The sequence below is a fragment of the Ochotona princeps genome, chromosome 7 (genome assembly GCF_030435755.1).
Source record: "Ochotona princeps isolate mOchPri1 chromosome 7, mOchPri1.hap1, whole genome shotgun sequence".
Lineage (NCBI taxonomy): Eukaryota > Metazoa > Chordata > Mammalia > Lagomorpha > Ochotonidae > Ochotona > Ochotona princeps.
In genome coordinates this window covers 69,932,594-70,076,772 of record NC_080838.1, presented here as the reverse complement: position 1 = coordinate 70,076,772, position 144,179 = coordinate 69,932,594, and the positions used below count along the sequence as shown (strand labels likewise).

At 38.7% G+C, this 144,179-nt stretch overlaps 1 protein-coding gene across 1 annotated transcript; it reads left to right on the top strand.

Annotated features, from left to right (window-relative positions):
- The first annotated feature begins 81,447 nt into the window (after positions 1–81,447).
- NPFFR2 (neuropeptide FF receptor 2) lies at positions 81,448–138,142 on the top strand. Its single transcript, XM_004596245.2, has 4 exons — positions 81,448–81,521; positions 129,243–129,577; positions 133,760–133,859; positions 137,185–138,142. Exons 2-4 carry the CDS (start codon positions 129,250–129,252, stop codon positions 138,008–138,010), a joined length of 1,254 nt encoding a protein of 417 aa, XP_004596302.2. The 5' UTR covers positions 81,448–81,521; positions 129,243–129,249; the 3' UTR covers positions 138,011–138,142.
- Positions 138,143–144,179: the final 6,037 nt, after the last annotated feature.

Sequence of the window (144,179 nt, the reverse complement as noted above, 5' to 3'; positions counted from 1 at the left end):
ATCCAGTTTACTAAAATTTTTTAATGTTTTGTTTGCATTTATATCCAAAAATGAATAAATTTATAAAACCATTTGTAGCTTTAATATCAGCATGAGAATGGTTTCAAAGACGAACGTCTTTCCTTCCCCACTTCCACTCTTCTGGGTAGTATTTGTAATAATCCTTCCTTTATGTGCAGTAGAATTTATGGTTGAGGCCACTTGAGTTGGAGTTCTTTTATGTTTTTAGAAGGCATATAAATTCAATTTCAGTAATAGGTAAAAGTATATTTGGACTACACATTTCTTCTTCAGTCAAAAATAGGAGTCTGTCTCAGATTTTTTTTTAAGGTTTATTTATTTTTTTTAGAAAGGCAGATTATAAACAGAAGGAGAGACAGATAAGGAACTTCCATCCACTGGTTCACTGCCCAAATGACAACAACAGACAGAGTTGAGCTGATCCAAAGCTGAAGCCTCTTTCTGGTTTCCCACATGGGTACAGGGTCCCAAGGACTTGGGTCATCCTTCTCTGCTTACTCAGACTGTAAGTAGAGAGCTGGATTGGAGGTGGAGTAGCTGGGATATGAACTAGTGGCCACATGGGATACTTGTACTGGCAGGCAAAGGATTAGCCAGTTGAGCCATTGCACCAACCTCCAGGATTTTTTATTTAATGTATTATTAGATTTAATATGTTTTTATTATGTTTCCATTATTTTACTGCCAAATCTCACTTTCTTTAAGTTTTAAATATTATTTTTAAATGTGTTATTATAAGATAGTTACAAAGAGAGAGAGAAAAAGAGAGAATCCCACCTGTGGGCTCACTCCTCATATGGCTTCTATGGCCAAGGCTTCAACATGCCTAAGCCAGGTGCCAGGAGCTGCATGTGGGTCTCCCAAGTGGGTTACAGAAATCAAGTATTTAGGCCATTTCCAGCAACTTTCCCAGGCACATATGCAGGGAGCTCGTTAGAGGTGGAGCACCTGGGTCAACATCCCGCATGGGATGTTGAGTTTGCAGCCTGCAGCTTAGTCTGCCTCAACACAATGCCAGCATTAGCTCTGTCATTCTTTTTTGTTTTTGTTTTTGAAGGTTTAGTTATTTATTTTAAAAGCCAAAGTTAGAGAGTGGGAGAAGGAGATATGTTTGATGCACAGTTTTACTCTCAAGGTGGCTACAGTGGCTAGCTCTGTGGCTGGGCAAAGTCAGGAACCAGAAGCTTCATCCTAGACTACCGCCGGAGTATCAGAGGCCAAAATTCTTGGGCCATCCTCTGCTGAATTCCTCATTTCATTTCCTCAAATGTGCATGTTGATCAATACTCATCTGAAGAAACCAGGTAAACCCTTATACAGCTTAAGAGCTCTCTCTGTTTACCAATATTTTCCTGCTTGTTTTTACTATATTACTCTCCTGTATTGGCATGCTGAGTTTGAGTAACTAAGATGGAGCCCAGAGCTTGAGACACATAATTACATTGAAACTTCAAGTAAGGCATTGTAAGCTTAGAACATTTAAAGTCATGGAATGGCCTGCTCTGTCAGTGTTGGCAGAGAAGGTGAAAATGTTGAACCGGGTGGGATTCCACAGGACAAAGGGTCACCATTATGACACAGGGGTTAAGCTGTTGCTTGTAATGCCAGCATCGCGCATCAGAACAGCATTTCAAGTCCTGGCTTCACTGCCTTGGGATCATCTCCCAGTTAATGTGCCTGTCAAGGAACTCAAAGACAGTCACCCAGGCAGAAAACACAGACGGTCCCTGCCTTCGGGATTTGACTTGGTCCAGCCCTGTTCATTATGTCCATTTGAGAGAAGAATTGTAGATGAGATAATTTCTTCCCTTTCTGGCTCTCTGCCTTTCAAATAAAAATAAATAAATAAATAAATAAATAAACAAACAAACAAACAAATCTTTATAAAAAGTGGCTGGAACAACTGGTAAAATCAGAGAAGACAAATACAATTATTCTGGCATCTTAATGTTGACCATAATTTATTTTCAACTTGTATTTATGCCAAGTATTTTATTATAAATAATTACTTACAAAAAGTGATTTACCCTGAGGCGTTACTCAGAATTTTTAGATATTCTATAATACCAAATACTTATTTACACATACAGTTTATCACATGTTCAACAGCAGTAGTCTCTTACAACAAGTTATTAACTTTTTTTTCAGATTGAGGAGCTGACAAAGATTATAATATATGATCAACTAGTAGCTTCTTACTCCAGTCTGTTGGTTCTTTGTTTCTTGTAGTTTTAGTTTTGCCTAAGATTGCTCCCGAGAAGGTGTGTCTCGGCTATGAACCAAACATCACTCTGTCTACGATAAAATTATGTGCGGTTGCTTCCTAAGACATCTGATTGCTAGCGTTTGTCAAAGATTTAGAGAAACCATGATTTTTTGTTTTTGTTAAGAACTTCAACTGATTCCTAAGTACTCTTTTTTTATATATATTAAATGTACTTATTTTTATTATTTCATGATACAGTTCCATAGGCTCTGGGATTTCCCTCCCCTCCTCTCCACCCAATTCCCTTCCACGATTTCCCCTATATCACTACAGTAGTATAGTCTTCATATCCTGTCCTAAGTCCATCTTGAGTTGGCAACCCTGTGCTTCATCCTAACAGGAGTTCAAAATTTTTACTAAAGTGAACTTTCAAACAATTCTGTCACCCAGCCCCTGTTCATACTGAGTTTGATTTAAATGAGTGGAGTCGGGCCTGCGCATCTGCCTTTATAGCCGTTTCCGTAGGTCTGACGCTACCCAGACTTGAAAAGCAAGCATGGCACATGTACGTTTCATCAGGTGCAGGAAATCTGGATAGTTCCATCAAACAGGCAGTATAGTTGAGTGCAGAGAAAGCAAGGAAACAGGCTGCTGTCATACATAGTTTGTATGTTACATGCATGGACTTTCATGAAGAACCTGGGCAGCCGGAGAACTGTTAAGCATGACGGAGGAGGGAGGGTTGTGGTCTCACAAGGTACCGAATGACTGTGCATGTAGACTCTAATGCTGGAATTCCAGAGAATCAGGGAATCCTAGCAAACAGCAAAACCACGATGCTATTCCTAGTCTCAGAGTAGGGTTTATTGTTTTTTAAATCACTTTACAATATTTGCTTTATGAGTGGCTTAGGCCTCAGAGGTTTGTCCTTAAACTTAACAGAGTAATGCTGTCTGTGTAATTCTGGTAAGACAGAAGCACATACAAATATCCTGTTTTATAGCAAGAGACAAAATGTTTGCTCCAGTTTTTTTTTCGTTTGTTTCGCATTTTTAACACTTTGAATAAGCTATTTCTTCTCTGCACTTAAAATTTTTTAAAGATTTATTTATTTATTTATTTATTTATTTATTTATTTATTTATTTATTTGGAAGGCAGATATACAGAGAAGAGCGGATACAGAGAGAAAGATCTTCCACCTGCTGGTTCACCCCCATGCGGCCTCAGCAGCCAGAGCTGAGCGAGTCCTAAGCCAGGAGCCAGGAGCTTCTTCCAGGTCTCCCACATGAGAGCAGGGTCCCAAACCCTTGGTCCATCCTCTCCTGCTTTCCTAGGCCACAGGCAGGGAGCTGGATGGGAAGTGGTACAGCAAGGATTAGAACTGGTGCCCATAAGGTATCCTGGCATGTATAAGGTGAGGGCTTTAGCCACTAGGCTCCCCACTGGGCCCTGCACTTAAATTTTTAATCCCACTTTCAATAAAAGAATTTTATTGAGAACGCTTGTTTCTTTTAGTTTATTTTCATTTCAATTAGAAACTGTTTTATATAAGTGGACACTTCTAAAATCTGAATCATCAGGTTTAAGAAGTCTTATATTTTTGCAATTGTCCCTAAACTCATTCCAAATAACATCTATCTACCATACTTAAATTTATGGCTTTTCTATATACAGCTACTGTAGATATAGTTTGGAGGACTGGAGATATTTACATATATTTAATATGTATGCATTCTCATACACATACATGGAGGGGGCGAATTTTCTCTGAGACACAACTGTTGCTTGCTCTTCTGGTAGTGTGACATTGTACTGCTGGGCTTGCTCACAGCGTGGCTCGCATCCATACATAGTGCTGGCAGCCTGCGGTGCAGCTTCCACGCACTGCTCTGTGATGATTACACCTCCTGTTTTGAATTGCTGTTTTGTGGTATTTTGTATTTACGAGATGAGCACAAGAAAAATCAATTTCACTTCTTGTCCCTGAGGTCATTCATTCTCAAACATAAAACGGCCCAGTTGAGTTTCAGTTTGCTACCTGATACATTCATTGTCTGAAGCAACTGCGTTTGGGATACTGATTTTCCATTTCCAAGTCTGCCAGTTGAAAAGAATGTTAATAAGTAGAACACATTGATTATATAAGGCTTGACAAATCAATATGCTTCATGAAACTGAAAGCAGTAATTGCTAGGTCTCATGATTACAAGGACAATTTGACAAGAAAAGAGACACTCAATGGCAAAAGGCCACCTGGTTTAAAAAGTAAAATGGACCAATGCTGGGGAGGATTTTAGAAGAAAAGATCCATATAAACAATCATAAGCTTTTGGTTCATATTAGACTTTTACATAACCATTTCAGGGAATATGGATAACTTTTTTTCTTCTATCTTCTCTTTGTTGCATTTCTTTTTGAACTTTAAATTATCTTTTTCCGTTTATATTTTACACATACTGTTTACTTTTTTATTTCACTAGATGATTTCTAAGACTACCTTAAAGAAAATTTGATAGAAGAAGGAATAGATTTTTTTACAATTAATATCTTAGTGTATGTGGTTCTCTATTTTCCAATATCAAGTGTATTTCTTTTCAATATGCTACTGTAAAGAGTTTGCGGATTTCATTATATGCCTATTTGTGTGTGTGTTTATTTGAAAGAGAGCATGGACTCCCTGCCACTGATTCACCCGTTAAGTGTTCATAACAGCAGGGCCTGGGCCTACGCTAGCAGAAGCTGGAGTCCAAAATTCAGCCTAGGTCTGCCATATGGCAGGCTGCTGCCCCAGGGGTACAGATTTCCTCAAAGTTAGAATCAAGAATGGAGCCATAGCTTGTATCCTGGCACATCAGTATTGGAGGCAAGCATCAACTGAGGTCTTAAATGCTAAGCTAATGCTCACTCTGACTTTGCTTTTATTTTTACTAATTAATGCCCCCGAGGATCAATATACCAATTTGGTGAGTGAGAGATCTGTTTTCTCCCTTTGCACTGATTCTCTAAAATTTTATAAACTTACTCATTTCATAAAAATGGTACATGTGGATGGCCCCACCCAAGTAGACAGAGTCTTGGTTCCGAATTCGGTCTCTTCCCATTAGATAGCATCCCCTGGGATTAAATGGGCATCCATAATATACAGATATTCCTAAACACTGTTTCCTTGGCTTGTCTTCCAAAAAAGACCAACATGATAGTTTGAAGGATATCACTTATGAAACAATATTTTTGTTCAGTTGCCTTAAAATGTTCCTAGGATTTGCTTTAATCACATTTGGAAGATGTGAGCAGAGACATAAATTTCCATGAAGTGAAAAGTTTATATTCAAGGATTTCTGGAAGCAGAAGGCATGGCATAGATGGCAGGGCCCTGGAAGAGGGCTCAGATGTGGAGGGAGAGAAAAGAGAATGCATCTTTATTGATATTTCCAGTAGATGGGCTAGGTGGGTATCAGGCTATGATTGGCCATTTGGAATAATTTTGCCATGCTATAGGATGGGTGGGCTCTTTCGAATTGCTTGTTCCCTGCTCTTGGGCAGTATAGGGGGTGGAGTAGAAGATTTAACTGAGGAAAGTAGTTAGGGACCAAGGTCTACCTTTGGTTTGCAAATGAAAGATATACTTTATAGGACCCTTTTATATCTCTAGGCATTGGCTATCTCTTAGAGGGGCAGATTTTGTAGCATAAGCAAAGTCCAAGGAAAAACACAGACAATACCAAGAAACAAAGAAAAATGAACTCCTAAAACAAATGACAACAGTGACACCCCCCAACAAAACAGCTTCCCTCTTCAGTTCATGGGACCTTTGGATGTCTCATAGCTCAAGCTGAACGCTCTTTTTGCTTCTCTCCCAGATGGTGAAAGCATTTGTAAAGATGATTGCTTATGCAATTGCTGGAGCTAAGCCTTCTGTACTGCCTGGCAGATAGATTTCTCCTTTTAAGCATTGAAACAGAGATTATTGTATCCATTTTGGAGAAGGAGAGTTGACCTTGCAGATGCATAAAGTTGGTTTACTTATTTATGTAACCAGAAGCAACAACATGTTACCATACCCTCTGGGTGGCTTTATTGAGTTTTTTTCCTTAAAAGGGCAAAATATAAAATCCAACATAAATTTGGATTGTCTCTTATTTACAAAAAATATTAATTAATTTATCTGAAAGGCAGAATGACAGGTAAAGAGGGAGAGACAAGGAGAAATAGAACTTCTGCCTGATGATTCACTGCCACACGGCTGCAATGCAGGGACTGGGCCATGTGGAAGCCAGGAGGCAGGAATTCAATCTTGATCTCCGTCAAGGGGCTCAAGCACCTGGGCCATCTCCCACTGCTTTCCTAGGTGCTTTAGTAGGGAGCTGGATCAGAAGTGGAGCAGCCAGAACATAACCAGTGCTCTGATGCTGGAGGGCAGTATCCAAGGCAGACGTAACCTGTGCCACAACCCTGGCCCCAAGGTATCTATCTGACACAACACACATCCTTTATTTTTATTATTATTATTATTAATTACATTGCATTATGTGACACAGTTTTATAGGTACTCGGATTCCCTCCACCCCTCCCCAAACCCTCCCCCCATGGTGGATTCCTCCACCTTGTTGCATTACCACAGTTCAAGTTCACATGAGATTCTTTCATTGCAAGCATATACCAAGCATAGAGTCCAGCATCTTATTGTCCAGATAAGTTCAACGGCTTGTTGGGGAGACCATCTCTGGTCTGAAGGTAGAGCTGGCAGAGTATCATCCCAATCAATTAAAAGCCCCAACATAACATCAGCAACAATTTATAACATTATGGAATTAATTGACATAATATTGAGTAACCAATACGTTAAAAAAAAATGCAAGTTCTTAACCACATCCTGTGACTTCTTCATTGACATTTCAATTTTAGTTCATATACAACCGGGTTCTATCCACCTTAAAATTGCTGTAGATTATTGTTCAGCTGTCTCATGTCTATTTCCATTATAGTATTTAGCATTTTATAGCGTTGAAGCACAATGTGCTGAACCTGGCTTTTTTTTTTTTTTTTTCGGATAGTCTAGACTGGCTTATAACTCTAACAAGGCATATGTCAACAGTTTAGGTGCAGAACAGTTTTAGCAGGGGTGTGCAGAGAAATCTTCAATACCCTAGTGAGGAGTAACTAGTCTTTGTGTCCCACCTAGTGAGGTATAAGTGAATCCACGCTGATCGTTTCCTGTCTGATTCTAAGCTTTGCTTGTTGTTCTCTGTCTGTCTATTCTAGATTGTTTTGAAGGGTTTCCGGAGCGATCCTGATGGTCATTGCCAGAGAGGGTGGGGACCAGATGTATTCAGTATACTTTTTGAATGTGAAAAGGCAGACTTCATTTAAGGGAGCCATTAGTAATGGGTACAGGGACCCATATGACAGTCTTAAACAGGGCGGGAGTGATTGATCTCAACTTCCACTGTAGGAAGCAGAAGTAAGCCTTTCTAATTTGGATCAGGATAGGGATCAAATACAGAAATTACTAGAATGATATATGAGCAATGTGGGATTTCAGGTCTAACCTGACTTCATAGGGTTATGACTGAAGGCAAGCCAGCATGGTAAGACGTCTTAGTTTCCCAGATGGGGGATTTTTGATTATCTGAGAGGATTCTTGCTCAAACTGTATTCTGTGAGGTCAGGGAGGGAATCTCAGGGTTAGGCCTAGTTTTCATCAAGGAACATATGTTTGTCCATTAAAGCAACAGAATCTTTATTTAAAACTGATTAATGAAGACCAGGCATTACTGAAAAGTCTGAGGCAATATATCCGTTTAACACTTAGCCCACTTACCCTGCATAAAGTGTAGTGGGTGGGAATTTACATGTCTAGAACCAGGCGCCCAGTTCAAATACTGTCACTGATTTCTTACATGTCCTTGGTCTAGTTGGTTACCACCTTTCTGCTTCATTTCTTTGTCTTAAAATAATTAGACTGTGTCATCCCTTTGAGTTACCACTACAGAAGACGATGTACGATCTGCAGATTCCAAAGGGTGTTGTCGTTGTTAATATTTCCATCTTCACATTTTGTATTTCTGGTCCAGCTTCACTGTTCTGTAGTAAATGTTACTATCATTTGTCTAGAAAGTTACATGGTGCTGTATCATTGATGTTGCAAGTACAAAAAAGAATTTTAACTTTTTGGATGTTGGAGGATTTTATATAAAGTTTTAAGAAAAGAGACTTTCCATTTTAAATCATCAAATAATTTACTGTAACATATTAATCAGCATTTAACTATACAGAATTTATTACATTTAAATACTTTTAGAGTAGTCTAAAACTTGTGGATTATAGATATTTTATGCTTGACGATTCTTAAATCCACATTTGATTAATTTTGCCTTTATTTTTGGCGACTTTTTAAGTTTTTGGTAATTGTCAGTGCTTAGTCAGACTAATTGTTGGTTAGTAATCCAGAGAAATAAATCATACTAAACATGAGGATTATAGTCTTGAAAATTTTGATAATTGAAATTCTGCATAATTTGAGGATAATTAACTTTGATTTAATGATAATGAATATTTTTGTCTTGTAGCTCAATTGGCATTGTCTTGTGTCAGTAGCATGAATTCAGTTGATAACTACAATTCATGATGAATGTTTCATTTGGAGGAGCTTGCATTATTTCAAGTCTTATTGGTAAAACAAAATTTTGGGGTCTCATATTTTGGAATAGCCAGTAAAAGCATTCCCTATGATGCTGGTCTCCCATATTGGCACCAGCTCATGAAGTGGCTGCTCAAATACTGAGAACACAACTTGCTTTAAATTTTTTCTGCTAATATAAAGAGAGCCGATTTCATGTATTTCATAGGTACAAATCTGAGAGCCGTATTTCTCTCCCTAACTCCCTAAATCCCCATCCTTGCTGCCTGCCTTTTTTTCCTCTGTTTATGCAAAAATATAATTCACTCTATAATCACAGGCTTAATGCGTCATTAACCCAAATATGAAACAAGTAAAAAGTAGGAAGACCAAAGTTAAAGCATTATAAACAAGGGCTAAAAGCAAACAAATCACAAGATGTCCATTTCAATCCTATACATTTTTGGTATTCTATATTATTACATATTAGAGAAAAACATAATAGTTATCTTTTTGGGAAAGGTTTAGTTTACAAAGATAAATGTTTGATGATATGATAACTTCTCCAAAGGCCCCACATATTTTTTTTGTTTAAAAAAAGTAAACATTATTATATATACTTATTTGAAATGCAGAGCCATCGCTGCTCTACCTGCTGATTCAGTCCCCACATGAGAGATTGTGCATAGCTAGGTCAATCTGAAGCCAGGAGCCAGTATCTTCTTCTGGGTCTCCCAAACCCCAAACATGTGCACAAGCACTTGATCCATACTCTGTGGAGTCGCAGGTGCACCAGCAGGGAGCTGGGTAGGAAGTGGAGCAGCTGAGACGCTGCACCTACATGGAATGCTGGCAACACAGAACCTGCTATTTCAATGGACTTCCTGAAGTATCTTCGTAGAGTGCAGTTGAGGCAAAACACTGTCAAGGTGCGGTTACTCCTGCTTGACCTGCAGAGGCAGCAGAGTGCAGTGGGTGCTGATTAAGGGGAGCTGGGGTGAGATGCAGAATGCTGGGCTCTTCAAGAGGTCTGGAGGTGATGTATCCTATGAAGCTTACAGCTCAGTCATTCAAGGAAGTATGCAAGGTAGTAAGCAGAACTTTTGCCTCTTTCAGTTACAAAATCTGGTTGCTGTGAGTCCCCCGCCCTTTGCCCAGTTCTGCTGCCCACAAGCCATTTAGCCATGCTGACCCCCTCAGGGTTCTGAGAAGAAGTAAGGAGTGCACCCGAGAGGCTGGGGAAGCCAGCGGCCACTGCACTCGCTGTCACCCTCGGCGGAAACTGACGGTTGAGAGAATTCTCACGGTGTTGAGCAGGGCTGCCTTGGCAGGGGTTTGCAGGTTTTAAATCATTAATCAGTGAAGTCAGCAACACCACAGAACACATCCACAGATCTGCAGAAATCCAGCTTTCCTGAACCACATGACATTTGGTAGGAATTAAAAGTGAAGCTAGCTAGCTCTGTTTTCAGGCCAACACCTAAGAGTGTATTGAAGACTGAGTATAATTTAAATGCCTCAATCATTTTGTACTCTGGTTTGTGGGTTTTCAAGTTTAAGGGTACAGGTTTGTTCCCTGTGTTTCTTCTCTATCATTCTATTTGAAACCACAGTAACTTTTTATCCTTTGTTTTTTCATGGAGTCACTAAATCTCTTTTTGAAAGTGCCAAAATTAAGTGACACACAAGGACTGCAATTTGTTAGTTAATTTTCTTACACAGGCAGAAGAAGCCAGCATAATGAGTTTGTATAGCAATAGGTGATGCATAAATGTATATTATTCATAGGCATATTACTTAACCATCTTTATAAAAAAGATCTTCTTTGCATGTTTACTGCTGTGGAAGATATTTCATAAATGTGTTATTTTCTCTGTGTCTCTCTGTAATTATTCCCTATAATTTCTGTTTCTCTTATTTGATTATGACTTTCTAGGCTCCATTTGCAGATATGTACATATACATATACATTTATATATAGCTTTAATTATATCTGATATAGTTATGTATAACTATATATGTAAACATTCTGCAGGGAATATTGGTATTAATGAATTAAATTTACTTGTTTTTATCACACAAAATTGACACCAGTTCATTTTTAAGTAAATCATTAGTGCAATTTATCTATTTCCAGAATAGACATAATAAATAGCAGGGGTTCTGAGAGTCGTGGCGGTGGTAGTGGTTTTTACTGAAAAATTTTTGCTGTAAACATGTAAGAGACAGTTCATGTACAGCTTCTCACTGGTAAATACTGATTCTTTTCCTTATTGTGGTGGGGTTCTTTATTTCTTACCTTCTATTTTCTAACTGTATGACCCATTCCTTTTTAATTTAGTAACATTAAATTTGAAGAAATAAAGGGATGTCCCTTCAGGAGTAGATGCCAATTTCAGTAGTAATTTGCTATGGAATACGTTATTCTGGTGTTTTAAATATGCATGTAATTGTGTTGTGAAAGTTTGTGTGTTGAGGTTCTCTCCCCACCACCCTCCCTCAATGAAAGCACTTGGAGGTGGAGCCCTTGGGAAGTAAAGCAGCTTAGGAGAGTTCTTGAGGGTGAGTTTCCTGTGATGGATTACTGTACATAGAGTAAATGACACTGGACACCTTGCTAAACCTTTCTACCTTGTGAGGATCCAGTGACAACTGTCTTTCTGAAAAACAGAGAGCCCTCACTAGAACCAAATGGTACTAAAAACATCATCTCAGCCACCCAGTCTCCACAACTACTATAGAACATATTGATCCTGTTTAAGCTACTCAGTCCATAGAATCTTGTTAAATCATCTCAGGAGATAGACACTTGCTAGTGTATCTGTAAGAGGATATCTATAAAATATAGACTTCTCTTTGTTTGGTTCCAATTCTTCCATAGCTGTATAAATATGAAACAAAGCATAAATTCCTTATATTTACATGATTCTAAAGAATTACTAAACTAAAAAAATGAAAATTCATACTTGTACCCCAGGGATAAACATTTATCTAGCAGTTAAAGTTCTGGTTAAGACACTTGTTTCCCTTGTTCGGGTAGTTACGTTTAGTACTCTGCTCCAGCTCCAGACACATCCTTTCAGCTAATAAGAGACCCTGGGATGCAATAATGGAACCCTGTGGGTCACATATGACACCTGGACTGAGGTGCTTGCTCCAGGGACATCTTCACCTTTTGTTGGCCATTCCAGATATCCCTAAGCCCTGTGTTGCTCATTTCACGTAGCCCTTTGCCCTGTGTTGGCCATTCCAGGTACACAGTCACCCTGTGTTGGCCGTTTAGGTTCCAGGTACCCCCTCATCCTGTGTTGGCTGTTCCAAGTACACCATCATCCTGTGTTGGCCATTATGAACATTTAGGGAAGACTTTGAGTTGCCTACTTCCAGGTACACCTTTGCCCTGTGCTGGCCATTATAGACATTAAAGAATGAATCGGCAAATGGGAGCTCACTGTTTAGTTTCTGTGTATGTATTTCTTGTTTCCCCTCTGGAATGTTGTTACTCCTTACTTCATTCAGATTCCTACTAGAATATGATCTTATTAGAGATTCTTTTCCTGTTTATAGCATCTAAGTAATGACTTTATTATCTTAACTCATGCTTATTCTGAAGTATGTTTTCTATTAGAATTTATCACCACCAGACATATGACTTACAGTTGTGTCTAGTTAATATTCAATCCAAGGAAAGATTTTGTCTTTTTTTATTCACTACTGTGGTGCCAGTCCTTACATAGTATTTGATCCATATATCAAATACTCAGAATTGTTGAGTGAATGTGTTTTAGATAACACAAATCACTGTTTTTATTTTATTAATATCTTCATACGTGAACCAAAACTGAAAGACTGTTATCTATTTTTGTTCAACATTTATATACTCAGTAGCTAAATTATTTTATTATTGTCTTACTATTTTTTACATGCTTGTACACTATTTTTTATTTCTCTATTAATCCATCTTAATTTAGCCATCTTTCAAAATAAAATAAGACGTGTGTATCCTTACTATTAAATTGAAATTTATTAACTAAAGTCCAGCAATTGTTTACAGTTTTTCAATGATATTATTGTATAATTCAATGTACAAGTCTTAAGTACCCATTTTAAAATTTGTGAACTGTGAAGCCCAAACTCCTACTCAACTGAGGAATATTGTCTTCATCCCAGAAAGTTCTTTCACGTAATTCCCTATCAGTTCCACTTTCTCTAGTGTGAGGCTGTCAATGTTTGGACTATTTTTCACTTTTGATGAGTGAACTGTAAAGTATTTGTGATGTAGGGGTTGGATTTGCCACCATTATTGTAGAGATACTCTCATCTTTGCCAAGATGCGAGAATCTTGTGAAGTCAATGATCGATTCCCAAGTATTTAGACCTCAGGTCTCAATGCAGTATTCCTGGACTGCTATCTCTGAGTTTTTGATCTGCCTGTGTGTAGAGTTTTGTCCAGATACTTGACATGTGTCATGCATGTTGGCTGTAGTTAGTAAAAGTAGAAGGAAAGAGAAGTGGCCTGAATTGTATGGGAATTTCATTTCTATTTGTAGTATCTCTGCTGCATAATTTTGTTTGAAAATTATCAGAATTGTAAGTTGGTATAGTGGCTACAAAGTGTGATTTTTAACTATTAGATATTCATATTAAGCAAAATAACTTGAGTTATTTTTTAATATATGCTTTTGAATCGCTTTTTATATACTTAATACTTTGGCACTAGTTTTGATAATATTCTTGATGTTCTCTATCAGTCATAGAATATTTTAGAATAACGGTTAAGTGCACAAAAGATCTGTATTTGAGTCTCAAATATTTTCATTTATTTATTAGCTATTTCCTCTAGGACAATTTACTTTATCTCTTATTTTTTATTTCTCAAAGATAAAACAGGAACTAAAACAGTGCTTATCTTAGTCTATTTGAAGATTCCAAAATTTAATATTTAAAAGAACTTCAGAGTCATGTAAGAGTTTGTTAAAACGTAAATTTTTGCCACGATATTGAATAGTTACATTATGTAGATTTCATATAGTGACCTAGTAATATGTTGCCAGATCTTAGTTGATGTTACATTATATATGTGTATATATTGTATATAAATTAGATGAATATAAATATATAAATATTAACACATTCGCATATATATGAAATCATTGAAAATACTGAAAGGCTACAAAGGGAACAAAACAGAACTATACAATAGCCATAGGAAGCATCCTTCAACTTCCTTGACATGCAAATGTTTTCATAGAGAGATGAGAATGTTGAAAGAAATGCTTTAGCTGATTGGTAATCATCAATGAAAAGAATTGTATTAAATGTCTAAAAGTCTAAAATGGAAGTCTAATTTCACATTCATCAGAATACAGAGAAAGCCAGATCTGGGTCAGGCCAAAGCTATTAGCCAGGCACCCCATCCTGGTCTCCTGCGTAGGTTGCAGAAGCTCATGTACTTAGCCATTTTGGTGCCTTTCTAGGAGCAGACAGCACCTGAATGGACACTCGGATATGGGATGCTGGCATTGTAAGTGGTGCCTTAATCTACATTCAATAGTATTTTTTCTATTAATGAAATCCTAGCCTGAGCTTTCAAAGAGACTTCTTTGCTGCTGAGATGATAAGAAGAACAGCATCACTTTGCTTTCTGAGTTGACTGTATGAAGACTGACTTGATAGCAATTGGGAATGAGTTGAGCATGGATATCTGCATAAAGAATTGTTGATTCATGGTCTTTAGTGAGAGGAGAAATTCCACACACAACCATGAGTGCCATCATGTAGACGTGTGCTAATGCTGCTGGAAATGCACTCATGGCTTCCTACTGACTTCAAAACTGATTCACAGTTTCCCCGTGAATAGTCTAGGGCACCCGCAGTACCACTCTTCTTAAACATTTCCTCCGTGCCTCATCTTCCCCTTGCCAGCTCAATCCTTTGGAAATTGGGAAGGGGCCAGGTCTTTTTTTGCACAACGTGTTCACTGGGGAAGTTTTTGCTGAGATGTCCCTGTGGTGGGTTCCCTTTGGTTACAGACATCTTTTTGAACAGAACTGCTTCTAACATCAGAAAGTACCCACTGTCTAGCTCACACAGCCCCTTGTTCCTGCTTTTCCCATCCATTCCCCATTGCATCATCAGCTCTCATTTGTTACATGGTGCCTATTAACTGTGGTTAATGTCGTTGTTGACATTTTTCTTAATTATCAATCTCCCTACAGAAGACTGAAGCTGTAATTGCAGTGGCTGTCACACAATAGAAACCCCAAAATTATATTCTATGAAACAGTTGAAAATTATGAGAACAGGGAGGAGAGAGGGATAAAGTTTAGCTGTGGCTAGCCCAGTTGATTTCATAACTGCTTTGGCAAAACTCCAGAACTTTAATTTTATGGTTAAATTTTTATTATTTGGGGTAGCTGTATCCAAGGACAGGTTAGAATCTTTGTTCTTTTTATAAAACAAAGTGATGTTTTAATCGTTATTGGTTAATACTCCAAGCCACCACCTGGGACTCTTTCCCAGCAGGCTTAACAAATTTCACTTATCGATTCTTAATTTTTTTCACTGTTCTGCCTGAGTGTGTGTACGTACCTCCAAAAACAGAATAATAATTGTTCCAAAAGATCTGTCTCGTGTCAAATTGGACATTAGTTTTTATTTGTTTGTTTTGTTTTTTTAATTAGGAAGATTTACAGAGTGAAGGAGAGGAAGTTCTTCCATCTGCTGGTTCACTCACGAAGTAGCTGAGCTGACTTGAACCCAGAAGCCAGGAATCTCTTCAAGGACTCCCACATGGGTGCAAGGTCCCAAGGCTTTGGGCCATCCTCGACTGCCTTCCCAGGCCACAAGCAGGGAGCTGGATGGGAAGTGGAGCAGTTGGGACACAAGCCAGTGCCCATGTGGGGTCCTGGAGGGTGTGAGGAGAGGACACTAGCTACTAGCCTACTACTTTGGGCCAGACTCTAGTTTTTGATTCTTAAGATTATGTGTGTGTGGGTTTTTTAAGATTTATTTATTTTTATTACAAAGTCAGATGTATAGAGAGGAGAAGAGACAGAGAGGAAGATCTTCTGTCTGTTGATTCACTCCCCAAGTGACCGCAACGGCCGGCGCTGCACTGATCCGAAGCCGGGAACCTGGAACCTCCTCCGGGTCTCCCACAAGGGTACAGGATCTCAAGGCATTGAGCTGTCCTTGACTGTTTTCCCAGGCCACAGTCAGGGAGCTGGATGGGAAGTGGAGCTGCCGGGATTAGAACCGGTGCCCATATGGGGTCCTGGCGCGTTCAAGGCAAGGACTTTAGCCGCTACACCATGCTGCCAGGCCCGTGGGTGTGTTTTCTAATCTTTTCTTCAATTATTATTTTTCTGCATCCTTCCTCCACAAATGGATTGTCTACCCATTTCACTTCCTGAAATCCCACCAGATGAGACTGATTCTTTGTGTTCGATCAATAACCTTGCACTGTGGTAATTCAACAACACAGGAAATATTCCTGCCAGAAATAATACTCACTCAGAAAGTTGGTTTGAATTTGCCAGTAGATTGACTTTCATCTCTCAGGAAGAATCGTGGAATACATAAAAATATTACTCTGGAGAAAAAAACAAAACCTAACTAACCATACACTTTTAAAATTCCAAAAGATAATGGCTAATGTTTGCTCCCTTCAATATTTTGTCATTATTAATGTATTTTTAAACAATTATTTTTTACTGTAAATGTTCCTATATATTTTTAAATAATTTAAAAGCATTTTCTTACATACATACTTGAAGCTTTTGTTAGTGTGATTCAGTCTTCCTGATTTTACTTCAGGCACAATTTGTCTTCAGCCTAGATGTTACTGTAATATTTCTTAAAAACTGACTGCCCTGAGAAATATTTCCTTATTTCCTTCTATCTGAAAATATTTTACTTTTCCTCCATTTTCAATGTATATTCTTTGGCATTTTAGATTCTAGTTAGGCAGTATTTTTTTCTTTTAGATTTTAAAAATGTTGTCTTGCTAGCTTCCAATGAGAAATTAATGATAATTTGGCTGTTTACCTTTATATGTTTTATATGTAAAATATTATATATATAATATATTTTATATATATATTCCTATCAATTCTAAAGGAAGTTTATAACACATTAGAGTATAAACAATTGTAAAGCCTCCAAAATAAAGCAAAAGGAAATCACAACAAAACATCACAAAACCTTGGGCTCTATTTGGCACACCAGGCAAGTCCACACTTTATTAGTTACAACTACAAATCAAATCAAAGATGAATTCCACTAAAAATGCAACACTCTGCAATTAGCAAGAAATGAGGCAGATTTTCAAGCAGAGACATGATCTCACTAAGCCATGATTTGGAACAGAGTAATAAACTGTGACTAATGAATATGCAATGGAATGCTTTTTCTCACATACTTGCCAACTTCCTTCTATAAACATATTGCTCACCCCAGCATAGAAAGTTTCACTCTAAGTATTTTCTCATTATCATTCAGAACAACAGAGCAATAGCACCTTCCCTGCAGAATGACTGCTGTGTAAGTGCTACTTAAGATGGTGTTCTGTTGCTTGAGTACAGGACTTCGCTTCTCCGTGTGCTGGGACAGGTCACACAGGTAATTCTTCCAATTTCCAGTTACACTGCTAGCTGGTGTTGGTTGAACTGGCCAGTTTTCTCTCAGTTCTTTTCTTTCTGAAGAAGCAGGCTGAATTTATGAGCCTTGACATAATCTGAACCTCATGGAACACTACAGCCTTTGGAATGTAGTTTTCCTTGAGACTGTTTTTCAACACTAACAGTATGAGGGAAATGAATATATTGCTGGCTAGGAAACAGAAAATTCTGTGACTCTGTTGGCCACTCAATTTTTTTCTGTATAAATGTTTCCTCTAAATTATCATTTTTAACAAATCTATATAATGTAAATGTTTTGGCTACTCTGTGTGTATTGTTTAGAATCAAGCAGATATTCCAAATCTACCTATAAAATACTACATGCAGTTCTGTTTAGTAAAATAGAACATTTTACAACCTCTTGGAAAAGTAGCGAAAGAATAAGGAAAAATTATTTTCACTAAAATTGAAGCCCAGAACATCAGTTCCTAATTTGCTGATATGCATAAGGATGATGGCCTATTCCACAAACTGCAGGATTTGCTCAGCTAAAATAGACTACAATTAGCTGTGTTTTAAAAGCATTTTTTTTTCCTTTTTGAGAGACAAAGTCTTGTAAATTCTCAAATCATTATAAATTGATTTTGCTAGTGGATAAGTAAATCCTAATTCAATATATTAAAAATCAAGAGATTCCTTAATGAATGAATGAATGAATGAATGAAAGAAAAGAAAGAAAGAGAGGAAGGAGGGAGGGAGGAAGGAAGAGAGAGAAAGAGGTAGAGAGAGAGACCACCAACAAAAAATTTCTTTGTGACCATATGATGCAGGTGTGTATAGATGTGGATGTAAGTAGAATGTCTACTGATGAGCGCATAAGACACGCTATAATGTGCAAAGTACAATTTTAAATAAACACTGATTCAACAGTTCTTTCATTGTTGAAACTATTGAGTACAGATGGATGGAAAGCAAGCTCTTCCATACTTCACGCACATTACTTCTTCAGAAATGGGTTATTTATACTAAGAGCTTCTCACTAAGAAGGAGATAGTGAAAAGATATTCATCAGAGCAGGCACAAATGATTCTGAAAATAAAAGTCTGAATTTCTAGAAGGAAATTTCCATTTCTGTTTCTGCTACCTTCTTATACCCCGTCTTCGACTAAGAGAAAAAAAAAGTGAAAGACAAATGTATGGTAATTATTTTTTTAAATACCAACAACTGGACTCAAGGATTCTGAATTAGCTTAAACATAATTTTTTGCACAGTGTTTCATAAGATATTTAGTTTATTTGAAAATGTAAGTTTCTAAGGCAAATGCCTTAGTTATCAGATTGGTCTCAGGAGAGTTTTTCAAACCTTAACAAGTCAAAGTTATTCTCTTGAGATTATGCTCAAGAATAATCTTGATAGGTTTCAGCTTTATAGTCAATCTCTTATGATTATTTTTATTAAATGCTTATAGGAGTTAATATAAATATGTAACTTTTGATTATTTTTGTTCTTTTGAGATTTATCTCAGATTGATAAATGAAACAGCAGCTACCACTTCTAGTGGAGAGGTCTCCAGATAATTTCTTCAAAGGCTCTTTTAATTCCTTTAATTGCATCAGGGAAAAAGAAATGTTCTGAGAAGAATCTGGGTCAATGCTGTGGCTAAAATTCTCCTCTAACGTTGATGTAGAGAGCTAGTTGCCTTGGGACATTATTAAGTAGTAGAACGTTTAAAATGTGACGGGGGCATAGGCGTTCCACTCTCAAGGATGGATTAGTGCTATTAGCTGCAGAGTAAAAGAACAGTTATCTCAGGAATGGGTTTCTAACTTAAAAAGGCAGGGGGAGTTTATGAAGTTCATCTCAGGAGTGTTCATGTTCACCTGCCTTTATATAATTTTATGACATAGCAGCTAGATTCAGGAATTGGCAGTTGATCCAGGTCTCCTACATGGCTGGCAGGCAGGGGTACAACCACTCGAGTTGTCACCTAATTCCTTCCAGAGTACAATTCGCAGGAGGTTGGAATGAGGATCAAAACCTAGGCATATGATGCGATATGGAGGATTCCCAAGCAGAATCTTAACTTCTGTGCCAAAACACTTGTCCCAACTACAGACTTGCAAGAGAAGGGTGTGAACTGTGAAGAGTGCCATGGACTGAATATTTATGCCCCATCAAAATCCATATCTTGAAACTCTGATCCCCAAAATATAGAGATGGAACCCTGAGGAGGTAGGAATGGAGGGTGGGGATGGAGTCATCATGCTTGGATTGTGCCCTGAAGCGACATGAGAGAGCCTGCTTCCTCTCTCTGTTCTCTCCGAGTGAGAACACCATGAGAAGATGGCAGGTGTGCACCAGGAAGGTCACACAGAACAAACACGAGCCTGACCCTGGGCTTCTCAGCCTCCTGCACAGCGAGAAATGCATGTCTGTTTTGCAAGCCAATGGTAATTGTCACTGCAGCCCTGGTGAACAAAACAGAATGCAAGGAGGGGAACAGGAGTGGATTGGTAAAAGAACAGAGCAGGATGAGAATGGAAGTTAGGAAGTTTATGGTCTGTGAGCCTCACTGAAATTATTTTCCACAACTCAGTTTTGTAGTTTTAGGGATTCACCCCTACCTTTCTCCTTCCTCCCTCCCTCCCTATTTTCTCTTCCTGCGATTTCCCCCATGCTATATACCATATACCAACAGTACAGTCCCTTAGTGCATGTTTGAAGTTTAATGTTCTAATATTTAAATGTATCAGGATATGATAAATACAGACACAGGTAGAAAACCCAGTGTTATAACGCAGAGATGTATTCTTAAGTTTCATTGGGAGTCCTCCTTTTATTCAGAAGTAGAGATGCATGCTATGCAGGACCTTTAATTCCTGGTGTGCTGGTCTCCCTTGTACAGTTCGTGTGTATCGCACAGTTCATGTGTAGTACTTTCTAGCTGGAACCATTCTGTTGCAAATGGCAGTATTTCACTCCTCTTTATGGCTGAGTAGTGTTCCACTGAGTGGATGTCTCATAATTTCATTATCTTTTTCTCTGTTGACCAACATTTGGGTTGATTCCATGCTTTTGCTATTGTGATTTGTGATGCTATGAATGTTGGGTTGCAGGTTACTCTCTTTAATGTAAGTTTCATTTTCATTGGATATATTCCCAAGAGTGGAAAGACATTTTTTAAAATGGAGTGTTGATGTACTGGGACTGAATAAAATGAGAGGGAATGCAAAGGAGGGAAGTATGTGTTAAAGTTCCTAATTATGAAATTTTGTGTGTATATTTCAAAATTCATTTTGAAACATTGTATTTTTAGGTTCTGAATTTCTAAATTTTTCTCTCGTCTTTTCCCGCAAGATGTTGCTATATTCCTATGACACTGTGACTGGAAGAATGGTGTGTCATATTGAGCCTCTATGGTCTCTGGTCTGTACCAGTGGGATATGTGTCTGCTGCAGGACCCGGCCGGTCATGGTGGCATCCCATCACTTTCTCTTCTATGTCTTCAACTTTGCCAATGAACAGCAGCAGTGGTGTTTTGCTGTTATTCTTGGCAACAGACAATGTGTTCCCTTAATGAATTTCAAATGCAATGTTTAAGTAAATGGAATCTCATATTTTATTTTCCATAAGATGCCCATGTTTCTCCATAACTCTTTATCTCTAGAACATTTTATGACATAGAAAAGAGACCAAAAGGGAAAAATTCATTTCTCTACAACTTGATTATCTGAGAAATCTTTTTTAAAAATGTTTTTATTTCATCAGAAATCAAATAGATGATCTATGACTCAGATTAAAAAAAAACAAGAGCTTTCAATGACACATGCATCAGTGGGATTTTAAGTAAATTAGCTAGATTTGATACTTACTTAGCAGTCTAAGTGATTTAGTACATTAAACCAGAATATCAAAGTTCTGGAAATCTAAGGACAGGTCAGTTTCAACAACATGAACTCTGAGATGTGAATTCTTTGCTCTGTGGAGCTATAAGCATCAAAACCAATTGCTAAGGTCTTTGAATCACAGGTGTGAACCTGACTTGGAATTTTGGCCTTGGGCCTGATGGAAAAGCAAATTTGCCATCTTCATTTCTCCTGATTAGAATGCCTAAAGACTCACTCATTAATTGTTCTTTGATCCTTGACTTGTTATGTACAAAGCAGTCTCTGATGCAGAAAGAGACAGCCAACATTTAAAGGCTGAGAAAGGGAATCAGTAATTTGTCACTTGAACTTGGCACAGTCTCCAGTTACTTGAAGCCTTTGAATCATTATCTCTGTTTCTAGTATGCCTTGATTATGATCTTGTCCACCACCTAACGTAATGAGGTTCCTTATGCATCTCAAGTTCACTGTGGTTAGTCCACTGAGGTTGTGCAGCTGTCTTCAAAATGATCTTCATTTTAGGACAGCTAATATAAAGTTCTTTGATCTTCTAAGTTAGCAAGACAGCAATTGCCTTCACAGAATAGCCTTTTAGAGACATGAAGCAAAATCTGCTTCCTGAAGGGAATTGCAACAAAAATCACCCTGTAATTGAACCAACCAAGTAGATTTGTTACTATTAATTTATGCTCACTGATGATTCAAGTATCTATCCAATGTTCCTTCTTGGGTTTATCATATTTCTTTCTTCCTTGAAAAAGACCACGAATTTATAGAGTTAGACCTGTGTTTGTATAGATGTCTTGACAAAGATTTATTGAAAAGCTTTTTTCATTCCTTGCAGCACAGATTTCTTTATTCCATGTTTTAGAATGTCATGTGGCTTCAATATCATCTACAGAAAAGAATTGCAATTACATACTCTTTATCTTTTAAAAGGGTACCTCCAACTCTTAATTATGTGTCATAGAAATTAATGCCAGATGTATGAGCTGAGGCAAGTGAATTAATAGCATATTGGAGGATACAAAAATATTAAAAGATAAAAAGCAACCTGAGAAGATAAGCCAAATTTAAACATTTACATATATAAAATGCAAATATATATACATACATGACACATACGTACCTGTATAATACAATATGTACAATGTATAGGAGGATGAATGAGCAAATGGAAGATCTCTTTCTGTTTCTCCTTCTCTGTGGAACTCTGCCTTTCAAATAAATGTTTGTACGTGTATCAAGCATTGTACTTTCAAACCTAATTAATTTTAAATGAGATTTTAAGTTTTTTAAGTCTCATTTGTTTGAAAGGTAGAGAGGCAGTTAGACAGAGGTCTTCCATTCACTGACTGGCCTCCGGAATGAGTGTAACACCCAGGGTTGAGCCAGACCAAAGCCAGGGAGTTCCTTATCAGAGATCTTCAAGGTGTTCATGGAAGGGACATTTTCAGTAGAATTTCAGTTTCTATTCTATAAGGTTTTTGAAGATTCCTCGTATAGTTGACAATGAGCAGTTAGAGGAAATGTTGGTGATGGTTCATGTTTCAGCATTTAGCACAATGAAAAGCAAACTGTTTAACTAAAGGAAATGAACCCTTAGCTTGTTTTGCTCCTCCTAGGCCTTTTCCTTTGTGGAGAAGCAAGCCCTGCAAGATGACATAGGAAGTTCTTTGCGAAGTTGGCACGTGAATCCTGATTTTCTGATCCATGACAGAAAGTTCTTTTTATATGCCATATGACTTGTTTGAACTAATATAAAATGTTATCCAGTTTCATATTTGTTTTGTTGGAGGTAGATATGGATGTCCTAATTAATATATGCACATAACCACACATTGCTGCAATATGAATGGGAAAGACATTCATCATGTGGACAAGAAAAAAATGTGGACCTTCATTCCAGTTATTTAACTACTGAAGTCTAGAGTGAGTTTCCCCCATGTTGCACACAAAGGCATGAAACTCCCAGGACATAAAAACTGCAGCTCCTTGGAAGGAGAGGAGTGGAGTTGGTTTTTTTTTTTCTGTATTAGAGATCATCATGTAGAATTAGAAATTAAACCTCTTTAGGAAAAGGCACAGAGATTTAAAAATGGGAATGATCAGAAATAATCCTGAGGAGTAAGAATATCTCCACGAAGGTGTGTGTGCCCGATCTGCCAAAAAGCTACATGGAAAACAGAGAAATTATCCACATATGTGCTTCTGGTTTTCAGTGTGCATACAGCCAGTTAGTAAGGCGCACCTTGTTGCTGACTCCTGAGGCCCGACATGCGGCGAGGAACCCCATGGAGAAGACAGCCCATACACAGAATGCTAGAGCTCTCTTGTGGCTTGAGGTTGGTGCCAGTCCTTCTCTCCTGCCTCTGCTTTCCCACTCCTCTACCTCCCTCTTCTTATTCAGCTTTTTTCCCCCTCCTCCTTTTTATTCTTCCCTTATATTTGAATTCAGAGTTTCTTTACTTCCAGGATGTATGTTGATTTCTGATCACCTTTAATTCAGCTCACCAAAAGGAAATGAAATCACAGTATATTTTTTGGCAATTTTATATATATTTGAAATTGAAAGACATTTGAAGAGTCTTCAGCAAGTTTATTGAAATGCAGGTTGTGAGAAAACAGCATTCATTTGCAAAAGTTTTACACAAAAATAGCCTATCTTTTAATTCTGATGTTCTGTGGATTTGGGGAAGTATCTTTGCATACGTGTGTGTGTATATATATGCTCTTCCTCAACTGTCATGCAAATAAAAATTCCTTTAATTACCAAGTGTACATACAAACACACCCACCCACCCACCCACACACATATGTACAAGTGCACACACACAAATGACAGAGCTGTATGCTTTACAAACCACTCAGTAGTTTCCACAGACATCAGTTATTATTTGAGCAAAAATTTCCCTAATGTTCTTTTTCAGACTGATGTTGGAGTTAGTGTGTCGGCAAAACACAAATCCCTTTATTCCTTTACAGTTATATTTTATAATGGACATTAAACACTGAGAAGCTAATATATATAAAATAATTGATTTCTCTCAAACAAACTTTCTAGCTCAGTCTGGAAGTGCAGCTATAAGAATACAAATTTATGCATGATTTGGCAAAATTCATTTAAAGTAATTTAACTTCAATTCTAAAGCCCATTAAGGAAGGAACAAATTTAATTTTAGTGAAAATAACTTCTCATAGAGACAATTTAAGATGGGGGAAGGTAACCAAGAGTGGTTCATAAATGACTAAGGAAATGCATTAAACATCACCAAGTAAAGTCAAAAGACTGAAAAACAAAAAGCCAAGAACAAGAGCCAAATACAAAGCACTCATTTGCCTAAAGGCCATAATTATAAAACAAAGGTTGACTTTAAGAGTCTGCTATGATTGCTACATTATATGTTGTGGATTATAAAACCTATGCGCAAAAGCTCATGCTAATTGCCTCAAGTTTCACAGCCAACAAGAGACAGAGCCTTGTTTCAAAACTGTGCTGAACACCCCTGCTGACAGCATGAATGTCGCATGGTTTGGGTAGACTAATTGAACACCTGAGGGCAAGAATAAGTAGCTTGTAAAACAGAAGAGAACATCAACAAATTCAGGGAAAATGCTTATTTTGGAAAAAGCTATGCATGGATTTCAAAATAGTTTTCACCAAAATAAACTTACTTCTGAATTGAATCTTTGCCTGGTTTATCGGAAGCATCCTCGTAGAAAGCATTGTTGAGCTGCACGTTTATCTTCAGTGGGGATAGAGACTTAGACATGCCCTCATAATAAGCAAGAGGAACTAATCCTCCCGTTGGCTGGCAGGCATGCCTGGTAACACGGGTGGAAGAAGAGAAGGAGCTGTCTGCTCTCAGCGTGCACCTAGCACAGTTACCAGTAACTGCATCTGTACATGCCATTTTCTAACCAGCCAAAAATCCTTAGAAGGACTCTGCAAATCAAAGAGTTCCTTCCTTGAGGATGAGAGTTTTATTTTCTTTGTCCCAAACACTTCATGACTACGTTTTTGAATGTCAAGTTCATGACACAAAGTAGCTTGGAAAGGAGGTACTTCCTTTTATCAGACTATGAACTGTTTGTTGGGTCAGAAAAAACCAAAGGGTTGGCATTTGGGTGCAGAGGTTTCAGTCACCACTTGGGATGCCTACAACCCAAACTGAGTGCTGGGAAGTATCCCCAAATGTGTTAGAAAGTATTGCTACTTACCATAAAAATAAGATGCATTTAATATAAGATAATATTCTTTTGTAATATACTTGCTTAAAAGTGATATATTAAAGGCAAATATCAGAGAATTTGAGGGTTCTAAAGCAAATTGGATAACAGCTTCACTACAACTTAAATTATGAGGAATTGATTCTCAAGTCTGTGCTTCTCTGTCTCCCCCTAAGTAGATCCACTGGCAGGCTGACTCAGTAGGCAGGTGAGAAGTTGAGAAAAGATACAGTTTAAATTCCCAGGGCAGTGGATGAAGTAGCTACTTGGGACACCCTCAAGTAGGAGCATCCAGTATTGGAGTGCCTGATGTCAGTTCTGATTCTGTCACCTATCCAGTTTCCTGCTAATGCCTACCCTGGGATGCAGAAAATGAGGGCCTAGGGTTGGTTCCTACTGCCCACATGGCAGGCATGGGTTATGTCTCAGACTCTTGGCTTTGGATGGGCCCAGCCCTAGCTGTTGTGGCTGTTTTGAGAGTGAAGACATAGGTGGCAATATTTTCTCTCTCTCTCTCTTTCTCTCTCCTTTCCTTTTTCTCATGAATATTTTTTCTGTATTGCTCTGCCTTTCAAATAATAATTTTAAAATTATATACATCCAAAAAAATTATATACATTCAAATTCCAGAGCAGAATGCAATGACCATATCATTATTGTTCTTAGCAGAGAAAAATCAAGTGATTGATTTTATCTTTCTGTATTACTTTCTACCAGATACTGTCACAGAGGTGCTAATAGGCAGTGCAAAGAAAAAAGCGATTTTCAATTAGATGACCCAAGGAGAAAGTTAGACGTTATGGGCATTAATTTTGAGCATTAAAGAAAATTAAGTCTTCATTAATCAGTTCAAATCTGTCCTGGTGAGTCTTGGATGATAATATGAAACTTCTTTTTTTCCCCTAAATTAGCAAATTATTTTTAGTTGATACTTGAGATTAAGCATTTGTGATTTATGTGTTTGACAGTGATTCGGGGATATCTTCAACACTGCTGTGCTGTTTCTTTCTGAGCTGCTCTGGGGGATGACTCAGGTTGGAGTCTTTGCAGGACAAATGACACACCTGGAAGCATTCCCCATGGCGCTGGAATTTTCCTTCTTGATGGTGCGCCTCTTATCACCTTGTTTTTGGTGTAGACAGGCATCACTGTAACAGAAAAAAAGATCACTAATAATTTATAGGAACATGTCTGATTAGCATTTTATCAGCGACTTTAAATAAAGAGCAGGACTTTTCACTTTCTTTCAAAATTAGAGACCCAGATTTAAATATTTCCCCTCTATCAAAGGACGAAGGATGGGGCCAACATTCTTCATCTTAGCAACCACTTGTGTGACATTCTAACCTCCTGGAATTATTCTACTTCAGATTATTTTTTTATTGTTTTTCATTTGTATTTATTTTAAAAATAATGTTTATTTGAAGGTCAGAGTTACAGAGGGAGAAGCAGAGAGAGAGATTTTCCATCCTCTGATTCACTCTGCAGATACTAACAGTGGCTAGTAATGGGCCAGGCTTCCTCCAGGTTTCCCATGTGACTGGACAGGGACCCGTGAACTTGACCCATCATCTACCACATTACCTTGACCAAGTGCATGAAGCCAGTGAAAGTGTTGCTCAACTGAGCCCCAGGGGCATTTGGGGCCATAATTTGATACAGACTTGTGGGACATGATCTGTGTCTACAGGAGAGCCAGCTTCACGGGTCTGTTTTGCCAATATATATGGTTCTCAGCACTCTAAGAAGTTGTTGAAAACATTCTGCCTTTTGGAGAGGCAGTTGAGAGAAAGAAAGTAAGTGAGAAATAGAGGCAGGAAAAGAAGGAAGGAAGAAAGAAAAAACTTCTATTGATTAAAAATCCCACTTCTCTATTTTTGTTTGAGATCCTCGCACTACCAGGAAAATCATTTCTTCAGTTCCAGTTCCTCCTATTTTCAATTCTCAATGTCACGCTCATTACAAATGTACCATTCAGCTCACCCATCAATCTTATCCTACATCATCATTTTAATGATCTTTAAAGTTGATTCACTGTGGAAATAAACATGCACAGTTAAAGTTTATAAGGAGACAGACCTCAGAATGCCAGAGTAAAAGGTACTAATTTTTCTCACTGATGGCACTTCCCTCCCACTCTTCAGAAACAAAACAAAGTTTTGTTTCAGCTACACACAAAGCAACATGACCTCCAGGGAGTTCAAGGGCCCATTGAAGAATCTGCAGAAATATCCAAATAAAGGAGGACAGCTGGTAAGACTGGCTAGATGCTGGAGGGTGTGTAGGAATAAAGAAGAGATTTTCAGTGCTTGTCATATAGCAGTATTCATTAGGGTCTTCCTCCAAAGAGGAGACCAACATGCTTTTACAACTAAGCAGGTCAATAGACCTTCATGCCAAGGAGCTCCAGAGGGGAAAACGTGACTGTGAACACCTCCAACTGTGAGCAGCCACTGCTACAGAACTCCACTCCTCCCAACTCCACCTGCCCTGACAGCCATGCTGTGGCTACTCCATGAGTGCCTGCACTCCTGGAGCAGGTTCTGTGCTGTACTGTGCTGCTTGTGTCACAGTGGAGTCGCCACACCGACAAAGGAGTACACACTCCAGACCCTGACTTCAGGCTGCTGCTGTGCGTGCCCATGCTCCAGGTGCCAACCACGGCTCTGTGGAACATTGAGGCACAAGCTGATCTCCGTGCCTCTGTAAGGGGCACGCATCTGTGTTCCAATTCTTCCCAAGTACTCATACCCAGTTAATACCAACAGTACAACAGCAAGCTCCCTATACCCTAAACTAGTTATACTGAAAAAAAATTTTAATTTTCTTTACCAAGAGTATAGGTTTTTCCTAATTAACCATTCTGTTTATTACTCTTCATTTGTCTAATTTGCCAGCTTATAAAAATATTGTATATTTGATATAATTGGAAATATATACAAAAATATTTCAACAATTTATAAAAATTAACTTAGAAGTTTGTTTTGCTGAAACAATAATCCATGATTTTTTATATATATAATATGGATTTTCCATGAGTTTATGAAGGCTTTTCCTAGGCATGGTTTTATAAATAGTATTTGCACCAAAGTGAATTTTAATTCCTTTCCCATGAATGTTTTAAAGCCATTCTAATTGTAAGGACTGGAATTGAATGTATAGAGCATCTGATTTAATCTTTAATTTTAAAAATGAAGAAACTGATAATCATACTGTTGTTCAGATTGATAGATTGTGAAAAGCCAAAGTTAGTTCTGTCCTATTGTATTATTTTGTTTAATGTCCATTGGCTATAGAGATAATAAAATATTCAAATAATTCAAGCATTTATCCTTGCATCATATCTTGGACATTTATTGTGTGTAAGTACGTGTGCTCGGTTGAAGACTGTATACTAGAATTCATGAACACAGCAAAATAGTCAGTACTGTATTTTTTTTTCAGTCTTCCAAATGCAGAAATGTTTTCTGAAATTTTGATTGCCTAGTTCAGTAGTTCAGTATCACTATAATGACTAAGTGAACTCTTGATAATAAAAAAGAAACTGTCATGCATGATTTGGTATCTGCAGCCACCATGCATCTTTCAAACTGCTGTCAGAAGCAGCAAAGTGATTTTCTCCCCTTTCTCAGAGCAGTCTCTTGCCTTCTCCGTGCGGGCAGCGCTGTGAGGCAACCAGCTGGCTCCTGCTGCCATTACTGTTTATTGTCTTCTCCACCAATAGTCTGCATTTAGGTGGTTTTTTTTTTATTAAAATTTATTTTTAGTTTTTATTTTTGATGATTTTTACATAGTTGATGAGGGTGATTAGGGTCAAGGGCTACAGGAAGGAGGGTGAGACCACCATTTCCACATTCTCTTGTGTTCCTTCCCGTATCTGGGGGAAGGTGTGGGGATAAGGAGACAAGCCACACCCAGCCTCCCAAATGCCTCCGTACCCTGGATCCAGCCATCCGTCACCACTCAGGGTCCCTGAGGTGGGGCAAGCTCTGACTGTGCTGCTCAAGAGGTTTCAACAGTTCTGAACTACTGCTGCTCTTGCTACTCTAAGCACGATAAAATCTCTCCATAATCCACTGGTTGACATTAGAGTTTCCATTTGCCCAGATAATCACTGCCAACACTTGGCTGGGATAGTTGATCACTTTACTCTGTCCTCCATCTTCTGTTGTGGTACCAGGTGTCCTCTGCAGATTCTCAGTGCTTTGTCACACCTAGTCATAGCAAAACCTCCTCCTTTGAAAGATGTGTTGAGTTTCTTTGTACCCTCCAGCATAGGATGTATTAAGAATGTATTGTTATTACTCTACAAAATTCTTTGCTTTTAAAAAGTCCAGTTCTTTTCAAATTACTTGGCCTGGAATAAAACTAAAATTGAAAGAGCTCTAACATCCACAAGTTACTGGAGTCAATAAATGAGAGAAATGTGGACTTTTCCATTAACAGAATTTATCACGCAATTTAATTTATGTTTTAAGCCTTTGCCTGTCTTCACTAAAAAATGTGATCACAGAGATGTAACAGTTTACAGCAGCACTTAGTGATTTTAGTGATTTTTCTGGTTCTAAGCTACTGAGAAATGCAACTTACCCTCCTCACTAATGCTTTTTCCTTACACCTGCTGGTCCTTGCCGGGGGCTATACCTCCCTTAGGTTACTGTGGCTTTGGATATTTAGCATATCTGGTCTAAAAACCACCTCCAATAGCAAGATTTTACTTTTCCTTGATATTTTTCTGCAGCTCCTGAGAAGAAGTAAATTAGCAATTTTTGTGTAGTTGACATTATAATTATTTTGGTGCTATGTTAAAAGGCACCAATTATCTCCTTACTTCTGCACACGGAAAATGTGATTAATGTTCTTTGTGCCATTGAATGTGAGTAGAAATATTTCACCACAGCAGGGTCTTTTGAAAACCTTGTGCCTCACTGAAAATATGATTGCCAATCCTTGGCACGCAGTGAAGGATAAAAGAAGGCATGGCCTTTTTTGTTTTTATTGATAAATCTGTAATATCCCCCTTCAATAGAGCCTTGATTATATAGGCATTTACAAGTAATTTTTGTACAAGTTTGAATTAAAATTTTTCATGTGAGATAATCATGCTTTCCACGTAAAGCTCTGATGAAGACCATGCACACCATGGAAGAGACAAACCTGGTGGGGCTTTGGGACATGAGGTGGAGCAAAACTAAGGAAAAAATTAGGACAAAGAAAGGGAAAAAAGCAAAAATAATATTAGGGATGGAATTGTGAATAAACTACTTAACACCTGTGATTTCAATTTCCTAAGTTGTTATTATTATTAGTTTTGTATTTGAAAGACAAAGTGACAGAGCGAGATAGAAAGGAGGAAATATTCCATCTGTTGGTTTAGTCTCCAAATGCCTGAACAGCAAGAATTGAGCAGGATAAACATAGGAGCCCAGAACTCAATGTGGGTGTCCCATAGGATAGGGACCACAGCATTGGTTCCATTATCTGCTGCCTTCCTAGGTACAGCTGCATCTGAAGTGGAGCGATCAGGACTTGAACCTGCATTCAGATGGGATGCAGGTGTCCCCAGCAATGGCTTAACCTACCGCACTGCACTACAGTGCCTGCAGTTTATGCAAAGGCACAAACTCCAGGCTCAGAATTAGACAGAGGCTGCAGTAAGATAAGGCCATGCATATACAGAGAGCTCTATTTCTTCTTTAGTCAACAGTAAAACTAAGACAGACAACCTCCTGTCGTGTGCATAGTCCTATGGGAAAAAGTGTTTTAGTTTCCCTCTTAGAAACGAATACTTACTTCGCTAAATCCATGCCTTAAAATGTTCAGGCCATTGTATGGGAGAGTCATGTGTTTTGGTGTAAGATTTAACTCTGTGCATCCATCTCAATTTTCAAATGATTTAGAAATTTTGATACTTCTTAAAAATATTTTGTGGTAGTGGAATAGGGGACAGGAAAGGAAGGCTTAAAAAAAAAACCACAATTTTGTTTTATTTGAAAGGCAAAGAGAGATCTTCCCTTCACTGCTCTACTCCTCAAATCCCCAGGGCAGCTGGGACAGGGCTGTACCAAAGTTGGGAGCTGGAACTCAGTCGAAGTCTTCCACAGGAATGGGAGGGAACCCAGTACCTGAGCCAGCAACTGTTGCCTCCCAGGTATGCAGTAACAGGAGGCTGGAATTGGAAGTGGAAAAGCCCAGACTCCAGTCATATACTCCAATATGGTCCACAGGTTCTTCAAGTAGCATTTTAACTGATGGGCCAAAAACCTGGCCCTGCTTGACTTTTTAAACATACTTAAACCAGGGACATGCATTGAGCCTTGAGGGTAAGATGTTCAGATACGGAGACAAAGTGCTGTATGTCTCTATGCATACAGACCAGAGATAGACTCCCAGTGAAAGAACTGCATACATCCTAACAGTAAGATGATGGACTCTCTGACAGTGTCCATGCCGACATTGTCGGGAAACATTTCAATAACAGCAGGATGGACTTGTGAGTGTTCAGGAAGGACATCCACTGCAAAGCTAGAGGGGAAGCAATGGAGGCAGTTAGGGACCATGGGCAAGAGCATGGGCAACCGCAGAGCCTATGGAACTATATGATAAAGCAAATTAAAATACTTTTAAATGTAAAACAAAAATCTATATACCTGGATCTGATGGCTGATTCCAACTCTGAGTGAACTTTGGCAGGCAGTAGTGGTTTCAGCACGTGAGCCCCTCCGACTCTTGTTGAGATCTGGACTGAGTTCTTGCCTGCTGGGTCAGCCTGCCCCAGTTGCAGCCATTCTAGGCGTTTAGATAGCAAACCAGCACACAGGAGCTGTCTCTTAACTCAGCAAATGGAAGAAAGCAAAAATAAAACCCTAGCAGCTAAACTCTGCTTGTACGTTTCATGTTTAAGAAACGACAAGAGGTGAAAGTGAGCAGCAGCGGGTGGGCAGAAGGAGAGAGGAGATCTCCCAGCCACTGGTTCATTTCTCAGGTGAGCTAAATTGACAAATACAATGCCTAGTTTCATAATCTTGATTATTTGTAATTTTAAATAGTGCTGCAATAAATGCATACATCTTTTGGTGAATAATCACATCGAATATTTTTCTAGGAATGGAATTGTTGGATCCCATTAATATTAGACATTCAAAAATTAACTACACTTACCTATTGATTTAAACTACTGTGTTGTATTTTATTTTTATGTATATTTCAAATGCCATGAGATATTACTATTTTCTGTATTTAAGAAGGATTTTTTTTCAGTTGAAAGGCAGAATTAGAGAAAGATTTTCCATCTATTGGAATAGTTCCCAAATGGCTGTGAAGTTAATCCTGGATCTGACTGAATCCCGGGGCCAGGAGCTTCAGTAGGGTGCCACATCTGGGTGCAGGGGCCCAAGCACTTGGGTTCTCTTTTGCTTCTTTTCCAGGTATGTTAACTGGGTGCTGGATCAGAAATAGAGCAGCCAGAACATACCCGTTTGGAATGCTGGTGTCACAGGTGGTAACTTAATCTGCTATTCTACAATGCTGGCCCCATGTTACCATTTTCTAAGCTGCTAATCGTAGTGATATGTGTTTATTCCTCCCATTGTATCACATTGTCTTGTATTGAATGTTTTTCTGGATTAGCTCTTTGTGACATTTTCTTTGAATTTCTTTTAGTATAGATCTGCTAGCAAAATTTGTCCTAGTTTTTGTTTGTCTAATATTGTCTTCTTTTTGTCATCAGCGTTGTTTAAGAAAAAATATTTTCTCCAGTTATAGAACTCAATGTTATTGGTTAGTTTTTTTTTTCAAGGCTTTAATGATGGCATTCCATTGTCTTTTTTGATCATTTATTTTCAAAAAATATTTATTGGGAAAGCAGAATAGCAGTGGGAGAGGGAAAGTAGGGAAGGAGAGGCAGACAGAGAGGAAGGGAGGGAGGGGAAGAGATAGGAAAGGAGGGAGAGAAAAACAGAGAGAGAGTGAGGGAGAGAGAGAGATACTCCATTTGCTGGTTCACTTTCCCCAGGCACAGTAGTTCATACTGGGCCAAGCTGAAGCCAGGAACCAGGAACAGAAGGCAGTAACTCTTAGACTGCAGATTGGTAGCAGGGAGGCAATTGCTTGGGCTATCTCCCAACTACTTGGGCTATCTTCCACTGCCTCCCAGGGGCATCACTAAGGATGGGATCAGAAGCAGAGCTTCCATGCCTGGAGCCAGGGTTCCCTTGCTATGGGATGCCAGAGTTGAAAATGGCAGCTTAGCCTGATGTGCCACAATACTAGCCCCTGCTCCATCACTTTTTGACTAGATAACTGTGAAACTTGTTTCTTTCCTTTCTTTCTGTATGGTAAACGTATTGTTTCTGAGTGGTTTTAAATGAATAGCACACAAACAGTAAGTTTAAAAAAGTAAAAGTTATAATAAAGAGCATGTATACTTAAAAAATCTGTGGAAAACAGTGAGTGGGTATACAGGACTTGACAGCATTGGCATCTCAGTTGGCATTGTTGTATGTCTTAACTGCTTCACTTCCAATCCAGCTCCTAGTTAATGGCCTGAGAAGCAGCACAATGTTTTGGCCTTTCATACTCACATGGAAGACTCAAATGAACCTCCTGGCCCTGAGCTAGAATGACCTAGGTCATTGTGACCATCTGGTAATGTATCAGAGAGTGGAAGATATTTCTGTTCTATCTTTCTGTCTCTCTGTCTCTGTCTCTCTCTCTCTCTGCAACTCTGACTTAAAAAAATCTTAAAAATGAGAAAATGTCTGTCATGACTGTGCAGCGAGTGAGGAGGAAAGTGACTGGGGAGGGTTTGGAGAGGAAGGGAAGGACTTCCGTATTCGCATCCGCAGAATAGAGAGGGAGGAGCTTGGATTGTATTAGCTTTCCCTGTAGGAGGTCACAGAGCATCATGCCTGCTCTTGTACGGACACATGGAGGTGCAAGACCTACAGGGGGACATATAATTTAAGAATCTCAGAGTCTACTGACAGTTTACAGAGGTGGAGATTTTGGAGGCCTGAGTGAACTCGGCTAAATTTGTACAAATATAAATGTGAGAATTGAAAGGTCTTTGTGATATTGTTGGAAATGAGGATTGGAAAGAAGAGATGGATTAAATTGTTTTGGATTTTGCTTTGGTCCATCAAGTGAGCTTGTAAGATGGAATGAAGCAGGGTTACAGGGCACGGTTTGGCTTATCATTCTCTTTGAAGGATGTGAAATTTCAGATGCTTCTTTGGAATTGAAGAGAAAAGGTTTGGACTTTCTATTTGTGTGCTTAATGTTAACTTCAAGTCCAGGTTTATAAAATGGATTGGGAAAGAAGCATGCCATGTGTGTCAGGTGGAAGAGGGGTGATTTTCAATTTTCTAAATTGTTGCATCGATACTAATGAGGCCTTTTTTTCTGGGCATGTTTTATAACTGTGTATTTTATTTTTATTTTTATTTTATTTTTTTATTTTTTAAATTATTTTTATTAATTATTATGCATTATGTGACAGTTTCATAGGCTCTGGGAATCCCCCCACCCCTCCCCACGCCCCTCCCCCCTGGTGGATTCCTCCACCTTGGTGCAGTATTACAGTTCAAATTCCATCAAGATTCTTTCCTTGCAAACATATACCAAGCATAGAGTCCAGCTACTTATTGTCCAAATGGGTTGAACAGTTTCTTGGGGAGACCATTTCTGGTCCAAAGTTAGAGCTGGTAGAATATCATCCCAGTCAACTAAGAGTCCCAATATAACATTAACAGCAATTTGTAACATTATGGAATTGACATGGTTTTGCGTAACCAGTATGTTAAAAAAAAAAAACAAAAAACAAGTTTTTAACCACAACCTATGATTAGCTCATTGACATTTCAATTTTAGTTTGTATACAGGACCAGCTGCTATATACCTTAAAATGGCTATAAGGTACCATTCAGCTGTCTCGTGTCTATTTCATTTTAGTATTTAGCCATTTGTTGTGTTGAAGTATAATTTTGCTGATCTTGGCAGATTTTAGGATAATCTAGACTGGCTTGTAACTCTAACAAGACATTTGTTGACAATTAAGGTGCAGAACATTTTTGGGGGGTGGTGTGCAGGAAAGTCCCCAACACCACAGTGAAGAGTGACTAATCTTTGTGTCCCACCCAGCGAGGCATGAGCAAATCCATGCCAGCTCTTTCCTGTCAGATTCCAAGCTCTACTTTTTGTTGTTTGTCTATTTATTTTAGGTTTTTTTAGTTTGTATGATTGATTGTTTGCTATGAGGGGTTTTTGGAGCGATCCTGATGGTCATTGCAAGGGAGGGTGGGGGTCCAGAGGTGGAGCCAGGCTCGGACGAGAGAAAACTCTCCTCCCTGGTCCCGAAGGATATTTATTGTTCTTCTGTTTCTGCGGACCGCTCAGGGCTTCTGGTTTTCTTTCCGATGACGTTGGTTTCTGCACGGTAGTGTTTGGACTTCTTCCATCCCCTGCGGAAGCTCCGGTTGGGGGTGGGTGACCTCAGAGTACTCAGCTTCCGAGGGCATCCAATTCCCTGTGGCCTCCTTGGCATATAACTGTGTATTTAATAAGTATTATACAGGCACTAAAAATGAATATTGCTTGATTACCTAAGATTTGAAGAAAACTACTTCTTTCGTTAATATCCCAGTTAGCTTTGCTGTTCCTGTGTCTAAAAGTCTTAAGGATGATGAGTTTCCTTTACCTCAAATATTGATGCTAAGTGATGGACTAAAATTTCTGAGAAAGAGGATTTTTTTGACTCATCAGAGAAAATGCATGTGTGAGGGAAAACTTCTTCCTTTAGGAAGTCAAAGAGGTGGTATGTAATTTAAATATTTGACACTGAAAGTTATATTGTTTTATAAGAGAAAATACATATGGTGTATGTATAATGAAAGTGTGATGATGTGAGCAGGACATGGATTTATGCACTACACACGTCCACACTGGGACCCACTCATAGTGTTTCATTGATGAAACTGAAAATTCCACCTCTAACTGGTGAGAGACTGTGCCCTCTATGTAACTGCATCTCCTACAAATTTAGTGTAATCATTATTTTCAGTTCAGACACATTGAGGGCCACCTAATCTGCTTAGGTAGCAATTCTTCAAGTTAAGGGAAACCGGATTAAAAAACACACGTTTCAATGTGCAGCTGATTTTGACCTTTGATGCGTTTGTAGAAGAGAAGGCGGAATCTGCTACCTTGTCTGTCTTGGTTTACTTGTAGGTGCAGTTTTAGTTAGGAATGTGGACTGAAGAGTGTTTGCAAGAAGACAGCAGGTTGTGACCCTAAAGGGAGATTTATAGAGCACAGTGTCACATGCTGATATTGCCAATGAGAAAAATAATAATAGAATGACTACATTTAGTACATGGTTCATTCTTTTAGATGTGTTGTAAAAATACTTTGTAAAATAAGATAACCCTATAAAACACATTGTGATTTGTCATACAAGGTATACATAGATAACCTGATTTCTTAGATACAATTTAGCAGATCAGTATTTCAATCCAATATTGGGCAGGACTGGTATACTTTCTTGACTCTTATGTATAATTCTGGAAAGGTTACTTGATTTCTCTTATGGAAGAAGCAGGGATTATATAGCTATTTTCCAGATTTTTTATTTTTTTTATTTTTATTTTTTAATTATTTATTATTTAACTTCATTAATTACATTGTATTATGTGACACAGTTACATAGATACTTGGGTTCTCCCCACCCCTCCCCAAACCCTCCCACCATGGTGGATTCCTCCACCTTGTTGCATAACCACAGCTCAAGTTCAGTTGAGATTCCCCCATTGCAAGCGTATACCAAACATAGAGTCCAGCATCTTATTGTCCAGTCAAGTTCAACGGCTTCTTAGGTATACCCTCTCTGGTCTGAAGACAGAGCCAGCAGAGTATCATCCCAGTCAATTGAAAGCTCCAACATACCATCAGTAAAAATTTACCTCATTATGGAATTAATTGACATAGTAATGAGAGAAGATGTACACACACATACATGTATGTACAGATCATGAGCAGTGACAGCCCAAGTCAACTTCACATGTTTAAATAATGACAAATGGAATATTTGCAGTGATGTTAATACTTATGATTTTTTTCATTAAGAATTTTATTTTTTTCTGAGTAACTAGTAAATAGTTTTTAAAATCTCAAAATGTACACAGTACTCAGCAACATGGGAATTCAAGCAAACAAGAACCATTTGACTAACATCTGTGGAGGATGATGATGGCAAGTAGGCAGAGTAGGAAGCAGCCAGACGAAAAAGCTAGCATGTCACAATCTTCCTCTCTCCAGATAAGTTTACTTCCAGAGATAAAGATAATCCATTCTGGGGTTCACTTCCTAAATGCCCATAATAGCAGAGGTTGGGTTGTGCCAGAGGTTAAAATAAGAAAGTCAAGATCATTCTCCCATGTATGGGGCAGGAAGCCGGTGTGTGTCCTGGCTGCTCCTTCCCATCCAGTTCCCTGCTTGTGGCCTGGGAAAGCAGTGGAGGATGGCCCACAGCCTTGGGACCATGCACCTGCGTGGGAAACTGGGAAAAGCTCCGAGCTCCTATCTTCAGATTGACTCAGTTCTGGCCATTGTGGCCATTTGGGACATGAACCAGCAGATGGAAGATCTGCCTCTGTTTCTCCCCTCTATAAATCTCATCTACCTTTCCAATAAAAATAAATAAACCTTTTAAAAAATAAAAAAGAGGGTGAAGTTGGGAGGCATAGAGCAAAAAGTACCACTAGGTTCTTATTATAAATACATAAAATTTATCCCCTTTCTATAAATAATTTTCCTACTTAAAAAGTAAAGGCATAATTTATCTCAGTAGCATATTTTGCTTTTTACAATTGTCTCTTAGGGAAATTTATTTGCATATAATACCTAATATTAAAAATATCTAGTTATATTGTTTACTGTAGCTAAGACCATTAAATTATACAGATGTCATAAGATTCCTTTTTTTAAAAAAAATATTTATTTATTTTTATTTGAAAGGCAATTTTCAGATATGAGAGACAGAGAGAAAGGTATTTCAGCTGCAGATTCATTCCTCAAACAGCCACAGTGGTGTGAGCTGAGCTGATCCAAAGGCAGGAGCCTGGAGCTTCTTCTGGATCTCCCATGCAGATGCAGGGCCCCAAGGCTTTGGGCCATCCGCCACTGCTTTCCCAGGCCACAAGCAGGGAGCTGGATCGTAAGCAGAATGGCTGGGACATGAATTGGTGCCTGTATGGAATCCTGGCAACTACAGACAGTAGACTGGTCAATTGAACTATCATGCCATCCCCAAAGTCATGTTTTTAATTCACTTTATGATCATAAGTTTAACCTTCCACTAAATATTCAACAGAAGTCAGTAGGAAAAACACATTCCCCAAGAGGATAGACAAGGACTACAAGCATTAACCAAATTACAAAATGTCCATTTCATTCATATACATTGATTTATTTACACTCTTATATTAATTACCGCAAATTAGGGAAAACATGATGTATGTCTGTTTTTGGAGGGGGGGCCTGGCTCATTTCACCAAGCATAATGATCTCTAATTGGATCCGTTTTGCTGTGAAAGGCAGGATTTTGTTTTTTTTTTTTTATGGCGGACTTGCATTCCATTTTGTAACTATACCACAATTTCTTTTTCACTTCCTTCATGTATTAGAATCAGTAGTAATCAAATAAAAGGATTATTTTAGAATGAGTGTCATACATCCATATTATCAACTGTCATAGTTGCTGTCTGATTTAATTGGTACTTCAGAAGGCAACATGGGTGAAGGTAGAAAATGGTCAACTGGTACAGAAACAGTAATGAGACTTTCTTAGAAAATGTGCTGCCTTGTTTTAAAGGGGTCAGCATCAAATAATATTTTTATAATAGAATAATTATAATTTTTTTAACACATAGGACTTTTGGAAATTAGTTTAAGGTGTCACAGCAAATGCTAATGATTTCTGTTTGGTCTTGAAAAAGTGACACTGAGTTGCAATTTTGTGGATTATTTTCTGTTTTGAATTAAATCTCTCATTTTTTACTTTTAATCAAGTGTAATAGTCTTACCATGTATATCACTTACTTGGCTAGCACCTTTATATTTTATCTTAAATTTTCATTAAGCATTACTATTGTTATTACTGTCGTTGAATATTTACTTAGAGTTTTAAAAATGTTTAAGAGAGGCCTGTGTCACAGTATGGGAGGTTAAGCTATGGAAATCCTATATTGGAGTGCCAGTTTAAGTCCTACGTCTTCTGTTTCCAATCCAATGTCTTACGCAGGTGCCTGGCAAAAAAGTGGAAGAATGCCCAACTATGTGGGCCCCTACTGCTCATGTAGGAGACTAGGGCCAGTCTCCTGGACTCAGCCTGATCCAGACCTGACTATTATCATCAGTTAGGAGTCAAAAAGTGTGTGTACATTCTATTTCTCTGCTATTTGGCCTTTTAAAAAAAGATTTATTTTCTTTTTATTTGAAAATCAGAAGTAAAGGGAGAAGCAAAGAAAAAAGAAAGAAAAAGAGACAGATCTTCCAACTGCTGGTTCACTTCCCAAATGGCAACAGTGGCTGAAGCTTGAGCAGTCCAAAGCCAGGAGCCTCTTCCCCTCCCACGTGAGTGCAGTGACCCAAATTCTTGAGACATCCTATGCTGCTTTACCAGAACAATGGGAAGTAGAGAGGCCAGGACCCGAACTGGAACTCATATGAGATGCGGGTGTCGCAGGTGGAGGCTTAGCCTACTGCGTCACAGTGCCAACCCATACTTGATGTTGTAAATAAATCAATAAGAAAGAAGAAATGTGACTTTCTTTTAAATAAACTTACTATGGGTTATAAGTGGAATATTAATAAAGAATATAGTGATGAGTATAAATGATCACATTTTTTTACTACCAAACAGAATTACAATATATTACTTGAACTATGCAGATGATTTGGATTTCTTAAATTATATAAATGTAAAAGGTTTGTAACTGATTCTGTGTACAGTACAGGTAAAGTAACTTTCACACATTTTCTAGTTGCTTTCTGTTTGGCCTTGTGATATTGAGCTGGAGTGTTTTTCTAAGGGCCCAGGTAGGCAGTAACAGTGAATATCACCTGTTGAAGACAAAATAACTTACCAGATTTGGACACAGTACATTATAAAAGGCACTTTGCTTTTATGCAGTTTAACTAATGTTTGTTTAAAACAATAAAGTAAAAAACACAATCCCATTTTTATTGGCTTAATGTTGAACTTCATAATAACTGTGCTTGGGGCCTGCAACATATTAATTATTTTTCTGAGTTCTTAATTTTTTTTTCAAGAAAAACCTTGCGAAGAATTAGTTTCAAGTTTGTTTTGTTATCAAGTTTCAGTTTGTTCCCCTTTTTTTCCAGTTATGACAGATAGTTATTATTTCTGTGTTTTTGAGGTTGATGGGTATGCAAATTATTTTATTTTGAACAATACTCCAAGTGGTGGGTATGTCAGTGATTGTCCAACTGTACTTGACCCCTGAGTCCTTGGAGGGCTTGTGGGATCCCAGAAGACTGGACCCTAATCTGAGGGGCTGTGATGTAGTAGGGATGAGGAAAATAATGCTCCCGCTGCCTGTGGGGGTCCACGCGCTGGAGAACCACTTCTCCACTAGGGCCGAAGGTGAATATTTCAGGGAAGCTCATGACTTCCTCTAAGACTATTCATTTTATCTCAGTAAATTTTTTTTCTGTGTATAATATTTCTAAATTATAATCATTTTTAGTTCTAAGATGTTATGGATTTTTTGTTACAAGCACTTTTGAGGGTTCATCTGATAATGATTGAAATAACATGCAATGAATTATTTTGCAGCAAGTAAAAATATAAGTCTGTATTCCATGAACTCTAGGGAATCTCTGTTTATAAATCTCAGTTCTTTTATTCCATATAAGAGTATTGATGTTGCCACTAGTCCTGTGAATGGGGAGATTGATCAGAGGCACTTGCTCAAAGTCACAGTAGCAAGAATAAGAATTGGGGATCAGGCTCAGACATTCTGGCTTCAAAAACTTTATCATACTGTGTGAGCGAACAGAAAACATTGGACTTTGGATAATCTCACACATGATCTTAGTCGAGCTGTTGGCAAAGAATGGAGCCCATCTCAGCTTCCTTCTCTTGTCAAGCATCAGATCAGATGTCACATCCAATTTATCTGTTAGACTAACCAGAAAAGCAAACAAAATGAAACAAAAAAAAGCAAAACCCAATGTTCTTGCTGCTCCCCCAGGGAACAATTCTAATTAACAGGTGATCTTTTATAGATGCTCTACCAGGACTTCACTAGGTAGACTTTGAAAACTGACAGCTGGGAAACATATCTAAGTAAACAGTGAAACTTGCACACTCAACATTGAGTGCTCGCACTACAGCTTGTGAAAATTGTTGAATTTTTTAAATGCTGTGTAAAAACAGTGGTTACTAAATTTGAAATTGAGCAATTTTCTTGATTTAAACGCAATTTTGAGGGTATATGCTCATATATCCACTGGATGTATGCTATAATGCTGATTTTGTTTCCTATTCCAATCTAAGATTTATACAAAGATAATAGGAAGAGACAGGAATTATGAAGTTTTTATTCTCATCAAAAATATAGTTGGAATTAAATTGGGAATTTTGGAGAAAAAGCAAAGATTTAGAAAAGGAAGCAGTTTCCTAAACTATTATGGTGTATAGATCTCTCTGAAAATTATAATGAGGAGCTTGGTAATAGCTACTGTGTTGGCAAAATTATCAATAAAGGTAAATAGGTGTATTTAAAAAAATGTTGTAGACTGTATTAAGCCATTCATAGGTACGCTCAAGTGCCCATTGTTTATAGCTTAATGGGCAAGAAATGTATAGATGATGAAAAAGGGAAACATGAGATTTTAAGTAAGTTTTGGGGGATATCATATTAAAACAATGCATGTATCAATTCCTATCCTTTAATACACATTTCCTGTGTAATTAGGTATGATGATGTGTTGCCATATATTTGTTTCATAATAGGACATGAGATACTGGGACAATTCCGATATGGGATTTTCAGGGCCTATGGTGACCCCTTGTGACCTTGACAAAAATCTGTCAACCTATTTGCTTGGACTTTCTTATACTTCGTGCCATATGTAATATTCATAATCACCTTATCGTCATGCTCATCTTGTGTGAACACAAGCTTACACTGCGAAACTTCTAGGTGGCAGATTCTTGTCTAGAAGAAACTAATGACAATTCAATGATTAACTCATGTTGACTCTTCTGCCTCCAATCTGCTTTTACTCTCTAGATTTTTTTCTTCTGTTGGGAAGGCAGAGATATAGAGAAAGAGATACAGAGAGACAGATCTTTCATCTGTTAGCTCATTCCCCAAGTAGTTCTAATGGCTGGAGTTGAGCCAATCTAAAGCCAGGATCTGGGAACCTCTTCTGGATCTCCCAGGCAGTGCAGGGTCCTATAGGCTTTGGGCCATCCTCCCCTGCTTTCCCATGAAATGAGCAGGAAGCTGAATGGGAAGTGGAGTAGTCAAGACAGTGCCCATGTGTGATCTCAGCACTTGAATGGGAACAATTAAGCAATTGAGCCACTGTGCCAAGCCTATGCATGAATTAAAAAATACATATATATAAAATTATGTTTATTTGAAAGGCAGATTTACAGAGAGAAGGAAGGAGGGAGGCAAGGAGAGAACGTGAAAGAGAGAGAGAAACAGAGAGGGCACTTCCATCTACCGGCTCACTTCTTTTTTTTTTTTAAAGATTTATTATTTTTATTGGAAAGGCGGATATATATAGAGAGGAGAGACAGAGAGGAAGATCTTCCATCCGATGATTCACTCCCCAAGTGAGCGCAACGACCGGTGCTGCGCCGATCCGAAGCTAGGAACCTGGAACCTCCTCCAGGTCTCCCACAAGGGTGCAGGAACCCAAAGCTTTGGGCCGTCCTTGACTGCTTTCCCAGGCCACAACAAGCAGGGAGCTGGATGGGGAGTGGAGCTGCCGGGATTAGAACCGGCACCCATATGGGATCCTGGTGCGTTCTGGGCGAGGACTTTAGCTGCTAGGCCACACCGCCGGGCCCCGGCTCACTTCTTAAATGGCCACAGTATGGTATCCAAGACTCCCAACTGCAGTCTGAAATGGTTTAGGTCACTATTTTAAGAGGTTCACCAATATTCTGACTTTACGTTTTTAATGCTTTTAAGTACTTACTTATCTGTGTTTGTGTTTCACATTTCACTGACACTAAGAAACTGCAAAAGTACTCTACTTTAGATAGGACCAATTATATTATAAACAAAATGAGACTTAATAGAGTTTTGAATCTGTGGGCAGGTCAAAAGAACAAGTAAAAGGTATGTATCACAGAGGGAAGTAAGTGAAATTAGGAAAAATACCAAATCTTCATCTCTTTGACATTGACCTCTCTGAGCCAGTGCAGTTTTTATCATGAAAAGTGGAGAATTATCTTTCTTAGGTAATTGGGACTGACAGCGTGGCTATGCAACCAACCCAAGCAGAACTGCATCGTGTTCAAAGCTTCTATGTGCGTTTTGCTTCCTGATCTTAAGGTTGGAAAAATAATTCTCATTAAAGAATTTGTAAGAGAAAATCAGATGAAAAGAAGGAATTCAAACCTCAAGGCATAAACAGTCAAAAGGAAGGCAACTAGGAACATAATGCAATATGTGACTTAGAAAATGAACACTAAAGATGGAGAAACAAAGATACAGTTTAATGAGAAACAGCATGTTTTAACTGGTCATAGTTTTGTCTTCCTTCTTGAGGGATTCACATCTAATTTTCTCTTACAAATTCTTTAATGCATAGGGAGGAATCAGCTGTGCCAGCTGGGAATAGATACACATGTTGGTTTAGAGACACATTGCCAGGTATCCTAGAGTACTGCTCTGCTGCTTCACTAAATGATAAGGGAACCATTGTACCTGCTACACTTTGTGAGAGAACTCATTTTTTTCAAAATGCTACCAACAGACTAGCAGGTATATGCTAAACCAACATGTGTATCTATTCCCAGCTGGCACTGTTGATTCCTCTCTGTGCACATCAGTGAAGTATAGAAAGTGACTTGGCTTTTCTTTGTGCATCTGGCATAGTTAAGGCTCAAAATGAAGTGAGAAACATCTCTCTCTCTCTCATGTAAGGCTCACTTAAATCCTGCTAGTAAGTGAGCTTCCTTCGCCAAGTGGTCCAGAGCTCATCTTTCATGTCCCAGGGACCTCCTCTAGGACTGTGGGTCTGGTCCATTTATGTTACCCCTGTTACGTGGCATACTTCATGTCATGATTACTTTCACTTTGGGGCCTCCTGGAAGGTCAAGGTCGAGGTCCCTTTCATGCTCTCCTCTAGCTCTTTCATTCACAGACATTATGGCACTCACCATTAGGAAATCTATGAAGCCATTTAAAGCTGAATGCCCATTTTTTCTTCCTTCATGAGTATAAATAGCTCAGTAATATGTTCATTGAGAAATTACATAAAGGTAGTTCAATTATAAGTTCCCTGAGGAGTTAATTAAACATGATCAGTGAGAATGATAAAATCCAGAAATTCAGCAAACTATGGAGACTTTCAACTGAATTTATATCCTGATGCATATCCTGGCCATGAGAAACTCTTCTTAAAAATTGGATCTTGGTTACTTTTAGGGTCTAGGTGAAATTAGGCAGAAGTGAGAAAGAGAAAAACACATACGCTTTAGGGTCCAGCAGCGTGGCCTAGCGGCTAAAGTCCTCGCCTTGAAAGCCCCTGGATCCCATATGGGCGCCGGTTCTAATCCCGGCAGATCCACTTCCCATCCAGCTCCCTGCTTGTGGCCTGGGAAAGCAGTTGAGGATGGCCCAATGCATTGGGACCCTGCACCCGCGAGGGAGACCCGGAAGAGGTTCCAGGTTCCTGGCTTCGGATCGGCGTGCATCGGCCTGATGCGGCTCACTTGGGGAGTGAATCATTGGAGGGAAGATCTTCCTCTCTGTCTCTCCTCCTCTCTGTATATCTGGCTGTAATAAAATGAGTAAATCTTTTAAAAAAAATACATATGCTTTATTTACCTCCCCAGAATTTACACCTTAAATGCATAGTAAGCTTTTAAGTCAAATTTCAAGTATAGGTTGTTGCTGTTGTATGCAAGAAGTATAAAATCTTAAAAACTGAATTGGAATATGAAATTATAAGCATTTCAACAGTAGGATGTAATTTTAACTTGAGGGTTAGCCTTCTGAATTTGACATCACTTCCTTGAAGTATCTATCTTGAAATACCATAAGATAGTCCTCACATAGGATATCTGCTTCGCAGTTTAGGCAACTATTGTTGTTCAAAAGCCATTTGCCTAGCAGAATTCAAGACAAAGAAATACAAACATGATAACATCATTGCTTTGCATAACCTTGTTATCTAGAAAGAAGAGAGAACCCAGAAAGCTATGGGATGGCAGCCTCTGCAACTGGCCTAGCAGGTGTGGTTACCACTGTTCCTGGAGGTCTTATTTTCACCTTTTCTCTTTATGATCTCAATCAAACTTCTTAATCTTCTGAATTTGATTTTATTCACTTTTTAAATAAAAATGATCTTGGTCCTGTAGTGTTTACATAAGCATAAAACAAGATACTTTTTATTTATATAGTAATTCTCAAAAATGTTTGCTTTTTATAATTCTGTACATCTTGGCATTTTTACTTCTAGGATATAAGGATAAATCTTAGATTGTTCATACACTAACACGGCAACTTGCACCAAAAAGCACCACATGCACACTTTATCTAATGATTCAATCTGCTGTATAATGTCCTATGGATCAGGGTGAGGTCAATAGTTTTCTCTCATCCTTGTAGTCAGGGAGCCTAGAACTGTGCTCCTTATAAAGGCTCAGTAATCAGCTCTTCCGTAACTGGGAGGTCCCCTCACTGTCCTGTCACTGCTGTTGGTTCAATATAGAAATGAAAACAGAGAAAAGTTATCTATAATATCCTAAATCCAGCAGGATACGATTTTAACTTTTTTCCCTAATAATTATTTTGTGACAAAAATTGTTGTAGAAAGTTTTCATCGTATCAGTCATTGTGGGAATATGATTGTAAGACAAACTTTGATTTGATCTTGTCAGTGAATTACTGAGAAGTTTTGGTCCTGTACTTCAGATGTTACCATGATACAAAGTGAAGTCAAATTAATTTCCAGAAACTAGATCAAGAAGTGAAAAACACATTACTGATGGACAATCCAAGAGACGAGTAATACATAGTAATCACATTGACACTAGTTCTTTTTCTGAAATTTTATATCACTTTTGAGCATTCAATTTAAGGATTAACTTTCCTTGTTGAGTAAGGGGCCTTTAGTGCCTTCTGCATAACACTGAAGCATCGATTATATTACAAAGTTTGCTGGAGTGCATCTTAAAAAATTTATAAGCTAATTTAGGGTTGATTTACTTTTCCTTTCCAAGGCCTTTTACAATAGAAACTTAAAACATTTATTTCTTATTTCACAAATACTTTTATGTATTTTGAAATTTGGAATTACTAATAGAGAATGAGATTTTTCACCATTGGCTCACTCCACAGAGGGCCACAATAGCCAGCACTGGACCAGGCCAAAACAGGAAGCCAGGAGTTCCAACCAGGTCTCTCATGTGAGTGTCAGAAGCCCTGACACTTGGGCCATCATCTGTTGCTTTCCCCAGGCCATCAGCTGGAAGCTGATCAGAACTGGAGGACTCAGAACATGAACCATTTGCCCAAAGAGGCCATATGAGATGCCAGCATTCCATGCCACCATCATCATCATCATCATCATTATTATTTTACACATTACACTATAATACCAGCCCCACCATTTTTTTGACATTGTTTTTTTTCTAACAGTATCAAAGATTTAGAGCCATGCTTTCTTTTGAGTCCAGTTTTCACAGCAGCTACAAACTTCCATGAGTTTTTTTTTTTTAGGTATTTCTAGAATGTATTGTTTTCTCTTCTGGTAGTTTTATTTGACATACGAGTTATTTGAAAGTAGGCTTTTTGATTTCTATGTATTGGAGGAATTTTTAAAAATACATTTCTTACTAATCTCTACGTTAAACCATTTCTTTCCCACCACATGGAGATGCTTGGCGTTGGAGGTTTCTTCCTGACTGTGTGGTGCTTCTAAGGCATGACTGCGTCTGAGAGCTTTTTGTATCTTTCCCCCTCAGCTGTGAAGTGCTGGTTTAGCACTCTTCCAGAGAACAGGAGCCTCTCAAAAAGTTTCTGGATTTTTTGCCATGAGAGCTAGCCCATTTGTTGGATTTAGGACATTTTAATCTTACATTTGTGAAACTGAATTTTTCTTAAATTTTGTAAGCTATTTCTGACTAATCTGACATGGAGTTAATTTACATGACCTGAGTTTGCTGCTATTGGAGCTCAGTACTAATATTGCAGTTTGTTAGAGGAGATGAAAAATGATCTTGACCTCTAGCAATTCCCCTTTAGAATCATGGTGGAAGGAGCATAGCTGATTGTCAGCGCCGTGTGAGCTCCCTGAATCACTCGGCCCTGTGCTCTATAATGAGTCTTTCCTTTGACAGATGGGCAAATTTTCCCTTATGTACCTCAATACTTAGGCCAAAACACTAGGAAATGTAGATAAAATGAACAATGTATCCGTCAGATGGATCCAAAACCTGAGAGTCCAAAAGTGTTAACAGGAATTTGTTCTGATATATTGCCAAAAGGAAATACCATATTAGTTAACCAGATAGTACTCTGATATATTCAGTAAAGAAACATTTAAATCGTTACCTTCAAAATGATGTTACCACGTATATTTGGTCAAATAGGAGTCCTTCCTATTGTAATAAACTCCTTTCACGACTTTACAGGTTGCTTTAGACTTGTTCAAATAGGAAATGATGTTTCAGGTTGCACACCAGGAAATGACAGGGAGTAGAAGTTGGGGTCTTTGTGGTTAACAAGAGCCTATTCAAAACCAAGAATAGGTTGATTGCTGTTACAGCGCATGACTCAGAGCAGTAGGAAGGGTTCAGCAACACTGAACAGAGTGTTACAGACTAAAAGATAAAGCCCTATTTTCAGGGAAGCATGAGTTTGTAGAAAATTATCCCTAACAGGAAACATCCATGATGATGGTAATGGGCTGTGTAGAGAAGGAAGAATCAGTAGAAGACCAAGTTGTTCAACTGAGTGGATCAGCTAAGAGTTCCAGGGCTCCTTTTCCATGCAGCACCATCCTGTCAGATCCTCTGTTCTGCATGTTCTATTCGCTTTGACCTCTTCCATGTCTGGTTTCCGTCTCATTAATTCCACAGTACTGGGAATTCAGTTCAGATTTCTCCTTTTGTTCTTCAGTGTGTCCTGGATACTTCCTCTCATTATGAAACTGTGACCATCACAGGACTGGCCTCAATCGTTTTCATTATCATTAGATTTCTCAGTGCTGGGGTCACTGCTCTGAAATATCTGTACGCTTGTTATCACTAGGGTTTTTCCTGTGTCAAATTCTGCCAGCCCAGATGTGAGCTCTGAAACATAGTGCTATACTGGTGGCTATCCTGCTCTCAATTGCTGGAGTCCTCGCTTTGTTGTATTCTTGAGTCTGGGGAAATGGTGCTAGAGGAAATCCCCTTACCATAAGGTACGCTCTAAGCAGAACAGCTTTGTGCTTTTAGAGGCACAGCTGTGGTTCCAGGAAACCAATCAAAGCAGGAATTCATGACACTGGTTGTATGGATTTGCTCCTGAAGCTAGGGCAGGTCTAGAGACTCTGTGAGCTACGAGCACTGGTCTGGGAATAGGAGCCATTGCAAATTTATCTGATGGGATAATTTATTTATCTGATGGGAAGAATTAGCATTGAGCTCCCTGGTGAAGTCTAATCTCCCTCTCCTGCTTTGCTCTCCAGCAACTGGCTTTCTGCCTCCCTATCTGAAGTGAGGGAAGTGATCTGAAGTTTGTGGGAGAGATTGCTTGGCCATGTGCTTCAGGAGGCCAGGTGTAGCCTTCTGATATGTAGTCTCAAGGCAGAAGCTGGGTCGGGACTAGCAGTGGGTTCTGCTGTAGTGTACCTGGGAACAGGTTTCATGTCTCAAGGCTGGCTTCAGTTTCTTCCCCATCATCCAAGTAGGAGGTGTTTCTCAGAGCTCTGCTGCTTAGGGGTGGGGGAGGAGCAGCACAGACAATCCATTCTTCCTACCTTCTTCAGTGCCTCCTTTCTCATTAGTATACTAAGAAACTAGTTTCTCAGCAGCCCTGCTTTGCTCACATACAGGTGACTGGGTGTGTGAATAGCTGTCCTGCATTCCACTGTCCCTCCAGGAGGAAAATCACAGGAGGGTCTTATTCAGCCATGTCTTTTTTTTTATTAAGTTTATTCATTAATTACATTGTGTTGTAATTTCGTAGGAACTTGGATTCTCCCCACCCCTCCCTACACCCTCCCCACATGGTGGGTTCCTCCACCTTGTTGCTTAATCATAGTTCAAGTTCATTTGAGATTCCCTCTTTGCAATCATATGCCGAGCATAGAGTCCATCATCTTACATTCCAGTCAAGTCCAACTACTTATTGGGGAGACCCTCTCTGGTCTCATGGCAGAGCCAGCAGAGTATCATCCCGATCAAATAAGAGCACTAACATACCATCAGTAAAAATTTACATCATTATGGAATTAATTGACATAGTATTGAGCAGCCAACATGTTAAAAAATAAATGCGATTTCTTAACCACATTCTGTGACCCCCCCATTCACATTTCAATTTTAGTTTATATGATATATGATATAACATTCATAACATAACATGCATAACATCATATCATTTTAAATTAAGGCAAACATGTGGTATCTAACCTTTTGGGATTGGCTCATTTCCCTTAGCATTATGGTTTCCAGTTTGGCCCATTTGGCCACAAAGAACTGCATTTTGTTTTTTTTAATAGCTGAGTAGTATTCCATGGAGTAGATGAACCATAGCTTTCTTATCCAATCCTCTGCTGATGGGCATTTTGGTTGCTTCCATGTTTTTGCAATTACTGATTGTGCTGCTATGAACATAGGAGTGCATGTTAGTTTCTCGTAAAACAGACATTGTGGATATATTCCTAGGAGTGCTATTGCTGGATCATATGGTATGTCGATTTTGAGTTGTTTGAATGTTCTCCATACTGATTTTAATCTGCCTCCTTCCTGGTTTCCTGTGGTGTGTGAAAAGTGGATTTTTAAAAAGACCACCTGATGAAATCAGTCTGTAAGAGCTGAAAAGATTCTGAATGATATAAAATTGTTACCCAGTCCTATTCGACTTGTAATCCATTTGTAATCAAATATAAGCTAACCCACTGTTGGTGATAAATGAAAACAAGGTAAGATTAACTGGTATGGGCTTTCAATTAGCAGGATTAGTAGAAGAAACGGGGGTAATTCAGTAGTGATTAAGGTATCATTTTGATGTCTTAAGATAAAACAGTCATGGAGTTCATAGGTTAAACATTTATCTTTTGTTGTAACAGACTGAATTTACTAGTACACATAGGTTTGCTTTAAAAAAAAAAGGAAGGGGAAGAGAGGAACATTTGAACAAAGATGCTTAGATTGCTCAAAGTTTCCTAAGGAAAAGTTGAATAGTCAAGAGCAAGGACATCAAGGGACCACAGTATATCTGAGATTAGTAAAAGAAGGTCATTGTCCTTTATTCCAATATTGCCATTACTGTGAATCAATACTAGAGTATTTATATTTTTTGTGTTTTGCCAGTTCCAATATTTACTTTCCTAGGAACGAAATTCAGCTCTATCTTTTTGAATGTGTTATCTGTGGTAGATCACAGAGCCCCACTGTACAGAACAATTGTTGGTCAAACTCTGTGTGTTAGGCAATTTCCAGAGAAGAGTAAATCTTTTCAAAGAATCAATCGTTTCAGGAGATATAAAATCCGTAAACAACTCCTATGCTACTAAAGAAATGCTCACAATATTAAATTTAAAGTTATGACTGTTTGATAAGTTGCTTTTCAGATTAAACTTAGCTAATGTGTAGTCTACCATAATTTTTGTCCCAAGATCTTTCTCAAGGAAGTTGCCATATAGTTTGTCTGAAGATGCTCCAATAAAAAATAAAATTTTATAAAGTCAAGTTATCAGAGAACAAATTTATGACTGTGGGGTAGCAGGCAATATATTAAAACAGCTGTAAACCAGACACTAGCATATGGTTGCTATTTCTAGACCACTGCTACAGAGATTTTAGACCAGTCCTAGGGACAGGTGGAGACAGATGGCCCCAGATCGTTGGACTTACATCCTGGCCAGCATTCACTGTGGCTGACTGTGCTAATCTCAAGACAAATGTCCACATCAGTAGAAGGCACCCCTCAGGAACATGGGTCCCGGTGGTACCCCTGAGCTAGAAGGATTCCAGTGAGCTCTGAGAACCAAAATGGCCCAGTATTACCCAATATTACATCAGTGTTAGGGAATTGCCTAACACATTTTTTAAGTCCAGGCAGCTTAACACCGGGGAAAATCATTAATGACTAAGGGAAGAAAAAGAAAGTGGATTTTTAAATCATATTGTACATGAGGATTAGACCTCCATGATAAACACAGGGATAGGAAAACATTCAGAAGACTCATGGAAGATTATATTTAAAGTTCCACACCATGCAAAAATAACCATCATTTTCCACAAACTCGGAGAAAATGAAGCAAACTGCCTATAAGTTATTGATGGACAGGAACAAAAAGAAACCAGATTACCTAGCCTAGAATAAACATCTAATACTTCAAGGCTGAATCATTTCCAAAAAATAAAAAACCAAAAGAATTTATTATCAACCCAAGGTTTTTTTTTTCAAATTTTGAAATTGCAAAGTCAAATATACAGAAAGGAGCAGAGACAGAGAGGAAGATGTTCTGTCCAATCACTCACTCCCCAAGTGACCGTAATGGCTGGTGCTGCGCATATCTGAAGCCAGGAGCCAAGAACTTCTTCCAGGTCTCCCACATGGGAGACAGCCAAGGATATGGAGAAAACAGCTTGCACACAGTTGCAGAAACAATACTGAATTTCTTCAAAAGAACTAAAAGCAGAACTCCCATATGATACAGTAATCCTACTACATTGTATATATTCCAAGAAATGAAATCAGTATTTCAAAGAGTATCTGCACTTCTGTGTTTGTTACAGACCTATTCACAGTAGCCAAAATGTGGAAGCAAGTGACTTACCATGTGAGTGAGGAGCAGTTGTGGTGTGTTTACAAAATGGAGCTGTATTCTCTCATTAAAGGAAGAGAACTCTATTATTTGGAACAAAAGTGTGTGGGCTGGTGGTCAGTTGTCACATGAAAATAAGCCAAGCATGAAAAGACAGATATTACATAATCTCAATCATATAGAGAATCTATAAAGGTGGATCCTATAGAATTTGTGCTAAATGAAGGTTTCCAGAGGCAATAAAACTCAGCAAGGAAGGGATTGTAAGAGTACATTATAGTTCGATAGGAGTCAAGACATCTGGTGTTCTATTTCATAATAGGTGACTATAAATATACATAACATGTACATATTTTTTAAAAGTAGACGATAGGACTTTTAGTGTTGTTACAATTAAAGGTTGATAATTCTGTTTGAGAAGAAAGATGTGTTTACCCACATTTGAACAATGTGTGATGTATGCATATATGCATACATTACATGCCACCCTATATATAAATACATTCAGTTTTATGTAGCAGTTAAAACTTTAACATTGAAAAACAAGAGTCTAAGGAAAAATCAAGAGGTGGGTCATTGCTTGCTGGTATGTGGTAGTATGTATTAAGGAACCTAGATCATTTTTTCCTTCTTCACTGTCTTCAGTATATTTACTGGACCCTTCTGTTTTCATACGGTGACTGCTGCAGCTCCAACCATCCTGTGCAGATTTAGGTTCAGAAAATGCAGAAACACTTGCATGTGTTCTTTTTTGTAGGGGAAAATAAGTTTTCATAGGCATTCTATGTATACTCACTGGGTATGGTCTTGAAACAGCATAACTAGCTGCAAAAGTAACTGAAATCTAGTCTGTGTGAGAGTTAAAGGGATTTTCAGTTTCGGTAGAACAGAAAGGGTTTGGATTACACTAAATCCTTTTGCAGATCTCTCTGAACTGTCAGTTGGCTGATGCAATGTGAGTTTATTTCTTGTTTCTGAAATTTGTGGGTCCATGTGATACCCAGCTTGGTCCTCATCCATCTGACCCCGGCAGGTTGGATTTCACAGCTGATGCTTAGTGTACACCGGGTTTTGTGTGCTGTTCGCTGCTCTGTGTTCTCACCAGAAGCACTTGAACTTGCATCCAGGTAGATTACTGGAGATAAATTACCATGAACCTTCAATCAGGGAAACTACGCTGAAGGGAGATGTACTTGCAGCTAAAGACAGAGATCCTATTGTGTTTGTCAAATACTCATCAAAATTCAATGTTTTTACCTTTTATTGATTGTTTCTAAAACTTTTTACTGATTTTTGTTGAGTTCAGGAAGAACTGGATAGTTTTTGCTAGCACGGTATTTTTATTAACAGCTGTATATAATTTTTTTGTAAAAATCAAGTAGATGCTGATATTCAGTATGTCTTTAAGAGCTGGGAGCAAAGTCTGATTTAAATAAATTGTAATATATGAACTAGGGGTCCCATTTTTTACTTCCGTGTTTTTTATTTTGCCTCTTGCATACCCCTTTTCAATGTTATCTGTGTATCCAAGACCTTCATGTTAACCTGCAGTTTGAATTATTTTAGTGTCTTGTCTGACATATTCAGAATGATTTTGAATTCTGTGACCCTTCCTCAAAATATCTAACTCAAGAAAGCTTTCCTTAGAGAATGCAGAATCAAAACTTTGAGACAAATAATAACTGTAAAGATGGACATTACAAGAACCTTGTTTATTTGCAGACCAAAGGTGTTAGAATTTCTTCTTCCTAGACTGTTTTATTCCCAGAGACATCCTGTGCTCCTAATACCTGCCTCCTGCTACCAATTCATGCTCTGCTGCTAGATATCACTTTATTCAAAAATGTCTCATACTGGTGTACTCTTCATCATGTCAAATTTTAGTGTATAAGTTTTTTTCCCCCAAATGGGGTAGTTTCATATGACAAGACCTCCAGTTACTCATTTTTCTTTTCCTGTAGATATCTGAGACTATTCTCAGTCTTGTTTCTGTAGTCAACACTTGTGATTCATATCACTGACAGTTCTGTTCAGCTGACAAAGGCTCTTTGTTCATCACAAAAGATATTATTTTTATCACCCGTCTTTTCTATGGGAAACTGAATACCAGGAAGTAGCAGGAATTTACTCAAAGACGCAAAGAGCAAGCAGGAGAATTTGGGTTATGAATCATTCTGCTAGGTCCTAATTTTCGAATAGCAGATTAAAGTGCATTGGGTAAGTCCTCCAAGCCCCAAAGATATTAGGGAAGACTATGCAAAACAGAGATGAAGGCATACTCCCTGGTGATGCAATTCAGGTCTGCTATGGCATAGATTGGATTCATCATACTTTAGGTACTACACTCATTGTTCCTCTATGGACAACTTCCTTCTTAAAATATTCTCCTCTTTTAGTTTCTGTAGCATAAACTTGCCTGGCACTTCCTTCACCTCCTGTCTTCCTATCTCCTATTTTGAACATTCATCCAGCTTTTTTTAATCCAAGTTTTTTTCTCATTCTTTGCATTTATCTATGGGAGCTACATGTACTCTTCTGATTGGTGTTCATTCACAGATGATAATCTAATTCCTTTTGATGGAAACACATTTAATTCGAGAAATTAGATGCTACAAAATCATTGAACGCTGTTATCCAGCACCACAGACATTAACCATCTGTTGAAAATTTGTTGCAATGAAATGAAATTAAAAATTTCATTCCTTAGCTTCACTAGCCATATTTAGGTTTGTAGTCATCATGTGTGAGGAAGAACTACCATGTTAGAAAACATATGTTTACAGAATATTTCCCAGTGAAAAATATTCCACTAGATCGTGCAGATTTAAAGGATTGAGCTCTAGGCGGAGCTCCTAAGACTGACTCTCAAAGCAACACAACAGAAAATGTCCACTGGAGGAGCTCCTGCTCTGTTAGGACCAGCAAGCAGAAGACACAAAGGCTGACTGCAAGACAGGGTCCAAGCCCTGTGTCCTGGCATATATTACACCAAAACTAGAATTTGAGGGTCTGGCAAAGTGGCCTATTTGCTACAGTCCTTGCCTAGAACCTGCCAGGATCCCATATGGGTGTTGGTTCTAATCCTGGCAGCCCCACTTCCCATCCAACTCCCTGCTTGTGGCCTGGGAAAGCAGTCGAGGATGGCCCAAAGCCTTGGGAACCTGCACCAATGTAGGAGACCTGGAGGAAGTTCCTGGCTTCGGATCGGCACAGCTCTGGTCCCTGCACTCACTCGGGGAGTGAATCATCAGATGGAAGATCTTCCTCTCTGTCTCTCTTCCTTTATGTATATCTGACTTTGCAACAAAATAAGTAAATCTTAAAAAATACTAGAATTTGGGACATCTGCACATTTGAAACCCAAAACCAAATATACCTACACACAAAACCAAATATACCTCTTTCTGCATGCTGGCAGAAAGAGGAGAAATAGCAGCAGTGTGCCCTCCCTGAACTCACTGGGCTAATTCTGCTTGCAGGTCTCTTGTGGGTGAATTCATTCAGCAGGACTAGTTACCACATAAGATCTAAGCTGCAAAATGTTCTGTGAACATTAGCTCTCCAATGCGCAGTGTACAGCAAACTGAAAGAATGAGGGACCTAAGTGCTGCCATGCTACTTCTGGTTCTAGAGCATCAATGTTTAAGATTCCAATTACAAATGCAATCAGGTAGACTGGTCCTGTGCATGGATTTCAAAACGTTGGCTCAAAATAAACTCTCGATCTGTTTACCAGGGCCTGCTTAAAATATATTTATGTAAGCTTTGTTTGACTTTCTTTCATATCGGGGTAAAAATTAGACAAGTGTAACTTTATTCTCTGTTTGCATGCACTTTTCCCAGATTTCAGGTACGCTACTGTAGTTTTTGTCATATCCATTTCTTTAAGGAACTCTTTCTTTAGAAATTATACTTGGGTATAAGGGAGAAGGTCGTTTGATGTATACCACTATTCCTGAGATGGATTTACCTGGATCAATCATGAAAAACAGACACTTTGAGATAGAAATTTTGTTGACAAGTACCGAAAGAGGAAAGGAAAAGAAAAGGGGAAAGCATGTAATTTATGGTAGTGCTTGTTCTGGAGTGCCCAATGAAAAAGGATGAAATCATCTGGAAGCTGGCTTTTCAATGCTTGTTTCATGCGGGATGGTTTCTAGAATACACTCTCATGTGATACTAAGTTTCGTACATTGAGTACTCTCCCATGAGTTCACCCACACGCTTCTAGCCTGGAAACTCTTTTCTTCAATATTCTAATCTTTCATTTCAGATTGAAGACCATCTGGCTAGGTCTGTTTTCACTATCCAGACATCCATCTGTATATTCTCTCCTGTATTTCTGCCTCTAGAGGTGATCTAGATACCCTCTTTGATACAAAGTAGTTTTCAGAGTCTAAATGTCTTCCATCCAAAATATTTTGCTCATCATTGTCCTTCAGAGTTGTCCTTGATTGTAACTCAAGGGCAAACTGGCTTTACCTTGCACATTCTTATTGACTTGACCATCTGAAACCTAAGCTCTATATTCTGCTAGATCCATAGCATCCATCCATTCATATCACTCTAGGTAGGAGCTACGTATGTAGTCTTACTTGTAACTCTAATAGGTGAAATGGGACTTGGGAAGTCCATCTACTCATAGAGATCATTGTTTCTGTGGAAACCATCTCAGGTATATTATTTCACGGGACTACTGTTAGGAATATTCATATTCATGACATGGTCCATTTGCCACAATCCAGCTCAAAGGGGTGCCCTGGCTACATGTTGATTGGACTTAGCTCCATCGTCAGATTTGCCAGCCTCCAGCAGGGTCCAAGACAAGCTTTCAGAGGCATCCACTGTATCACTGCAGATAATATGACTTTGTTGCACAGTGCTGATCTCTAATTTCTATATTGCAATCCTCCCATTGGGAAGCACACCATAAACTCAATTCTGCATCTTTAAAAAAATGTGACTAACTTATCTACCAGCAGAAATTCTGCCCTGTTGTGGCGTATATGAAAAGGCTTCTTGTAAAATACTTTGAGTCTACCCAAAGGTGAGGCTTTTGCTCCAAGCTGTACTCAAGCTGTGTTCTGAAATTTTCCCTGAAATGCTCCTTTAATGCTCCTTGAACCTACCCTGTTTTCTTTGTATTCAAGTTCTATTGCCATTTTTTTGCCTTCTCATATATACGGTTTCAAATGAGAAGTTTTTACACATTCTTTTACTTTCTTGTAAACAGTGATTACTTTTATCAGACTGCTTTTGACTGGCTTTTGCTGTATCATGGCTTCATTCAACTTGTTTACTGTTTTTAGTTTTGTTTCTGCTTATGTAACTTACTTCTCATTGATTTTTTTAAATCTCATAGTTCAGAGTTATGCAGACATCCATCTGTATAAAATATAGCCAGTTTTGGCTATGACTTCTTTAAACTTAAAAACCTGTTTGTCTCTCCTCATCTGGAATCCAACTAAAAACAGATTACACTATTTAATTTTTACCTTTCCACATGTCCTGTTTGGGATAGATTTCAGTTTCTGATGCACTTTTTCTAACCATTTTCTCCCCCGATACTTCACCAAACAAATTGCAGAAATCCACCCTTCCAAGCTCTAGCTTTGCTTTAGTAAATCTGACCTCCATACTTTGCCTGGGTTCCTCCTTATCCAGAGTGATCTAACATCTCACTTCAGTCTTGCAACCTCTTCTATCTAAAGTTGGAAAATAATTGCTTCATTTTTAACTTAGTGGCCTACCTGTATTTGATTAATGAAGCTCCATAATACTGTACTAATATTCTTACTTTGAAAGGATATTGCCCTTTAATGTTAACCCACTGAATCTGTATGAAGGGATATGTTTTTGCCTTCTGTAGCAATAGCAGGCTTATTTTGCCAATAGAGAAAACAGCTTTCCTAATTTTGTAGGTGGCCTGGAAGGGTGGTGGGGAAAGGATTGTGGAAAATCACTCATAGACATTAAACTAACATCAAGAAACACAGGTTACTTGACAATGTTCACTGTGTACCTGCTCTGCTGCATAGGTCACCCACTGTTGCAGATTTATAGAATGAGAATGGCTTTTGCTTGCAAAAAGCTTGCCTTGTGGAATGGGTGAAATAAGTAAGAAATAGGCTGAATTATAACACATTATAGTGTAAGATCACTTGGTCAGATGAAATAGGTTCAGTCCAGATAAAGTTAAACTTTATTAAGCCTTGGGACAGTCAGCTAGAGCTTAATGGCAAGGGCTGTTCCAACAAAATAGCTTCAAATTTATGTGAACTGAATTAGAGAATTCTCAAGAAGCATAAGAATATTTGGTTGTAGTGACAAATCTCAGATGATCATCATCAGTTTAAAAAAAAAAATTCCTTTCTTCTGAGATGACAGTGTTTATATATTTGGTGGTAGTTGAGTGCTTCCCTTGGGCCCAGAAGATGTTGAGTAGTTTAAAACACTTTGGCTTTCTAATCTATAAACAAACAAAAATGGTTCTATTCCATAAGAGGCCATTTTATTTCTGCAATTTTAGGAACCTCTCTCTGTTTTTTCTTGAAGGTCAGCAGCATTTTAGTAGTTAGTTTTGTATAATCTATAATGTGGAGGTATTTATGGGTAAGACAATTCAAAGTGATTATTTGTGCATTCAGCAAATATATACATATACATTTATAGATATTTCCATTTATATATCATATATACGTATATATTTATGTAAATTTATATATAAGTAAACTTGTAAATATATATTCAGCAAATATAGACAGAGAGGGAGTGTTGAGAATAAATATACGAACTTCACTTTCTGCTTATAATTTTCAAGGATTAAAACACCTGTCATAAATTAAACGTAATTCAAATCACATGTGACTGGTGTAAATTTCATAGCTACAATGAGGCAAAATGATTATTTCTGATTTTATCACTGAAAGCTCAATAAAAGAGATGGCCGGTCTTTGGGAATTGGGAAGAATGTTTTGTATAGAAAAAAAAAAAGATTGAAGTGTAGAGACACTGTCAGGCCCTGATGAAGGAAGTCTTCAGCAAGATTTAGCTGGTAATAGATTGAAGACTGTATTGGCAAAGTTAGTTTGCAACTCTAAGTTAGTTTGCAGTTACTGCTTGGACTGCGATAGCTCATACCAGAGGCCTGGTTGGAGTCTTGGGTAGTCTGTGCTTCTGATCTTGTTCATTTCATACACTTGATCAGCAGATGTGGCCTGAGTTATTGAGTTTTTTTAACTCATGTGGGAAAAATGGACAGTGTTCCTGGTTGGTAGCCTGTGTAGTAATACTAGTGCTTAAGCAATATTTTAGAGTTAAATAAGGAAATTCTAAAAATGATTGGATCAGTCCTTCAAGATACAAGTTAAGACATTTTCAGAAGCCATGGAATTTCCAATAGTTTATTTTTCGTGTCAAAGAATAGTACACATTTATGACCATGGAGACCCAGAGGCAAGTTCTATGTGTGTTTTTTTTTATTAGTACTTTATTCATAGGCACGGATGACCCACAAATTTTTCTGATTTGTCATATGAATTAAGCCACTTTAAAATGAAATTAAGACTCTCATCTCTTTGGATTGTTGTATTTTCAAGTATTCAGAGAAATTAGAAAATTATTACAAGGAATACCCACCTATACTTCGTGTAGATTAGCTTATGCCCTTCTAATTTTGCCATTCTCCTCCTAGCGCATACATACAACCTGCTTTCAGTTGAGTACTTTAAACTTCATTGCTGATATTCATGCTTACAGCATTAAAGTATACAAGTATGAATGTCTTCTAAGGTTCAAAATACTGTTGCTAATAAAAAATACCATAATATGCATGTGGAATTTCCCCAATAGCACAAGACTAATGAAGATATAGTTTTTAAGCATTTTAAGCACTTTTTAATTTGCTCTAGGTAATGAGATCCATAATTTGCAATCAAACTTCTCACACACGTAATTTGTGTATTATGTTTAATTTCTTTTAGTATTTTACAGTTAAGAGGGCTCAGTCACATTTTCTTTGTAGTGAAAATTTTGAAGGATCTAGGCCAACTTTCTCATAAAAGGTGCCATTGTCTGGATTTCTCTGACAATCTCATGATTATATTAAGTTTAGACATTGACATAGTGTATTTCTTACTGAATCATATAAAATATCAAATTTCAGATTTTTGTACTAGTTTTGCTAGCATTGATCATTGGATTTAAACAAAGAATGATTAATTTGAAACTGCTTACTTTGTATTACTGAATCATATCAAATAAAGTCATTCTTGAAATAATATTCAATATAGAATAGATTTGGTCCCTACTGTGTGTTAATTTTTTAAAGGATTCATTTTTTTTTTGAAAGGCACATTTACAGAGAGAAGGAGAGGCAGAGAGAAAGTTCTTCCATCTGCTCGTATACTCCACAAATGGCCACAATGGCCAGAGCTGAAACCATCTACAAACAGAAGCCAGGAGCTTCTTCTGGGTCTTGCACATTAATGCAGGGTCTTAAGGCTGTGGGCCATCCTCCATTGCTTTCCCAGGCCACAGGCAGTGGGGGGAGGGGGGCGGAGATGCTGAATGGGAAATGGAGCAGCTCAGAGATGAGGCAGCACCCATTGGAATGCGGGTGCTTGCAAGGTATTTATCCACTGAGCCAATGTGGTAGGTCCAAGGTGCCTTAAGTTTTAAAGCAGAAATTTATATGGTTAGGATAAGTTTTATTACAAAAAAATTACATTTTGGGTGATTAAATGGTCAATCTGCTAATGCGCGTGAAGCAGTGTGTACATCATTGACAGCCAATGGCACGATACTAGTCTTTATAAAATTTCATTTATTTATTATAAGTAAATCTGAATCACCAACTAAAGCAAGAGGTAATGATTATACTGAAATTTTTTGATGAAGGATCATACATGTATTTAAAAACAGAATATTTGAGAGGATTCAAGAAATTGCCATAACTTTGTCAGTACAGACTAGTGAAATAATATGTCCTTGTCTTTTCTACACTTAAAAATATGACAGAAATAAAGCATTTGAAACTAAACAAGTAAACAAAAAGCTCTACTGAAATGCAATCCACTGAACAGAGAAGACAGACCAGAAAAGAGGTTTAGCATTAACATTAGCAGTACTTTGGAGTAAGGAGAGCTGATTTTAACAATAGAAACTATTCTGAAGCCAGGTTTAATAGTATTTTTTTCTCAGTTCTAGAGTTGATGATATTATAAAGTGTATTTTCTGTGCATCTCTGCTGCAGCTATAAAAATGACATTGTGTTTCTTCAGTTTTCCACAGTGAAAATGTTATCTTGAAATGTTTCATAATTTCATTCATTCATTCATTTATTCAACAACTACCTACTTGCATTATATATTGGGTTACAATTTGGTAAGCATGAAGTAGAGAAAATTTCATATAGAACTTACATTTTCATTAGAATGAGAAATAATAAATGTATATCTATAATAAAATATCACTTAAGATCTATGTTTAAAAAGCAGGATAAGAAAGAACAATTGAAAATAAGTGGCAGTTGTTCAAAGATGATTTTAGGCAGAGATTTCTCTGAGCCAGGAGCACATTTGTAGAGCCCACAAGGTCAAAGATGAAACCACAAATTGGTTTTGTTGAGAATCACTCAATGAAATGGAAGAGCAAGCACAAAATCCTTCAAAAAGGAAAATTAATGCGTTTTTGCAGAAAACAGAGGAGGCCTGGTTGCTAGAGCAAATGGACACAGAAAGAATGATGATAGAGGTGTGGGGGCATGTGAGATCTCAGCTGTTAGTAGAACCTGGGATTTTCATCAGGTTGTGCAGGAAAACCTTTAGAAGTGATTCTCAAATTGGGGCTGTTTTGTCCCAGAAGACACGTGACAGTGTCCAGAGACCAGCTTGCTGTTGGCCTCTAGTGGGAAAAGACGGGGAAGATCCTATGACCCAGTTGCACAGAGTAACTACTCACAGCCTAAGAAAGAATCATCTCACAGTAGTTGTGTAATGTTACCCCGAGGCACAAAGGTGCTCAGTGAAAGGTGGAGACGGAGACACAAGAGGGGGGCATGCTGGTTGACTAGGTGGTTATCACAGTTACTGACTATGGCTTCTGTGTGCTTCTCTTAAGAGCACAGAGCATATGGAGAAGGTAAGCATTAGGGAATCATCAAAACAGAGATGGTATTTTATAACATGGAAACAAAAGAGATGAGCAGAAAGAGATTGTAGGTGAGGAGATACTCAAGAACCAACCCTTACACATTCCAACATTAGGCAGTCAACAATAAAGGAAACAACAGATTGAAGTAGAAGGTAAATGAGAAATTTATTATGTTTGAAAAGCTGAGGCAAAAGTGATTTGAAGGAGAAAGCATTTTAAGGCTAAACGTAAAACATATTTGGAGAATTTACAAAGGAAGATAAACATGCCAATTAAGTATGTGAACATATGATGAACCTTGATAGTAATGGGAGAAGGGGAAATTTTGAGAGGAGAGATTAAGAGAGGGCATGGGGGAACAGAGAGAGACTCTTACTGAGAGTATAAAAGCAAAACTGGAACACTTAGTAAGTTTAGGTTACAAATTTCAAAATTACATTATGCATGTTATTCTTTTGAAGGAGCCCATCTTTTGGAATCACCAGAATATTCTTTCTTATAAAAAATGCTATTTAATCACAGATCCTCAAGGTCTTTGCTCTGCTGCATAATTCTTGATGATGAGCTGATTCTTGGTGCCCGAGAAGTTCTCTGCTGTTCCCTGTTTCAAAGAAGTGGCAGATGAGCAAAGGCTTTGTATTTCAACATTGCTTCAGTGTGTTCATATGAAGCTAGTAAATCTTTGATGTTTCCCTTTCACTGTGATTTAACTATGCTTGTTTGAGTGCAAAAGAAGTCAAAAAGATTTCACAGATGAATCAAGAGTACCAAATGTATAAAATAAACCTTTTAATGCAGAGAAATACTAGTATTGAACAGTAACAAAAAGTGAAGGTATGTTACAATGCAAGAAAGATACAGTTCAAGATACCAGTCATTAATGACCATTAAACACAAGACTGGGAGTGTTTTGACTAGTAGCAAGACACCTGAATTTCCTATCTGAGTACCTGGGTTCAGCTCCCAGCTGAACAGTGCAAGACTGGAGTTGTCACAGGCACTCAGGTTGCTGAGGCACAACTGTGGTTTTCTACCAACGTTTCTCATTGGGTTCTAAGATTTTTCCCTACTCACACGTTTTCAAATGGGCAATTTAGTTAGCATACTGGCCTACTCCTTTTGAGTTGATTTAGGATATCCAATTCATGTAAGTCCCCAACATAAAATATGTTGCCCTCTTTCCATTCTCCTCATTTACTTATTTGAGATTTTGAAAATGACATGTCACCACTTCTGAATTGTACTTTAATATTATAGAGTGACGACTCCCCTCCTTTCCTAACCCTTACTTAGTAATGAACAGATAGATGCTTTCTGTGGACAGTACCTAAAAGCTTTAGTAGGAGTTTGCAATCACTAGCGTGTCCGTTAGAAATCTAGGTCATGGGTGTTACTGTCAGTCTTTTCATTTATTTCTTAGTTCACTTACTATAAATTTTTCTGAGATCATTATTTCATCTAAATTACCTTCATATTTTTCATAATCAGTCCTCAAAAGGAGTTTTGTTCTTTTTCTCAATTGTATATTTCCCTATGCTAATACATTACAGTCACTATTCTGTTGGATAGTAGCCATGCTTTTAAAAAACAGCAAATTCCATTTCTTTTTTTTTTAAAGATTTATTATTATTGGAAAGCCGGATATATAGAGAGGAGGAGAGAGAGAGAGGAAGATCTTCCTTCCAATGATTCACCCCCCAAGTGAGCCGCAATAGGACTGTGCTGCGCCGATCCAATGCTGGGAACCTGGAACCTCTTCTGGGTCTCCCATGCGGGTGCAGGGTCCCAATGCATTGGGCCGTCCTTGACTGCTTTCCCAGGCCACAAGCAGGGAGCTGGATGGGAAGTGGAGCTGCCAGGATTAGAACCGGCGCCCATATGGGATCCCAGGGTGTTCAAGACGAGAATTTTAGCCTCTAGGCCACGCCGCCGGGCCCAGCAAATTCCATTTCTTCCCAATGGCAAACTTATAACCATATAAAATATTCTTAAGAGGAAACACCTTTTCCTGAATGAAGTCTTTTGAAACAACTTTTCAAATTTTGACCCACCAATAGGGGTGGTATTTGGCTTAGCAGTCAGCAAGCAGATTGAGATGATTGCATCCCATAGCCAACTGCCTGAGCTCATGGCCTGGCTACAGAGTCATTCCCAACGTCACGCAAGGACAGATCCTGGACATTTTAGAAGTCAGTTAACTAATATTTACTTTTTGTATGTTTCTGACAATAGATGTAAATGGGCCAAGTATCTATCACTAAACAAAACAATCTTCTTTCATTATAATACATCAAATTATAGTAACACTTGATATCCATGTATTTATAAAGTAATGTTAGCATTATTCAATTATGCTAAAAGTATATATTTGGCAATTACTGATTGAGTACTTTGTCACAGTAAGATTTCAGAAACAATTATTTTGTAATAAACAGTCTTCTCTCTTGTTTGGATTTTTATTATGCAAATTAAATCTCTCTTTCTTCAGTGTATCTTAAATGAGGAAACCAGAGATAAAGCAAGATTTATTACCAGTGGTCTGATAAACTACTCTGAAGGCTAATGGGACATTGTTTCCCTGTAGTGACAACTATCTTACCTTTAAATGAATGTAACCTGCCTTCTCCCTGAGAGTTGGGTAAACACAAGCATTAATCACCATTAAGTATATAAATTATTTTTCTTTTAAGATTCTAAGAGAAGGGCGATAAAACCTCAGAAAAGATATGTAGAACAAAGTAAATATGTAACTAATATCACAAAGCTAACCATCATTTAGCTTGATTCAAGTTCAGGCAGTCTTGCTCCTGATTCATGCCTTTAACTGTGATGCTCAATTATTTTTGCTGCTGCTGTTCTTTTTCAGATTTCTTTTAGTTATTTTAAAAACAATGACAGCGAGAGAGCGAGCGAGCACGCATGAGAGAGAGCTTACACACAGTAGATGACCCAGGCCAAAGCCAGCAGTCTGGAAGTTTCCCAATGAATCATAACACTAGCTTCACTCAGCTGCTTTTATACCAACTATTTTGTCCCAGTAACAGTATACTTGGGACTCCACACCCATCTTTCCAATCCTGACTTTGTAGGGTATTTGTTAGTTCAACTATCATGCTTAATATATTAGATGGAAGGAACTGTTACATGAGCTGTATGTTTACAAGTGACTGTTTCTGGACCCGTTTACTTGGAGCTTACATTTAACAAAGTAGGCAGTTAATTATACAATAGCAAGAAGATGTAATAAGTCGCACTGGTAGGTGAAGTGCCAAAGGGGTACAAGCAGCAGACTTTTTACGGAGAGACCACAGAGCAGCAGCTGCATGTACTCAGCTAAGCAGAGTGTGGTTTGCCCCCTGAGAGCTGTGAAGTAGGGGTCTTAGAATGGCTGAAATACAGAGCTCAAAGACAGGCTGAAAGGTGCTGAGAGCAACAAGTTGGACGAGACCTCTTAAATTGTATTCTTTCTAATTATGCATTAGATCTTTTCACATTGGATCTCTATCTAAATCAACTGGTTTTCTCCTGTTAAAATGTGGCCCTCTGTTGCTTCACTTCTGATATGGCTTCTTTTTATCAAATGTAGTTAGGAAACAAGCACAAGATGGCCTATGTTCTTGATCCGCTGCATCCAAAGACCCAGATTGAGGCTCCTGGCTTGACCTGACACAGCCCTATGTTTGTGGTCATTGTGGAGATGCAAGATTTCTCTCTCTAATGCAGTCTTTCAAATAAATGAAACTGTTTTTTTTTTTAAAGAAAAGCAGAAATAAACAGCAGAAAAGAACCATTTCTTAATATATCTCTAGTTACTCTTAGTTTCCTGGAGTTCAAAGGCAGAGATTAGAATAGGGCCATGTCAGGTACACTCCTGTAGGTGGATGCTTGCATTAGGCAGCTGAGACTTACAGATAATGATTTTTTTAAGATAATGATTTTTTTAGTAAAACTCTTAAGCTCTTCTTTCCTTGCTCTTCTTGCCTGGAAAAAGAGAAAATCGGACTATTTGGTCATCTTTATTTTCTTATGATCTTTCAGTCTCTGCCTCAGTGTAACTGGTGTTTTATTTCCTTAAGCTTTATTTTATTCAATTGAAAAGCAGAGTTACAGAAGAGAGAGATTTTCATCTGCTGGCTCACTTGCCTCAAACGATTGCGATAAAGACTGAGCCTGACCAAAGCCAGGCACATAGAACTACGCTGCAGTCTTCCACATAGTAGGTAGGGTCCCACACAGTTAACACAGGGACCATTGCCAAGGCTTTTGCAGGCACAATAACATGGAGTTGGATTTGAAGTGGAACAGCTGATGCATGAACTTCTGTTTATATATAATACTGGTATTGTAGGTGGTGGGACTTAGCTAGCTGTACTACAATTCCAGCCCCAATTCATCCAGCTTTGATCCCTTTCACTCATCTACCAAGTCCCTCTGCGGCCTTGTCTCAAAGTTCCTTCTTGGACATTGCAAGCATTTGATATTAGGTCCTTTTTTGAATGCTTTGAGTTCCATGAAACTAGACACTCTTTTTACAACATGTCCAGTTTTCCTCATTTCTTTTCTAGGAGTGTCTTCCTTCTGCTGCCTTCCAGGGGTCTCTCAATGCTGTCTCTCAGCAGCTTGGTCCTTGAGTTTACACTTGAGCCGTTGACTCAAGCCTACAGTTCTGGAACTTGTGTGGGAATAACTCTCCAAATCTAAAATGGAAACAGAAGCTTCCTAGCACCCTACAGTTCCAGCAAGGCATCTTACACTGACCTTTGTGCTTCCATCTCCACTGCCTGTTCTTTAATAAATTCCTCTAACCAACACTGTAGCAAAGTCTTCCCTAGGCCTACCTCCACATGCGATTGAGCATGCTCACTGCTATTTTCCACTTTATTATAGCCCTAGATTTAACATCTCTAATTTAGGTAAGGATCCTTCTCTTTAGCTGGCCTTAGCCATGGGAACCCACACATGCCTTCTTAACCCTCCCTATCCCAGGTTCCCAGGGAAGAAAGAAATCACAACTCATATCAAATTTTAAGTAACTCAATGAGTTTAGTGCACAGTAGAGATGCAGGCAGCAATTAATAACATTCATATTTTATTCTTTCATAAAAGATATTTTTTCTTCCTTATGCATTTAGTTTTCTAAGAAATGTTTCTCTAATTGTGATAAGATTTAATACAGATAAGTAATGTATATTCATGACCTGTTAATTATATTATTAACTGCTCTATTTCTTTAGGTTTTTACATTATGATGGTTGTATATGTCAAAAAATAGCTTGGGTAGGCAGCTTTTAAAATTGGGAGAGAAGCATTATTCTAAAATGAGACATTGTCTTCTATTTTGCTTTCAAAATTATGGGCATTTGTGAAACCCAGTAAACTCTCTGAGCCTTCCTGAGGTTCTGGATTTTAAAGATCAGAAAGTATGGAGATAATGTCTGTTCTAATTGATTTCTAGAGATATCTGAAGGCTCTGATTTGAAAAGTTCAAAAATGCCTGCAGAGAATCCCACCCTGGGACACCATCAAAATTTCCTGGGAGAATCTGAGTCTCCATTCTAAGAGAGGTCATTTCTAAAGACTACCTGGGTGATTTGCCATTCGGTGGAAACCATGTTATGCACATTGACAAAGAGAGGTGGCTAGAACCCCAGCCACGTCTCCCACATGTGTGCCATGGAACCAAGTGCTTGGGCCATCATCTGTTGCTCCACCAGGGATTTCAGCAGGGTAGTCAACTGGAAGCAGAATAGCTGGGACTTGAGTCAGCATTTGGGTATATGGTGCCTGGATATATAACCTGCTGTGCCACAATTCCAGGTCATATCATTTCTGAGTACAGTAGTAATGATAGCATCTTTCAGTCGCTTTTAGTTATAGAATTTTCATAAACTACCATCCTGAGTAGAAACTTTAGAATTTTTTGGCAATGATAAATTTTAGCCTTTACTCTAAAGGATGCTTTTCTTTCTGGTACAGAGTAGACAAATTAATTTAGTCATTTTAGATGATTTTAGCATTTTATAGTCCAAATTTCATTATTTGCTTATTCATGGTAGATAAAACTAAGATCTGAAAAGTTATGAGTAGAACATAAACCCAGTAATACAAATAATTTTGAGCTAATAAAATTTACTGGATGAAAAATTACATCTAAATCTGTTGCTGTTTTGTACTTGTGAATGTCATCTTTCCAAGAACTGTAAAGTTTTTTCATTACCTACACATTCACCATAAAATTGGTTTTCTATTTTTTCTAGATAGAGCCGATTTAATTTTATTTGCCACATAAGTGTTATTGCAGTTTAAGCAAACTAATATTTTCTTAAAGGCAGTAGTTTAAGAATAATAGTGTATCTTTATTTTGATTTCCCTCTTGGCTAGTGATTCTAAACATGCTTTCCTATGTCTGTTATTTGTACTTCATGCTTTGAAAAATTCCTCATCATGTCTTTGAACATTTCTTCATTATTTGTTGTGCTGAGTTTCTTATGCTGTTTGTGTAATTTAACTATTAATCCTTTCAGATTAATACATAAGTTTGCACCTATATTCTCCCATTCTACCAGTTGTCTCTTTGTTGAGTGTTCTCTTTGCTGTGCGGAAGTTTCTTAGCTCGGCATAATCACATTTGTCTATTTGTCCTTTTGTTGCCTGTACTTATGGGTCTTATCTGAGAACTCTTGCCCAATGTCAGTGTCTTGATGTGTTTCCCTTGTGTTTTTCACTAGCAATTTCATGGTTTGGGGCCTTCAGTTTAAATCCTTGATCCATAATGCATTGATTTTTGCATCGAGACTTTAGTAGGAGTTTTGTTCCTAAAACTATTTGTTAAAGACATTGCGCTTTCTCCAGAGATTGATTTTAAATCGCTTGTCAAATATTAGCTGGTTTAAAATATGTGGATTAATTTCTGGATTTTTATTTATTTCATTGGTCCACATGTCTATTTTTATGGAAGTGCCAGGCTGTTTTGATTATAACAGTCCTGTAATATGTCTTGAAGTCTGGTGTTATGATGTCTCCAACGTTGTCTTTATTGTTTAAGATTGCTTTAGTTCTTTGAAGTCTCTTGGATTCCCACAAGAATTTCAGCATCATTTTTTTTTTCTAAATCTGAGAAGATGTCTTGGTATTTTGATTTAGGTCACATTTAGTCTTTAACTGCTGTGGGTAGTATGACTGTCTTGGTGACATTAACTCTTCTGATTCGTGAACATGGAAAGCCTTCATATGTTTTGTATTTCTTTGCTTAATGTTTCACCGTTTCATTGTAGAGATCTTTTACATCTGTGGTTAAATTTATCTCAAGGTTATTAGTTTATACCAATGCTATGGTCTTTTGTATGTAATTTATACCCTGTAAATGCTGAATTATCTTGTGAATTCCAGTAGTTCTTTACTGGAATTTCTTTTGTTCTGTTTATATAGGATTATATTATCCGCCAATAGGAATAATTTGAGTTCCTGAGTTACAGTTTTTATCCATTTAATTTTTTTTCATGCCTTATGGCTCTGGCTAACCCTTCCAGAACTATATTCAATATGATGCCAACTGTTGGCTTGTCATTTATTGTGTGTATTGCGTTGAGGTATGTTTTTTTTTATACTAAGTTTGCTTAAGATTTTTTTTTTATTATGCAAGCATACTGCATTTTAACAAGTGCTTTCTCTGCATCTACTTACGTAGCCATCTGGTTTTTTCCTTCAACTTGTTGATATGATATATAATGTTTATTGATTTGAGTGTGCCAAACCACCCTTATATTCCTGATGTATCATTTGATTTTATTAGCTAGCATTTTGATGGTAATTTTTACATCAGTATTCATCAACAACAACAACTAAATATTGGTGAATTTTTTGAAAGTTACCCAAACACATTACTGGTGGGAATGGAAATTGATGTAACCATTATGGAAGACAATGTGGAAACTCCTCAGAAATGGGAAATCTGTACACACCCACTTTTAGTCATGATTTGTCCTTTTCTTTCTTAATTTTGTCTCCTAATCTTAAAAAAATCTTTAAAGGACACCCATTTACCTTAAGCTGGTAATAGAAAACTGTATTGACAATGTTGTATTTCCAGGACCTTTAGCTTTTCAAAAATGAGCTAAACTTTTATAATCACGAACCCAGGTGGCTTAAATGTGACGAGATTATATTGAGAGATAAAGTTTGTGTTTTAATTTTAAAAACAACTCATTTGTATTAAGAAATAGTTACCTGTAAGATAGTTTATTGTAAATAAACATTTTGTGTGTTATTCATAAAAACTGAATGCTTTGCTGACATAGAAAGCATGCATGAAACTAGAAATTTATTCTAGTCACAAAAAAATTTATTTTGTTCCATAACAGCATGACATATAATCAAGAAGACTAATGATGCGATTTCTTTGATTTAGTCACAGCATTCTGAAATAGTCAAGTATCGTTCATCACACTGTCATAACATATAAGATAGAATCAAATGTATTTTGTTTAGAAATTACTTGGGTGAACCCTAACTCTAATATGTTCTTTGGAAGAAAATAAACTATTTTGATGTTTAGATAATATTTTTTCAGGTATTTTGACATAGTCTCAAGTTTTAGTTCACTCAGGAATTCATGATTCAATCTTCATGAGTTCCCATGCCATTTATATAAGGGCCTTTTTGTTCTTTGTAAATGAATTCCAGTTTTCTTGATGTTGAATAGAGCAAACATAATAGAAAATCGTAAAAGTGTAGAGCTCAGATAGGAAGTCCAGCAGCTCCTATCACTTAATAGCTATGTGACTCTGGGCAATTACTACTTTCAGTAGGACTTTCATCCTTCAAGAGTGGTCCAGAGATCTGCAGCATTTAAAAAAGACAGATTGCCAGGCTCAACCAAGAACTACAATGTAAAAATCAGTGTTTTAATAAGATTCTACAGGGGCTGGTGTTAGGGTACAACAGGGTAAGTCTTCACTTGTGTTGCTGGATTGCATTAATGTAGCACCAGTTTGAATTCCAACTTCTCTGCTTTCCATCCAGTTTCCAGAAAATGGATGTGGGAAGTCAGCTGATGATAACCCATCTGTTTGGCCCACTACCACTCACATGGGAGACCTGCAAAGAGCTCCAGGATCCAGTTTTGGCTTTGCTCTACAGGGTTTCTTTGGCCATTTGGTTAATGAGTGAGGCAGCAGGTGACTACTGTGTCTATCGGTATGCCTCTGTCTCTCTGACACTCAAATGAATAAATATTTAAAACCCAACTTGAAAAATTCTCCATTAAGATAAAATTCAATTTATCATCAGTTATTTCATATATCACAATAGGATGAACTACAATTAAAAAGGAATCAAAGCTATTGTTAGATAAGAAGAGATAATGATTATAAAAGGTTGACACAGTCCATGAAATATAAGCATAAATCAGCATTTATTACAAATCTAAAAAATCACTTGGAGAAAAACATGGTAGAATATAATAAGGACATGTTTAAATAAAGAATCATTAGCCAGAATGGAGCAGAGAGGCCATGATTCTAGGAAATAGGAGAGGACAGGCCAATGGCAGAGTGACAGCTGGAGACCTGTAGACATAGAGAAACAGCAGAGACAACAAAACAGTGCGGTGGTTGGCAATCACCACTCCACCAGTGGTCAGTTGGGAAGGGGAGTTCACCAAGAGCTCAGGAAGTGAATCCAGGCATAGAACTACCTGTTCTGCTGATCTGCTTGATATGACTATGAGCAGAAGCAAAGAGATAGAGCCCAGCAGGTGGGCGCAGCAACAGGGTGGATTTCACAGTTCATACACCCCACCAGAGTCACATCAGGTGCCATTCTGTGTACTGACGCAAAGGCTGGGGGGCTGGAGGGACAACAGTGAGCTGCACATGTGCCAAGCCAGAAGAGAACTCATTTCTGGCTAGATGCATTGCACTGGTTCCAAGGGGAACACAGTACAAACTTGACATCCCATGGTTCCACCAAAGATAGGCTCAAGAGACCCCCAGACATAATGGCCAGCAGGTCCAGACCTCCACCAGTGCCACATCTTTTACCAATTTGTGCACTGAGTGAAAGAATGTGTGACCAAAGAAACAACAGCAAAGTACACAGGCACTAGATGGGAGGGAACTCACTTGCGTCTCAACACATTGCACTGATCTCATAGGAAAAATAATACCAACTTGTCATCCTAAAGGTTTCATGTAAAATAGATCTAGGTGACCTTCAAACCTAACAGCCAGCAGGTGCCAGCAAGACCAGTATCACTGATAACCTACTGATTTAGAACAGCTGGTGTTTCACTAATCCTGGGCACTGTTCAAACTGGCAGTGGGAGAAACGCTGTAAAGGTAACAATGGGGTTAGAAAGTGGTGAACCAGGAGCTAGGGCTCTGCAGACCACAGTGGAGGCCATACCAAGAGCCCAGGACTGAAACTCTCTGGAAGGAGTGGCACAAGTCACTGCAAAGAATTGGATACCAAAATCAATCAGTAAAATAGAAGTGTAGACCTGTGGGTGATACAGCTTAGAAACTGGCTCTTAGTAGATGAATTTGCTAATCAGAATAGCAGTGATCAAGAGCAAAAGAAGAGACAGAGGCACAATGACTATTAATGATGCCTCCCTGCAAAAGACTTTGTTAACCTGAGTTAATAGGAATACAACATGAAAGTGAGGGATAAGGAATTATAAAAACTTGTTATGAAGTTTCTTATCAACAATGGGAAGCACATACAGGAGTTCAAAGAATTTAAGGAACATGTCACAAAGGAAATATAAACATTGAAAAACATCAAGTCAAATTATTAGAAGTGAAGGACACAATGGAGCAAATTAAAAATTCAGTAGAAAGCCTCTGTAATAGGATAAGTGAAGCAGAAGAAAAGAATCTCAGAATTAGAAGACATTTTCTTAGTGAAGCAATTAAAAACTGGAAATGGAACTGAGTCAAGCTAATAAAATATTCAGGAATTAAGGGGCACTATTAAAAGGCCAAATATAAGAGTTATGAGAGTTTCAGATATTTCCCATTTTAAGGGATGTTATTCCCACATTCAAGAAAATTTAAGGGTGTTTATAACTTATTGCAACCATATACTAGTAATCAAGCCACCAGGACTCAAATCTCTGGCTGAGTGACACATTTATATATTATACTTTGATGTATAAAACAAATGAAATTTAACCATTTTCTTTAACTGGCATGACATTCTTCACCGTTGGAGGGCAAAGGAAGCCAAAAATTTGACAATCGTGTACTCATAAAATCACATTGAGCCTCTCTCGGGGCTAATCAAATGCTGTGTTGATTGCGTTTTTCTCTATCATTTAGAGCTAAAAGGAAAAGACTTCTATGTTGGATAATGATGGTTATTCTTGATCCCTTGAGCAAAAAATCAATCTTGTTTGTACTGTTAGAGAAATTGTCTCTCAATGCTGGGTTCTGACTCTCTAATTGCACAATTTCTGCACATGGTGGCTTTCTTTTCTAACTAGGCTCTGCCTCCATAAACTGACTTCTGCATTTACTCAGTTGGGAACAGGCACTCTTTGGTTTTGCTACATTCCACATGCAGCTTTTGAGGAATGAGGAACAAGATTTCAGGCTCATCTGTTTGGCTATCTCATCCACCAAGGCAGCTTTTTTTCCCCCACGTTGTACCGGTTGTATTACTGAGCTCCAGCCATGGGATTTTGTTGGGTTTTTGGCAATTAACTACAGAAGATCCTTCCACCACTTCTGAAAAAGGGTTTGTAACCTGTGTTACAAGACACAGTACAATGGTTCTGATACTAAAGTGTTTTTAAACATTTGCTCTGTTGTTTTGTATAGCCTGTTTTGGTCAAACCAGTCATAGAACTCTTTCTGTTTAGTTTCCAGAGACCCGAAGAGCAAGAACTTGGGGTTGATGCTTTGTTTTATCTGGTTAAGTGACTGGCTAAAAGCCAGCATGATAGCAGAGTGCCTGAGTTCCCTGTGGCTAATTCAGCTCCTTGCACCTGGGGAAGCAGCAAGAGATGACTCAAGCACTTTGACCCCTGACACCCCTCGGGGGGGGGGAGGGGGGGAACCAAATAGAATTCTAGGATATTGGTCTGGGCCTGGCCAGCCCAGGTCACGGTGGCCATTTGGGAAGTTATTCAGCAGAAGGAAGATTCATCTCTGTCCCTCTGTTGACACTCTGCTTTCCAGAAAGCATAATAAACCTTAAGAATTATTATTTCATGGCCACATCAATCTCATATAATTACCATATCAGATTATGCCTGATTTATTTTTTATCATTTGATTAATATTTTAAAAACAACTGCCTCATTGTAGCATTTAATATTTGCTTCAAAAGTGCTTTTTCAAAAATGGGGTTATAGGATCATATTTTAAGAGTGTTTTCCTTAGATTTTAATATAGGCTGTTTTCAAATATTATTTTAAAAATATTTCAACACTTCCAAAACAAACTGCTTAGTCTCTGACATTGCTCATTTAAATGGGTCAGTATTATTTAAATGTTATTTTAATATTTTTGGCTATTAGTTGTTTCCTTGTATTATTTGTCATTCTGATTATATACATTATGCCATCATTTTTGATAACGTAAGTATTAAGTCTAATATCTTTGAAATAATTTTATTAGTCTTTATTAGTTTTTCAAAACAATCTCAGGATTTAAAATAAAAACATTGGGTCAGAAATAGCCACAATTAAAATTGTGATCTTTTTGATACTATTTCCCGTCCATCACTGCCACTGCCTTGTTTCTGCAATCAGAAATAGTCACATGGTTTGTTTCTGTGCCCTCCAGGGTCTATATTCATTTTTCCCTTTCTCTTATGCTTTCTTGAATTTGTCTTTCCAAATCCCCCGTATAGTTTTCAATGGTCTTCCTATTTCCTCTGCAATACAATACTCTCATATTGCATAAGGCAAAGTTTCTCAAACTGGGGTACAAGGTGGGATATTATTGGTAGAATATAAAATAACTTAAAATGTTTCAGACAAGCATTTTAAATTTTAGTGACATTCTTTCTTTGATTTGTAGACTTTATTAATTTTTTAACATTTTATTATTATTATTATAATTTTGTGATACAGTTCCATAGGCTCCTGGCATTTCCCTTATCCCCTCCCCAATTCCCTCCCCCCGACCTAGTTCCTCTATATCATTACTAAAATATAGTTCTTCATACACAGTCATATGTCCATCATTGTGGGCATGGACAATGGCAGAGAGTCCAGCATCCTATTGTCAAGATACAGTGAACAGTTTCATTGTAAGTCTTTCTCTGGAAGTAGAAATGCATACTACATTGTATCCTCACATCTGGATGTTAGTCTCCATTTTACAGTTACTGTACATCCCCTTAAATGAAAAGTCATAATACAAAATCAACAATAAAAAGAAAAATAGAAATTTACAATGCCATGGAGTTAAATGACATGTTACTAGATATGACAGTCTCCATTACACAGCTACTATACATACCCTTAAATGAAAAGCCACAAAACAAAATAGCATCAGGAAGAAAAAATGAATTAACAACACCATGAAGTTAAATAACATGCTACTAAATGACTAACGTGTAGCTGAAGAAATGAAAATCAAGAACCTTCTTGCCAAAAATGATGCTACTGTATGATTTACGAGTCATTGAATGATTTAATCAGACGAAAGTGTTTTGAAGAGATGAAATTAACAAAACCCATGCGATATAGTTTCTGCTGATTTTTGTTGGTGAAGTGTGTCTCTTTTAGACAACAAATAGATGGGTTTTGTTTTTAATCCAGTGTACTAATCTATGACGTTTGATTGAGCTTAAGCCATTTACATTCAGAGTTTAATATGTATGGATGTTACTTTGGTCCTGTTATTTTAGGAATGGGTTGTTCATTGGTTTAGTCTTCTGTTGTCATTTTACTGGGATATTCTTCACATTTGCCTTTGGTTTTGGTAGGTGCTATTCCTCTTCTCTGTCAAGAGAACATCTTGAAGTATGATTTATAGGGCAGGTTTGGAAGAGGCAAATTCTTGTAACTTTTCTTTACTGTGAAAGAATTTTATTTCATTTTCAAAGGCAAAAGAAAGTTTTGCTGGATATGTTATCCTAGGCCAGCAATTTTTTTCTTTTAGAATCTGGAATATGTTACTCCATTCTATTTTGGCCTGTAGAGTTTCCTGTGAGAGATCTCCTGTGAGTTTAATTGGCATTCCTTTACATGTCAATTGATTTTTTTCACGTGCACATTTAAAGATCTTTTCTTTATGTTCAATTGAAGAGAGCTTGATGATCATGTGTCGTGGTGAAGATTGCTTTTGATCAAGCCTGTTGGGAGTTCTGTGCCCCTCCTGGATGTTGTTTCCCAATTCTTTCTCCAGATTAGGGAAATTTTCCTTTATTATTTCATTAAATACATTTGCAAACTCAGCTTCTCTTTCTGTACGTTCTGGGACTCCCATAACTCTTATATTAGGCCTCTTAATAGTGTCTTTCAATTCCTGAATACTTTTTTTGGCCTGATCCAGCTCTGCTTCCAGCTTTTTGTTGGCTTCCCCCTGATGACAGGAAATATCTTCCAATTCTGAGATTCTTTGTTCTGCTTGCTTCATTCTATTTTGGAGACTCTCCACTGTACTTTTAATTTGCTCTACTGTGTTCTTAATTTCTGATGTATCAGCCTTGATTTGCTTAATTGCTTCCTTAAATTCTTTGAACTCTTATATGTGTTTCTCATTTTTGATCAGAAGCTTTAAAATGAGTTTTCTGAATTCTGTGTGCCCCATTTTCTGGATGTCTTCCTTAGTTAACTTTGAGATTGGCATAGGGTTTTGCTGCTTTTCAGGGGGAGTTTTCAGTAATATTCATTGTGCCTTTGTCTCTTCTTTTGCTCTTGGTCATTGCACTTTTGGTTAGCAGAGTCTTCTCCTTGGGGCAGGTTTCTAAGTTGTGTCACCCACAGATCTACAATGCGATTTTCCTTATTGCAGTTGGTACACAACTTTTTGCTTGGAGTCACTTGTGCCACTCCTTCCAGTGAGTTCCGGGTCTGGGTTCTTATGTTAGATTTCCACCGTGGTCCCCACAGCCTCAGCTCCTGGCTCATCACAATCCTCCTCCTCTGATGCCGTGCTGAGGCTGCACCATTGTCTCTGCAACCTTTCTCCCACTTTCAGTTGGAGTAGGTCCCAGGATTAGAGAGACACCATGTGTCCTATATAGTTAGGTTGTTGGTGGCACTAATCTTGTCGGAACCTGTTGGACATTAGGTCTGGGTGCCACACAGACCTATTTTGACCCATATGATGCCACAGTCGGTATTATTTTCCTGGTTGATGGTGGAGTTCCGGCTGCTGGTGGAGTTCAGATCGTTGTTAGCTGAATGCCGCTGAAGTATCAGTCACTGCAACACCACACCATTGTGTCTGCTACTTTCCTGTGTCTGTCAGTCTCCAGGTACCCCTCTGCTGTTGTTCTGTCCTTTCCGATTTCCTGGAATATGTCCTCTCTGCTTCATCCTTACATGTTTTTCCATCCGTTTAAATGTGTCCTTACCCTATTCCGCCATCTTGATTCTCATCTAGTGACATATTCTAAATCTGCTTTCTATTTATATCAAACTACTTACGGGATGTATATATTTGTATACTTTATTTGTAATCATGCCAAGCATTTTACATATTTTCAAAGAATTTAATTTTTCTCATGTAATGAAGTCAAGATGCACCAGTCACAGCAGGACAGGAAGCTCTTTGAAGCCGAAAGGGACTTGTGTTCTTTTTGTCCTCCTTCTTGGCGTCCTCAGAATGTGGTTTTCCGGGCTTTGCGGCGTGGCCTAGTGGCTAAGGTCCTCACCTTGATCCCATATGGCCGCTGGTTCTAGTCCCGGCAGCTCCACTTCCTCTCTGTCTCTCCTCCTCTCAGTATACCTGACTTTGTAATAAAAAAAATAAAATAAATCTTTAAAAAAAAAAAGAATGTGGTTTTCCCCTGGTGGCTCCAGAAGGTGTCTCAGATGGACAGCGATGCATTTGGAAGGAGACTGTGATTACAGGTGTAACTGCCTGAACTCGGGTGCAGAATGTCATAGGCATTGTTAGGCAGGAGTATGGTACAAGCAGGCTAGACTAGAGATGGAAACGGAAGGTGTGCCCTCCATTGATGCTCATGGAAGCCACTGGGGTGGATGAGAATGCTTAGACAGCAGCATTCCTGGCACTGAGCCCTCAAAGCGACCTACCTAGATAGGTAAAAGGTGGTATAGGAAACAATCAACAGCAAGTAGCCAGAGACCCAGGGTAAGAAAACTTGTGAAATATTGGGAAATAGATGTCATGAGAAGAGATGTTTGAACAGAAAATCAAGCTACTTAAATTCAAGTGAGATACGAGCTGTAAACCATCCACTGTCCTGAGCATGGAGGCTGTTGACACTCTTAGTGGGATCGCTGGGTCAAAGTGTTAAAAGCTTGACTCCAGTGAGTTAGGGCCCAGTGAGCACATGGAAGCAGCAGAGCTGTACTGTGGTGAACAGTGGGGCTGCTCCTGGGAAGGACTGGTAACAGGGCACCTCACTTTTAGACCTTGTTAAGGATTTGGGTTTTGTTTTGTCTGCAAGTGGGCAGATCTGACAGCCCATGAGACCAACTTATTGGCCATGATGGAAAAAATACATAAAGAGGGCAGGTGTGAGAATACTGAGAGTGTGGGAAGCCTGGTTCCTGGTAACATAGATAGACTTCTGGAGGGCGGAGGCTCTTCTGTTGCAGCTAGCTGGAGCAACATGCATTGCATGTCAGGGTGAACTGTAAGGCAGATGTGGTGTCATGCTCTGAGAGACTGTCACTGGGTTTGCCATCCATTTGTCCTGCTTATGGACATTTGTAAGCGTCTACAGTGCAGGGTGGGAAAGGGAATCAGAGCAGTCGTTTTTCCTGCACATTGCCTTCTGAGATACAGAAATTCACTTGAGGTTTAAATGCGTATTACTCAATAACTTATGTTTTTAAACATGTGTAATAAATTCTTGCACTGTGGACATTACTGCATCGTCTCAGCAGAATCACTAATGTTTTTCTCATTTTGATGACTTTATTTTTCCTGGGACAAAAGATTGTATAGTGTGGTATTCAGAGATTTTTTTTCTTTTTTAAAAAACACAATGATTGAGACTGTCAGGATTGAATACAATTTCTCAGTTTTATTTCACCCAAATAATTTTCTGTGCATTAACTCCCATGAGTTTCTCTTATAATTCCTTTTTATTGCTTTATGATTTTTTGTTCCCTGAATATTGTTTTGAACCTCAAAGGAGAGAGTCCAGTATAGTTACCTTGAATTTTGTGAAGTCTTGGAAAACTATCCATTTTTGGATCTTCTACATAGCCATAATCTAATCTCTTCCCCCCCACACACACATGCACACACACACATACATACACTTGACACTTTATCAGATCTGCATGTTTAACCCACTACCAAGGACTCCTATTTTATATGGTCTCTTTATGAGCAGCTTTGTCTGACCTTCCAGTTTGACCACTGATTTCGGTAAAGAAAAGCAACAGCCTGAGAAATGAATTCGGCTTGTGCTCTGTGGTTTTTTTAAATCTGACCTCTGTAATCTTGGATGAGCCCCTAAACCACTTTATAAGCCAGAGGTTGCACAGGATAATTTACATAATGGAAGACTCTATCCGCATTGTTATCCCTGCCACTCTATTAAAGCATGTTTAATGACCACTCCTCCAAACCCTCCAAGTCCCCACCCCCGCTGAGCTAATGCATTACATTTTAAGCCTGATCTTTCTATTAGCAAATTCCAGTTGAACAAGTTTGGTGGCATTGGAATCAGTCTGTGTGTGTCCCATCAGCTGTCTCCTTTTCTCTTCTAATCTGATGTGAGTTCATAGTTCCAGAAGCCCACAGGGGTTTGCCGACAAGATAAACAACTGTCTGACTGTAATTCACAAGAACCGTGATTTGCTTTCTAAAGAGGAATACATTTTCCCAGTCTGAAGTCTGCCTTGAGCCTCTTACCCCCAGGAACACTTTACAAGGGACTTAAGCCAAGCTTAACACTTGCATGCCAGTACCAGTTCAGGAAAAGACACATTCAGTTCTCAGAGCACCTGGGCACCCTTGCCATCCATATCTACAAATGAGGAGCCTGACACCCCAGAGCCCCACTACCACGGGAGAATGTTTGACAGTCGCAGAGCACTTCCTTGCTTTGCCGCTCGTGGATTCTGAATTCCACAACACAGGATGGGCACGCCCCTCAGTGGCAGGTGCTTTGCTTCCTCCGAACCCCTGGGCTGGCTAGTGCTTTTAAGCAGCGGTCTTTCAGCCGACTGGACACGGAGGAGCAGTGCAGGCTCTGAGCACTAAGTACCTGCCTCCCTCGCAGTTGAAGCGGCCAGGATCTGCAAGTGCTGGGAAGAAGGGAGGGAGCTGCAATCCACAGTACGGCAGGAGGAGAAACTTGTTGCTGATTCCCACTCAACGGGGGGGCTGTGCATGCACTCCTCGCTGCAGACACAAGCAGGTAGGGGGCACTGAGCGTTGTCGGGGTTGGAAAAGTGTGGCGTGGGGGCTGTTACCTTGCATTTTGCCCCTTCATCCATGGGACTTTCCCAGAGGGCTTGGCTTCTGGCTTCCGGGGCTTGCTCTCTAGCCAGACAAACCAAAAGGTGCGGGGGTGGGGACAGCGCTGCCCAGGCCAGGGCTTTCTGCACCACGCATGATGTGGTCCCAGGCTCCAGAACAGGGATCCAGCAAGGGACTAGGGACAAAGGAATGAGGGACAAGGGGAGGAGCACTCTGCTAACTCTCCAAGTGACTCCAGGTGCTCTCCTGCACCATGATGTTGGCTGTGCAAGGCTCTGGGAGTGTTCCTTCCACTCTGAGTTTCCTGCACTACTCCACTTGCTCCCTTGAGGACTCAGGGGGAGAGGTGGTGGTCTGACCATGTCTCAGGCTGCCTCCAGAACAGTCCTTCTTGTCAGAAAGATGGTGCAGGTTCTTGTCCAAGCACAGCATGCAGAGACTTGTCAGGTCTTTCTGGGGTTGGCCATAGGGTCCAGCCTCAATTCCTCCAAGCCCCCAGGGCGTTTCCAGGAATACACCCACCACCAAAGCTAGAGTCTGGAGTTCTCTATGGGGAGGAAAGGTGGTTATTTACTAGTGATAATTTCTGTCGAAGACAGAAACAGAACATTATCTGCTCAAGATAGAGTAAGAAACAAAGCATTTTCCCCCTTCTCTTTCTTAGCTAGGCTTTAGATTTCTTAGATTCATTCGTTTTAAAGAATCCTAAATATGGTATGAACTATGTGTCTGCTGCTTCTCCATTAAATCTAAGTATTCAAAGTTATTTTAACCATAAATATACATGTCTTTTTCCATTATACATAAAAGTTGCTTTCACTTGACAGGAAGGGTGGGGAAATCAGTCATTTGTAAACTATGAAGGATGAGTTAATGTTTTCAACTGGAATCCTAATTAAACCCAGCAATTTGTGTGAAAAAAAATCTTAACGATGTCTCTCAATTGAGTGCAGAATTCAATTACAGCTCATCTGTTGATGACTGCTATAGACTGGTCACTTCATCAAATAGTGTCTTGTCTGGCACACTGGTTTTAAAGGCAGATGCATACCAAAGTGCAGCAAAGGATATTGTAATGATCTGAACTGTGTTTTCATTATGGCTTGATGATAGCATGTGTCTTATATCATCATTATATGTTTTTGTCAATATATGTTTTTCTAACACCCTTGTAATTCTATATGATCTTTTTAAAAGCTGTTTATTTTTCCCTTTTCAATATTTGTAGGAAACTTCCAGGGTGTGTGAGGCTCAAACTTTTTCTTTATTTTATTCATTTATTGTTAATTTAGATGATGATTTACTCTTGGGAAATTCATATTGTTACTGTTCTTGGCTTCTATGCATGTGTTGATTGTGTGTGTTTATAATTTTAAATACATATATCTATAATAGATATGTATAACTATTTATGCTCTGTTACCTTGAAATGCACATCTGGTTGCCATATGGGATATAGGATGGGGGAACTTCAATCCTCAAGGTTTCCTACATTTAGACATAATTTTGTAGGATACCATCCTCCATTTAGACACTGATTCTAGATGAAAACATGAAACAATAATGTGTTGCAAAAATTTAGATAGATATAAATTCATTTTCTCAGACTACATGCATATGGTATTTTAATAACCTTACATTATGCTTATTATTAACCAGATGTTAAGTGCTGATTTTTCTTGCCTTTCTATTTCCTTTGGTCTTAAGTCTTATTGTGTGCTGAACTGATTCTTAAATGGATTATCTGATTGCCTTGGAACTGATATTAAGGGTCCAAAGAGTCCCTCATGTGATTAAATCAAAAAGCAATGGAAATGAACTGTCCACGCAGTGAGCTCCATTTGTCTGCTCAGAGCCCAGTGTTTCTGAATGAGCCTCAGGTCTTCCCTATGTCTTCAGGAAAAACATTTCTGAGAGCAAAGAGATCAGGTTCTCATCCACAGTGGGCTCTTAACTGGCTGTCTGCATCATCTGAATAATTTAGCCTCTCTGAGTCCAGGTTCCACTAGCATAAAAGGAGGAGTTAAAATGTGGCTTCTAGAATCCCTTCACCCTGCCAGCTTCCCCTGTTTCTATGCAGAAAGGCAGCAAACCTCAAATAAGATGGCTCAGGTTTTCTTGCTTCCTTTAGGCAAACCTCTGGGGTTTTGTGCAAACAGCATCTCCTCATACTAGAAGGAATAGTAGTATGACTTACAGAATTCTGCTGGATGCAGGTCTGCAAGTAAGGGACAGGTGCAAAAGCAATGTTTGATAAGGCACCCATCTCTAACAAATCTCAAGGGATTTCTGGCTGTGACAGAGGAGGAGATAAGCCACAAAGGGATCTGCCCTACATCTGCTCCTTACAAGCTACCTTTACAGCTGCTAGTGTGAATGACAAGGGCACCCTAAAGAAGGGTCAGAGCCTGACCATGTTCTGAATGCCTCTTTGGTGTCTCTTCTGTCCCAGACCCCAGCGTGTCACGCCACTCCCAGCATGTCGGAGTGAATCAGGTCAGCCCAAAGAAGTAAATTAATCCCAGTACACCCCACCACAGAGAAGATGCATCCGATTTTAGTTATCATGTCAAGCTAACTTCAACTCTTTTTACAGGTTAGAGTCCCTAACAGGGTGTTAAATGGCATTGTGGAAGCAGCATTGCCTAATCACAATATGCCAATCATTGGAAGAAGCAGGAGAGAGAGACAGAGAGGAGGGAAGGGGACAGGAGACAGGGAGGGATCAGTGGACAGAGTGAAAGAGTGAGCAAGATGGAGGGTGGAAAAGAGAGGGGGATAGAGAAATACTAAAAGGAGTGTTTTCCCTAAATGCCATAAGATTATTGCTGTTTTATATGTTACATTACTTATGTAAAGTGAACAAACGTAGTATGCCCTCTCTTCCACCCCTTTCTTGCTCCCCACCCAGCCTTCTGCTTCCTTCTTTCTCCCACTAGCTTATTCCACTAACCACAGGAATTTCCAGGTACATCGCTTTTGTTGCAAAAGACAGGATCTCATTCCTTATTGTGTCTCTGTGTTGTTCCATAATGTAGATGCACCATACTTTTTATCTAGTCATTCATTGATGAATAACTGGGTTGATTTCATATCATAGCTGTTGTGAATTGAACTAGGATAAGCATGGGTGTATGCTGATATCATTTTGCTTGAGTCAGTTTCTAGAAGCCCAATAGATGAGACATACGGTAGATTTTTCAGATCTCTGATGAACCTCCATACTATCCTAATGGCTGCGCTAAGGATTTCACATCACAATAATTTGGGTGTGATCATTTTCCCCATGCATTTTCAGGTATTTCATCAATCTCTTCATTTTCAAATGCTAATTTTAAAGATTTGTTTTTCTTTTGGGGGAGTCATAAGATCCGTATTTCTTACATGTTTGCATTTATTTTTAGACATTTCTGGAAGCACTTGTTGGTTTCTCCTCATTTTTTAAAGAGTTTTTAAATTTGTTTTTATTGGAAAGTCTAATTTTAGAGAGCAAAAGAGATACAGAGAAAAAGCTTTTCCATCCTTGATTCACTCCCCAAATGGATACAATGGCCGAAGCTGAGCCAATCTGAAGCCAGGAGCCAGTAGCTTTTTCTGGGTCTCCCATATGGGTAAAGGGTCGCAAGGCTTTGGGCCATCCTCAACTACTTTCCCAGGCTACAAGCAGGGAGCTGCAAGGAAACTGGAGCAGCTGGGATACAGACTGGCATCCATATGGATCCTGGTGTGTGCAGGGTGAGGACTTTATCCACTAGGCTACCACTCTAGCACCTCCTGTGTTAGTTCTTAATTTTTTTTTTCATTGGCAAAGCAGATTTACAGTGATACACAGATGCGGAGAAAAAGATCTTCTCTCTGCTGGTCTACTCCCCAAGTGGCTGCAGTGGCCAGTGCTGAGCCAATTCAAAGCCAGGAGCCAGAAGATTGTCCTGGGTCTCCCATGCAGGTGCAGGGTCCCAAGGCTCTATGTAGGCCATTCTTGACTGCTTTCCCAGGACACAAGCAGGGAGCTGGATGGGAACTGGAACAACTGAGACATGAACTGGTACCCATATGGGATCCTGGCACCTGGAAAGCAAGGATTTTGCCACTAAGTCATAGTGCTAGGTCCTCTCTGTTAGGGTTTTTTTTTTCCTTTTAAGATACATTTATTTTTATTCGAAAGTCAGATATACAGAGAGAAAAAGAGGAAGATCTTCCATCCGATGAGTCACTCCCCAAAAGTCCCCAGTGCCCAGAGCTGAGCCGATCTGAAACCAGGAGCCCAGAGCTTCTTCTATCTGGGTCTCCCACATGGGTGAAGGGTCCCAGGACTTTGGGCCATCTCAACTGCTTTCCCAGGCCACAAGCAGGGAGCTGAATGGGAAGCGAGGCCTGCTGGGATTAGAACTGGTGCCCATGTGGGATCCCAGTGTGTTCACGGCTAAGATTGTAACCACTATTTTACCACACTAGGCCCAGTCTCTGTTAGTTTTTATCTTTGAACTGTCTGTGATTTGGTGGAGTAACTGCCCCATCAATGGACATCCAGAGATATCTGGGTGGGACCAGAATACTTTGGTCAGTGCTTGAGTGTGCGATGAGAGACCAGGGTGACACCCAATTTGGACATGGTTGATATCACCTGTTACTTCAGGGAGGTCATGATGGTGAGTGTTATCATAGTCACTGTTTCAAGGTGATCCACGCCTGGGCTTAGGCCACAGTGATTACAAGCCCATCTATGCCAGCATGTGTGTCACACAAGAGATCTCTGCTGTTCCTTTGTGAACTCACAGCCCTGCCATGTTCCGCCTTGGGCAATCAGAAATCTTTCAGCCTCTGGTTTCAGATAAGTTGAATGTATTGTACAGTCATGGAATTCCCACAGTCTTTGCACGCAAGATCCAAGCAGTCACAAGGAGCTGGAGTGCCACCTAGCGAGCCTTCGCCTTTGCACCTTGTGCCTTAGAGCCTGTAGGGGCTGTGCCTGCCTCACAGGCCACGCCAGGCTGTTAGCCTGAACTGAAAGTCATCAGGGAACAAGGGTTGATCTCTTCTAGAGAACCACCTAATCACATGTTCCCCCACAGAGCCGGAAACAACGTACAGCCTCTGCAGCTGCCATGATCTTTACTGATCTAAGATTAATGCCATGATATTAATACGGTGGTCTCTCCCAGCTGGTCTATCCACACTTGCTTTCTTTACACTGCTCCTGTCCCTTTGCAGAGGAATGGGAAGAAAGAAGTGTGTCTCTCCCCCATGATGATCGACTTGAACAGACCCTGCTAGAGGCCACAGTGGGACCTGAGTTGTTTGAGTTAGGGCTGGGTATATGACAATGAGCTAATTAATTAGTAATTGATTAACCTGTTTGCTTTATGAAACAGTTCTGTAGGCTCAGGGATTTCTCCTCCCCCATCCCACTACTGATTTTCGCTCTATTACAATAGTGTAGTCATTCAAACACAGTCTTAAAGCCCATCATTCTGCTGTTTAAGTGTATCCTGACATAGTTTTCTAATAGTTAATAATGTCCCAATCCACTTTGTAGCCACGGACAGAGGAAATCTTAAGTGTTATTATAACAAGAGGAAAAAAAAATTTTCATTTCAGCAATACCAGAATGCCAATTATATCACATAGATGTCTGAATTAGAACTTGCCATTGGCAAAAGTAGAAATTTATAAGAAATAAGAGTTTATTCTTGACTTGGGGTTGTGTCATTTTCTTGATCTCTTTTTGGTTCCTTGTCTCCCACTGGTTTGCAAGGATTTTTGTTCCTGGGTACCCATTCGTGCCATTTGCCTCATCTTGTTACTTCCTGATTGGAGGCCTTTGGCTGGAATTCTCCGGAGGAGATATGCTTTGCTTCAAGGTTCTTCCGAGGAAAAAGCTGCTGTGATGCTAGCTTAGCTTTAGTTTAAGTGGATGTTTCAATTTTAATTCTCCCAGATGGATTATTAAGTACTTTATTCTTCTCCTCAGTCAAACTTCCATCTCTGAAAATGCTAAAAGCACCTACACAGTGGGATCAGTTTAACTGTGTAACTGTTCTATATCTCCATTTCTGTGAAAACATCTGTCCTTGATCACATGTGTTCTAGATTATTTTTCTGCTATCTTAAAACATAGGTGTACTCACTATGGGCTTTCAGAAATGGTCTTGTTCAGCTGTTCTTGGGCATTTATTTTCTCCAATTTTTATATTACAGAATAAGTCTCATCATCTGTGTTACAAATATTTTTGAGGCAGATTCACAATAGGATTTGCAAATTTAGGTCTTCCTGATTCCCCATTCTAAGTGTCCAGCTCCAGACGCTCAGCAGCAAGGAGTATCTGGACCCTATCCATGAAGGACTCCTGCTGCTCAGCTCTGGACTTCCCTGTGCTACACAACTGCCCAGAACAGCCCATTGTTTGTGGTGAAAGTAGTGAGTGAGCGACCATTTGGAGTATGCTGTGTACCGAGGAGAGACTCACAGCAGCACAGACCGCCATGCAGGGCAGCATGCAGGTCCAAGTGTGTGTGCTCAGTGGGATGAGCCACAGCGCAGGGCCAGGTGCAGATCAAGCTGCCTTTTTGAGGCATGATTGACAGGCCTCTACTCTCTGTGACAACCTGTGCCTAGCTACCTTCATTGATGCAGTCAGTGGGCCCTCTCTCTGCCATGACCTCTGCCTTGTGCTGGAGCAAAAGTTCCTCACTAAACCTTGTCTGGTTTGCACATATTATGACCTCTTGTCAGTTTCTGTATGAAAGTGAGGCAAAGAACCAGTGACTGATGACATTTTTACTAAGTGACATTTTTGCCCATATATGAAATGCAATAGTATTAATTTTATACATTAAATTGGCATGATTTTTAACTTAATAGTACATCCCTTAATAGTACATCCCTTCCTAAGTAATATGTATCATTAGGATTTATTTGTATACACTCTATACTTTGTTCACTGCTATAAAATAGATCTTTCATAACATTTGGGTTCTCAAGTTTTATTGGTAATATTAGGAAGTCCTCTTTTTCTTATATAGGGCTGGCATTATGATGCAGCACTATTAAGCTCCCACCTGCAAAGCCTGCATTCCATATGAGCCTTGTTTTAAGTCCAGGCTGCTTTGCATTCAATCTAGCAGCCTGGTAATTGGTCTGGAGAAACATTAAAGGACGGCTCAAATACTTGGGCTCCTGCCACCCACAGGAGAGACATGGCTTGCAGTTCCAGGTTCCTGCTGCAGCCTGGCCCGTTCTGACGTTTGTGGCCTTTTGGGGGAATGAATCAGCAGACTGAACCTCTCTCTCTCTGTCACTTTGCCTTTCAAATAAATAAAATTAATCTTTTTTGTAAAGGCCTATATGAAAAAGTCTTATTTTAAGCCACCTGTTAAACAAATTGTGATGCTAATTATAGTAGCTATTAATTACAACCTATTGATTTTCCTGGTACAAAATCTTATTACTTACATGAAGAAAATTATTTCAAGTTTACAGCATTTGCATTGATTTTACAATGTCCTTACCATTCTGTGTCTTTTATAATTCCCATGACAAGGTTATCTTGTAATGAATGGTAATAATGCTTTCAGGCATGACTACTAAAATTTCAATACAGTCTGAGAAAATTATGAGAAAATACAGTCTGAGAAAATTATGACTGTAATTTATAATAATTTGCATTTGGTTAGTCATTTAAAATTGTCTTCTGTTTCTTTTATATGGATGACCATAAATAATGTCAGAATTTTATTAGTATGATTATCTCTATTTCTTGCTTGACAAAATACATTAGGTTGATGGTTTTCTTGACATTTACTCAAAATGAGATCTTTTTTGATCCTTCTTTTCACTTATGTGATCTGATGTTTATCTAGAAAATGTTTATTGAAAATGTTGAAATCTAGTTTGTGGTGTATTATTATATACTGTTGGGTGATTTAGGAAACTTTCATCTCAGTATGCTTTGAGACTTCATATATTGGATTGGTTATTATATTGCTATAATTAAGGTCTTATGTAATATTTATGTTTGTCTTAAAATAATTTGAATTTCTCATTTTATGGCTTAGAATTATTATTATTTGATGATACAGTTCCATAAGCTCTGGGGTTTCTGTTATCCTTTCCTCAAAACCCCTTCCCTCCACTGAAATACCCTGTATTAATACAATAGTACAGACCTTCATAAATAGTCATAAGTCCATCATTGTGCTATTAAGTGTATCCTGACATTATAGGTATGGACAATGTTTCTGAATGGCAGCCTTTATTCTCAATGTTTGACATGAAATATTTCATTCAATTCTGCATTTAACCTTTCAGAAAGGTACTATCATTATTTATCCTTAACAGAGCAGTAGCCTTGTGGCATCTGTATATGTTTAAGGGACAAACTTCACTGAAGAAGTGTTAACCAGATTAGAGTTGATACACTTGAAGCTTGAACTTATGCATAATTTCCATGAATGTTTAATTGGTGATCCCAGTTAGTAAGTGCAGAGTAGCTGATTACTTGAACCAGGTTATATACGGTACTAAAGTACTGAGAGTCTCCGCTTGGTGGACATTCACATTAAATACAACCCTTGAATCTGTGTTCACTGTTGTTTCATCTGCCTCAGACCCATCTTATTTGACTGATTTGCCCATTAATAGCTCATTATGTGTTGTTACATCAATAGTAATTTTTCTTGCAAGATGAATTTCACAATCAGTTATGATAGTCAGTCAATGTGCTACTCGTCTGGAAGATTTCCTGCTCCTGGTGCCTTCAGGGTCATCTCTGAATGCTGCAGCGATTTCCTTCTGATCGGTGTCATGCAGCCTGTATGTTTGGCTTACCCCAGAAACTCCACAGAAGGTGATACATGTGGGTGGCAGGGGAAATGATAGCATTGCAGGAAAAGATTCAATAGGAGTATGAACTCTACTCAAACAGAATTCTATTCTGAGGCCATACATATCAAGTATGTGGTAACATTGATAGTTTGAGAAATACCTAAAGAAGAGTGGAAAATTAATCTCGATGATAGCTTATTTTTCCATTTTTAGTAATTATGTGTCAATGTAAATACTGCAGCAAGTTGCAAACTGTTTGGAAACAGAAATTTGCTGTTCTCCTAAAAGGATTTGTATTTGCTGTACAACTGTTGGGGTTTGTTATTTTCTCACTCTATGGTTGCCCCAGCTCTTTTTCAGTGTGCTGCCTGATGCAATTGGATCTTCATCATTTTTCAGACTTCGCTAAGTGTCATCACAGCTCACACTGCAGAGGAACAGGCTATAAAGCCTTCCCTTGCACTGGACTTTACTCACATTGAGCAATGTTTGGACTGCACAAAATTCCAGTAAATCCAGTACAAACTACTATTTGTAGAAGCCAATAAGCCCATGAAATTCTGTCCTTCTTAGTTATTCAGGAGTGCAAGTAGTGACACCTGCCTTTACTGTCTCAAGGATAATTATTTTTTAAAGATTTATTTATTTTTCGTTGAAAAGGTAAATTTACAGAGAGAAGAGAAAAAGAGAAAGCTTCCATCTGCTGATTCACTCCGCAAGTGACTGCAACAACCAGAACTGAGCTGATCCAAAGCCAGAAACCAGGATCTTCGTCTGGGTCTTTTTCGTGGGTGCAGGTGCACAAGGCTTAGGGCCGTCCTCGACTGTTTTCTTAGGCCACAAGCAGGGAGCTGAAAGGGAAGTGGAGCAGCAGGGGCATGGACCAGCACCCATATGGGATCCCAGCGCATGCAAGGAGAGAATGTAGCCACTAAGCTATTGTGCTGGACCCAGGGATAATTATTCTTATCCTAGACCACTTTATCCTAGAAAAATTCTTTAATATGGCAAATACCACAGATCTGTCACCAGATGATAGGAAGTATTTGTGTCTTCTCAGGGTATGTAATGAATTAGTTCATTTATGTTCACCAGGCCCAACAACCGGGCTGTGTCAATACAGTAGACCTCTGTAATTGCTAAAAAAGCAAGGCACTGAAATTTGGATTTTAACACAGAACTCACGAATTCAGTTAGACATAGTACTGCTGCAATGGAGTACAGATGGATCACTCTCTATATACAGTGAAAGCAAACTACTTTTCTTCCTAGTTTGATATTAAAAGGAGAAATGCTACTTGTCCAATAAGGTACTGCAAACCAGATTCCAAAGACTGTTTATTTGCTCTCATAAATGTGATATTTCTGCAAAAGCAGTCCATGAAATAAATGTCCAAATAAAATTCACAGTAAGACTCCTATCAACCCATGACTCAGCTGTCCTGAGCTTTAGAAACACTTATTTGAAAATGGAGAGATGAGAAGTGGAGGTAAAGGAGAGACAAACAGAAAGAGAACTCTGATCCACTGGCTTACTCCCCATTTACTAGGTCAGGCTAAATTCAGGAGTCTAAAACACAATCCGGTTTCCCATGTGGATGGCAGGGAACCACAATACTCAAACCATGATCTGCTGTCTCTTTGCATGTACATTAACTAGACCATGGAATTGGGGATGGAATCTGTACTTCAATCCAGAAACTCTGATACGGGTTTCAATTTTTCTAAGGGATGTTTTAACTACGATGTCAAATGCCTGCTCCTGTCTACCCGCTCTGGATAACTGGATGGGAACAGTGAGGAATCAGTACTCTGTCTGAGTGGTTGATGGGGTACACTTCTCTGCAACACCTAACAATAGGACCATGATTCGAGTTGGATGTCCCCTGGGGTTCAGGGAGAGTTGCATAATCTTTAACTGGGCTCTTTCTAGTTTTAAACCAGTAAGTCTGTGGATCAGGAAACCACAGTGAGGAGTCTTTCATGTATTTGCTGTGTCCAACAATAGTATGGCTATTGCAATGCTGGATTTAGCAGTGGGGAGAAGAGAGCCATGGCATGTTTCAAACCCAGAGTTTCTGCTGTGAGATAGACTCCAGCTCACATCTCATTCATCATGTGAACTCTACACACCTTCACTATGGCCTGTGCTCTATGGATCAAGTTAGCAATGATTGCCTGAAAGATCTGGTGATTTTTTTCCTCCAGATCATCATTATTGTAACAATTAAGTGCAATGCTCTTATTAAGTACTATGGAAAAATTTGAGGTCGCTTCTTCTGATGGATCTAACTTCCTGTTTAATGAAGTCTGGGTCTGTAAATTAGCTTTGTCCCAAATATGAGACTATGAATTTTCATTGCAATGACTTAATGCCTTTGTGCAGCCTTTACTGTTAAAGGATGTCTCTAGTAGTCTATTAAAAGCTTTGAGTCTGTAGCATTTTGCAGCTGTTTGTGAAATTAGTAAAATCATCCTCATAATGGGATTACGTCCCATAGGATAAGAAAAAATCATTTTTGTCTGGTGGTTAAGTATTGTTCTTTGCTCTCAATTCAGGATCACATGTCCTTTGCAGAGAGCCTGTCTCAGTGATAGTATCATCCACCTTCCACCAGTCCATGCTCCAATTTCGGAGTATCTCCATACTACAGAACATTCCAGGGATGATGGTACCTGACTAATCAATGTGTTTCTCATTGCTTTTGGCAAAGAAAAGTTTTCTGGAACACTCTCAGCCATATGAAGAAGTAAACTCCTTTCTCAGTACGAAAAACATGTATAAAAAGTATAGGTATCTGGTCTGGTGGTCTAGAAAGTTGATCCTCTGCCTGTGGCATCAATATCCCACATGGGCTCAGATTTGTATCCCAGCCACTCTGCTTCCAAGCCAGCTCCCTGCCAATGTCCTGAGAAAACAATGAAGAATGGCCCAAGTCCTTGTGCCCCTGTACCAACTTGAGAGATCTGGCAAAACTCCTCGCTGCCAGCCTCAGGCAGGGCCAACTCTGGGTATTCCAGCCATTTGGGGGGTGAGACCACAGATGGAAGATTGTTCTTTCCATCTTCCCCTCTCTCTTTCTAATTCTGACTTTCAAGTAAAAAACAAATAAACAAACAAAAAAACTTAAGAAAAAAATCATAGCTGCATTTTAGATTAACATTGAATTTAACTAAACCAGGCAGATTTATTTCAGCTATTTAAAATATATTAGAACTTCTGACAAGTACATGGGGTGGGTGGCAGAGAAGAAAGGAAGGAGAGGAAGGAAGGAAGAGGAATGTAGAGGAAGGGAAGGGAAGGGAGGGGAGAGGAAGGTGAGTTAAAGTCTGGACCTTTGCTTGTGTTGTGTTACTTAAGGATATTTTCTGGTATGATTAGAAGCCAATGCACCTGAGTCGTCTTCACCGTCACTTTACAAAATACTAGCAGAGCTGAGCTTTGGCAGACCACCTACCTTCTCTGTGCCTCAGTTCTGCTGGCAATAAACTGTAGCCAATCCTGCCTCTTCGTTTATTTTCTGATTTTAAAATATTTATAATTTATTTTCGTAAAATGCACCAATTCCATATATTTCACAGTACAGATTTGGGAGCATCGTGATAGTTCCCACCACACCCCTGCTCTTGGCTGTGTTTCCTACTCATTGTCCTCATTGTTCTCCACCTTTTTTCGTTTAAAAAAATGTTTACAGTGGCACACCTTTATTTCACTTAAAAATCACAGGCTTAATATGGGTGCTGAATCATGCCCTGGCTGCTCCACTTCTCATCCAGCTCCCTGCCTGTGGCCTGGGAAAGAAGTCGAGAATGGCCTAAAGCCTTGGGACCCAGCAGCCACGCCACATGGGAGATGAGCTCCTGGCTTCAGATCAGCTCATCTCTGGCCATTGCGAGCATTGGGGAGTGAATCGGTAAATGGAAGATCTTTCTGTGTCTCTTCTCTCTGTATGTCTGCCTTTCCAATAATAATAAATCTTTAAAAGTTTCTGCTTTGAAGTAATTGGTGGGGGAAGTTTTTACTAAGGGGATGAGGTATTCTAATGATAAGTAGAAGAAAACAGGAGAATTCTAATCATTCAGCAGGCGTATTTAAAACAACCTATAAGCAAATACAACCATAAGGGCATTCTGCAGTACTGCTTGAGAACAGCAAGAGAGAGATTTTGCTTTGTCACCTCACTTGACAGGTGAAGCCTTCCAGCTGAGCAGCTGAGCTACGTGGGACATGAACAAACTTTATATGAAGAGGGGGGTCCAGGTTTTTTCAGGAAAGCAGTGTTCTACCTATTATATGGCAAGCCACCCAAATAGGTTTTGAGCATACAAACTTGGCCACAGAAATTATTGTGCATCTGAAAACTATTGGGAATTTAAAACAAAACTATGAATAGGATGTTAGCAATTGACTTATCTGAAGAGTTAGGCTTTCAATAGGATAGAAATAATGGAGTTCCTATTCAAAACTATATTTCATCAGAAAAAAAGCTGCTAAAATGGATAAGAAATGTAACAAGAGAACAAATACACAGAAAATCAGTTTTCACAGTGGTGAAGCACCACCAACCATGAAAATCAACGCTCTGGGGCAGAAGATGATGGACGTAAAATACCACAGCAGGGAATTGTATATTAGTTATCTATTGCTGGAAACAAATTACCCAAATACTTCACTGCTTGAAGTAACAACCGTTTCTGCAGGCCAGGAATTAGGTATGTTCACAAGCTTTAGCAGCGTCCAGTTTCATGTGTGCTGTCACTTGTCACTGCCCATGAGCAGCTCACAACTTGTCACTCACTTCCTCACAGCAGGGGGAGAGACAAGCAGTGTATCACTTAATCTGAGAAGTGACTTTCAACACTTCTGCCACATCATGGATGTTATCAGCAACTTACTACATCACATCCACTCTCAAGGAGAGGAGGACGTGTTACACAGTTCCAGGAAGCACAGGTCATTAAGAGCCAGTTTGTAAGCTGCCCTCAAAAGGTATCAAAAAGTAATTTTATCAAAGAGAACAACGCTTCAGGAAAAAAAAAGAGCATTCCTATTCAAGGGAAGATTGTTTTCAATTTTCTGCATTTGTTTAAAGGATGTACTCTTGAAACTAAAAATAATTGTATCTATGGACTACCTTAAATCTGTTTTCTTTGTATTAATATCACATTAGCATAATTGGTAAGAATTGTGTTGCAGGAGAATCAGGTGTACTAATGAACTTTTAGTAAGAAGGCAAAAAGGAAGAAAGAAAATAGCGAAGGAAGAAGGGAAGCAAGGCCCTGTGAGTGTGGGCATGGGCAGAGCACAGGCTGCTGTGGCCAAGGCCCTGTGAGTGTGGGCATGGGCAGAGCACAGGCTGCTGTGGCCAAGGCCCTGTGAGTGTGGGCATGGGCAGAGCACAGGCTGCTGTGGCCAAGGCCCTGTGAGTGTGGGCATGGGCAGAGCACAGGCTGCTGTGGCCAAGGCCCTGTGAGTGTGGGCATGGGCAGAGCACAGGCTGCTGTGGCCAAGGCCCTGTGAGTGTGGGCATGGGCAGAGCACAGGCTGCTGTGGCCAAGGCCCTGTGAGTGTGGGCATGGGCAGAGCACAAGCTGCTGTGGCCAAGGCCCTATCAGTGTGGGCATGGGCAGAGCACAGGCTGCTGTGGCCAAGGCTCCTGTGCCCTCCCCACTGCCCACAAATGTGGTGACACAGAAGGAAAGCTTGTAGCTTCACTCAAAAGTCAACCGTGCCCAGGGACTTCAGTACACAAAACAGATATGACAACTGCCTCCAAGGTATTCATTGGCCAGAAAGAAATAGAAAGCCAACAGCTAGCAGAGGTTGAGGAGAAAAGTAACGTAGCACAGAGGCAGTTGGCAGAAAAATAATGTAAAGAATATGGGGAAAATGTTAAATTAGAGCATGTAGAGACAAAGGCAAAGAGAAATCATTTGTTTGGGACATAATTTTTCTGTAGGTAGGCAGAAAAAGACGTGACTATTTTGAGTACTAGATTGGTGAACTAGGACATCAAGTTAAAGAAGTGCATCTCTGACAAAAATCAAGACAGAGGGGAACAATGCAAGTCATTAGTCATTGTTCAACAAATAAGAAAAACAGGCCCCTGGCCTAAAGACTTCTTACACAGTGAGATGGAGTAAAGTTCTGGTGTTAATGTTTTTAAAGAAACTCCTGAGACCCAGGGCTGTGATATAGCAGGTAGAACTAACACCAGCATTTCATATGGCCACCAGTTCACATCCTGACTACTCCACTTTCCAATCCAGCTCCTGGAATATGGCCTGAGGAGAGCAGCAGAAATGGCCCGGGTATTTGGGCCCCATGGAAGACTTGACTGAAGCTCTTGGCTTCTGTCTTTTTTTTTCTTTGTTTTTTTTTTCTTTGTTTTACTTTCATTTCATTTTATGACACAGTTTCATAGGCTCTGGGATTCCCCCAACTCCTCCCCAAGTCCTCCCCCCAATTTTGGATTCCTCCACATTGTTGCAGTAGTACAGTTCAAATCCAGTCATGACTCCTTCATTGAAAGCATGTACCATGCATAGAGTCCAGCATCTTATTGTCCAGATAAATTCAACAGTTTCCTTGAGAGACTTTCCCTGGTCTGAAAGTAGAGGTGGTGGAGTATCATCCCCTCCAATGAAAAGCCACAACATAACATCAAAAACAATTTACAATATCATGGAGTTAATTGACACAGTATTGAGTTCCAATATGCTAGAAAATGCAAGTTCTTAACCACGTCCTGTGACTACTTCATTGACATTTCAAGTTTAGTTTATACATACCCAGATGCTATAGACCTTAAAATGGGCATAGGGTACTATTCAGCTGTTTCATGTGTATTTTCATTTTTATATTTACCAGCTTATAGTATTGAAGCATGATTTTTACTGAACTTGGCAAATTTTAGAATAGTTCAAACAGGCTTATAACTCTAACAAGGCATATGTTAACAATTGAGGCTCAGAACAGTTGAAAATAATACAGTGTATACTGACAAATAAACAGGCTAAACAATTACAAGATAACTCATGCCATGGATTTTCAGTATCTACAGGGCAGGTGAGTGTAAATTGCAACTAATCTCCACAACATTTAAATATCATAAACCTGTGTTTACGGTGCAAGATTCCTCACAATCATGGCTTATTTTTACGTACAAATTCATTTTTAATGATTTTTAAAATTTCTATCCCTAATTGTGAAAAATCCAATGTTTAAAACTTGATTTGATTAAAATAGTTAATAGTTTACTAAAATGATAAACTAAAATTTGATATAAAATTTACTAAGCCACATGCTTGATTCTTATACATACAACTAAGCATGGGTAGCAGAAAGATGTTTGTTGAAAACAAAACTCAAAGCAAAAAGCTGCTGAACTCAGAACACTATTTAAAAGAAAGGCCAGACTAATAAATTAACAGAATTGGCAATTTTTAGACAGATTATGATGTAATAGTAACTCGTAGTATCCTGTAACATGAAAGAAAAATTATTGGTACAACTGACAGCATAGATGGCTCTCAAATGTCTCATGCTATATAAAAAAAGTCAAGTAAAAACAGATTTATTTCGTAGATTTCACTTAGAAGATATCCATGAAAAGAAACTAGGGAAAGAGAGAAATTGATGGTTGCCGTAAAAATATGTGAGAACATGAAGCAATGGTATGGGGGTGGATACCCTGATCACTGAAGATTCCTGAAAGTTCAATTGAAGCATGTTTTTGTATCAAAAAGATTTAATTCCATTTCAATCTTCTAAATTTTAAATACCTGGCACATAGCTTCTTTGTTCTCCCTTAAGTGAGAAACCTAAATAATGCATTTTTCCTTCTATTATAAATTTAGCAAAATGTATAGATCATTGTATACTACATAGATGTATTAATTGTTGGAAAACATAAAAGTTTTTCTAAATATTTCAGATTTCTGTTATATCATGATGATTTTAATAGCTTTATTTTGTGCAAAGTAGTAAAAAAAAAATCTCAAGGCTTCTGTCTTTAGTCTGGCCCAGTCCTCACTGTTTTGACCGTCTAGGGAGTGAAACAGCAGATGACAAATCTCTGTCTCACCTTCTCACTGTGTAGCTCTGTCTTTCAGATAGATAGATAGATAGATAGATAGATAGATAGATAGATGAATAAATGTAAAAAGTTTGAAAGGAAACATCTGGGCATCTATTTGTACAATTACTTTATTAGGAAGAAAAATTATTTCTTGTCTATTATAGATTATAAAAATTGAGCCGGGAAGATCAGCCTTTCTTCCAACAGGTGCTAATGTGATCTATTTTTTGTTCATCAACCCCACTGTGCTGCCATTCCTTTTCCCATTTCCTGTGGTGAGGGGAGTGTCTCCCCAGTTACAGATAGCATTGCAGTCTACGTTAGTGAGTAAAATGATTTGTTACAATTGTATCTTGACAGCAGAAGGATGCAGAAACTGTCCCAGACAGATCTGACCTCATGATCAGCTTCGTAAGTGTCACACTTTTACTGCTTTTAGAGTTCAGCATATAGTGGCTGCTGTCTGCTTCCTTGACCACCCTGCAGTGGACAATGGCCAGCCTTACTCCTCTAGTCCCACAGTCCCCCTTATTTCATATTTCACTCCATATACCTTTAAAGTCTGTCTGTTTTTTTTTTTCTTTTGTGAATGTCTTCATTTATGTGTGTTTCTGTAGCAGAATGTCAGGGGCTGGATAATTGAGCAGGAGCATGAATGTATTCTTTGCATAGTTCTGAAGACTGTCAAATCCATGATCAAGGCACTGGCAGATTTGGTCATCTTGGAAGAGCTGCTCTCAGCTTCCAATAGGGCACCATGCTGTTGAGCTTGAGGCGAGCAGTGTTGCTTTATCACAAGCAGAAGGAGGAAGGGCAAGAGAGACAGATTGTATGAGAACTTTAATCTGACTCATGAGGGAGGATCCCTGGAACCTAATCACCTCTTAATAAGTTTACTTTCTATAGGCTCAAAGCCTAAATCTTGGAGAAGACACATTTAAACCGTCACACCACCCCTGTGAGGTTTTAATGGTGCATCCCTAGTTCTTAAAACAGAAGCCTGTGGCAAGTACCTCACTATTCATTTTTGTCACTATACAGAATTTCCTGACACAGGCCACTTATGAAAAGGAGGTTATTGAATCCTCAGTTCTGGAACAGGCAGTTCAAACACCTAGTGCAGACACTGGGGAAGTTCCCCATGGCTGGATGACAGCAGCACATTTGGGAAGAAAGTCACATCTCCAATCAGGAGAAGGAAGACTCAGCTTATTCCTTTGATCACAATCCAATTGCGAGAAGTCCAAGGTCACAAGAGATTTATCTTAATGCTTTGGGAAGAAAAAGCATGGACTGAAAAATCTCCAACTGGGCCCCATCTCAAAACTAGCACCTTGGATACCAAAGCTTAAATAGATGTGACATTGGGGACCACCCCAACCATATCCAGCCCGTAGCAATAAGCACTGTACAACTAGTCATCAAATGAACCCATTAAGAAATGGACTCGTCAATAATGAGTATGTGAAAAAATGTAGAAGAATGAATGAAAGTGATGTTCATTAAGAAATTGGAAAGGGGAAAAGCAGATGGATCCAAGTTTGCCAGTAAAGAGCAGTGGTTAAGTGCCTACAATTAGACTTTTCCATTATTAACTATATAGTATTCAACCCGAGTTATTTGATTTCTTACTCTTCAGTTTCCTATGTTGTGAGATTGTAGTAATAATTATAGCTTCTAAATCAAAAGCACGTCATAGGAACTGAACATCTTAGAGAATGTATCAGTGAGTGGCACAGTAGTACTTAATATTGTTCCTTTCTTTTTCTTTTTCTACTACCAGCATAACATTTTTATTTTACATTATAGTCATAGGATTGGTGCTCCAGTAAATAAAGAGTTCAATAAACAAAAAGCAAAAGGACGATAGTTTAGCAGGAACACAGGAAATCGTCACAAAAAAACATCAAATGAAAAGAGGCCTATTTCACCCCTATACAGTTAACTTTAAAATGGGCACAGGTTATCAGACTATTGTAGCTTATAATGCCTAACAATTTGCCTAGAATGATTCAAAGCAAAATTTGACAAAAGCATAATATTTGCAACAAAATTTCTACATAGGCATTTTTTTTTTTGGTTTCTTAAAAAATTTCTGCTCCCACACAGTGAAAGGACATGTGGTATTTATCTTTCTCTGGTGGCTCATTTCACTCAACGTGATGTCGTCTTAGTGCATCTATTTTGATATAAATGATAGAATTTCATGCTTTTTATAGATGAACAACTTTGTTGTATGGATAATAGAGATTCTAATCCATAGATAATTGAGAGGAATCATGGTTGATTCCGTATTTTCACTATTGTGAACAATGCTGCTAAAAATGTGGAAACGAAGGTGTCTGATAGTGTGAGTTCAAGTCTTTTGAACATCAACTACACAATAATGTGATGACACATCCTATGGCAAGCCTATTTCTAGCTCTCAAAGAAACCTGTGTACTATTTTCCACAGTGACTGCACTAACATGCATTTCTACCAACAGTGCATAGGAGTTCCCTGTTTTCCATATCTTTGCCAACATGTCTGCTCTCTGTCTTTTGGAAAGCAGCCAGTTTGAAAGGGATGCGGCAGTATCTCATTGGAACTTTGCTGTGTATTCTCCTGACGGATAGTTGCATTGAATGTATATATGTCTTTGCCATTTGTTTCTCTCCTTTTGATAACTGTGTGTTGAGGTCCTTTGCCCATTTCCTAATTTGATTGCTTTATTCTTGCTGTTGTTGAGAGTTTTGAGTTACTGATACCTTCTCTATAGTAAGCCTTTGCCAGATAACTAGTCCTTTTTCCTCTTCTGTTAAATGTCTCTTCACTCTATTGATTGTTTTATTTGATGTATAAAACCTGTGAGTTTGATAAAATCCCATTTGTCTAGTTTTACTTTGTGGTTCCTATAGTAGAAGTTATCACTTATACCAGTATCTTGAGGTGTTTCCCCTATATTTAACTTCAGTCAACTTCATAGTTGTCTGATATGTGCTCATCTAATAGCTCTTGTTATAGAACCAAAAGCTCTAGTCCCAGGACTTAGGATTTGAACTGAACCCTGTTCTGGTCCTGTAGGGTATACAGGAGATTTTATGCTGGCAGCTATGGGTCCAGATAAATGAAATGCAAATGGGTCCCACCAGGGACATAAGGATAGAAAGAGAGGTAAATGAAAATCTAGAAAATTATTGAATGGGAAGTGAATCCTCTCTGTACATCTGACTTTCAAAAAAAACACTTAAAAATACACATTGTCTATATGTCACTAGGTTTATATTTCCAACCTCTATACAAGAGTGTGTTAAGGAGTTAACAGAAAAAATGGAATTAAAAGTAGTGCATTTTCAGCTTCGTTTTCAGTCAATCTGGAAACACTCCATTTTGGAGTCAACCTCCTCCTGGCTTTCACTACCAATGCATTTAAGTTGCACTGAGTGTGTCATGTTATGTTGTTTGTTGTTTCTTGGAATGAATTTAGCAGAGCCAATTTGTGTCACTAACACGTTGCAGAAGCACCGAGTGCAATCACTGTTAACTTATTCCAGGAGCAGTGGTGAGCCAGGCAAATGACAAGTTAGCTGCTTATCCTTTAAAACAGCATTGGGTATAAAGAGAAGGAATATTCAACCACCCTCAAATATATAAAGATGAAGTTTTTGCTTTCCTTCCTCCAAGTGACCTTCTAATGAGGTGAACACACCATTTATATCCCATTTGTATTTGTATGATATGATTGATATACATGATTTTGTTTCTAGGGAAAATGCAGCTATTTTACTAAGATTCATTATTAATTAGCATCTCTGAAGGGCTGTTCTTTTTCTTGTCTATTGTTGCAGCTGAAATTGCAGCAGATCTCAACAGTCACCCACTTGAATCCTTCACTTCTCAAAAAATAGCTTTATCAAGCTATCTCTTGTTTCAACACAGGTTTGTCCTGGTTTTCACAGCCACCAACTTTTTGTTGGGCTTTAGTTATTGCTTGATTCCCTTCACCTATTGTATTCTATCAGCTCCTTCTAATGTATTAGCACTCACAGAACCGGTATTAACTGGTATGTTTCTGTGAAATTGATTTGCCACGGCAGATGTTTTACTCAGCTCTTGTGAGTCCAAGTTAGAACTGATTTCCAATCTCCATATAGAGATTTTTTAAAGGTTATTTGTGTTATGCGAGCTGGGGGATGCCATTTCCTGTGTTACTTTTGTATGTGCACGTAAGTCAGGGATAGCTGCATGACTGAACCTTTGTGGTCTATAGTTGACCCGTTATGGATTAATAGTAGTTCTGTGGTAGATGCCATAAGTCATCAGCCTTGAACCATGGACCTTTGATTTGCAGAATATTTCCAGTACTAGGGTGTCTTATGTACATCATTAAAACCTAATCTTTAAAAAGGAGCAGGTAGCCTAATTTCTTAATTGCAACTGCTGATTAGTGATTTAATTGATTGTTAGTTAAATGGCCATATATTTTTAGAATAGTAATTTGCATGAGTAATACCACTAAAAAGTTCATAAAATTGACAAATAGTAGCATTTGAAAGCTAAAGAAAGGTGGCAAGGCCAAGCAGTTTGACGTCTGCTGTTTTGTTAAAAACATTCAATTTTGAGAGGGCTATAGATTCACATACAGTTCTAATGAATAATATAGAGAGGGGAAAATCCCATGGAAGATATCCCATGGACCATTTGCCCAGTTTCTCCCAAAGGTTGCATCTTATTTTTTTTTAAATCTTATTTATTTGTGTTAATCTGCTAGAAAGGCAGGGAGACTGATGGAAGGAGGAGAGAGAGAGAGAATCTTCTAACTGGTAGCGTATCCTGCAAGTATCTGCAACAGATCAGTATTGGATCAGGTCAAAGCAGGAAACTAGGAATTCCACCCACCTGCACCCTTCTATTAGCAAGAACCTGAATCAGAAGCAGAGTACCCAGGACCCACACTGGCATTCCAGTATGGCATGTGGGCGTCCCAAATGGCTGCTGAGCTCACACTACCACATGTCCTCCTCTGAAGCTAGGTCTTCCATACCACAGCACTACAACCAAGGATTGACTGTGCTTCAATCCAGGGCTTTGTTCCGATCCCAACAGTTTTATAAACATCTCTGTGTATGTTGTGTGTTGTAATATGTTTAGACTTGTTTGATCATCACCAAGTTGCATCACAGCAATGTCCTAACTTCATGTAACAAGAACCTCCTACAGCCTCTCTCAACCCTGGGCTTGTTTATTCTATTCTTCATCTTCATCAAAATAATTCTTCCATGGTAAGAATGTTACATAAATGGAATGACTCAGTGTGTAACATTTTGAACTAGGACTTTTATTCCCCATGATTGCCTTGAGTCATTTGAATATCTGTGAAAAATGCGGATGTGTCTGTAGCTGTCTCCTGAGAGTCTATTCTGTTCTTTGGGTGTATGTTTAAATCCTTCAGTGAATATCATAGTAACTTTATGACTGTCAGTTTGTAATTAGCCTTAGTGTCAGGCAGAGTGATCCCTTTCACTTTTTTGCCTTTTATTGAAGTTGCTTTAAGTATACTAGGTCCAATACCTTTTAAACATTAGAATAAACTTGACTATGTCTACAAAACACTTAGTGTTCATTTTTCTAGAAGTTGCAATAAGGTTAACAGATCAGTTTTGGGAAGCCCCTATTCTTTTTGAAAAGCTGTAGTTTTTTGCAATATTTGCCGGAAGACTAACCTACTCGGTTTGTGTCTGCTTTCACTTTTTCATTAATATCTGTAGCACTTCTGTCATTCTCTTCCTTACAGGTCTTTTCTTTGTTGTTATTGACAGAATCAGAAGGCAGATTTTCATATATTCTACTACATTTTTGGTTATATAAGAATAAATAACTTTAAATAAGACATTTAAAAATGCCATTATTAAAAACTATTTCTAGAGACATTCTTTTCTACCCAGTTCACTTATTTAGCAGCAACTACTCAAGTGCATTAAAGCATGTTGTCTTGTCTTATTAATAAAATGCTAAGGGCCTGGTGGCGTGGCCTAGCGGCTAAAGTCCTCTCCTTGAATGCACCCGGATCCCATATGGGCGCCGGTTCTAATCCCGGCTGCTCCACTTCCCATCCAGCTCCCTGCTTGTGGCCTGGGAAAGCAGTTGAGGATGGCCCAATGCTTTGGGACCCTGCACCCGCGTGGGAGACCCAGAAGAGGTTCGAGGTTCCTGGTTCCTGACTTTGGATTGGTGCAGCAGCAGCCCATTGCGGTCACTTGGGGAGTGAATCATAGGATGGAAGATCTTCCTCTCTGTCTCTCCTCCTCTCGTATATCTGACTTTGTAATCAAATAAATAAATCTTTCAAAAAACCAAAATGCTAAAACAGACAACAAATCTCAAGCATCAGCATTATACCTGACTCCCCCACCCCCACTGAAAAAGAAAACAAATTGAAATGGGTAAGAGTAGAATATAATTTTTCAAATAATAAATCAGTAAAATATCTTGAAGAAAATGAAAATCTTGGTCAGGAAAAGATCAAATTTAGAAACCGGACCTAAAACGTAACTGCTTCCCTTCAAAATGTGGAAAGAATACATCTGTGTTCACTTGGTGCTGCAGTTAAGATGCTATTCGCTGGGGCTCAAGCATTGATTTCACTCTCAGTTCCAGCTTCCTACTAATACTCAGCCTTGGGGGACAGCACTGATAACGTAAAGTGCTTGGAGTCACTATCCTTCCTACAGGGTACTGAGTTTCAGGGTCAAGGTTTTGGCTCAGTCCCAGATTCTAAAGTCAAAACTTTAAATGCAGAATAACATTGGCCATTGATCAAATGAGTGATTTTGAAAATGTCTCCCAAGCTATGGTTGCCCTCTTCACTCTATTGTTATTTTATTGATACTGGGCAGAGAAACAAAGCTCTTCCATCTACTAATTCACTCCCATAATGACATAAAATAATAAGATAACTTTAATATTAAAAAACTCAATTGAAAACATATAGGTAGCAAATAATAGGTGAAATATATCATATTCATCACCAAAGAAATCACAGTTAAAGCTGCCATGAAGTTCTTGTAGGTTAAAAAAATTAAAAATAGACAATGCCAAGTGCTACTGAAGATGTGAATCAACGGAAACTTTCACGGATTGTAGGTAAGAACACAAAATTATGCAGCTAGCTTGACTGGTAGTCACATGGAAATCCACCACAAGATAAACAGTCCCACTTCTAGATATTGTATCCAACTGAAATAAACCTGTGTTCTGGACAAAACATGAAGGAATGCCTGAACTTGAAACAATGCAAAAGTATCTCAACTGGAGAAACTTGTACGTTCCCAGGATGGACTACTGCTCAGCAAAGGAGGAGTTGTAGACTCATGCACCAACATGTATGAATCTCAAATGCAAAAGGCTTCTTAAACCAGACCCGGAAGGCTGCATACTTGTTCCTATAGCCATGCTGTTCCCACCCAATGGAAAACGTTCAGGGCAGAAAACAACTGAGCAGTTGCCAGCAGTTAGAGATGGGAATGAATCCTTGAAGACATAGTAATACAAGCAAGGCTTTCGTGAGTTAATGCAACTGGTCCACATGTGGCCAGAACTTTGCTACTGCCTATGACTGAAAACTCTGTTTTCTACCTTTTAGGGTAATGATGCCATAATGTCTCTTGGATTCTTTAATAAACTGAAATCGTGCTACATTGTATCATTATAGATGAACATATTTAAAAATGTTAACAACTTTGTGAACAGAATATGTGTTATTTATTACTTATTATTTTCATTTTCATTGTTATCTTTCATGATACATTTTTTTTAGGCTTAGCAATTCCTCCTGTGCCTTCATTTCCTCCTCCAATAGTCCAATGGACTAATATGGCGAGAGCCTTTGGGGAAATGTCCTACCCATTTCAAATTTCACTTGGTGCGTATGAAAAAGAAACCAATGTGTTTGTACTTATAAGCTAAAAACAAATATGCCCTCTCCTTTCTGAGTGGATATCCTTTAATATGTAAAGGAAAAAATGCCAACTCTAGCTTTTTGAATCAAAATAAAGTCTGCTGTCTCCAGCTTTCACAATCTATTGCAGTCTATAGGGTACTCAAATTCCTCTCTTTTAAAATTAAAACATTTAGGAAGACAGTACTAAAGTTTCTCAGGAGACCGCAGAATTTTAAGACTTATTTTATTTTTATTAGAAAGTCAGATATACAGAGAGGAGGAGAGACAGAGAGGAAGGTCTTCTGTCTGCTGATTCACTCCTCAAGTGGCCACAATGGCCGGAGCTGAGCCAATCTGAGCCAGGAGCCTAGAGCTTCTTCTTGGTCTCCCATGTGAGTGCAGGGTCCCAAGGCTTTGGGCTATCCTTGACTGCTTTCGCAGGCCACAAGCAGGGAGCTGGATGGGAAGTGGGGCTGCCGGGATATGAACCAGAGCTCATATGGGAACCTGGTGTGTGCAAGGCGAGGACTTTAGCCACTAGGCTGCTGTGCTGGGCCCAATCTGCAGAATTTTTAAAGTCATTTTGATAATGAACAACAGCACTTATTGAAGAGGTAATCATCTGACTCTTGAAGAAATATTAAAGGATTATTTTAGCCTTTAAAATAACATTGACTGATTCCAACATCAGGGAAACAAATGACTACAGACCTAATCTCCGTGCTTCCAGGGGTGATGAAAACAGCTTTCTTTATATAATGTGTGTTTGTGCTTCAGGGAGCTGAGACCTTTTTATCAGCAACCCTGAGAAACCCAAGGAAAGTATATTTTCCAACAATTACATTATGCTCTTTGAAGCCCAGAGCCTGTGACTCAATTTAGGTCTTCCTCCTGGATGGCAGATTCAAGTGCCTGAACCATCACCTGCTGTTTCTCAAGGTGTGCATGGGGAGAGGCCCTGGCAATCAAACCTCAGTACTCTGGTATGCTGTCTGAGTATCCCAACTGTCATCTTAATCCTTCACCCCCAACCTTTGACATTTCCTCTGAACTCCTGGTTCATAGAAATGAGGCAACCTGTATTTCTAACTGGCCTCTCAAGTACATATAGAATATATCCACAACACTATAAGGCTTTCTAATTTAAATAAATGCCCTGAATTCTGTTTAGTCCTCAAAACAAACATATGGTTTGTTTGCTCTCTTCCTTTCTTTGTAACTCACATGCAATCTGTTGCCAAATAAAATTATTGCTACCTCGACTAGAGAGCACTGATGTGTATTTTTTCTGGATTTGCGCTTGGTTACTGATCTATCAGCACCTTCTCCATGACATTGTAGAATCACCTTGACTCTTGTCCTCTCTTTCGTCAAATCAATTCTCTATGTAGCAGCCAAAATAAAAAAAATAATAATAATGTAAAGCAAATAGTTTCTTCCCCAACTGAAAGCACCTAACATTATAATAAATTTATTCTTTTTAATATGCTTCATAATGGTTTATCTGATTAGGTCTTTGCCTTAATTTATCTAAATTTCATGAAATAACAGGAAATAGCATATTGCAACTGAGAAACTATAAGTGGAATATGAGAATAAAGGTAGCGATTAGAAATTTTCAGAGAGAGATCGCTTCTCGGCCTTTTGGCTAATATCAAGTGTAGAAATTTTCAGAGATAATTGGATTGGAAATAAAGGAAGATGGACTTGGGCAATTTGAAGTTCAGATACTCTTCAAAGAATATGAACCTACGTATCAAATGACCAGATCAGAAGTTACCTGAGGGGCCAGTGTTGTGATGTGTGTTAAGCCTCCGTTTGCAACAGCAGCATTGCATATGAGTACTGGTTCGAGACCTGGCTGCTTTGCTTTTGATCTTGCTACCTACTCATGTTCTAGAAGGTCAAAAGTTGATGGCCTAATTGCTGTATCACTGATGGTAATGTGGAAGACGTAGAGTTCTAGGCTTCAGACTTCACCTTTTCCCAACCCTGGCTGTAGTGGACATTTGAGAAGGGGAACGATGGATTGGATTTATATCTTTATCTATGTCTATAATCTATACATCTCCCCCTGTCTCTCTCTCTCAACCTCCCTTCCCTCTTACTCTCTGGCACTCTTTCAAATAAATTAAAAAAAAATAAAGGAAGTTACATGAGCATTTTTAAAAACTAAATGATGTGCGTCTAACTGCCTTTTGTCTTAGAGCATAGTATTTGAAACAGTGGTTTGGATTCATCCTGCAGCAGGTATATAGGTGGCCCTCGCCTTGTGTGCTTTCAGGAGCAGCTATGGTGGACATTTCCCCTGTACAATGCCAACTTCCATCTCTAATCCACTCCAATGATTCTGCGTTGGTGCCTTCCTGAAAGCTGCATGTTTTTGATCTGGAATATGGAAAACACGAAACACTGATGTGTCTTGAGATAGTGGATAAATGCCCTGGCAACCGGATGTAAGTCAACACATTTACACCTAGGGGTCCTATTGGCCACAGCGTAAAGCAGCTTGAGAAATACCAATACCTGGACTCTCCTTTGTGAGCTTGGTCTTGTTTTCACTTCCTCTTTTGCCTTGCTCACTCGCTCTTGCTTCCTGGAATCGCCTCTCAAATAAATGACCTGCATCTTAATATTTGCTTTAGGCTCTGCTTTAGGTGAAATTCAAAATAACAATAATCTATTCATTTTTTTCAAAAACTGAGAACATTATGTAACATGCTAAAATAATAATAATAAGACATTTCATCAAATAGCTCTAACTCTTCCAAGAGTATAATTAGAAACCTATGGGATGAAAAATGAAATTCATAAATGTTAATACTATTTTCCCCATTATGCAGCTGTACACACTTTTTGTCGCTGTTTTTGTTGCTGTTCCCCAGCTGTTACAACTGACATAAAGTAGCTCTCGGCTAAATCTGAAATTATCATTGCTAATATTATTGTTTGCTCCAAATTTCATATCTTTGTGCTATTTCACCTCAAAATTATTTTTGTTGAAGATTCATTTGTTCTTATTGGAAAGTCAGATTTAGAGAGAAAAGGAAAGCCATGGAGAAAGATCCTCCAAGTGCTGGTTCACTCCCCAAGCAACCGTAGTGATCTGAAGCCAGGAGCCAGGAACTTCTTCCTGATCCTGATGACCCACATGGTGCACAGTCCCGAGACCTTGGGCCATCCTTGACTGCTTTCCCAGGCCACAAGCAGGGAACTGGAAGGGAAGTGAAGCAGCCAGGGTATGAATCGGTGCCCATATGAGATCCCAGGACATATAAGTCAAAGACTTTAGCCACTAGTTTACCCAGCATCTCAAAATCCTATGAAAAATATGTAATCTTCATCAATGAAATGAAATGGAAGGAAATCTTTTAGAAATAAAGTTTATAGCCTGGATTCTTACTCTTTGTATTTTGGATTTCAAAATTCATGGGTTAGGGTCTGGCACAGTGGCCTAGCAGCTAAAGTCCTCGCCTTGAATATACCAGGATCCCATATGGGTGCCCATTCTAATCCCGGCAGCAATGCTTCCCATCCAGCTCCCTGCTTGTGGCCTGAGACAGCAGTTGAAGACGGCCCAAAGCCTTGGGACCCTGCACCTGTGTGGGAGACCCGGAAGAGGCTCTGGAGGAATGAATCATCAGATGCAGTCTCTTCCTCTCTGTGTCTCTTTGTCTCTGCATATCTGGCTTTACAATAAAAATAAATAAATTTTCTAAAAAAAACTTCATGGGTTATTCTTACCCCAGCATAAATTTTTCCTTCTTGCTTCACTTTCCTTTCCATAAATCAGTCTGTTTTTATCTTTAGCTCTATTGACTGTTGCCTTGTCGAGACTATTGTAGCAAGAACCATTTAATTTTATAGTTATTGCTTCTGTGTAACTGGCCAAGTAATGCTCTACTATTAATTTCTCTTTTCATTGACATGATTAAGTGTCTGAATAATAAGGAAACCGAATTTTTTACTCTTAATTCATTGTGTCAATGGGACAATCTGGACATAAAGAATTTGTTAGTTACCCATTTTTTTTAAAGACTCTGAACTTACACTTGACTACTTTTCTACCAAACTCTGCAGAAAATCACATTTTAGTTAGAGGAAACCAAACTTATACAACAATATTAATGGCTAAAAATTAAATGATCTTGTTTGTAACTCTTAAAAATAGAAGTTCAGATGAACGTAAAGCAATCCGAAGATCCAAGAAGAAAGCTGAGTCGTGGCCTAGTGGTTAAAGTCCTCGCCTTGCACACGCCAGGATACCAGATGGGTGCCAATCCATATCCCAGCAGTTCTGCTTCCCATCCAGCTCCCTTCTTGTGACCTGGGACAGCAGTCAAGGACGGCCCAAAACCTTGGGATACTTCATCCGTGTGGGAGACCCAGAAGAAGCTCTTGACTCCTGGCTTCAGATCGGCTCAGATCCGGCCATTGTGACCACTTGGGGAGTGAACCAGCAGACAGAAGACCTTCCTCTCTGTCTGTCCTCCTTTCTGTGCATCTGATTTTCCAATAAAAATAAGTAAAATCTTTAAAATTTTTTAATTAAAACTAATACAGAGAGAATTTAGAACATGAAGTGCTAATAATGCTCTATCAGATATTATTGAAAATTTGAAGATGCTCATTCAGTGTGATTTTCTAGATAATACTTTCCTTAAGTGTAATAGAATATATTCTGCATCTGATAATCTTATTACATGCAAGAAAAAAAAGTTGAAAAACATTCCAGCCCTTGAATCATTACCTAAGGATTTATGGCTGTAACACACTAGTATCTTTATATTGCGTTGATAAACCTACTTGAAAAATGTCTGGCTATTATAAATTTTTCAGTGTTTTATATGTTTCCTCTCTTTCTTCACCCTTGGGTTTTCCCATGGCCCCTTTCCAGTGCTGTGTGAATTATGTAGTGATTCTGTCTACATCCACTTCTCTTTGCCCTGATCACTATGAAACCAAAGATGATTGCAATAATGAGTTTAATAAGTTGATCTGTGAGTCATGGCTGAAAACACAGACCTTGTAATAAAGGCTGACAGTAACCTGTTAACTGTTGGGAATTTTTCTGCCTGTTCTTAGGCTCTTGAATTAAAGTTCATCTTTGAAGTTTTACATTTAAGTAAGCATTTTCCAATCTAGCAAAAATTTAAGTGTGTAAGCTGTACCTATTACTATGTGTTAAAGCCGTTAACTGAAAAACATCAAAGTACCTCTGAGAGGTGCCTAATGTACTTTTTAGTTTAAGAAGACTGTGCAAAGTAGACTGTCCCCAGTTCATATGAGGGCAACATATTCTCAACTCCCTTAACTTTTCCTTGTTGATGCCACTTAATGAACTCCAATATGCCTTTAAGATTAGGCTCAATCAGCTTACCCTTTTGGAAGCCATTGAAACATTTCCTCTACATTCTCCTGATACCTTGAATTCATCTTTGCCTTAATCCTGTGTTGTATATATTTGCTTACATATGATACTTTTCTTTCTAGCTTCCTGATGACAAAGTGGATTACTCATTTGTGAATCTTCATGTCATAAGATTTTTCTTTAGCAATTATGGGGACTGCATGTTATTTTATCAAATCTATAGGGTTCATTTAAAGCATTGTGCTGTGTACTAAATGACACAAGAATAAATAAGATGTATGCCTTTACTATTAAAATCTAAATATGAATGAGGAAAGACAAGAAGGTAGATAAGTGAACATGATACTGTATTAGTTGGGACAGGCCAGAATATTCTGTGGCAGGTATCACATAAACCTTCAGTTTAGGGGCTTACCATGAGAGGATTTTATTTCCTATTCACCCATGTATGATATCTGTATTTCTGTGTCTCCAAATAACCATATGAGGGTCTTGACTTCTAATATGTGGACTCAGTCACTCAGCACCTGTGCCTCCAAATATGGAGTGGGAAGTGCAAATGGTGAAAAAGAGAGAGGGAAAGGGAGAGAGAGAGAGGGAGATAGAGAGAGAGAAAGAAAGAAAGAGAAAGAGGGAAAGGGGAAAGAATAAAAGGGAAATCTGAAACACCTTCAGGACGAAGGCTGGAAAACACACGTATCAACTCTTATCATATTCTCTTGGGCTGGACTGATGCTATTAGTATGTCTAGTTACAAAAGGCTCTGAAATATATTCTTCCTGTCTAGGAGAGAAATAAAAATGATCGGATTAATGGGTAATACTGTCCACAGCTCCATTGTGCAAGTATCAGGTTAAAAAATATAGGCAATCTGTAAAAGCATAGTCTGTTTTCTATCTTGACAATCCAACGTATTTTCTTCATGTAACATTAAATTGCAAACATAAAAACCTTGCGTCTGACTAGAAGCATGTCCTAATAATCACATGAGTCAGTACCGCTGAGCTCTCCATGCATTCACCACCTGAGACATTGCTGTTTCTTGACACTGGATCAGTGTCTGGCAACACCAGCCTAATACATCTGTCGAAACTGGATTCAATTGGAGATACACAGTGGAGTTTCTCTTGTTGTTGTTTTACCTTTTAGGAAAGATCAATAGAATCACTCCTTAAAAAAAAAAAAACCTGGTGTTTCACTACACAACTGAGATTCATCGCAATAGTTCTTTGTGCTACTATGCCTGGATGGATGCTGTATATGTGATATAACAAGGGTATAGTCAAAAGCATACAAGTGAGTTTATGTCCACATATGAAAGTCAATGTTACTAAACTTAACATATAGCAACTTTGTACACTCAGAAATGTTGAACTGCTTTTACAACTAAAATAATTTTAGGTCATTTGTGCATATATTCTTGCTTTATAAACATAAGTCTTGGTATTTGGATGCCCTACTGCTTTTCAGACAAAGCATGTTCAATATTTAATATTACTCTGCATGACATTTCTAATTTCTTCTTTTAAATATAATTGGAGAAAATCTAAGATATATGCAGAGATAATTAAAATGTAAATTTAGTCTCTATTTCATAAGTCAGGAAACCATTCTTTACTAAATTGATAAACAAGAATTTAAATGAACTATATTATGAAACTATAAATTTTTACAAATTTGAATTAAAAGATGCTTATTTTTGTGCCAGAATAATTTGAAAGACATACATGGCTTTTTCGTAGTTCAGATTTTCAGATTCAGGCATACCTCAATTCAAATTTTGGTTCTTTAGATTAATTTTTGTATGATTGCATAAATAAGTTGATTCTTAAGCACAAGTCTCTATTTATAAAAAGTAAGCATAACAAGATAGTTTTAGCATTTTGATGATTAAATATATTAATTTAAATAAGACAGCATTTGGACTTATAAAATCTATCAAAGAAAGGCAGATGTAGAGGCACTGTGTGCTAATCCTCCACCTGTGGTGCCAACATCCCATATGGACACCAATTCAATGCCAGGCGGTCCTACTTGCCATCCAGCTCCTGCTTCTGTGCTGGGAAAGCAATGAAGGATGGCCCTGGCTCACCTCTAGCCATTACAATCTTCCCTCTTTCTCTCTCTTTCCTCCCTCCTCCTCTGTGAACTGTTTTTCCAATAAGAAAAATAAATAAATAAAACCAGCATTGAGGATCCAGTCAAGTGAATTCTGTCCTATCAATATAACCCATTCTAGAGATCTCACCACTAAACATCATAATTTAAGTACATTTCTACCCTGCTTGTCCCAATGGCATAAAACACTGGGGACTAAATTTCTAAGTTTGGGAGACAAATATTCAAACTCTAGTGTAGGTTGAGGAAAGATCCAGTAGCAGTCAGGGATGTGTCTCCTCACACCATGAAAGCTGTCGGTGGGAAGTCATGGCAGTAGATTAAAGTCCTGAATAGCCCAGGAAACAGTCCACAAGAAAAAACTGCAAACTTAAAACTGTGCAGTCCAAGGGACACTGCACAACAAACCCAGAAAGAAAAATAGGACCCCACTTGCGCTTTTCTGCCTCCCTCAAGTTGCCCAGCCACAACTCGGAGGAGCATGGTTGACATTCAGAAGATGGAGGTGGAGGTATTTAACAAGTTATGAAAGAGAATTGGAGCCACAGAGGTGTTCGTGTTAGAAATTTAGAGCTGTGTTTACTATACTAGAATTGATACAGTAATTGTACTACCGCTTTTTATTATCATTGAATAATTAGAAAAGTAAAAATTTTACCCAGTGGCAAATAGGAAATTATCTTCAGACAATAAAATTATAGGCTCAGCAGGGTACAAATTCTGTTACATCTCCCAAGTCATGCCTGATATGCACAATTATTACAGAAGCAAAACAGTCTCACTCTTACGTACTTTGGAGAAGCCAGCACCTACCCATCTCCCATGCAACTCTAAGATTAGAAATTCTCTGTAAATTTTACACTTTTTTCGTGTTCTTGTTTCACCTCATGTAGCTGCTTTATTGCCTTCCCTTTACTAACCCAAACATTGCAATATATTTGAAAACTATTTCCCACAAAAGCAGTTAGATGTGAGAAGTCTTGGTGACAGTTTGGGATTATAGACAGGGCAATACTTTACTGCATGGAAGTTAATTTAAATCTCAACATGCCAAGCTTCAAAAGTTCCTTGGCTATATTTACCTTATAGAACATCATTTGCATGAGTTCTAAGCTCCTAAGTTGCCCACTCCCTAGCCATGTTTCTGATTTTTTATATTCATAGGAGTTTCTTTGGTAACATCTCCTGTTTTTCCCTTACAGGTCATAGGAATTGGGTTGGGTTACTTAAAACCTCTCTGTCTTACTTTCCTTATCAGTTAAATTTGATTGCTTTTAGCAGCTACCTCCTGCATTATCGGGAAAGTTGAATGTGTTGAAATATATAAGCCACTTAGCATGGAGTCCAACACTGAGTAGTTAATAAAGTTAATAAAGTATCCAACTTTCTCTTTCTTTATTTTACTCATTAAAATTATGTCCCAAAAGGTAATGTAGGATGGGATTTATCTTCTCATATGAAGAGAACTCACAGAGGTAGTTGCCTAAATGCAATAATTCTCAACCCAAGAAAATGTGTTACTTCCCTGAAAACAATGTTAATTTCCCCTCCAGGGCATTAATCTGAAAATACAAAGTTAAAAAACTCATATGAAATGATAAAGTGTATATGAAATGTATATATAGGTAATGAAAGGTGTTATGCATATTATACATCATATACAGTCTAAGTCATTTAAAAATGACTAATGATCATCTCTTGCAGTAATTTTGGGGCTCAGTTACAGCAAGTCTGGAGTCTGGGTGGTGATTCCTTAGGACCATTCTTTCTGAACTGGAGTCTTACATTTGCCACAACAGGGCTGGGGAGCCTTATTCCTGCAAGGAACCACTGGACGTTTATACCATCATTCATGGACCATACAAAATTCTCAATTCAAAAGTTAGCCTGCCGTACATTCATTGAATGTTGATTTCTGCCAGTGATTCCCTTGTCAGATTCCAAACCAAATGATTGCAGGGCCTTATATGGCCTGTGGGCTAGATGGTCCCCACCTCTCGACTGTAACATTTCTATCAATAAGATGTGTGGTATTACCTGATTCATTTGTTATTTTATATCCCAGTTTGCATAGCGTTTTCCAGAGAGTCAAGCCTCCTAAGTCAGTATATTCGGTGTGGATATACCATAGGCTCTTAGCCAGGGAACCCCTATTAAAAGCTTTAACTATGAGGCTCACCATCCTATCACATATTACTAGAGTATAATCAGAATAAAGGATTATGTCCACAAGAATAGACTCTTCAGTCTTGTGTTGGATGCTTTTTCCTGGTATTTGTTAGGAAGAAGGATAGATTTCTGGGCAGACACTTTAATAACTTCAACCAATTTGTTATCTGCAGCCAGTAACCATCACCTTGCTGTATATTTCTCAACCTATCATTTGTCTTACCATGTTTTGAATAAAGAAGGGACCTAACATTTCAATAATCATTAACATGGGGATATGAATAAAATACGTTCATAGTAAGCATATTTCTTTTAAAAGGCATTTAATATATTTTTCATCTGTTTACCTTTAGTTACACAAAGCTTTTTGGCACTATTTTTATGATGTAATAGAGACATTGAATCCTGTAGGTTTAAAAATATTTAAAATTTACAAACACACACAGATCTTCTATCTGTTGGTTCATTTTCCCTGTTTTTGAGATTTACTTTTTATTGCAAAGTCTGATACACAGAGAGGAGGGGAGACAGACAGGAAGATCTTCTATCTGCTGTTTCACTCCCCAAACGACTACAACGACTGGAGCTGAGCTGATCTGAAGCCAGGAGCCAGGAGCTTCTTCAGGGTCTCTCTCATGGGTGCAGGGCCCCCCTTGACTGCTTTCCCAGGCCACAAGCAGGGAGCTGGATGGGAAGCAGAACTGCTGGGATATGAACTGGCGCCCATATGGGATCCCAGTGTGTGCAAGGCGAGGACTTTAGCTACTAGGTTACCATGCTTATCCCTGGTTCACTTTTTTTTTAAGATTTATTTATTTTATTACAAAGTCAGATATACAGAGAGGAGGAGAGACAGAGAGGAAGATCTTGCGTCCGATGATTCACTCCTCAAGTGAGCCACAACGGCCGGTGCTGCACCGATCCAAAGCCGGGAACCAGGAACCTCTTCCGGGTCTCCCACACGGGTGCAGGGTCCCAAAGCATTGGGCCGTCCTTGACTGCTTTCCCAGGCCACAGGCAGGGAGCTGGATGGGAAGTGGAGCTGCTGGGATTAGAACCAGCGTCCATATGGGATCCTGGTGCGTTCAAGGTGAGGACTTTAGCTGCTAGGCCACGCCGCCAGGCCCCCGGTTCACTTTTTCAAATGCATACAATATCATGAACCAGACTAGACTGAACCCAGAATTCAGCAAATGGACCCAGATGCCCACATGAATGATTAGAAGTCAACTAAGCCATCATCATCTGCATCTCCCAGGATGTGCATTAACAGGAAGCTAGAATTGACTATAAAGAGAGGACTGTTACCCAGGTGCTCTGACAGAAATGTGGACTCCCCAAGTGACAATCTAATCATTGGCCCAAACACTCATCCCTGCATCTACAGTATCTCCAAAGTCCAATCCATTTCCTCCTCTGAGCAGTCCGTTTTAACATGCTTCATATTAAACTGGGGCATCAGCTCAGCTTGGCAAAGCATTTCCTTTTCCCAGAGACCATAATCTCCTTGAGCCTCATTTTCTTTCGACCTTACCTATGAAATTAAAACCCCTCTATTACACCACATAGCTGTGGCAAAAGAACCTGAAGTCACATTTGAACACCATCCCCTTAATCAAATTTACAGCATGGATCGGAGTGCTTTGTCTCATCTGCCATTTCAAATTCATGGAATCCTGTCTTTCTCCACAGTAAAGAAATCTGAGTGTTTTCTTAACACCGTATCCTGGACATTTAAATAGTCTTATTCTCTCAGTAGAATTATTTTCAGTGAATGTGTGTTTCTCTGACTGGGTTTTTGAAGATAGTTGAAGGATTGTTTCTGTCTACAAGTTTACCCATCACTTCCTATTTGCAAGGCTGTGGCACTGCTGATTTTCTCTTTGGCAACACATTTCAGAAGTTCATCAGTGAAGCAGACAGCTTTCTTTCTTTTTTTTTTTTTACCTTCAAAAGAATTCCTTTATTTTTGCCACATTCTATTGGTTAAAAACATGTTACAGGTCTTCCACACACAAGGCTAGGGAATGAAAGGGCACAATTGACCGAGGGGTCACCCGGAGATAGATACCCAAGACAAGTATTTGTATTCCAAACTTTGATCAATGTTAAGTAGTCTACTTTCATTCAAGCATATTATCTTATCAATTTTCATTAACGTTGAGTACTTTCAATAAAAATTAATAGAACAGACAGCTTTATTTCAACTGATAGAGACTCCCGAGACAGAATATATGGCAGTGGAGTTGGAGAGGCTCCCTGGGGGGCTCTTGTCAACTTTCCATATGGTTAGGCAGGAGGTCTTGTACAGTACCTTCCGTGAGCTTACCCAGCAGCGTACGCAAACTCCTTTATGACCCACTTTCAATCCATATGTGAACTTCTGCTGTGCCACTGGATTTCCACACGAAAATCTCAGACATCTCTCAGGACAAGGCTAATATTCCTCACATGAGAATGCTGTGCTGCTCTGCCACATCACAGAGAGAAAGACACTCAAGAGCAAGCTACCACATGACTCTCTAATGGTTTGCTGGGAGCAGCTACCTTGGGTAGCTTCTGTGCTGAAAGTAGGAGCCTCCACTGAGCTACTTCATTCTGTAGTAGCTCCACTTGCTGTATTCTGGACTCAGACACATCTAATATCAGCTGAGAATTCAGAAAGTCCTAGTAGGGCTTCCTACATATCACCCTTTGAAAAAAATCCCTTAGCAGATATTTCTTTTTATGACCTCTACATAATCGTTGTGGTGTTTGTGTGAATAAAAGCCAACTGGTCTCTTAGATGAAAAAGAGAGAGAGAAAGAGGCCTTCTTTCAAATTTTATCCAATTCCAGCCATTTGTTATTTAAATGTCTTATTTAACATGTAATATTTGTCTTTTGTATAAAATATTTCAACACACACAGCATCAAGCTAGGAAACTGTCCTATTTCCTTGCTTTTCCTTTGTGTGTGGGTCTACCATCTCCTGTATTCAGATTTCTTCATACAATGTGTAATACTTAATTGTGAACTCTGTTTATCCCACTGTATTGTGGAACACTAGAAGTTTTTCTTTTCTATGATTATGTTTTGGTATTCATTAATAAACTTTCTTCTGTCCCTCTTACTAATCTAAATTCAAATCTACTTGATTTTTAAATTTCTACATATGAAACAAAACATGTGGTATTTGACTTTCTGTGTCTGGCTAATTAGAATTATATGGAAACTGGTGATCTGTATTTTGATAAAAATGTAATAACATGTTCCGGTTCAGTGAGTGAAAGATAAGGAGTTGGAACAAACTATGCTTATATCCATCACTGTGTTCCATTTCACAGTGTACAAGGAACATCTTGTTATAACTCATGGCTATGTTTATTCATTCCTGGACCCTGTGTGCTTCAGTGGAATGAGTGATGAGTTAAGGTTGAGAAGAGTTAGAACACCTTCTTTGTATTTTCTTTTAAATTTTATTGGAAAAGCATATTTACAGAAAGAAGGCTCTTCCATCACTGGTTCACATCCCAAAAGGCCACAACCAGTCCAAACCCAGGAGCCTGGAGTTTCTTCCAGTTTGACACAGGATTTGGGGCTATCTTCCCCTGCCTTCCCAGGCCATAAGCAGGGAACTGGATCAGAAGTGGAACAGCTGGGACAGGAGCCAGTACTCATATGGGATGATGGCTCTGCAAGGCGAAAGATTAGCCAGTTGGGCTGCTGTTCTGGTCCCTCTAATTGTTTTGTTATTTACATAAAGTGAGCATTTTTTTAAACATATTTCACAATGCAGATTTAGGAACATAGTGATACTCTCCACACTACCCTCCTCCTTCCTTTTTTCTAAAATTTTTTTATAAGCACATACTTTCATTTCACTTCACAATCAGGCTTAGCATTCCCTTAAAGTATCATCACATAGCAAATGGTAAATTCAAAAACAAATAAACAAAAACACCTACGATTCCTGGGAAGTGTAGACAAAGGCTGCAAACGGTAATCAGTTCCCCAAATATCAACCTCACTCATATAGATTACATTTTTGTACTCTGCATATTAGTTACCAAATCAGGAGAAATGCAAATTTTTCTTTTTGGGACAGACTTACTTCACTGAGCATGATGGTTTCTAGTTGCACCTATTTTGTTATGAATGACAAGATTTCATTCTTTTTATGGCTGAGTAGTACTCCATAGTGTGTGTAAGGCTCTCTTCTTTCTGAATGTATAGAACTTTCCAGGAAATAAATTTTCCTTAATTTACAAATTTAGGTTAGTTTTATAATTTATAAACTTCAGCTTAATTTATAAAATTACCTGAATTTTATAGTCGTTAATCCATTGGGAACAGTAACATTTATATTGATTATGTATCAAAAAATTTTATTAGCAACAGCAGAGGATTGTATATATTTGAAAGTGCTCTGTGTATTTAAAAAATAAGGCATTATATTTTGTTTAATAGCTGATGTCAATGACTTACCGCAGTTTTAGTATACTTGCTTACAATTTTCTCTTGTTGCCTTTTTCCTTTCTTTTTTAAATCTTTCAGCTGTGTCAGTTGTGATAATTGCTTATATTTATTTCATTGAGAATTATTAAATTGGATATGTGGTGACTTGAATATCATTTAATGATAGCCAGTTAACTTTTAGGTGTTTCAGCAAAATGGGAATAAACCATGCTGCTTTTTTGTTCTTATGTAAAAGACATGATGAGGAAGACCTCTAAATTGATAATCCCAGAATTAATTTAATGGAAGCAATAGAGTAAGCCCAACAAGGAAATATTGAAACACTGGAGACTAATTACACTTGATTTGGAGTGACTGGTGGCCTAAAAAGCCCGTGGTTTCTATAGTTTAATGCTAACATGTTTCCCTTAATGAGCGCTTCATTCAATATAAAAAATTAATATGAAATTATTTTCTCTTATGTTTTATGTGAATTTAAACCTAGTAGGTTAAAATCTTCAAAGGCCTTTTTTTCTAACTGCAAGCTTGGAAACAACTATTTTTCAAAAATTAAATTTGCTGTTAGCATTTATTTGTGACTCATCTGCGGTTGATTCTATAGGAAGAACTGGCCGTAACACTTGGTATTATCCTGTATGGACAAATTCAGACAGTGGCATGGTATACATGGTATATTTTCTTCTATAAAATAGAAGGTTGCAATTTTACTGTAGAAAGGTAGAGAAATATAGATTGGGGAAAATGTACAATAGTGTCTAGGAAGCCCATCATCCACAATTCTGAAGGAATCCACTATTAAGTAATATTTTGGCAAACAGTTCCAGAAAGGAAAAACCTTTTAATGACTTCTCTCCTGACTCCTCTTCCTAAAGACTTAGCCTCTTGAATAAGCAGTACTAACTAGAGTTTTTAAAGGCATCTCATGCAGTTTAAGCTTTATCAATATTCTTTCTGCACTGGAAGAAGAAGGAATTTTGGAGACAGCCCACAAGCAAACTTGCTCTGTTGACCATACACTACTCCATATGGAAACAAAAAGGTTGAGCTACCTTAGCAGATTGTGAATCACTTTCCCCCAAGAAGTAAACTACTAACTTAAGAAATTCAAACTTTGAAAATACACGACACATTTGGATGAAATAGTCCACAAATTGTGTGGTTGTCAGTATGACGAGAGTATAAATTTGTCTTCCTGCAGCTCGTACTCACTGCTATTCATCCTTATGCTAGTCAATATGTAGGACTAACATGAATGCAGATGCATACACTCAAAGAGCAGTGGCACTTCAAATGTTAGATTGAAACAAGTCTCCCAAATATCAGTTAGTACCAGTCTGTCCTCAGCCTCCCCAAGTCATACTATGGCTCTTGGATCACCATGTCCCCAAGGCCAAAGCTGTGACCTCACCAACAGAACTTTTATAACCACATGTTAAGGAGGAAAGAACACAAAGTACAAGTTCTTTGGTAGCTCTCTCAATTGCGTTTTGCATGATGTCTTGCCAAATCCATCAAGCCATTAATAGGTATGGTGAAATATTTCTAGATACCCCAAACAAAATCTGATTTTAGCTTAAAAATATTCCACCCAAAGAAAACAGATGCATCAAAACCATGCAATGGAGTTTAAATTAACCCAAAGAACTTTTTTTTAAAAAAAAATCTACATTCTCATCCATAAAATTCTTTTCTTAAAGGTTATGAAATGGAAGCAGATCAGGTTTGGTACCCAGCATGTTGTTGCTTTAGACTAAAGAAAACAATAAATTTATGTACAGAAAGTATGAAATTCTATGTGATGTTTAGAGCTATATGTTATATAGCTGTAATTAAACTCATGGCCAGATGTTTCCTGTTTTTAAAGTTATAAATCAACAACTTATACTTGCTCTATGGGATGCAAAGTGATGTTTTGATGTAGGGACACAGTATGGAATAAGAAAATAAAGCCGGGTAACATATCCATTGCATCTAATACTTAATGTTTTCTGTCATAAGAACATTTGACATTTTCTCTTAGCAATTTTGAAAGGTGCCATTCTTTGTCACTGCGTGTATTCCCCACGTGATACGATAGACTTGTGTGCTGTGAATGTCCCCCTTCCCGTCTCTTTCCCTACAACTTTGGAGTGATCGTTCTTCTGTTCGTTTCACCCCTAAGTAAAAATAGACGGTAAATGTCTTTCTATGCCTTATTAATTTTACTTAGCATAATGTTTTCTAATTTTCTCTGTTGTTCCAATGCAGCACCTCTGTTTTATAGGCTGAATAGTATTCTGTTGCATACATGTAGAAATTTTCTTTATCTACTCATCTATTGATGGACATTAGAATCAATTTCTACAATATAGCATTGTGAACATTGCTGCCACAAACATGGGAATGCAAGCCTTTTCTTCAACAAACTCTTTTCAAATATTTTGGGTAATACCCAGACATAGACTTGTTGAATCGTATAATCGTTATATTTTGGGCACCTAAATACAGTTTACTATAATGGTTATACTTACTGCTTTACCACCAGCAATTACAGACATTCAACTTTCTATGAATCTCTGCCATCAATTGTCATTTAGTTTTCTTTTTTTTTTAGAAAAATATAGATAATCTAGTTGGCATGATGTGATTTGTAACTTCAATTACCATTTTTCTAATGACTAGTGAAGTTGAACATTTTTCATATATCTGTTGGCCATTCGTGAAGCTCCTTTTGGGAACTGTCTATTCGGGTCCCTTGTCCATTTTTAATGGAGTACTTTATTTGCTTGCTATTGAATTTGAACTTCTTATGTACTTTGGATGTTGAATCCCCAGTGATATGTTTTTTTATGATTATTTTTTTATTTATTTTATTCATTAATTACATTGTATTATGTGTCAGTTTCATAGGTACTGGGATTCTCCCCACCCCTCCCCAAACCCTCCCACCATGGTGGATTCCTCCACCTTGTTGCATAACCACAGTTCAAGTTCAGTTGAGATTCCCCCATTGCAAGCATATACTAAACATAGAGTCCAGCATCTTCTTGTCCAGTCAAGTTCAATGGCTTCTTAGGTAGACCTTCTCTGGTTTGAAGACAGAGCCAGCAGAGTATCATCCCAATCAATTAAAAGCTCCAACATACCATCAGTAAAAATTCTCCTGATCCATGGGTTTTCTCTTCATAGTGTTATTTCATTTGCCATGCAGAAGATTTTTCTTTGACACAATCCTATTTCTCTATTTTTGTTTGTGTTCCCTGAACTTTTTTTTTTAAGATTTTATTATTATTATTGGAAGGCCGGATATACAGAGAGGAGGAGAGACAGAGAGGAAGATCTTCCATCCGATGTTTCACTCCCCAAGTGAGCCGCAACGGGCCGGTACGCGCCAATCCGATGCTGGGAACCAGGAACCTCCTCCGGGTCTCCCATGCGGGTGCAGGGTCCCAAAGCTGTGGGCCGTCCTCAACTGCTTTCCCAGGCCACAAGCAGGGAGCTGGATGGGAAGTGGAGCTGCTGGGATAAGAACCGGCGCCCATATGGGATCCCGGGGCTTTCAAGGCGAGGACTTTAGCCGCTAGGCCACGCCGCCAGGCCCTGTGTTCCCTGAACTTTTATGACTGAATCCAAAGTATTATTACCCATATCAGTGCACATGCTTTTTCTGTTTTTTTTTTTCTAGTATGTTTTTAGTTTCTAATCTTACAGTAAACATTTAATCCATTTTAAGCTCCCTTTACAAATAACTCAAGACAAAAAATCCAACATCTTTGTAATTTCAGATCTTACATTAAACATTTAATCTATTTTAAGCTCCTTTTATAAATAACCTGAAACGAAAAATCCAGTTTCCTGTGGAGACACAGTTTCCTTAGCATCCTTTGATGAAGAGGCTGTTCTCTCTGATCTCTTTTGTTTCAGTTTGCATGGAGTATCTCTGTATCTCTTCACTTTCTGTCTGTCTGTGTCCCTAACAGAGAGACCAGTCTTGTGTGGGTAGCACGGAGCTGGGTTACGCTTTTCCTTGCTGTCAGTCACTGTGTGCCTTTGTATTCCGTAGTTTGGTTTATGTACATTTGAGGTCATTGCTGAAAATTAAGTAGATACTAACTGGGTTTTGCCTCTAACTTTTCCTTTTTTTCCTTTTTGTTTTCTTTTGCTATATTTCTGTGTAGTTTGATGGTTTTTTTCACTGTATATTGTTAATTGTTTCTCTTCTTTCTCTGAACTTTCATTTTGGATTCTTTTTTGTGGTTATGAGCCTTACCTATAACATAAAACACTTTTAACAACCTGTTTCAAACTGATAATAGCCTTATTACATACTACAGCTAAATCTATCCTCCTTCCCCCTGCAACTTCATATTTTTGCTGTCAGAACTTACATAGTTATATAATGTATCTTAATCAATTTCTGAAACATTTACATACTATTCATAGATTGATCCTTTAACCCTCATCCCAGGGATACAAATTTTACTAGGATGGCTGTTTCTTGTCAGTTAATTTTAACTACCTGTAATTCTGCCTTGCAATTCTCTTTGTAATGTTTCCATAAACATCTGTACATACTTGTGTGATGCTCTTGTTCTGGAGACTTGGAGTGAAAGATTCTTGTCAAGGTTGTAGGTTTGTCGAGATTAAGCTCTGCACCCCAAGGACTCTGTCATCCCACTGTGCGCTGCTGAGCACATCCAGTCCTCCTCGAGTTTTTTTCTCTTTACTCCTGAACACCACCTAATTCCATAGGCACTTTGCCCTTTCATTTGTTTTTGTGTTTCTTGGGAGGGGAACAGGAAGCAGCTGCAGTAGAGAGGTGTATATAATTCAAGAAATCAAAGCAGAATTTAACAACTAGAGGGAAAAAAAGCATAAAACGACAAAATAATGGGAGCTATTGAAGAAAAAAAATCATTCATTAAAATACCATATTGTTTTTTTCCTTGTCTCCTAAAGATAAAGAGGAGACAATCAGAAGTCAAGTTTAAGGAGGAACATATAATGTGCAGGTGATATTTTCAGAATAGTGATGCTTCCTTACAATGCACACTTGGTGCAAGATCAAAAATGTTAACCAATAAGGGAATCACCAAGTACTGCCTGCGTCTGATTGCTAGGTTCTCATGAGCTAGTAGCTGCAGACACATTTGAATTTCTCTTCAATTCAGACTCTAAATGTTCAACGATGTAAGCCCACTGTTGAATTTATTTTCATTCATGGAAACCTAGAATCACCTGTCCAATTGATTAACAAAGCGCGCAGAGAAAGGTAAACAAGCAAGCTTGGTTCTCCTGTCCTTGTAAAGGCCTGTTCCTCTCTGGTGGAGCCTGAGACCTGAAGTAGCAAACAGTTGCTGTGATGACAGAAACATTTGACTTAAATGATGAGAGACTTGCAAAGCCCACAGTGTATAAACAACACACTCTGTGCTAAACACCTTTCCTCTGAGATTGGAAAATTTTACTCATGTGACTGTTGGCTCAATAAGGTAATTTTATAATTTTATAATTTATAATATAATTTTATAATTTTTGATACTTTTATAATGGTAAAATAGTCACTACTGAGTATCTCTGTTCTATTTCATTTCATAAATGTTGTACCTCCTGATTCCTGGAAAGAATCAAGCATGTCCTACAGGACGACTTTCGGGGGACCTTGCCTGGGGTTCTGCAGCATTCGGCCCATGCGCCTTTTCTCTTTGCTGATTTTTGTGTACTGTTCTTCAACACAGCAAATGTAGCTGTGCATGTACCATATGCTGATCGGTGTGGATGTTTCTTGTAAATTACATGAAAGTGGTCTTGAACATTCCTGATGCACAAGGGTTGATTAAAATACCATATTAAATTATATAAATTCTAGGCAATTTATTGATGAATTCAATGTAAATAGACTTTGTCACTGAAACCAAACAAGTAAATAGACTCTTTGAAAGGCAGAGTTACAGAGAGAGATGATGGGACAGAGTGGGAGATCTTCCATCTGCTTATTCACTAGCCAGGTAGACCCAACTGCCAGAATAAAGACAGGAGTCAAAGGCACCATCCAGGTTCTTCATCTAGGTTTCTCACATGGGTGCAGATGCCAAAGAACTTGTGCCTTTTAGTACTGCTTTTCCCGGCCATTAGTAGAGAGCTTGACTGAAAGTGGAAAAGCTGGGAATAAAAGAAGTGCCTGTATGTGATGCTAACATTACAGGCCATGGCATAATCTAACAAGCCCCAGCTCCAACGATCTAACCTTATTTTACAAGACATTATGTATGGTCTTCATTCCTGCATGCAACATTACTTCTTAAAGGCGTATTCAATTAACAAATCCAAAATAAGACAAGTACAAGAAGTTTACAAGGGTCTTCAAAAAACAGGAGTCTGTATTACAAAAAGAACAATAAATAGATTTCAAATTCTTTTTGCGCCAGAATTAACTCATAATTCTAATTAAAATATGTCTGAGCAAAAGTTAGTTTGAGTCACTAAAAAGAAAAAGTCATCAGTTTCAAAACAGCCTCAGAACAACATGAATTCTGTTAGAGCTAAAGCAAGAGCAGACATCAAACTGATGTTTAGTCTGGCTGGAAGAACGCTGATGGTATTGAAGCCCAGAGAAAAGTATGTGGGGACAGTGTTGCAAAGAAACTGTTTTCAGATGCTGGCTTGTTTTAAGAAAGGAATGGGACAATCGTGAAAATGAAGCCTTTAGCAATAGGCCACCCGCAGCAATTAAAAAGAGAAAGATTTGTTTATGCTCTAATTGAAGAAGAGTGATGATTAACAAAATCAATAATACCTAAGGACACACACATCTTAACTGGTTTCAGTTTACACAATTCTTTTTCAGCAAAAACAATTCTTTTTTATTTGTATGAAAGGCAGAATCAGAGAGAAAGTCAGACTAGATATATACAGAGAGAGATAGAATCTCCTCTTTACTGTCTTATTTCCTAATCACCCACACTGGCTGAATCTGGGGAAGAACAAAGCCAGTAGCCCAAAACTCCATATAGGTTTCCCACACTGTGTCAGGAACCCAACTCTATGAGCCAGCCCTGGGTGCCTCAAAGCGGATGCAGCAGCAGGAAGCTAGAACAGGCGAGTGGGGACTCACTTCTGGACTCAAAGCTAGACACTTTAACATGCAGTATGGGTTCCTCTGCTGGCATCTTAACTGTTGTGCCAAATGTCTGTCCCCAATTCTGATTGGAAAACGAATGCAAACTGCAATTCACTTGGTGGATGTCAAACCATTGTGCCGACATCAGCTGCAGACACCAGCAGTACTTTCCATAGAGATTGCTAACAGGTAGCTTCAGGGTTCTGAACCATTTCTCCAAAAACAGCTGGAGATGAAACATGGCTTTGCCAGTAGGATCCTGAAGACAAGGCACCCTCCAGCAAGGGCTACCAAGAGGAAGAGGAGATTGAGTCAGGGTACAAAGGCACTGTTCAGGTGCAAACATGCTGGAATCTGCTTCGGGGAAGCTCAAGACTTTTCACTGCTTGACTTTTTTGAGGGATAGAGAAGTATAAATCTGTTTACTAGGAGAGTGTTTTTGAGAAAGCTGGTCAATGTTGTAGCAGGAAAATGGCTGGCAAAGCTTCTCCAGGGAGTCCTTCTGTATCCCAGCAATGTTCAGGTTTATTCCTATCCGACAGCCACACGCTGAAGAGATTTCAGTACAAAGTCATTAGCCTTACACTCCTGATTGAATTCCTTCTGACTTTTCATTTCCTAATCTCAAATACCTTTAAATTTTTAGATTTTTCAAAAAAGATTTTATTTATAAGGCATAGTTACAGAGAATAAGAGACCAAGGGAAAAAGACATAATTCATCTGCTGACTCAGTCTCCAAATGGCCATATGGCTCAATCAGGACCGGCCAAAGCTGGGAGTCTGAAACTCCATCCAGCTCTCCGTGTGGGTTGGAGGGTACCAAGTGTCTGGACCCTTCCCTGATGCGTTCACAGAGGGCTGTGTCAGAAGCAGAGAAGTAGAGCAGCCGAGACTCAAGACTCAGGCCAGCTGATCCAGCTTGGGATTCTGGTGTCAGAAATGGCAGCTTAAGCTGCTCAACCACAGAAATTACCCCTAAAGTAGATTTAAAAGGTATTCATTTTTCCTCAGCTAATTTCCAAGGCTATTGATGTAGCTGAATTCCCAGGTCCCCAAATTCCTTAGTGATGGATTACGTTACTTTACTGTCTTAAACCTAATGGAATTTGTATTGAAAAAGAAAATTTGTGTTTTTTATTGCTCAATTCCATTATCCTAGGATTCTTAAACATCCCCTCATATCCCTATGGGAAATTTGAACATGTGGCACCCTTTCTTACTATGACTAGCAGGAAAGCTAGAGTGACGTAACATAGACTTAACAAAGCAATTTGATTACAATACATGGGGCAGAGGAAGTAAAGCTTGGAAGTAAGAGAAAATGTGTGAATGGATAGTGAGTATATATAAATAAGTGAAATCCAGAATATATTGAGGAAATAAAATATAATCACACTTGTTGATGTGAAAGAAAGTAGAATTTTCAAGTGCTGTTTGAAATCAAAACAACCTGAATGCCTTACTTTTAATTCAGTTCCATGCAAAAACCGGTAGGTTATTATAGAAGGTCTAAAAAATCCCATGCCATTTTGAAGTGTCCCTTTTGTTACTTTCAAGCACAGAACATACATTCTGTTGTTTTCTAATTGTGCTTTTCCTTTCTGCCTCTTCTTTGTTAAGGTCCATCATGAGTGAGAAATGGGACTCAGACTTCCCAGAAAACTGGCATCACAACTGGACTGTTAATGCCACAAAGGATCACCTGTTCCCAGACATTAATATTACCTATGTGAACTACTATCTTCACCAGCCTCAAGTGGCAACCATCTTCATCATTTCTTACTTTCTGATCTTCTTCCTGTGTATGGTGGGAAATACAGTGGTTTGCTTTGTTGTAATGAGGAGCAAACATATGCACACGGTCACCAATCTCTTCATCTTGAACCTGGCAATCAGCGATTTACTCATTGGCATATTCTGTATGCCTATAACCCTGCTGGACAACATTATAGCAGGTAGGTTGACTGGTGTGCAGTTGAAAGATGATATAAGAAAATGCCCCATATCTCTGAACTGTTCCAGGCACCTGTCCACATGGACCACACATTCATTCTAAAGAAGACAGGCTATACCTAAGTAAACAGAGAACAAGAAGAGCAAATGCTGAAAAATTATATTGATAAAGATTGGAAGTTGATATTTTTAAGGAGATTCATATATTTTTATTTATAGAGAAAGAAGCAGAGGCAGAGTCTCCTGCTGGTTCACTCGCTACATGGCCACAACGGCCAGAGCGGAGCTGATCCCAAGCCAGGAGCCAAGAGCTTCTTCCAGTCTCCCATGTGGGTGCAGAGGCCCAAGGACTTGAGCCCTCCTTCACTACTTTCCCAGGCCATAAGCAGGGAGCTGAATAGGAACTGGACACAAACCAGTGCCTATGTAAGATGACGACATTGCAGGCAGAGGATTAGCCACTGCATCAGCCCCAAAAGTTGATATTTTTTAAGCCATCAGAGAATGAGACCTTTTTAAATTTATTTAATAAATCTAGACACCTATAAGTAGTGGACATATTACTATAGTCGAGAGGCTTCAAGAATTGATGCTCATGTATTTGGTTTCAGTTGATGTAGGGTATTCATGACATAAATCGGAAAGACATCCTAAGGTTAGACGGAAAGGAGTCACCCTGAGGATTCCTCAGCCAGTGGTCATTCACAGGTGTAACATCAGTGCCTTCCCCCTGGGACAGCAGTTCTTCCTTAGCACTGCCTTAGGTATTCTGGAAGTGCAGGAAGGACACATTTCCAGTTCCCAATACAGCTTTGGTGTGCAATAACAGCTTAATTAATATTTGTTGTGCTCTTTAGCTGTTAGCACGTCAGATACCACATGCAAGTGTATATAAAAGTACAACAATAATGGATAATTGGGTGTTTTTCAAGTAGTATGGACCATATCATAATCTTTATCCTTTCCTAAAACTCACTAATGAATGGAATACAGGTTCTTCTTTGGAATGTTCATCTCTTCCAATTGTTTCTTTGGAAAGGACACTCGGGAGAGAGCAGAGTGCTGCTCCTTCCTGAACTGCACAGCAAACTTACTGAGGATGTCCTGTTCTTTTGTCACTGGTTCAGAACAAAGAGGATTAAATGAAACAAGATTACTGTTATTACTCTCTGGAATGCTATTTTTCCAACTAGCACTCTCAGTATCTTTCACCCTCACAAATATCTTAAAATAAATTAAACGATGACATAAAAATCTTGCACATTAATTACCCCTTCTTAATTTTTGATTTCTTTTTCTAAAAGATTATTGCTCTTGGCTCCTTGGTTTTATTTTCAACAATTAGTGTCGTGTTTCTAAATAGCATGCTTTCAATATATGACATCATCTTTCATTGAAGAAAATTAACATTCAGTTATCTTAATCCTCTTGCACAAAACCACAAATGTGTATTCCTAGTTTTCCTTTTCTTGCAGGTTCACAATATAATTACATCCAAGTTTTGCTGAGATCAATATTCAGACTAGATATTCTGCTTGGCATGTCTCTTACCCCTGATGGGCCCTGGGAAATGTTGTGATATTGATTTCAAGTTCCTGGGTTGACCCAGAGTGTCAATTTTTATCTTTTTGTTTTAGGGTGTAGAACTGTCATTGGTCTCTCTCTCTCTCTCTCCCGCTGCACCCTCCCCCCTTCTTTCTCACATTCTCTCCCAGGAGATTTCCTCTCTGGTCAAGGCCTTCAATCTTGTAAATTTCACTTTACTGCTAGAGATTCCTACCTTGGTACTGTCTGGCCTCTTGTTCGTATCTGGCCAAGAGCTCTCATGTATGGAGCTCAGCTACTCTCCTGGGAAGTCCCTTCATAGTCACTTTAACAATCTCTCCTTCATCGCTCTTCATGTTGTCTTCTATTCTCTGGTTGTCATGTCTTCCTGGTTTATTTCTTCCTGAAAAAAAAAGGTACAGTGAGATAGTGAGGTCATGCTATTTTTTAAAAAGATTCATTTTATATATTTGAAATGAAGAATTAAAGATCTCCCATTGCTGCTCCCCTCCCCAGATGACAACAACCTGCCTATGAAGAAAAGGAGCTTCTCTCAGATTCCCTACGTGGGCACAGAGTCCCAAGCCTTTAGGCCTTCTTCCCAGGCACCTTAGGAAAGAGCTGGAGCCCACGTGGGATTCTGACATTAATAGCAGGTGGTAGTTTCGCCATTTACACCACAATGTCGACCCAGAGGTGACACTTTCTTAAGATTGGATATATCTGTAAACAATTTTATTCTGCCCTTGTTTGTGACTATAACTAGTTGCATGAAGGCTCACAGATTGAACCTATCTTCCCTGAGGAATCAAAAGTGATTTCTCTGTTGCTATTGTTGAGAAATGTGACATTAACTGCTGAAAACTCTTATGCCATTTGACTCTTGGCTTGTTTTACTGGTGGTTTTTCTTCCTGAAAGCTTTTACCAATTCTGATTAGTTCGTGTGTTCTTAATAGCATGAAATGAAGCCTTGGAATAAGGCTTTCTTTTTCCATTTGTTACACTGACACAGATGAGGCCCATTCAATCAAAAAAAACGAATGCCCTTCATTCCTGGGGAATTTTCTTACAGGATTGTTTTCCATTTTCTTTTTCTCTTACCACATTAATGAGATACATTTTCATATTTTAAATCTTTTCTCTTATCCTTTCTGTTCTTGTGGTGAGTTTTCATTTCTGTTGGCTCATCTTAAATCCCATGAATTATTTATGAGTATTGTTATGTGTTCCTCATACTATCATACACGTGTTTCTCAGAAAAAATGGTGTATCCCTAACGCCATTGGTAATATGTTGGTGTATTATTTTTCATATATCTGACTCACTGTTTGTTCCCTTTTTCTGGCTATCTTCCTTTTATCTTGCTTAAAGATGTTTTAATTTGATTTTCATTTTATGCAAAAGGCAGAGTCACAGAGAGACGGAGATATTACCATTTCCAGGTTGCTCCTCCTGGGCGCACACAGCCAGGACAGGGCTAGGAGGAAATCAAAACCCAGGCACTCTGTCTAGGTCTCCATTGCCCCAGGCCTTTGTTAGGGACCCAAGTAATTAAACCATCACCTGGTCCCTCTCACAGTGTGCATCAGCAGGAAGCTGTGTTAGAAGATGAGCTGAGACTTCACCCAGGTGCTGTGTAGCTTCCCAAGCCCACTGTGACTACCACCACCTCTCCTTTTATATGTGAGGTTTTACTAACATTACCTGCTGCTTAGCTTTTCATGCTTCAGAGTGAGGCCCCATGTGGCCTGGTAGAGGTTGAGTTTAGAACAATTCCAAGTATTGAGAGATCCACAACTATTGGATCTGTGTCTCCATGTTGATGGGTGGGTTGCCTCTCTGCTTTGTGAGGCTGTCTGCTGTGTTCCAGACCTGAGTGGCTCTCAGCACCAGCAGTCTTTCCTTGCACAGGTGGGCTTCCTCATTATCTTTCTGTGTCCTTGCGGCAGCCATTACCAGTCTGGGACACCTGTATATCTGCCTCGAGGGGGCAGAAAATCCCATTCTTTGGCCAGCACAGGCGAAAAGCCATTGGTATCTGAATGGATTTACAGATAAATCCATCCCTATTGATCAAAGATCTTTGCCTTGGTAATATCATTTCAATAAAGTTTGATAGAGAAGCAAAGTGATAACGTGTGCTTTTGATGAAAAATATTATCACAAGCTAAGAAATTTTAGGATTGAGAGATATATTTGCTTTTGGCTTCATAAAGAGGATGAATAGTTTAGCCTCTCAAACTCTTGTCTATATCTTTCTTTAAACTTTATTATCTTAGTGATTACATTTCAAATATTTAATATGCTACTGATTAGCTATGGAAAGGTGTATGTTGTGTGTTCTCTATTCTGAAGAGAGTAATAAAGACTTCAAAAGATGTTGTATGTTGAGATATACAAATACGTATAAAGTCTTAATCACACTGCTTAGAATGTAGTGATAACTATGCACATTTCGCATTGTTCTCAGTTTACTGAACTCTAAAAATATCAGTGAAAGTACTAGAAACTATTGGCTGTTCTCAGGTGATCATGCAGAAGAACTGGTAGAGTATTAGTCCCAAACTTTGTTCATATTTTACATGAGAGTTATTTGTTTACAGTATGTTCTTTCCACACAGCTGCATTTCTCTTTCAGGATGGCCATTTGGAAACACCATGTGCAAGCTCAGTGGACTGGTCCAGGGGATATCAGTCGCAGCTTCTGTCTTCACTTTAGTTGCAATTGCGATAGACAGGTAAGTCACTATCAAGCTCAAATTCTACAAAAAAAAAAATGGACATATGTGCTGGAAATCTATATAACTGACTAAATTTTTGAACCTTTTTCTCAACTGAAATTATATACCTTATACCAGTGTTGGGCAGGTCCAAAGCTGGAAGCCAGAAACTTCGTCTAAGTCTCCCATGTAAGTGCAGGGGCCCAAGGACTTGAGCCACCTTTTGCTGCTTTTCCTGGCCATAAGCCGGGAGCTGGAGAAGTGGTGCAGCCAGGACTAGAACCTGTGCCTATATGAGCTGTTTGCACCACGGGGCAGAATATCTTGCTAAGCCAGCACACCAGCCCCATTCCTGAGACTTTTTATATTGAGTTTGTTTTCTGCCCATTTAGGATGGCAGCATTGGCAGGTGGAGAATCAGCTGGCTACTACACCACCACACCAGCCTCAACCCTGATGGGAGTGGGCATGCGCATGTTTTACAGCAGTAAATTGGGATGGAGATATTTGATTAGTAATATAAGCAGTGTGCTGGAGATAACATGTCTTCGTGTGTGTGTGTGTGTGTGTGTGTGTGTGAGAGAGAGAGAGAGAGAGAGAGAGAGTACAGTGAGAAAATGAGGTTAAAAATATGAGAAGCAATGAAATTGTGACAGCAAAAACAATATCTCAATTTTTTCAAAATTATTTGATAGGCACAGTTAAAGGGAGGGAAGGAGAGAGGGAGAGAGAGAGAGACACTTATCATCTACTAGTCCCCAAATGACTTCAATGGCCAGGGCTTGGCCAGGCTGAATCCATATAGTTTTTCTAGGTTTCCCTGGTGGGTTCAGGGGCCGGAGTATTTGGGTCATCTTGGGTTGTTATCCCAGGCTCATTAGCACAGACCTGGATCAGAAGTGGAGCTACTGAGTCTCAACCCAGGGCCACATATGCCAGCTCCACAGGTGGCCACTTTCACCTACTATGCCACAGCACTGCCCAAGATCATTTCCATTTTTAGTATTAGTTCTTTAGAATGAAGGAAAAAGCTCTAGTATCACTTGAATTTTCCTCTTGAATCCTGAACTTTTCCTACTTATTTCCACATTATCTTTAGGATTTAGATACCTAAACTCTTTCTTTATTGTTTCTACTGTAACACCTAACCACAGATTTAAAATGCTTTGATGTTCATTTTACAAAGTCAATGGGATTACAATCACTCAGTGTATTTCTATACTTATTTACCACGTAACTTCAATGTGGTGACTATGAATGAATAAAAATCCACACACATACATCTCAAAAGCAAAGCATTCTAAAAAGAGGCTGCATAATGATCCACAGAATATTGCACATCATGTCACATGTAAAGAGTTACAGAGGCAGACAGATGCTGTGCAGACATGAAAGTATGGACAGAGACAAATACAGCAACAGCAGGATGTGTGCAGACAGGCGAAGGATGAGATTGGATGGATATGTCTCCCAAGAGGATTTCAGCTATACCTGTACTATTTCATTTCTTTGAAAATGCATGGTGTATATTTGAGACATAGTAATTGATCATTTGGTAAATTTAAATGTCACATTGGGTGCACACTCTATTTTTCTCCGTATTTTCTGTATACACAAGTTAATCAGTCATTGAGAATTTTTTCATGAGGTAGTTTTAGTTTACAAGGATTATAATTCAAATTGTGTTTTAATTATATCTGATTTTCCTCATGGAGATAATTTCAGTTTTACTCATTGTATTCTTAATTGTTCAGAAGTCATTGCAATAAAACCAAATATACTGAATTATTTAAATAAACATTTAAAATATGTATAAATAAAAGGAAAAATATGTAAGTAACCATATGACTGTATCTTTTATTCACATAACAATTCCTGATTTGAAGATATTTTAGTAGGCATGGAAATAAATCAGAGAAAGGTCCTTTTATATAATCTTATTATTAAATGGTGTAAAGGAGGGAGGGGGGGAAGGAGAGAGAGAGAAAGAAAGATCAAGATCTTCTGTTTTCTGGTTCATTCCCCTAATGGACACCAACTGCTGGAACTGCAACCATTGCACAGGCAGGAACCAGGAATTACCACTGGATTTGTTATACAAACGACAAGGAGTCCAGCACTTTTACCATTGTCTGCTGCGTCACAGGTACATTAGCAGGAAGCTGGGTTAGAATAGGAGTTTCCAGGATGTGAATAGCACTCCGAGATGGGTGTCTCATTAGCACCTTAATCTGATGAACCCACAACACTTGCATTTGGAAGCAATTATTTTGCTAGAACTTTGATTTTTAATCATCATCATCATAAGAAGAAAATTAAGTAACAGTGTTTTGAGATAGTAGAGTTGCCTATTCATATGATTATTTTACAATTAGAGTAATGTGCCTCAATCATGAGAATAAAAATATCCACAATAATTAAATAGGAATAGATGTAATTAGCCTTACTTGACATAATAATTTAAATTTTTCTGCCCACCAGAGAGCATAGGTTATCAGGAAAGCATATAATTCTGATGCATCTGGCTTTAAAACAAACTATTTTGAATGATTCTGTGGATTTTCTGGATGCTTCTCTATGGTTCACCTCTCTATGGATTGGAGCTGAAATGACTCACGTCACAGTGTTGACCCGGACTTAAGTTGGAGAAGACCCAGCAAGCGCACATACACCAGAGATTTCTCCACGGATATCTCATCTCATGGAAGCTACTCAGAACTTGGAATCTGCCTTTCAAAAGGAAAAAGCCCTAGCATACAAGTGCATAAAAAGTTTCAACTTGTATTCTGTTTGCCAGTGTCCCATTGGCCAAAGCAAGTGATGTGCTCCAGCACACATGCCTTGTGTAGGGGACCTTTATCACCTGAGGGAGGAGCAGTTCATTGGTTGTCTCTGATTTCACAGTTGACCATGGACCAGTACAACAGTCAATCTACAAACACACTTAAAGACAAGAGAACAAGCTTTGGAGCCGTACTGCTGGGTTACAGGCATATGGATGTGGTTTATTTCCATGTTTAAAATAGAGGAGATTAAAGAGACAATCCACAAAAACCAACAGAAAATAATCCAGAACAGAATTTTAAATGTTCATTTTCAATATAAGATATCAACCATGATTAATTCTGAATGTTAATAGTGCCATACATGCAAAGTTGGAATGGAGGTTTATTTCCTGTAAGAATTACCATAAACAACAATGCCTGCTTCTCCATTAACAATGATAAATGTTTCTATTTTTGAGAGAAATGTGAGATACCTAGAGTTACTTACATAAACTTGTTCCATACCTTGGTCTGAAGTTACAAGGCAATGCCTCACTAGTATTTGCCTTTAATTCCAGGTTTCGGTGTGTTGTCTACCCTTTTAAACCAAAGATCACTGTCAAGACAGCATTTGTCATTATTGTGATCATCTGGGTGCTGGCTGTCACCATCATGTCCCCATCTGCAGTAATGTTACAAGTGCGAGAGGAACAATACTACCGGGTGAGACTCAGCTCCCAGAATCAAACCAGCCCTGTCTATTGGTGCTGGGAAGATTGGCCCAACCCAGAGATGAGGAAGGTCTACACCACTGTGCTGTTTGCCACCATCTACCTGGCTCCACTCTCCCTCATTGTCATCATGTATGGAAGGATTGGGATCTCCCTCTTCAAAACCACAGTGCCCTACACAGGCCAGCACATCCAGGAGCACTCACAGGTGTCCAGAAAGAAGCAGAAAGTCATTAAGATGCTCCTGACGGTGGCCCTGCTGTTCATTCTCTCCTGGCTGCCCCTGTGGACTCTAATGATGCTGTCAGACTATGCTGAGCTTTCTCCAAGTGAACTGCGGGTCATCAACATCTATATCTACCCTTTTGCACACTGGCTGGCCTTCTGTAACAGCAGCATCAACCCCATCATCTATGGTTTCTTCAATGAGAACTTCCGCCATGGCTTTGAAGATGCATTCCAGCTCCAGCTCTGCCAAAAACATGCCGAACCCAAGCAGGCCTATGCCCTGAGAGCTAAAAACAACACAGTCAGGAACACATCTGGTGAGTTAGTGCAGGGACCTACATTTCAAAAGCTATCTAGTGAAAATTTGCTTGACCAAAGTACTGAAAAACCCAAACAGGAACTGATAGAAGAATTAGGAAAGGCTACCAACAGTATTGAGGTTTAAAAAGAGCTAAAGAGGTAATGCTAAACCTGCTGGGTGTGATACTTGCACATTTTTGTACTGCTGCTGTTGCTGGAGTTGTATTTCAGTTCTTCCTGTTGCCATATAGAAAATACTGGGAACTCTCTTTGGCAGAAAGAAAGTAATCAAAAATGCCTTTGTGACCATCAACAGTTTTACAGTATAAAAAATACTTAATGACTCATACTGAGGGGAACCATATTTCCCAGGATAAATCCTTTTGGAAGAACATGCTTCTAAGACTATTTTTGTTCAAGTTGACCTTTTGTGCATGAGTCAAATAAATCAGGTGCATGTACATGTGTATACAAAGATAGAGAAATACATATATACAAATATGCACATGCTTTGTCCACAAAATAGTGATAATAGACAGGATTTTGCAATGTCTTTTTGTCAATATTTTCTTTGATCTGGGATTTGAACTTTTAAACTACAGATTTATCTGCTTGCATTTCAAAAAAAATATTTATTGTATTAGAAATGGATTAGACTACCTGACGTTAATTTTCTTCAATCTAGAAAAAGCAAGATATTATACTGTGAGCATTTGCATCACAGATGAGCTGACCTTTTGTTTATGAAAAATGCTGTGGAGGAGTTAAGACCTGGAGAGTAGTAGGTAAAGCCTCCATCTGCAGCAATGCATCCCCTTTGGATGACAGTTTGAGTCCTGGCTGTTCCACTTCCAATCCAGCTCCCTGCTAATTTACCTGGGAAAGTAGCAAAAGAATGAACCACGTCCTTGGACCACTGCACCCATGTAGAAGACCTGGAGAAAGCTCCTGGTTCCCAGCTTCAGACTAGCTGGCCCATTTTGGGAACAAATCAGTAAATGGAAAACCTGTGCTTCTCTCCTTTCTGTAAATCTGTCTTTCAAATAAAAATTTCAATTTTTCCATGAACTTGTTAAAATGCCTTGTAATTCTTGTATCAAAATTTGATATATATTTGCATTTAGAGTCTGCAGTTGGGAAACTCATAGTATTCTTTCAAGGAAGTTTCTGTTGTCTTTTTAATACTTTTAGAATTAACGTCACACACTTGTTAAATCCTTATTTGTTACAGAGTTGGTTCAGAATTCTGACTTTGCCCTTTTTTGATTATGAAATAAGGGCACATACTTTAGTAATGTAGCAGTTGGCAAAGGAACAGCGCTTCTTTTATAATGTGTGTAATCAGATTTCAAAAGTCTTCAAAGAATTACCATAAAGTGTATGGAGAGGAAGAACAGTTACTCTAAGTTTCCTGGTGGGAACAACAGTTAAATCCAACACTCAGGATTTGAGCAAATTAGTCTTGTGGCTGCAAAAAGAATTGGCAGTCCCTGGATTCAGCTACGTTGTGATTCTATAATAATACTTGTAAATGCTAGCTTCAGTTGCAGGGTTAGATTAATTCCTAGAAAATGGGCAATAAAAATAAAATCTGGGCATGAAGTTCATATTTTTTCTAGTTATTTATGTGACTGACGCTAAAAGCTTCCCAGTATTCTAGGTTTTGAGAAATTGTTGAGAGTTCATTTGAATTCAACTATTTATATGTAAATGATGGCATAAATATTTTCTGCATTCAGATCTTTTGGAAGTTATAGGTGTGGAATTTGATTGAATAGTCCCTTGCCTTGACTTACCTAAATAACTATTTACAGATGGAGTGCCTGAACTCTTAATGATTATTTTGACAGAGATTACAATTTTCTTATGGTCATCCTACAAGCCACCTAAAACTCATTACCACTACATTTCCTGCCCTTATTTCTCATCTCCTGGACTTTATCACTTTTAATCTCTCATTGCCTACTTTTTTAAAAGATACATTATCTTTTTATTGCAAAGTCAGATATACAGAGAGGAAGAGAGACAGAGAGGAAGATCCGTCTGCTGATTCACTCCCCAAGTGGCCACAATGACCAGAGCTGAGCTAATCCAAAGCCAGGAGACAGGAGCTTCTTCTTATTTTGAAAAAAGAAGATATTACTTCCCTGCTTCAAAGTCACTAAGAGTTTTGTTTGAATTAGTTAAAGCCACACTTCTTACCAAAAGATACACATCCTTATACTTTCTGCACTTGCCTGTATCTTAGCTTCATCTCAGATCTAACAATTGTCTTTCAAAGTCACTGCCTCTGTCATCTGGCAAATTGTTGCTTCTGCGTTTTGCACTTGTGTTCTTCCTTCCAGAAATGTTCCTTTGTTCTTTATTTTAAACACAGGCTCTCTTCAGTCTTACAGTTTCAACTGAGCTTTGCCTGTTTCCTACAGTGATTCTCATCACCTGTAATTATCTTCAAAACTCAGTTTCCTTGTTTTATAGCTGTATCCCAAATAGAAATACAAAGACTAGAAGGAGAAAGATGTTTATCTTATTTATCTTATTATAATCAGTACCTAAAAGATCAGTTGGTACATACTGGACACAGGATATATTTTCATTGAACAAGTACATTGGTTACAAATATTTTCTAGTTTTAAATTCATATCACTTGATTATGAATGAATGTTCAGAATGTGAAGGTAATTTAGACTATAATAGAAACATGAGATAATTGTAAAACGCAGTTGATGTAAACTGAGAATGATTCCATATCTGACTGCCACCTGGTGGTAGCAGCTGTTGCTAGCATTTCGGCTTATGTTTTCATTTTTAGTAAGGTTATGATTCTGGGCATGTACTTTCTTTTTATTCACTTAATGCATCAAGAATGTGTTTCCATGTAGCATTCAAAATAGTTCATTCATTTTAATGTCACTCCTGTATTTATGAGGCATACTGTGACTAGGAATTTAAGTGATTTATTACATCTATAGCAGGACGCAGTTATGCACTTCTTGCATAACACTGGCACATTTGCAATCATCTTTGGATTCAAGTCTGAGAAACATGATTGTTGGCTTAAAAGCATGGACATATATTAATGCTTTGGTACACATTGCCAAGTATGTGTTTAAAAGGTTTTTTTTTTTTAACATTTTTTATTCCTCTTAATGGTGTAAGAGTTTCTTGGGGCACACACTGTCAAGTACTGTGTATTCTGTAACCTAGTTTTTCTTACTGGATTAACAAGGGACAGCCTTTTTCTATTTTCCCTTTAATTTCATTGTTTTACAGCTGAATATTAAAAAGCAGTCTTCATTCAGTTCAATTCTTTGCATTCATTTGTATAAATTTGCAATGCCTCCTTCATTAATTTTCTGTTAATATCACTTGCCTAAATTCCCATGAGAATATTTTTTTCTCAACATTATATAAAAGCACTCCCTGATCCATGTTACTTCCTTGACTGCCAGACAAATTTCAACCTTTTTCTCCATTCACTGTTCCTATTATTGCGGGGTATGAGCAAGATCATGCCAGACATATCTAAGGTTTATTAAGGAGTCTTTATTAACCAAGCTTGGTGAGAACACGGCCCACTAGAAATAGCAAATTGCAAGTCCATATGGCAATCCAATCCGAATTGAAACCCTAGAGGAACAAATGGTCAATACCCTGAAGTCCATCTGTTAAGCTGAAGACCTGTGTCCCAGCTTCCCCAGGAACATAAGTTATCCTACAAGACATGCAGTGAATAACCTGGACACACATACAGAGCTGCAGACATTCACCTTTCCCTGGCTTCTCTGCCCACATTGCACTACTTTTAGGCCTCACCCCTCCTGGAACTCCTGATAGTATACAAATTAAAAATGAAAAGCATCTTAGTATTGCTATCTTCACTGTCCCACCCAAGCAGTGAGCAGAGGGTAAGGAATACAGACACACAGGAGCCATGCTCAGGGGATACCTGTCTTCAGAATCTGGCCAAGAGTCGGAGCGCCAGAGTGACAGAAACACAAAGCCAAGAGAGTGAGCCCCTCCTTTTCATGAGCCATTATAGGGGTTTGTGTGGGGAGTGGTTACAAAATAGTGCCATACCGGCCCCTCTCAGGTGATAAGTGAGAGTCACAGGTGGTCAGGAGGGAACATCTAGGTGGTGGGGGGAGTGACTTCCAAGCTCATGACCCTGAACTAGCTGCCAACCTCACTATACTATTTATGTGCACAGATTATCCATTAATCTCTTGTTACAAAATTAGGCTATTCCTTGGCTGTTTGTGAACAGTGTATCAGTAGACGTGGGAGTGCACATGTCTTTATGATAAACAGAGACAATGATCTGAACTAGCAGTCCTGGAATGGGTGATCATTCTGCCTCTCCATGTTTGAGACACTGTCATGTTGCTTCCCCAAATGGCTGTCCTGATTTATAACGCTACCAGTTTGTTTCTCCCAACATTCCTTCCATCAGGCGATACATTTATCTTTTTGGTAGTATCAATTTTTTGAAGATTTATTCATTTTTATTGGAAAGGTGGATATACAGAGAGGAGGAGAGACAGTGAGGAAGATCTTCCGTCCGATGATTCACTCCCCAAGCGGCTGCAACAGCTGGAGCTTAGCCAATCCAAAAGCCAGGAGGCCCGGAGCTTCTTCCGGGTTTCCCACGTGGGTGCAGGGTCCCAAGGTTTTGGGCTGTCATCGACTGCTTTCCCAGGTCAAAGAGGGAGCTGGATGGGAAGCGGGGCCTCCAGGATTAGAACCGGTGCCCGGTGAGGACTTTAACCACTAGGCTATCGTGCCGGGTGCGGTAATATCATTCTAACCAGAGAGGGATGATATTTCATCACGGTTTTGATTAGTATTTCCCTAATGACAGCTGATAGTCAATAGTGTTACACATAACTACTTTTTGTACATCTTCTTTTGAGAAATGTCTACTTAGGTCTATCTGAACTAATTTTTATTTATTTATTTTATTTATTTATTTATTTTTATTTATTTATTTCAACCTTAAAGAGCAAAAGAGACAGAAGAGGTAAAGAAATGATTTAAGTACTGTTTCACTCACATAACACCTGCAGCACCTGAACTTGGCTGAAGCCAGGCTTTTGTAATCCTTCTAAATCTCCCATGTGGGTGGAAGGGGCCCAGGCATTTGCAACATCATCCACTGATCCCCAGAATACATTGCAGGAAGCTAGACAGGGTTCGTACCAGACATTTTGGAGAATAAGGGCACTCCTCGCAGTGGCTTAGCTGCTACGCAACAAGTTTTAGGAGACCATTTGTTTTGTTTCTATTGAATTGCTAGAATTCATTATAATTCTAGATTTTACCTGTTTATGTACTTTGGAGAATTTTTCAAGAATTCTATCAGTTTTTCTTTGTCTCATGCCATGCACAGTTTTTAATCTCAATTGTTTAGTTTTGTTTTTCTGTCCTGTATTTTGAGCCAAAGATCTCTTACCTATTCTTGTTTTCTGGAATTTGTTGAGTTTCTTTAAAATGGTTATTTTTAGATCTCTATGATTTCACACATGTCGGCTGCTCTGTGTTCTGTCTCTGGTGGCTTTTATTGTTAGTGGGGGAGGTCATGACTCCCTAAATGTTGGCGGCACATGACACTGTCTGAAAATTGAAAGATTAAGTATCTATTACAGCCTTTTGTAACTTTTCTTTGTGCTGATTCTTCCAGTAATCTAAGTTTTTACTTTGTCTAACATTATAGCTGATAACATTATTTCAACACTAGATGCTGCCTAAATCCAGATTTACCGCTTCTTTGTAGTTGGTGATTGATTACAATGTCAACAATATACTGTGACTCAAATGCTAGTTTTGAGTCACACTATACTGAGTCACACAAATGTATAGTCAGAGCTATTCAGAATGAACTGGATGAGCACCTAGAGAGAGACTCTGTCCCACAGCCCACCCACCCCCGTCCCTGTCCACAGTCTCTAACTTGTGGCAGGCACCACAGAATTGTGCCTGACATGGAACCTTTCTTGGAGGGTCTGACCCTGGGGTCCAAAGCAGTTTTTCATACATCTCTTTCTCTTCTGCTGAGCACACAATGTGTGTGTGTGTGTGTGTGTGTGTGGTGCTGCCTCAGATTGGAGCACGTAACAGATGAGCTGTACCGTGGTTAGGTACCAGGAACTCATAGCCCACTGAGACCGATGCAGCACGGGGACAAGAGCAGATCTACCCGCTGGAACCATGGATCTCTATCTGTGGCAAAGCAGTGATAAATGCTGCATGCCCTGGGGAAAGAACTGGTGGGTTCTACCCTGTGTCAGGATTCACCAGTGTATGCCAAGCACTGA

Coding starts and splice junctions, on each gene's coding strand:
- NPFFR2 (XM_004596245.2), top strand. CDS start 129,250: ATGAGTGAGAAATGGGACTCAGACTTCCCAGAAAACTGGCATCACAAC. Junction 129,578..133,759: donor GCTGGACAACATTATAGCAG/GTAGGTTGACTG, acceptor TTTCTCTTTCAG/GATGGCCATTTGGAAACACC. Junction 133,860..137,184: donor GTTGCAATTGCGATAGACAG/GTAAGTCACTAT, acceptor CTTTAATTCCAG/GTTTCGGTGTGTTGTCTACC.